The sequence below is a fragment of the Microtus oregoni genome, unplaced genomic scaffold (assembly GCF_018167655.1).
Source record: "Microtus oregoni isolate MIOR12 unplaced genomic scaffold, Mior012 000118F_ref0000498, whole genome shotgun sequence".
Classification (NCBI taxonomy): domain Eukaryota; kingdom Metazoa; phylum Chordata; class Mammalia; order Rodentia; family Cricetidae; genus Microtus; species Microtus oregoni.
Genome location: NW_024544747.1, coordinates 1,206,630 through 1,345,247, shown reverse-complemented (window position 1 = coordinate 1,345,247; position 138,618 = coordinate 1,206,630). Strand labels below are relative to the sequence as shown.

General features: G+C 50.0%; 7 protein-coding genes across 8 annotated transcripts; 4 read left to right on the top strand and 3 right to left on the bottom strand.

Annotated features, from left to right (window-relative positions):
- The first annotated feature begins 25,567 nt into the window (after window positions 1-25,567).
- Window positions 25,568-39,153, top strand: Krt7 (keratin 7). 2 transcript variants are annotated; one of them, XM_041645970.1, is made up of 9 exons: window positions 25,568-25,933; window positions 27,224-27,435; window positions 29,217-29,277; window positions 31,106-31,201; window positions 31,546-31,710; window positions 32,552-32,677; window positions 34,736-34,878; window positions 38,226-38,260; window positions 38,641-39,153. In XM_041645970.1, the coding sequence occupies exons 1-9, from the start codon at window positions 25,625-25,627 to the stop codon at window positions 38,796-38,798; spliced, it is 1,305 nt and encodes a 434-aa protein (XP_041501904.1). In that variant the 5' UTR covers window positions 25,568-25,624; the 3' UTR covers window positions 38,799-39,153. The 2 variants fall into 2 exon arrangements, with proteins under 2 accessions (XP_041501904.1, XP_041501903.1); XM_041645969.1 differs by having other exon boundaries at window positions 25,570-25,933; window positions 34,658-34,878.
- Window positions 39,154-40,934: 1,781 nt separating this feature from the next.
- Window positions 40,935-47,888, bottom strand: LOC121444234 (keratin, type II cuticular 87). Its single transcript, XM_041646026.1, has 9 exons — window positions 47,523-47,888; window positions 45,937-46,145; window positions 44,961-45,021; window positions 44,129-44,224; window positions 43,503-43,667; window positions 43,151-43,276; window positions 42,320-42,540; window positions 41,544-41,575; window positions 40,935-41,128 (listed from the first exon to the last, which is right to left on the bottom strand). Exons 1-9 carry the CDS (start codon window positions 47,886-47,888, stop codon window positions 40,935-40,937), a joined length of 1,470 nt encoding a protein of 489 aa, XP_041501960.1.
- Window positions 47,889-48,451: 563 nt separating this feature from the next.
- On the top strand, window positions 48,452-62,669 carry LOC121444190 (keratin, type II cuticular Hb1-like). Its single transcript, XM_041645987.1, has 7 exons — window positions 48,452-48,472; window positions 48,598-48,659; window positions 48,853-48,970; window positions 58,998-59,123; window positions 61,672-61,889; window positions 62,186-62,217; window positions 62,485-62,669. The coding sequence occupies exons 1-7, from the start codon at window positions 48,452-48,454 to the stop codon at window positions 62,667-62,669; spliced, it is 762 nt and encodes a 253-aa protein (XP_041501921.1).
- Window positions 62,670-63,784: 1,115 nt separating this feature from the next.
- LOC121444189 (keratin-associated protein 12-2-like) lies at window positions 63,785-64,321 on the top strand. Its single transcript, XM_041645986.1, has one exon. It carries the CDS (start codon window positions 63,785-63,787, stop codon window positions 64,319-64,321), a length of 537 nt encoding a protein of 178 aa, XP_041501920.1.
- A 5,839-nt stretch (window positions 64,322-70,160) lies between these two features.
- LOC121444227 (keratin, type II cuticular Hb1) lies at window positions 70,161-74,546 on the bottom strand. Its single transcript, XM_041646011.1, has 9 exons — window positions 74,178-74,546; window positions 73,345-73,553; window positions 72,768-72,828; window positions 72,038-72,133; window positions 71,708-71,872; window positions 71,350-71,475; window positions 70,864-71,084; window positions 70,614-70,645; window positions 70,161-70,327 (listed from the first exon to the last, which is right to left on the bottom strand). The coding sequence occupies exons 1-9, from the start codon at window positions 74,544-74,546 to the stop codon at window positions 70,161-70,163; spliced, it is 1,446 nt and encodes a 481-aa protein (XP_041501945.1).
- A 9,549-nt stretch (window positions 74,547-84,095) lies between these two features.
- On the top strand, window positions 84,096-90,009 carry LOC121444228 (keratin, type II cuticular Hb6). Its single transcript, XM_041646012.1, has 9 exons — window positions 84,096-84,464; window positions 85,089-85,297; window positions 85,939-85,999; window positions 86,781-86,876; window positions 87,042-87,206; window positions 87,439-87,564; window positions 87,830-88,050; window positions 89,671-89,702; window positions 89,828-90,009. Exons 1-9 carry the CDS (start codon window positions 84,096-84,098, stop codon window positions 90,007-90,009), a joined length of 1,461 nt encoding a protein of 486 aa, XP_041501946.1.
- A 13,939-nt stretch (window positions 90,010-103,948) lies between these two features.
- LOC121444229 (keratin, type II cuticular Hb1-like) lies at window positions 103,949-110,462 on the bottom strand. Its single transcript, XM_041646014.1, has 9 exons — window positions 110,100-110,462; window positions 108,454-108,662; window positions 107,462-107,522; window positions 107,241-107,336; window positions 106,568-106,732; window positions 106,209-106,334; window positions 105,708-105,928; window positions 104,579-104,610; window positions 103,949-104,124 (listed from the first exon to the last, which is right to left on the bottom strand). Exons 1-9 carry the CDS (start codon window positions 110,460-110,462, stop codon window positions 103,958-103,960), a joined length of 1,440 nt encoding a protein of 479 aa, XP_041501948.1. The 3' UTR covers window positions 103,949-103,957.
- Between the last annotated feature and the right edge of the window lie 28,156 nt (window positions 110,463-138,618).

Below are 138,618 nucleotides of genomic sequence, written 5' to 3'. Positions count from 1 at the left end.
TGGGTCTTCCTTGAGATCTGGCAGCTGCCACAAATCCTTTCCACAGCATCCCCTCAATGAGAGGTGAGTCAGTTATGGCTGGGTAACCAGAACACTCAGGTTCCCATTCTGGAAGCATGAGTCAGCCGAGTTTGGGGAGGAGGGAGGTCACGCTGGGGTCAGATGCTGGACCTAGGCAGGAACAGACACATGCCTGGCTGTCTTCTGATCATGATGTCCATTGCTAGTTCCTGGATCTCTGAGTACCGCATCAGTGTGGATTCAGGATGGACTGACACTGGCTCTGTGATGTGCATACGGTTTTCAGACAGAACTGCCGGGAAAAGGCCTTATAAGCCCAGATGAGCCGGGCGGTGGTGGCTCACACCTTTAAGCCCAGGATTTGGGAGGCAGAGGCAGGTGAATCCCAGTGAGTTCAAGGCCAGCCTGCTCTACAAGAGCTAGTTCCAGGCTAGCTAGGACTGTTACACAGGGAAACCCTGTCTTGAACCCCCCTCCCAAAAAATTAAATAAATAAAAATTAAAAAAAAACAAGCCCAGAGGAAGCCCCATGACCACTATCCTTCCATCCCTGTCTGGTCCATCCTGAAGACCCCCTCTCACATCATTGGAGCTCTAGGACTCTTCCTGGGGCGCCCTCGCCTCATTCCCCTAGTGCCCCATCCTTTTTCTAGGTCTAGTAAATCGCATCAGGACCCAGATGCACACCCCTGGGTTTGGTGAGCATGTGCAGGGAGGTAATTCTTGTAAACCATTTCTTTTAATCGCTTCCCTCTGACAGGGACCCATCCAGTAAACTGTGCGTGTTCAGTACAACAGAGTACTTGAAGGGGGCTGGTGGCCCAGCCTTTGTGCCAGGCGGTGTCCAACGTTTTAGTACGTGGCTTCTCATCCTAGGAGCCATGGTTTGTATGAGATCAAGAACACGCTAGCTCTTCCAGTGTTACCAATTGTGTCTTTTTGGACATCCACATAGTGAATGAGCCTACTTCGATCAAGTGCCTTGGAGAAATCGGTACAGGCTAAACAAGGCAGAATGAGGAATGGTGACAGGCCTCCCTTTGCCTTCCAGGCATGCAGACAAAGGCACTGTGCACACGCCTACACAGGAACATACATGCAGGGTGTGGTGGCTCACGCCTGTCAGCCTGTAATCTGGGACTCAGGGGCTAAGGCAGGAGGATTGTGAGCTCCAGGCCAGCTGGGGTTTTATAGTAAGACCCTGTCTCAAAAACAAAACAAAACAAACCAACAACAAAACAGAACAAAACAAAACAGAAGAGAATAGAACAAAACCATCAGAAAAATGAGATGGTAGGAGTGATTCCTTCCTGCAGTTATGCACTAGACAGGCCAAGGCAGGTGTTTATCTCACAGAGAAACATGGCTTCCTCTGGACACCCTCTATGGATGGGCCCTTGACAGGCACTGGGAGGCAGGGGACACGTGGGAAGCATGGTGTTGAAGCTGCACTGGTCTGTGGACAGCCACTCACAGACACATGAAGAAGAGACACATCAACAGGCATTTAGTTCTCTTCCATCCTTGTTTGTTTGTTTGAGGTGGGGGATGGGGAGTGGGGCTTACTATGTAGCCCAGGCTGGCCTTGAACTATTGATCTTTCTGTCTTAGCTTTCTGGGTGCTGAGATTGTGATCTATACCACCAGGCCAGGCCTTTTTTTTTTTCTCTCTCTTGACATTTTAAAACTATCCCAGAGAAAAGCCAAACTTGTTAATTTTTGCAAATTATGGACCAGCATCTTGGCTTCCTGGAGAGAGGGCTGCCCCACTTCACTAACGTGGTGTCCAGTAAACACTCATCCCAAAGGAGCATATTTGGTTTCACTGACGACAGCATTTGACCTCTGTCTGCTCTTGCCTGGGCAGCGACATAGGGACAAGGCAGAGAGGTCCAAGGACAATGAGGTTTGGAGACTTAAATAAACTCAATAAATATGTATTTATTGTTATTCTCAACATGATGTGACCACACCCGTGGGCAAAGGCTTTGCTTACTGTCTTCTTTCTCCAGCCTTCACCTTCTCTGAGCCACTGGGCCTGAGGGAAGGTCTTGGTCACTGTGGGGTGTGGGAAGAGCTGGGCTTGCTTCTCCTCTTCCGGGCTCCAGAGGCCATGGGCTTCTTGAGTACTTAATGTTGAAATTCTTCACTTAAGCCTTGAGTGTGGCCTTGGTCCAGCCCTCCCCAGCCGAACCTTGGGTCTGAAACTCTGGACAGAGAACTGTTTGCCCAGCCCATGCCTGGCACCCTGTCCCCGACAGTCAAGGTGAACAGGTTTGGCTGCCTGAGTTAGCTGTAACCTTTGCTTTTAGTGAGACAAATGAAGTCTGAGCTTTTGGTGACAACTGATGAAACTTCTTGTCTTTGGAGTTCTCTATAACCTGTGAAGTCAGAACATGGTGATCCTTACCCCCAAGCGCTACACATGTATCTCCTGTAAACAAAGACATTCTCTTAGTTACAATGTAGCCATCCAATCCGGGAATTTCATATTTATGTCACTGCCACCCAATTGTCAGACCTCATTCAAGTTTTACCAGTTGGCTCGATAATGCCCTGTATACAGCAAGAGGAGCTGGCGCACAGTCCTGTGTGGCTGCATTGGCTATCCGTCTCCTTCTACCTCCCCTCCCCTTCTCTCTCCTCCCCATCCCCTTACCTCTCCCCTGCTTCTCCTCCTCTTTCTGCTGGGGACCAAACCCAGGACCTTGTCTATATCCCTGTCAGTAAAATGACAGAGTATTTTCATATAAGCCCTTTCTTCTCCTTTCATCCCTTCCTCCTCCCCTTTCCTCTTCTGTCTGCCTCCCTTCCTTTCTATTTTGTGCTGGGAATTGAACCCAGGGCTTGTGCACACCAGGCAAGTGCTCTCTCTCCACTGAGACACACTTCTAGCTCTGTTACTGGGTCTTGTTAGAATTCTCTTAGCCTGGGAAAGTTTCTCCATTTTCTCCATCTTGATATCTATGACTTCGACACTTCAAGGATTATAGAGGGAAATGTGCTCAGTGTTGGTTTGTCTGATGGTTCCTCATGATTAGATTCTGGTAGAAAACACAACAGTCCAGAGCTGCGCTCTTCCTATGGTTGCCTGGCTGAGAACCTTTGTCCCTTGGCTAATATGGTGTTGTCAGGTGTCTCTGTGGCAAATCACTTTTTTCCTCTGTGTAATTAGAAAGCACTGTTGAGAGACTCTGTGTCCATGTAAACACCCTGATCCTCATCAAACTTCCTCTTGCTGGTTTCAGCATCGTTGATGTTTCTTGGCTTATGAATAATACTCTGACATTTGCCAAGTCCAGTATTACTGTGACGTTCACCTGTAGGCATCTTCTGTATGGGAAAAATTCTTTTTCTTGTCTGTGGTTATTCACTTACTCATATTAGTGTAGGCGAAGGATGCTTACTTCACGTATTGTTTATTTCACTTGTCATTTATTTTGATGTTCACATCCTCTCAGCATTGGACACGGGTGCCTTCCGACTGGCTTGCTGTGCTTTGATGCACCCTTTCCATCCTTTGAGGGTTTCCTGACTCTCTGGAACAAGATGTGTAACGGCGTAAATGAATGCAAACAGATTGTAAAATATATACACAGCTTTAATGGGGAAATTAGACTTACAGTACCATGGTTCCCGCGGAGAACAGGAAGCAGAAGGGGCGGCTGAGCGCACACACGCCCGGCAGATTTATAGGTAAACATTTGCCCGAGGCAGACATGCCCCCTAAGGCTGGGCTTAACCCTACATCTCCCCCTTTTGTCTAAATAAGACAGAACTAAACAAAATACAACTATACAATAATAACAAATCATAAATATAACAAGCAATATTAAGAACAAAAGTTTTGCTAGACATTCTATCTCAAGGAGTCTAAATGTAGACAGTAACTACAATTATATAATCTTCAACTCCGTCAAAGATCTGAGAAGGGAATAAATATTACTTAACAAATGAGAGATATCCAAAATGTGCAACAATTGACAGAGACAACTGACTACCTGGGCAATCACCCAAAGTCTCATTTGCAAGGTTGAGTCAACCAACTTTGGCTAAGGCCTAACATAACTGACATACCATTATTAAAGGCAAGGAAGTTTCTTAGAACTATCCTACCCTGTCTTGGAAGGATAAGACAATCCTGTTTCATCTACTTAGGGATATTCTGTATCTTTTTCAGAAGTTGAGGTATGGGCTTTTCTTAACCCAAAGGTCAGTTCTGCCAAGAAGACAAGCTCCCAGTGGAGTGTCTTTGGTGCTCAACGTTCTCTCGGGAGTAGAGTGGCGTTGCCAGGAGTAATTGTGTCTCGTTGGCACAGAATTCTAGGTTAGATTAATGGCCATTTTCTACAGCTCTTCGAAGAGGCTGAAGATTATACTATCTATACTAAATATAATCTCTATGTATCTAAAAGACCTGATTAACCCAAAAATAAATATGACAAACATATAATTCTCAATACCTGTGTAATTTGAAGACTAAAAGAATAAACAATTGTGCAATATATGAAGACAATGATCTTCAACTGTAAACAATGTCATTTCATATCAAATGTAAACAATGTTATTATATAAATAGTATCAGGGGTAGAAATGTACATTGTAATATGGTAGATGTATCAAGCATACTCTTTTGTACAAAAATAGAGGTAGGAACACTCACATTCAATATTCAATATATCAATATACAGGAAACAGTATCAATACAATTTTCTAAAAACAGTAATTCACTAATACCAATCATCCCATCAAACCAGTTAATCCCCCCTTTTTTTGAATATACCCCTAATTCCATAAAATATCTCCCCATCCCCTCAACCCTAAACCAACCACTAAAAGATGTCCCTAATCCTGAGGGCAAACTCTGTTGGGAGAGGGGACGTCGTCCTCTAAGATTGCTTCTAGCTGACATGGGGGCGACGTTCTCCTTAGGGGCTCTTGTGAAAGCAAACGATGATAAAATTCCCAAATTAACCTTTGACCTAAGAAAATTATAACTAGTCTCTGAGCGTTTTGAGAAGGTCCGGCCAGAGTGTTGTCAAAAATGTGCACCATTCGAAATTGTCTTGTGCAGTTGGTACCAAAAAACAGGTCTAATATTAGCGCTTAAAAAAATATTCATGACATCATAAAAACCAGATTGAGTTGACGTTGTGGGTCCCCATCTTCATCCTGGAAACTTCAAAGATTACTGTAGGAAAATTTGTTGCTTGTTATGGGAAGTTTAAACATTAACAACAAAGACATATACTGACATATAAAGAAAGACACAGATATGAGGAAAGGCAAAGAAAGTTTATCAAGTATATAATTATTTTTATTCTGTCCCATTTCATGGCTCCTGACCTGAGACAGAAACTCTGAAATACCTCTTATCAACAGGCTTGGGATTGAAGAGGGACTGAGCCATAGTCCAACTCCAAAACCAGCTCTACATATTTATAAAGAAATGTTTAATAAGACATATATATATATATATATATATATATATAAATTTGATACTTACAGAATATGTCCATCCATCAGTAATTAAATCTTCAGGGTCCCTTAAATTCTTTGAAGATGAGTATTTTCCTGTGGAGATAAGAAAAGAACCCTGCCCCCAACCTAACTGTATTTCTTACCATCAATATGTTCGCCATCCTTATGAATGAATTGTTATTTATCGTTTCCACGTGGCTTCTCTTCTTCAAACCGAACCTTTATTAATTTTGACGGTATCCACAATTTTTCCTCACCTGTGGAGACAAGAGCAAAACCCCTTCCCCAATGCAGCACATCTCCTGTCTTCCATTGTGAGGTCAGCTGTAGTAATAAGAGGCGGCGGGGCTGTATCCCCAGCACCCCAGCAGCCTGGCTAGCTTATGCTCCGAAATAACAACACACAAACTGTATTCATTTAAACACTGCTTGGCCCATTCTCTTCTAGGCTAATTCTCACATATTAAATTAGCCCATTTCTAATCATCTGTGTGTAGCACCCCAAGGTGCGCTTGGGAAGATTCTAGCCTAGTCCATCCTGGGTCGGAGCTTCATGGCGTGTGTCTGCCCGGGAGCAGGGCATGGCGTCTCTCTCAGGCGTCTGCTCCCTAGAGGAGAGCTGTCGAGTCTGACCTCACTTCCTCTTCCTCCCAGCGTTCTGTTCTGTTTTCTCCTCCCACCTATATTCTAACCAATAAAATGGGCCAAGGCAGTTCCTTTATTAGCCAATGACCTTCCTCCATCAGTCAGCACATCCTTGAAATAAACTGGTTGATTTAGTTCAGTAGACTTTTCCATTATCCAATGTCTTTCTGCAGCCGTTGTTCCCTTCTCATTAGCATTGAGGAAATTCAAAGTTAACAAAGCATTATGTAACCTATTTCTGGGGGTGTTTTCCACCCCTTTCTGTTTGTTCAACATATCCTTTATAGTTCGATTTGATCTTTCTATGACTGCTTGACCTGTAGGATTGTATGGTATACCTGTAACATGCTTGATATTGTAATAGTCAAAAAACCGTTTCATTTTTCTAGAGACATAAGCAGGACCATTATCTGTCTTTATTTGTTTAGGTATACCCATGGTAGCCATGACTTCTAATAAATGAGTGATTACTGAATCAGCTTTTTCTGAACTTAAAGCAGTTGCCCACTGAAAGCCTGAATAAGTGTCCCAACGTTGGACACCAAAATGTAATGGCGTAAATGAATGCAAACAGATTGTAAAATATATACACAGCTTTAATGGGGAAATTAGACTTACAGTACCACGGTTCCCGCGGAGAACAGGAAGCAGAAGGGGCGGTGCACACACCCGGCAGATTTATAGGTAAACATTCGCCCGAGGCGGACACGCCCCCTAAGGCTGGGCTTAACCCTACAAAGATGTTTCTGCCTTACCTTGTACCAGTCCTGGAAAGAGTCATTTCTCCATGGAGCAGAGAGTGGTTTTTAGATGCTGTCTTGATTTGCTTTTTGTTGCTGTGATAGACACCATGACCGAAAGCAACCTGGGGAAGAGAGGGTTTACTACGGCACAGAGTTGTGGTCCATCACGGAGGGGAGCCAGAGCAGGAACCTGGAGGCAGGAACTTAAACAGAGGCCGTGGAAGAACACTGCTCACTGGCTTGCTTTTCATTGCTGGCTCAGCCAGCTTTCTTATACAACCCAGGACCACTGGCCAAGAGGTAGCACTGATCACAGTGGGCTGGGACTTCTGATATTAATCACCAATCAATTGCCTACAGGCCAATCCAATGGGGGCATTTCCTCATTTGAGACCCCAGGCTTGCCTACAGGCCAATCCGATGGGGGCATTTTCTCTTTTGAGACCCCAGGCTTGCCTACAGGCCAATCTGATGGGGGCTTTTTCTCATTTGAGGTCCCCCCTTCCCAGATGAGCCCTGCTGTGTGAAGGTGAGGAAGAATGAAATAGCACAGGTGCCAAGATCCGGTCACTGGCTGTGCTCACAGCCTTCGAGATTTTGCGGATGGACCTTTGCTTGACTTGGGGGGGGGGGGAAGGATACTGCTTCAAACTTTACCATTTCAAAGAAGTGCTCCAAAACCTGTTGGGGTGGAAGATAGCGTGGCCATAGAGGGAACTGGTTCCGGAAGCCCCCACTCCCCAGACACCGCAATCCAGGGATGTTCTTCCTTTTCATAAAATTTTGAGCAATGGATTGTTATGTTCTTGATGCCTCAAACGTTTTGCACAGGGCAATGACTTCTAGTTGGCTGGGATTCAAGGACATGAGGTCCCGCAATGTTGTGGCAAAGCATCAGAGTTCTTGCCAGGGCTGTGATGGCGGGAAGGGAGGCGGGATGTACGCACACCCTGGGTGGACTCACTGAGGATGGTAAGCGGTGGCCATGCTTGCGCACCGTTGACACCCACAGGGAAACTGAAGCTAGCCACTCGAGTACAGCATGAAAACGGCTCCAGTGACTGGCATACCCAGAGCGCTGCTGGGCTGGTAGGCAGGAGGCCTCTTCCTCACAAGCTCTCTCTTACCATTCTGCAGGGACCTCAGTTACACGTTCCAGACGACCCTCACAGAGCCAGACATGATGCCTGTGGCTGTAACCCTAGCACCTTGGAGGTGGTAGCAGAGGATTGTTTTAGGCTAGCCTGGGCTATGTACTAAGACCCTGTCCAAAAAAAAAATAGGGTGCACACAGAGAAGCAACCCTACCAGTCAGCGATGGACTCTCCTTTTTGTTAAGTGAAGGAGACAGAGCCCAGAGGTAATCTAGGGGTAAGTGGTGGTTGCCAAGGGCCAGGAAAGGGAGCAAACATGGCATGGAGTTCTCATTTGCAGAGGAGAACCATTCTGAAAGTGGGTCATGTTGACGGTCACATAAAACGCAAGTGTATTTAATACCCACGAAGCAAACATTTAAGTACATTTTATGAGTATTTTATTACAAGATTTTTTTTTAAATCAAGAAAATGAGCCAGGTGAAGGCACTCATTCCTATTATCCTAGCATTCAGGAGGCTGATGGACCAGGATCATGGACCACCTGGGCTACATAAGACTTGTCACTAACAAACAACCTAAAAGTAAAAATAAGAGTTTTTTTTTTTTTCAAAATTTGTACTTAAAAATGATGAATCTTGGCCTGGAGAGATGGCTCAGTGTTTATGAGCACTGGCTGCTCTTCCAGACGACCTGAGTTCAGTTCTTAGCACCCACATGATAGCTCCCAACTGCCTACATGCAACTCCAGTTCTAGGGGATCAGATGTTCTGGCCTTTTCAGGCACCAGGCATATATGTGGTATGCAGACACGCATACAGACAAAACACCCCCACACATAAAACAAGTAAACAGGTAAGTTAAAACTAGCATATGCATTGACACTATTAAAATAGCTAACTCCATGATTAACATCTGTAAAGGAAGATTATTTATCCATAATGCTTTTGACATCAAACTTGTGGGCTTTTCTACACCAAGTAATTCTCCAGTTTTCTGGAGTTACCAACTGTTAGCTACAGCTTAATTCAACTCCAGGAACTCCCCGGCATTCCTGCAGACCCCACTCAGCTATACAGGCTGCCCCCCATCTCAGTCCCCCCGCCATTCCATCTGGCTGGGCCTCATACAGTTTCCTCTTCAGGGCTAGTCATTTGCTGGGATTTCACAGATCAGAGAGCCACTTTTCCTGTGTTTAGCCATTTATTAAAAAAAAGATTATAAAAGATAGTTTGGGGTGTGACTCAGAATTGGGTGTCTGTTTAACTTGTACAAGTCTCTGGATTCAATCTCACTGCCACATGCACACACACACACACACACACACACACACACACACACTCGGCGTGTGTCCGCCAAGGTCCTGAGTTTAGAAGCCTCTGTGTTTGAGAAGTTTTGGTGTTGGTAGGTGCAAAAGTAGGCAATCCTCTGGCATGTACATGTCTTCACCAACCTGGACATCCCCTGTCCCCTAACTCAGGGGCTTTAAGGGTAGTTTCATCTCCAGCCCCAGTTGTGTCTCTACAGCACACGTCAATGGGACCGAAAGCTTCAGGCTTCTAGCCGTTTGTGACCTTTCTTGTGACCGACACCCATACTGAAGCCATCCTGCCTCTCACAGGCAGGGTCTCCTTAGAGCAGCAGATGCTCCTGTCACTTGGGAAACTCCATGGGACTTACGAACGCTATCTGAAACTGGGATGAAGTCTAAGTGTCAGAAGAAAAGGTGCCTCTAGCCCTGCTCTGCTCCCTGAAACTGCAGAGACCAAACACGTGGTACACACTCTGTCACGATTACTCACGACAAAGCAGAGGAAACGTTGCCCACAGTCTCACCCGTGTAACGTGGTGGTTTAACACGCAGACATTTTCCATTCAGTGCCCCCAGTGAGTTTGTTCCTTAAGCACAATTATGCATGCCTTGTTGTGCCTCGTGGTGTGTGTTTGCTTAAGACAACAAAACATTCCCTGCTGATGAGATGCTATCCAGTTCCAGACCAACGCTTCTTTCTCGCTTAATCCTTGACATAATCTTGCAAAGTAGGCACTTCTTGATTGCAGATAAAGAGTCTGAGCCTCGCCGGGCGATGGTGGCGCACGCCTTTAATCCCAGCACTCGGGAGGCAGAGGCAGGCGGATCTCTGTGAGTTCGAGACCAGCCTGGTCTACAGAGCTAGTTCCAGGACAGGCTCCAAAGCCACAGAGAAACCCTGTCTCGAAAAACCAAAAAAAAAAAAAAAAAAGAGTCTGAGCCTCCCACTGAGTTTCTCAAGAGCAAGAAGCTGGGATCAGGACCTCCGTTTGATCCCGTGTTGTAGTGAGCCGGACAAGATCGCCATTACAAGATGGCGCCGACATCCTGTCTTGTTGGAAATAAACAACTCCATATTTGGCTATACCTTTGAGAGCTGCGCGTCCCCCGCTTCCCGCATGCGCAATGGATGAGGATCCTTGAGCCTATCCCGATGCGGTCTGGTGTCAGCTGTTGGTGGCAGCCAATCACAGGGCGACCCGTGTGCCATTTCCCTATTTAAGCAGCTGCCTAAGAGCCCTTCACCCCTTCGCTTCATGCTCTCCCTGCCCTTCCCTTTTTGCCCCTTGTTCTCCTGCCTCCCTCATTTCCTGCTCCCCATCAATCAAGGATACTCCAGTAAAGCGTGATTTGAGTGGAATCCTGGTGTGGTGTTCATTCTTCGTCGCCACACCATGTGTTCTCTGCCTCTCCGGAGTGGACATAGTTCCCATAGCATAGTGCTACTCCCAGAACACTGATTCTGAATGTAAACATGTTATAGTCAACAAGGAGCTCTCACATCTTACCAAATCACAGTCCTATTGTATATGTTCTCTCTACATTTATCTGTATCGTGAGTGTATATATTATAATGAAACTTCATGAAAGTTGCTGAATTGTTTTTCTAAACTGTTACTTTAATTTGACTGCCAGATTCAAAACACTGACTTATTACTGTCTTACAAAAATAGATGGTGCATTCTTTAACATAGAAGTCTTAGCGTGTATATGAATATATTTGATTTATTGAAGGATCACTGACAGGGCTTGTTGTTTGTGCCAGAGATGATGGCAGCAGTGGAAGGTGTTTTGTCGCGTGGAAACTTTAAGGGCCCAGGAGCTCAGCAGATAGCCAGAACCAGGACACCTCAGTTACATAAACCCACATTTCAGGGGCTGGGCAAAGCTGAGGGAGAGTTGGGGAACTGATGCTCAAACTAAGGGTTGGTTGGTCAGTCAGCTCAGGGAAATGGGACGTGAGGCTATGACGGTTCCTGAGTTCCTGTGTCCTGGCTCCAAATACACACTCACTTCTTAACAAAAGAAGGGTGCATTGAATTACAGTTTCTCTTTGACACAGGGTGGCATGGTTCTTTCAGTTCTCCTTCCTCAGGTTCGTGAGTGCAGGGTTACCTGGGTGAGCGACCAGCCCCTGTACGTTATATGCTGCAAGGTGCTGGGTCTGTTTTCTCGGGGGCTTCCATCGAGGCCGGCCCATAGGGTGCACCAGAGTAGGGTTGTCCAGGGCTTCCTGGCACGACTAGCTTGCTGGGTGCCCTGCCTGGTCTGACAGCCACTTGGCAGTTTTCCAGGACCCAAAGGGAATCAGCCTGAGAGTGTCCACTCACTCAGACACACCAGGGGTGCCAGGCTTCAGCTTCTACCACAGGTCTCAGTTTCAACAACCTCTAACCGCTTTGTTCCCTGAACCTAGAGTGGCGCCTTTGCCTGGTAATTCTGTCCTAGAGACTCCCTTTAACCTTTCATGCAGCAGTCAGCAGCTCTTTGCCTAGTTGACTCTTTACACTGACGTTCTAATAAGGGGAGCGGCCGCTGTCCCTCATTGGAGCCTGGTGAAAGGCCAGACTGGAGGCCCTGAGATGTTGAGTCCCGTGGGGACCACACGGTTCCTTTTTATTGACTGAGACATGATCTCACTGTATGGCTGGTCTGGAGGAGGTCTTGGTCCTCATCTTCCAGTCTCCAGAGTAATAGGATCACAGGCACCTGCCATTTTACCAGCGACATGCCAGTGGGTCCGTGCCAGTGGCCTTGGCTGTGGTCTGTTTCAGATCATTCTAGATTGTTCTAGTTAGGTTGTAAATAATATCCAGTTGCCCTAAGACATTCCAAGCAGGATGTTTTGGCAGCTACACATTCTCTAAAGTCAGGGGTATCTGCTAAAGAACAGAGTCAATTTCAAATAGTCTCTTTTGATAAATGCACACAAACATCAGTAGCGCAAATTCGAATTGATCTTTATAATAAAAACCCGGAGTCAGATATAGGGGCTAATGCTGAAAGATCAGATAAGCAGAGCAGCCAACCATTAGTTCTTAATTCTACTGAATCCTTAGAACCAAGGGAGGCAGGATCCTGTCCCCACAAATCCTCAGACTGAATGCCTTGAACTCCTGTCTCCTCCCACCTTATATTCCTCTCCCTGCTCAGCCACATCCCTTCCTGTCTCCCCACCTCCATAGTGCTGGGATTAAAGGTGTGTGACTCCCAAGTACTGGGATTAAAGGAGTGTGCCACCACCGCCTGGCCTCTATGGCTAACTAGTGTGGCTAACCACACTCTGATCTTCAGGCAAGCTTTATTTGTTATCGCACAAACAAAATATTACCACAAATACGTTGCTGATTCGATGCATTAAATAGGCATAGAACACCTGTCACTTCACCCCTGTTCATCAGCTGCTGGTGAGCATCTAGCAAGGGTCAGATGTGTGCTAGGCAGTGGGGAAGCTGGGGAGACCTGCTGCCTAACTGGGAAAGACATAAACAGCTTCCAGTTCAATATGACACCCTCCGTTCCCTTCTGAACTCTACTAACACAGCAGTGATGTTTATTTATCCACACACAAATTCACACCAATTGGTTATTTGAAAGTGGAGGCTGGATTTTTACAGTATGTGTTAGAAATATTTTCTAACACAAGCTCTCTTTCGACACAAAAATCTCAATCATATCGAATCAAAACTAGCCGAATTAAAGGATATCCATATTTAATAGGATTCCTGTGCTCTAGGGTGGCCTAGTGGAACTGGGAAGTCGCCAATGCGACCACCCGGGAGAGGGGTGAGGGAAGACCACGAGTTGACTTTCAGGGAAGCAGTTTAAATAGACTGGGGGAGTGGTCCTGATCTCCCCTGGGGAAGCGGGCTACCTTGACTATGCTTGCTACTAACCACTCGGAAATCAAACTGCAGCTGTCAGCAGCCGTGGGAGTGGGCACCATCAAGGTTGGTACCTGTGTTGAACAACTGAACTCCTCATATCATGCTGGGCGGAATGAAAAATGGTACAGCAGCTTTGCACCCAGGGCTGGCCTTGAACTTGCTGTGTAGATAGGCTGGCCTCCATTTTGGGCTTCTCCCATCTTGGGGTCCAAATGCTGAGATTACACCATGTTGCCAGTTTTTTTTTAAAAAGTTAAACTCTATAATCTAGAAATTGAGGGGCGGTGGTGGTGCCTTTAATCCCAGCACTTGGGAAGCAGAGGCAGGCAAATCTCTGAGTTTGAGGCCAGTCTGGTCTACTGAGTGAGTTCCAAGACAGCCAGGGCTACACAGAGAAACCCTATCTCAAACAAACCAAACCAAACCAAACAAAACAAAAAGAAATTCTGTCTTTAGGTACTTACCCAGGACAAATGAACATTGATACATAAAAAATTCATACAAATGTATCTATCAACTTTAATTATATGAGACAATGTCTGTTTGTAAACAAAGTGTACTGTATGTACAATGCTGTTCCGGTGAGTAGGAATGCTGTTCAGCAATAAAATAATAATAATTGATACAAGTAACAATATGGACAAGTCTTCAAAAACTTAATGTGAATAAAAAATCCAGACAGTAAATTTCAGTTATTGTGTATGTCTATTGATATAACATTCTAAACAAGACAAATTCATATATAAGAGTGGGTGAGGGTATGCTTAGGGCCTGGGGGTGGGGCCAACTGTAAAGAGGCACAAGAGAATCTTCTTGGGGGAATGGATATGCTGTTTATTTTGGTGATAGCAACACATTTATTAGTACTCATCCAACTGTGTACTTGAATTGTATGTAAGTTGTACCTCATTGGTTGATGCCTACAACCTGTTGGGATTGGTTAATGTCTGCTTAGACTTTAACCCTAAGCTGCTGGGCCTTGGGACCTCCTATCCCACTCAGAACAGCCAGGTTCTGTCCTTCCACAAATCAGCAGGTCTGTAAACATATTCTCTGGAAAGAGTTAACAGAATCTTTATTACAAGTGGCAGCAAATCCTGCTGCAGGCATTATGCCTGCTGAAAAGTCAGGGAGAAGGGAAAGCTGGTGGCTGAGGACAGAGTCCTCTAGTCTTCTTCCTTCCTTTGGCTTCCAGAACGCTGGAACCAGGCAGACAGCATCAGCAGCTTACCGTGGGTTGACATTCTGCCTCCATGTACTCGGTACACAGCAGCCTCTGATGACAGCCTCTGCAATATGAGGCAGTCGCTGGTCACCAGTCACCTGAGAAAGGCCACTCAGACCAAAACCAGAGCTTAAAGTACATTTAGAAAGATAAACAATACACCCCACAAAATCAAGCAAAATACAAAACCAACCAACCAAACAAACAAAATGAAACCCAAAACAAATTAGACTGGAAGGAAACAGCTAGATGGAAAGATGGAAATACTAGACAAATAGTCCCTCTCTGTCATTAATATTGTCAGAGATGCAGAGGTTTCTTCATCCAGGAAGCAGGAAGTAGAGGCATACACATATTATATAGACATAAGGATATGCATCATAGATGATAGAGCTAAAAGTCAAATGTGGTTGTTTTTAAGGAGTAGAAATTTTCAACAGATTTGTGCACAAGCACACATGCACGCGCGTTTTGAAATGGTCTCTCACTGGCCTGGGACTTGCCAAGTAGGTTAGGATGGCTGGGCACCGAGTCCAGGGACCTTTCTGTCTCTGTGTCCCCAGCCGTGGGAGTACGAGTGCACTACCATGCCTACCTGGATGTCTTTAAGTGGGCTAAGGGGATTGAACTCAGATCCCTGGGCTCACAAGACAGGTGCTCTACAGCTGCATTATAAACTTTACTGTTTGCCTCTAAATCATATTTAAGTTTTACTTTGACAAAAAATTATAGCTATATGTTATCCATCTATTTATATCTGGGAAATCGTAAATATGGTGGGTTTCTCCTTCACTGTCCTGCTGGGACGCTAAACTGATAGAAAGAGTGGGTGAGGAAGTCAGCTGCCTGTTGCAACCCAGAGCAGCTGCAGGAGAGGCATGGGATTCTTAGAATCCCAGGAGTGAGGCACGGAACCCCCTGAGTCACCTAGGTTGACAATTCTCTCCTTCAGGACCAGAAGAGGGCCCAGCCCCTGGCTCTCTGCAAAACCTCTTAAGGAAAGCATGGATCAGGCTGTCACTGGCTTCCTGGGAAGGGATTCACTCCGCTCCCCCTTTTTCTGTGACACCAGAGGCAGCATAGAAGCTGGAGCTGCCCCCACCCTTCGGAAAGAGGGTCCTGTTTACCTGCCTCTTGCTCCAGTCAGGAGGACCCCAGCTGGAATTATCAGAACAGATGCCATCAACAGAAGAAAATGTCTCGAGACTTAGAAAGGTAGAATTTTAAAAATATCTATGGCAACAGAAACACTTGTTAGGAGAGTTCAACAACAGTGATAAAGAATAATTTGGAAATAGGATTCATCTGGCAAATTACCGAAATCCCAAATTTAAAACCCAATTAAATAAGTGAAAAGTAGACACATTACCAAATGAGCAAACTCTCTTGCTACTTGAATAAAAGTATTAGGAAATGGAAACTTCAGCTGAAAAGATAAGAGCAGGGACTCTAAGCTAGGAAACTTTGTATCAGAGTATGGTTCACAAGGGAGATGGAGTACACCCGACAGAGAAAGAAACAATAGAAAAGGTTATAGTGACCCAAAAGAAACTTGAGGCCAGGCATAGTGACATATGCCAATGATTCCAGCACTTGAGAGGTGACAGGAGGAACAGAAGTTTGAGGCTAGCCTTAGCTACATAATGAATGAGTTTGAGGCCAACCTGGCCTATGTGACATCCTGTAATAAACAAGCAAGCAAGCAAACCTCTAAAAGAAAGACTTGACTACTAAGAGCTAAGCAAATAATAAAAATAAGACACACACGTACTCCTTTAGACTCTAGACATAGGAGCAACAGACTTCTCAAAGAGGCTGGGATGGGACCCTTTGCAGCTTAGAAACCGAGGCCTGTGCAAAAGCCTTACTGCTCCCGAGGAAGACTTAGCTCTGGGAATCTTGGCCAAAAATATTATTAACTGTGAGGATTCTAGAAGGGGAGACAGTTCCAGATACACAAAGGTATCTCAAAAATGATTTCTAAGCAAACTATTTCATAAAGTAGTCTAGGCAAATAAAGCTTAAATTTGGAAAATAAATACATCCCAAGCTCACAGTAACAGTGAGATAAACAGCGTGAGAAACAGGGGACCCTAACAAAGCTGGTGAACTTTATAGTAAATAACTGGGCGGTGATAAAGTGATTTCAAATGATCATAAATTGGAAAGGGAAATAAATGAAAACCAAGGAAAATCCTTGGTAATGGATTAGAACTAAAATGACAGGCCATTTCAACCAAGCCCAGGATTTGGAACAGGGAGTTTGTGGCTCTGGGAGAAGAGGTGGGAGGAGATGGGAAAGTAAAATCTGAAGTCATGTCTCCCTGAGCTGAGGGGTCATATTGCTGTATTTTTTTAAAGTGAATTCTGGGTCCAATACGACAAGAGAAAGTAAAGTAACTGTTAATAAAGCCAGATGGAAAAACTCCCAACACCAGCATGGGGATCATGACATGCTTCTGCAGGAGAGAAAGGGTGTGGCGTTGAGGGGGTAAAGGGAGGAATTAAGTCCTTTCCCCAATGCCTTTAATCTTTATTTTGACTTTCTCTTTATAGAAAGGGTCTCACAATGTAGCTCTGACTGGCCTGAACTCAGAAATCTGCCTGCCTCTACCTCCTGAGTGTTGAGTGTTCATCACCATGCCCCGCTCCTTTGATGTTTGATATCTATCTCTCTCTCTCTCCCAACAATAACAAATACTGTGGATCAAATGCTATTTTATAATGAAAAGTAAAGCTATAAGAGACTCTGGAAGGCCAGTGTGTTCCAAGACTCATTTGATGCTGAAGACTGGAGCGTGTCTGGAGACTGCTTCCCACCATAGCTTCTTTTTTTCCCAGCATGTTCCCCCCCCCCCCATTCTCTTTGGAAACAATGAGTAATACTTGTCACTAGGGAGTAGGGCTAGGGAATGATTTGTAGAAAACCCTGGGAGGCCCCAAAGTACAACCAAAGAACAAGTGACGAGTAAAGATGGCTATCTGTGCACTTGCAAGTTCTTAGCTGTTGACGAAGGGCGATGTTCCTACATGTTCTGTCGGGGATTTGTTGTTCTCGTCTTCTGGAAGAAACTGGACTCTGTGCTGGGGTTCAGAAGACGCCATGTCGGGAGCCACTGGAGCAGTGGTTCTCACCCTTCCTGATGTTGACCCTTTAATCCAGTTACTCATGTTGTGTGACCCCAACCATGAGATTATTTTTGTTGCTACTTGGTAACTGTAATTTTGCTACTGTTAGGAATTGTAATGTACATGTATGCTATGGGACCAGCGTGAAAAGGTTCAGCAACCTCCCAAAGGGTTGTGACCCACAGGTTGAGAACTGTACCACCTCAGGATAAGCGTTGGGAGAGACTCTTGATTCGGGAGTTGTAGTGGCTGAGGTCAGTGTTGGGCGTTTTCCTTGTCACTATCCACCTTATTTCTTTTTTAGTGTATTTCTTTTTTTTTATTGATTTTTATTGAGCTCTACATTTTTCTTTGCTCCCCTCCCTTTTTCTCCCCTCCCCCTCAACCCTCTCCTAAGGTCCCCAAGCTCCCGATTTACTCAGGAGATCTTGTTTTTTTCTATTACCCATGTAGATTAGATCTATGTAAGTCTCTCTTAGTGTCCTCATTGTTGTCTAGGTTCTCTGGGATTGTGATTTGTGGGCTGCTTTTCTTTGCTTTATGTTTAAAAACCACTTATGAGTGAGTACATGTGATAATTGTCTTTCTGTGTTTGGGTCACCTCACTCAAAATGATGTTTTCTAGCTCCATCCATTTTCCTGCAAAATTCAAGATGTCGTTATGTGCTCAACTATGTTTATAGCAGCTTTGTTTGTCATAGCCAGAACCTGGAAACAACCTAAATGCCCCTCAACCAAAGAATGGATAAGGAAAATGTGGTACATTTACACAATGGAGTACTACACAGCAGAAAAAAATAATGGCACCTTATTTTTTTTTAAAGATTTATTTATTTTAGGTATGAGTGCCCTATCAACTTATATGCCTTTATACCACAAGAAGACATCAGATCCCACTATAGATGGTTGTGAGCCATCAACGTGGTTGTTGGGAATTGAACTCAGGACCTCTGGAAGAGCAGTTGGGACTCTTAACCTCTGAGACATCTCTCCAGCCCCCTCCTTATGTTTTGAGACGGGAGCTCTCATTGAACCCAGAACTCACTAGCCAGCCAAACTCACCCTGTCTTTGCCTCCACAGCACTGAGGCTACAGGTGTCTGGGACCTCAAAGTAAGATCCTCAGGCTAATGTAAACAAACACTTTGGCAGCACAGTCACCTCCCAGCTCACAGCTCTGCCATTTGTGTGCTCCAGTTTGAGGCTAGAAGCGTCGGGTTCTAGCCTCAGAATTCTCCAAATGTCTGTCGACTAAACAGTGAATTAATAAATGGGGCTGCAGCTAAGGCTGCCCTCAGTGTGAACTGTGCCTTCCCTTGCAGCCGTCTTGAGCTGGCCCGGTGTTCTGTCCAGTTTCACACTCAGCACCCCCAAGAGTCTTCTCCTGGTGCTCCCCTGAGCACAGACAACTGCATCCACAGAGCCTCCGGCACCTAGTGACCGTTTCCCTGGCCATACCCGAGGGGATAGAGCTTGAAGTTGGCCCCGCTGCTGCAGCCACCCCCAGCAACATCGGCCTCCCCGCTGGGCCCGTGGACTCCTACGATTTCTGAAGAGCTCCCACCTCCCCCTTGCCATCTGTTCTTGTTATATCAAGTGGACCTCAACAAGAAGTAGGGAAACTGTGTTTTGTATGTTTAGTTCCAGAACATTGAGCAAGCACATGGGACATGCCAGGAGTCAGCTAACCAGAAAGATCACAGTCTTGGGAAATGAGGAACAAATTAAGGAAGGTGGTGTCCCAGATGCCAACTTTTGGGCCCTCATCAGAAGAGAGAGGCTGGGATGTCCACAGCATGACAGTTGTGTCATTGATCAGCTGACAAGATGGCGTCTCCTTATTGGGCCTCCATCAGAGAGCCCAGTACACTCAATGCCAACTTTTCCGTGTGTGTGTGCTTGCCGTTTCTTCATTACCTCAGTAACAAACCCAGTCACAGTAGAGTCTGGAGTCTGCTGGATGTGGCAATCAGGTATAGAGAACTCGGATACATTCACCAGAAGCAGACATAGGTAGCTGCTCCAGAGCCTGACTTGGCCTGGGCTGTGAGCCTCTGAATGTGTCCCTTCTGCCCTCAGCTCCTTTTCCTATCACAGGCGGGGACTTTTCCTTGTGTGCTCCTCCAGGTCTCTTAGGCGTGTCTCTCTGGATCCTGCTCCAGTGATCTGTGTAAGTCTCTCATGTTTAAGGTACCTCCCTAACATGTCTGTCTCCCATGTGCCTAGGTCTCTCCTGCTGTAAATATGCCTTCATTGAAGCTTACTTCCTGCTTCCATCAACTTCCATGTCTCCTTTCTTTCCTTCCAAGGGTCCCTCTGGAGCTGGTGATGGCTTGGTGGGTAAAGGTGCTTGATGCCAACCAAGCCCAGCTACCTGAGTTTCGTCCCTGGACTCCACATGGTGGAAGTTGAGGACTGACTCTCAGCTGCCCTGTGACCTCCACGCGCACACAATGGAAGAGGGAACCGGCTGAAGGGGGGGGGGGGGCTGAGAGGCTGAAAGCAGGGGAAAGGTTGAAGGCAGGTGGAGGGAACAGGCTGAAGGTGGGGGTGGGGGGGAAGAGGCTGAAGGCAGGGGGAAGGCTGAAGGCAGGGGTGAAGCACAATTAATAAAAACTCAGAGAGAGAAATTGGGGTTCAACCTGAAGATGTGAAAAGTAAAAGAGCCAGCTACTGACTCTTACTTTGACCACAGTTCGAAAATGGTGATCCTGCCTCCAGAAATCTCAGAATGAGACTGTGACTGAGAGCTGTCCCTCCCTTTTTATAATCCTCTCTAGTGCTGGGATTAAAGGCGTGCACTGCCTGGTTTCTATGGCAACTAGTGTGGCTACTGTTGTTCTTAATTCCTGCGGGTTAGACGAGGGTTACGCGAGGAAAAGACACAGACACGCGGCGGTTCCACGTGGTACACTTTAATGGGAGGGGGAAGGATAACAACAGGTAAGGGAAACCGTGCAGACACACTAGGGAAAGCGGGAGGAAGGGAAAAAAGGGGCGAACTCGTGACTTGTCCTTGCTTTTAACGGAGGATGCAAAGGCTTCTGGGAAATGTGTCCCCAGGGGAACGCTGGGAGTTGTAGTGTTGCAAGAGAACAACAGCTACTGGGATTAAAGGTGTGTGTCACCACTGCCTGGTCTATAAAACTGACTAATAGGGCTGCTTTACTCTCTGATCTTCAGGCAAGTTTTATTTATTAAAACACAAATCACTACACAGGAGTGACATGAGGGAGAGAAGTCAAAGAAGGGATGGAATAAGAACAAAGCAGCTGGGTGGCAGTGGCACACACTTAATCCCAGCACTCGGGACACAGAGGCAGGCAGGTTCTGTGAGTCTGAGACCGGCATGGTCTACAGAGCTATTTTCAGGACAGCTAGGGCTGTTACACAGAGACACCCGGTTTTGAAAAATGATGGTGACAATAATAATAATAATAATAATAATAATAATAATAATAATAAATGAAAAAGAGCAAAGTACAACACACGTGTGTGAAGAAATCCATTACTATGTAGGCAAAGCTAAAGGAGTCGTTAAAAATAAAGTAAAACCACACCAGTTTTGCAGTGGATATGTAAAGGCTAAAATCTCGGGGGGGGGGGGGAGCTGGAAAGATGGCTCAGCAGTTAAGGGCACTGGCTATTTTCCCAGAGGACCTGGGTTCGAGTCCCAGCACCCACTTGCCAGGTCACATCAGCTGTGACTGCAGTCTCGGAAGATTCGACATCCTCTTCTGGCCTCTGGGTGCTTCATGCACACGATGCATGCACACACATGCAGGAAGAACATGCAAATGAACTGATTAATTGGAGATTTGAAGACCGGGTCAACATCGAAAGGATGTATTCATTAAACAGCCATCCACTGAACGAAGCTGTGATGGTCTGAATGGGATGTCTCCTGTAAGTAAGGCTTATCCATTTGATAATAACAATTGATGACTGTTGGGGAGAAATAGGAGATGTGACCTTGCTGGAAGCCTTGTGTCACTGGGGACAGACTCAGGTTTCAAAAGGCCTTCTGCTTGCAATTCAGGATGTGAGATCTCAGCTGCTGGTCCCATCCCCTGATGCCTGCTACCTCTGCTCCACTACCACGGACGTGAACCCTTTGCAACCATAAGCTGCAGAGGAAACTTCTGCAAGTTGCCTTTTCTCACAGCGGTACAACTGTAACTAATACAGCAGCTAGCTCAGCTCGTTCTTTGGGTTACCTGTGCACAGGCACTTAGGTTTCCAGGTATTCTTGATTGCAAACAGTACAGAAGGGACCTTGTACGCGTGCATTATTGTGAATGCCAGGAAGGGAAGAACTCACGGCAGGATGATGGACTGACTCATCTGGTTTTATTCATACATGTCAAAGCTGATGACATGCTTTTCTGAAAAGTTTTATTTTTTATTTTATGTGTATCTGTGAGTGCTTGCATATATATGTCTATGCACCGAAATTGAAGTTGCAGATAGTTCTGAACCTCCTTGTGGATGTTAGGAACTGAACTCAGGTCCTCTGCAAGAGCATCCAGTGCTCTTAACCATTGAGCTGCTTCTCCAGTCCTTGCCAGTGTAATTCTGAGATCTTTTGTTAACTTTTCCTGCAAGAGGAAGTGACAATCAATAACCCCAGCAGCAAAGGACAAGATTTGCTGCTTCCTCCACAGCCACCCACATGGAATGCTGCTAACATCAATTTTAGTCTTTGATGACTTGACAGGCACAAAAGGATCTCATTTCTGTTTTGCCGCTCTCTACTGAGGTATATAGTCTTGTCATGCAGCTTGGGTTGGTCTTCAGCTCACCATCCCTCACTGTCAGTTTCCGCAGAGCTGGGGTTATGGGCGTGGTCACCACACCAGCCTGGTGTCCTGCTTCAATCTTTTTCCCACAACAGTTTGAGTGGTGCTGAGCACTCCTTCAGGTTTGCAGCTAGTATTCCTTCTTACAGTGATATTCACTTTATTTATTCACTTAGTGTGTGTGTGTGTGCAAGTGTGCACACATGTAATGCCTTCAGGTACTCACCGAAGCTGGAGGGATTGGATCCCCTGGAGCTAGAGTTACAGGTAGGTGTGAGTCCCCTGACATAGGTGCTGGGAAATTAAGTAGGTGCTCTTAACCACTGAATCATTTCTCCTATCTCTCTACTATCATCATTATTATTTTTTGCAAGTAATCCAGTTCCAATTACTGGGGTTCAAATGTTAGCTTTTCTACATACTAGCCATTGAAGCCTGGACAAATGATTTTAATTAATGTTTTCTCTTCATATGGGGACAGTAATTGCATTTGGTGACACATACCTGTAATTCTAGCACTTAGGATACTGGGACAGGTCCATGAGGCCAGTCTGGGCTATATGGTGAGAGCCTGTCACAGAAGGTGTCATAGGTTATATCCTGTGGACAAAATGGCTCATCATGTCTGTAGCAGGCGCATGTGCACTAGGTACTAAGTAACCAGCAGCCCACATTCTTCATATCTGCTACACTCTTCTGGATCGTGGTTTCCAGGCAGAGAAATAGCCTGCTGTCAGTCACATTCCTCTTAGCCTTTGTCACTTGCTTCCTTTGTAAGAGGCATGTGCAGATTTTTCTGTGGGTGACTACCAGAGATTGAGTGTAGTACCACACGCACGCCGGTCAAGCATTCTGCTACTGAGCCACCTCGCCCAGTGGTCCACACAGAACGGTAAGTGGCTCTTAGTGTGATTAGATGCATTCACATTCCAAGATAAGAAAAAGGGATTTTTTTTCCTTTAAGAATCAGAAGACATGGGGCTGGAGAGATGGCTCAGCAGTTAAGAGCACTGGCTTCTATTCCACAGGTCCTCAGTTAACTCCCAGCACCCTTGTGGTGGCTCACAATCATCTGTAATGAGATCTGATGCCCTCTTCTGGCCTGCAGGCATGCATGTAGATCACTCATACACAAAATATTTTTTAAAAATTAAAACAAAGAATCATAAAATGCGCCTTTACATTGCTGGGCTATGAATAATAGCCGTAAATGTTTTCGCTACTTTGTGGGAGGAGCCACTGTGCCATGGGCCAGGTATCCAGGTCAGGATTCATGAACAGTAGGGCTAAGAACCTGGGTCCCCTGCTGTTGGTGGCTAGGCTCCTACGGGTGCTTAGCACAGATGTCGGAGGACAGGTGAAGTTTACACTTGGCTTGGCTTAATGTGAATGAGTGTGTGTGCGTGTGTGTGTATGTGTGCGCACACTCATGCTCTCTGTGTGTATATATAGCAGAATGCTGTCACTGAGATGGGCAGAGGACAATGAAGGGAAGAGTTTGTGGGGCTAAGACAGGGTCTAGGAAGGTGGTCTCTGTGAGGGCCAGCAGGAGCATGTGGGGTGTGTGTGTGTGTGTGTGGGGGTGTGTGTGTGTGTGTGTGTGTGTGTGTGTGTGCTTTCAGATGAACCACTAGACTGACCTCCCTTGGGGCAAGAATTTGATGGGCGGCTTCCAGGGCTGTGAAACCTGAGAGCGAGGGGGAGGGATGAGAATGGTGAGAGTCCTGCCTTCACCTGGCACGGAGTGGCCTCTCAGTTTGGCCTGGGAATGTAGGGGCAGGAGGAATCTAGCCAGCGCTGGAGCCTTTGAGAGTGTTCCAGGGAGGGGCAAGAGGCCGAGGGAAGACACGGTGCAGGCTCTGGAATGAGGAAATGTCTCTCAAGTCTGTGCATGGTGGTTACTGGGGGCTGAGGCCTGGCCTGACTGCACCTTTCTTCTTTGCAGTGTACTTCCCAGCTTTCTTGAGGCATTCGACCTGAGGGGGTTGAGGTCTGAGGAGAGCAGTGACTGTGTAGGTCACTGCACTAGCGGTGCCCTGCTAGGATGGCACAGCCCAGCTAGAGAAAGGGGAACTCTTGGTGTGGGCAGGACACAACCTTCGAAATTGGGGATGTAGTAGGGAGGGATGGCAGAGGGGGTACAGGGAGCCGAAGAATTGAGGATGCATTCTGAGGCGTGGGGGTCTGCTTGTCCAGGTTAGGAGTTTCTAACTGAGATCGCAAAGCAGGAGGAGAGGTCCATTCCCACCCTCCTTCACCCAGGACTCCCTGAAGACTCAGCTCACTGGGCAGGGCTAGAGGTAGGCCAAAGGCTGACCAGGCGAGTCTGGGAAAATGGGAGTGGGGAACACTCAGGGGCGTGATAAGTGTACTGGCACTGGCTGCTACACAGCCGGGCCAGACCTGGACCGTTAATTCCCTTCTTGGGTACAACCTGGTGGGCCTTTAAATAGGAAAATGGGGCAGGATGAGGAGAGTGTTTGGATGTGACTGGGAGCCAGGACACACAGATGGACATACACATGTGTTCAGTTGTGTATCCAGACCAGCATGCACAGACTCCATTCCTGTATGCACATATGCGTGTGTCTAGGAGTGTGAACACACAGAAGTGTACATACGGGCATCCCAGAAACCCATAAAGTGGTTTGAGCCGGGGGGCGTCAGAACTTGGGTGGAGTGGGCAGGGTGTACTGCAGTTAGGAAAACAGCAAAGAGGCTCATCACCGGGTCAGGTTATGCAAACTGAGCGTCAGATCTCTCCAGGAGCAGCAGGGCTGGGAGGAAGTGTCCTATAATGCCTTGGGCTTCCCTAGCCAGTGGGTGAGGGGTTTCAACTTTCTCAGCTGGAGCTTAAGTTTGTCCTTCACTTCCTTTTGTAGAACTTAGCTTCCCTGCTGGCCTCAGGAATCTGGGTATTCCCATCCCAGGCCTGCTCCAGGAAGCCTCCTTCCTCTACCAACTGTAAGGTGGTCTCTTAGAGACCCAGAGATTTCTGGACTGCGGGTGTCTGAGGCATCTGACACATGGGTGTCCCAGGATGGCGTTTGGCATTCTGCATACATTTCTGGCGTGGACAGAGAGCCTGGGCGGCGGCTGGAGGCGGCGCGAGGGCAGAAGGCGGCCCCAGAGCCCCTGACGGCAGAGAAAGGTGGCCAGTGGCCAGCCCCGCCCTGTCCCCACCTGTGTGTGCTCAGGGCCGGAGGAATAAAAGGTCGCAGTCTGCCTGAGGTCAGCCAGTTCTCGCTGCTCCTCGCCCGCCCGGTCCAGCCAGCCACGTCCAGCCGCTATGTCCATCCACTTTAGCTCTCTCTCCACCGCCTTCCCCGGCCGAGGTGCCCAGATGCGCCTGAGCTCGGGCCGTGCCGGTGGCTTTGGTAGCAGCAGCCTTTATGGCTTGGGCACCTCTAGGCCGCGCATGGCCGTGCGCTCTGCTTATGGAAGCCCGGTGGGCTCTGGCATCAGAGAGATCACTATCAATCAGAACTTGCTGGCGCCGCTGAGGCTGGACATCGACCCCACAATCCAGCAGGTGCGCCAGGAGGAACGTGAACAGATCAAGACCCTCAACAACAAATTTGCCTCCTTCATTGACAAGGTGAGACCGATGTGACACACCTCAGTCAGGCCCTAGCGGTTCTTAATGGCCACGCCTGCATCAGTCCTGCCCAAGGAGGCCTACTCGGTTTCTTTCCTTCAGTGTCTTGGGTGGGATCTTTGTAGAACTCTCCTAACACCCTCCTTCAGTGTCCAAGCTCCTTCTCTCCTCCAGTAGCTGTCCTGTGTACTTCCCTTTCCTCAAGGATTCTAAGGTCTGTCTATCTTCCTTTGTTTTCTGGTCTGAGATCTCTGGGGCTTTGGAGCCAGTGTGGTGCAGGGGCGAGGCTGGGAGCTCTGGAGGCCAAGGCCAGCAGTTAGTTCTTTTCTGCCTGGGTCCCTTTCCATGAGAGGAGGTTGTGGGGAGTCAGGAATGAGGTGGACTGTCCTTTTCCAATGAGAGAAAGATGTATCTGAGAATAAATGCTGGGGAGAGGGAGGTTCCTGCCCCACCCACCTGCCTGTTCCTCTACCTTCCTTTGCTGTAGGAGGTGAGGTCACCTCTGCCTTTGGAGATGGCCCAGTGGGGGATAGGGACTGGGCTGAAGGACCGTCAGCAGGAATCATTTTGTAGACAATGCTCCCTGGCTGTCCATTCCTACCACCCATGGCCTTCTCGGGACAAGAGAGGCAACTTGGGTCTCAGAGAAGGGGCCCCAGGAGAACTGAGGCCTTCAGTCCTGCCTGGCCCTCTGGCTAGGGCCAACTCCCCTGCCTCAGTGTCTTCCTTCCAACACTCATGCCTGTACTATTTTGTCCTAGAAATCCTTAGAAGTCCCCTCTCCTTTGGCTGCCCTAGATCTGGGCTCCTGCCTTGATGCTGGGCCGGACTGTCCTAATCCAAGTCCTGATTTTCCAGGCTGCTAGTTTTGAGGCAGCTCCTGTTGCCTTCCTCCTGTCTTCAGGCTGAGGGTTCCTTTTGGTCCTGGGATGGGAGTCAATGCTTCTTTTCCTTGGTTTGATCCTAGCATGCTGGAAAGAGTAGTTCCAGCCTGAAAGGAGGGGCAGTCCAGTCAACTGCCTAATACGCTCACCTGTGGTTTCAGAGAAGAAAGAGGCTACTAAAGGAGAGAGAGAGAGAGAGAGAGAGAGAGAGAGAATACCATTGAAGCCAAATTGGCTAGAAATGCTTATACACCACCAAACCAAGCTCGCCTTCTCCACATCTCACACTGAAGTAGGGTTCTGGAGAGGAGAAGTGAGCACTGGGAACCAACTGTGGGTGTGTGGGCTTTGATGGGTGGCTGCAGTGTTCAGCCCCTCAGGCGCCACCTCTTCCACACCCCTCCAGGTGCGCTTCCTGGAACAGCAGAACAAGATGCTGGAGACCAAGTGGGCCTTGCTGCAGGAACAGAAGTCAGCCAAGGGCAGCCAGCTTCCCCGAATCTTTGAGGCCCAGATTGCAGGACTGCGGCAGCAGCTGGAGACTCTGCAGCTGGATGGAGGCCGCCTGGAGGCGGAACTGCGAAGCACGCAGGATGTGGTGGAAGATTTCAAGAATAAGTAATGTCCCTGGGCGCCACTCGGAGGACCCCAGGCCTGGAACAGTGTGCCTTCCACTCATAGGCACTCTGCAAGCATCCCTGGTTCAGGGGTCAGAGTTCATAGCTGCCCACCACCAGAACTGCCTGAGCGATGTCCCTGCCCCACCTCTTCCTTTGCCTCCCAGGGAATGTTGTTGGGGCATTCTGTTCATTGTTTCCCCTTGCTTAGTCGAGAGAAATAGCACAGTCTACCCTGACAGTCCTGGTTCCTTCTGGGTGCCTGACTAAGCCCCAAGGCCTCAGGTGCCATAGGCAGAAGGTATCCCATGACAGAGGGCTTCAGAACTTGAAACCTTCACAGATTATTCTAGAGTAGAACAGCGTGCTTGCTTATTTATTTATTAGCAAATGAAGAATTGGAACCAGACAGTCTAAGGGACTTAGTCAAGATTGCATAGCAGGTCACAGGAAACTTGGTCTTGAATTTGGGTCCCTAACTCCCAGATGTGAGAAGGAAAGAAACAGATGGGAATGATGCTTTTGATTGACAGGGCAGGGCTCAGGACAGAACCAGGGAAGAGGCTGCCAGAGATAGGAAGCCTGGAGTTTGTGGACAAGCCTTTGAATGCCCTTGCGGCTCAATTTTTCCTCCCTGATCAGAAAGCAAAGTCTAAGGCTTGAGCTGGGCCCCACCCTGCCCCCTGCCCCTGGGCACTGGGGGCAACCAATGTGCTCTGTGGTTGGGTGACTAAGTCAGGCATACCAGCTCTGACCGGAGGAGAACAAACAGGACCTCCGGGGAGTGTCTCCCACCAGCTGCTTCCCTTGGGCTTGTGTCAACAGACTAATCTCACCGTGGGTAGAACCAGACAGGTGCAGGGCAAAGGGGCTCTGAGTAGCCAGCCACCCCTGCTGCCTGGGATTCAGCCGCACTAGATCGCCTCAGAGCATCTGGCTTCTGTGGAGCAGGCTGAGCTCCAGGCAGAGGGTGAATGGGAAGCTGGCAGCAGGCACAGGGAAGGGCATGGTGCTCTGAGAGCATCAGCCAGTGCATTTGGTGGCAGCAGCCCAGCAGCCCAGCAGCCCAGCACCAAGGTGGGGCATCAGGGAGCCTTGCAGATCTGTAGCTTCTGTGGGACTGACTTGCCACTCTGGATGCACGAATGTCCTGAGTCTGGGCTCCTGCTGGCAGAGGTCCTCCCCGAAACAGGTGCCAGCTCCTTGAGAGGAAGAGGGATTTGGGGGAAGAGATGTGGGCTACCACCCAGCGTGGGCGCTTCATATGTACTCTGTCTGTTTTCCCCGTTTGAACTTCCTCCGCGCACTTCAGGGGTGGGCGTGGCTAGTGGTCAAGGCAGGTGCAGTGGAGTCAGCTGCCCGGGCTCAGGCCAGGGCTTTGTCCCTTTGCAGCGTGATGACCCGGCCAGGTGACCTGCCTCCGTGCTTTCAGCTCTGACAATTACAGTACTATAGTGTAGGGCTGTTGGGAGGGGGAGTGAGTTATCCCACAGGAAGTGCATGCCACTAAACATGCACTTTAGGCCCCATTAAACAGCCCCCAAGCCTGGCTCTGCTTGCTTTCCCCACCGGTAGATACAGTCTTTGGCTTCTAATTCCCATACATTTCCTGAGCCCCTTCCCTCCATGCTGAGATGCGAAGACTTGGGACTATCTGCATGGAAGTAAGAGAAATTAGGTTTTGTAACTGTGCTACCTGCTGTCTCAGGTGTGCCACTGAGTGTTGTGTGTGACTGGTCCGAGGCAAAGCTGGGCCGTCCCCATGCCCCTCTCTGGTTGCAGGTATGAAGAGGAAATCAACCGGCGCACAGCTGCTGAGAACGAGTTTGTGTTGCTGAAGAAGGTGAGGGGCAGAGGCGCTGGGGCTGTCTCATACCCAGGGTGGTACCAGGGCCCTTAGGGCCTTTATACCCAGGGCTAGGTCTGTGGTCAAGGCCTGCCTTTGACTAAACAGAAGGGAATGATGAGTTTGGGGAAGTCTCAGTCACATAGGGTAGGACAACCTGTGTCCACATGCCCTATGTTCATGTATGCTTGTATGTGCACTCCCCACCGTGTGTGTGCACATGTATGCATGCGTGCACCTGTGCACATGTACATCTCTAATGGGCAAATAGAGTTGTTTCCAGACCTTTAGGGTTAGAACTAAGACAAAAGATAGAAGTTTGAGAGGGAGGCCGTAGGATCATCTAAGGAAGTGTCTTTTGGGGGTCAGAACTTTTACCCCAGACCTCAGGGCTCCTGGGTGGTCTCAGATGTTTGCAGAATGAACAATGATCTGTCTTGAGTCAGGATGAGCTCCCTGTTCCTGAAGGTGTGTAGGTGGTCTTTGGTAAGCCTGGAAGTGTCTCAGAGGGTTTGTGCTAACTGCCTTTAGAATCCCCAAGTCCAAACCCTCTCACCAAGCAGCTCTGTATGCAGACCTTGCTGCAGGTGTACTGCCTGGCCACAGAGCGGGCCCTTGAAGACCCACGAGGTCAGCCCAGAGAGTGTAGGTGGAAGAGTGCGATGGCTTTCTCCACTGTCAGCTCGACTGGGCTTTGATCAGCTAGGAGTTGGATATGGCAGTACAGACCTTTAATTCTAGCTTGGCTGAGGTAGAGGATTGCAAGGCTGAGGCCAGTGTGGACTACATAGTGCATCCCAGGCTAGCCCGGGCCACATAGTAAGAATCTGATTTTTAATTATTATTACTGTTAATCACTTGCAACATTGGTGAGGTGCACTTCTGGGTGTATCTGAGAGGGTATCTCCAGAGAAGGGTAACTGAGGGAGGAAGCTAGGGCCCTGGGCAGAATAAAAGGGATGGACAGAGAGAGACATAGACAGGGAGGTATGTAGATGGATGAATGAATGGATGGATAGGTAGGTAGGTAGGTAGGTAGGTAGATCGATGATAGATAGACAGACAGACAGACAGAAAGAGTGAGCCAGAGCCAAAAGAGCATCAGAATTTCCTCCCTCTGCTTCTTTCTGGTCAGCTGTCAGTCATGATGTGAGCTGCCGTGTCTTCCAGGCTTTCTCTGCTCTGACAAACTGAGGCTTCTGAAACCCAGAGCCTAGACAAATCTTTCCTCCCTTACATTGTTTGGGCTGACATTTTGGTCACAGTGATGTAAAAGCACTGACAGAAGCTCGTCTCCCACCTGGGCTGTGACCTGCGCTCCCTGGCCTCGGAGTTGCCCAGTGTTTCCAGTGAAGGTGGCTGGCTGAAGTTGCTCATCATTAGGAGGGTGAAGGGATCTGAATGACTGACGCTCTGCTCTTACACGGATGGAGAAGAGGAGGTGTTCAGTGTGACTCTTCCCACAGCCAGGATGTCTGAGCCAGGGTTGTATCCATACCATGAAGCCTTTGGGACCTGGTCACATGTTTGGTGTGGGGCTCAGGGTGGGGAGGTAATGCTGGTTGTGGAGAGGCTGGAAATGTGACCGATCCAGCAACCTGCAGGGCCAGCGAGCAAGTTTCCGGGGAGGCAGCGGTATTGTCCTGAAATATCGGGCAGGATTGACAGACTTGGTCTCATCTCTCCTGGCTGTTGAGGACACGGTGTCACTATCCTGTCTTGAGGACGTGGTCTCTCTCTCTCTCTCTCTCTCTCTCTCTCTCTCTCTCTCTCTCCTGTCTTGAGGATGTGCTGTCACTCTCTCTATCCTGTCTGTCCACCCCAGGATGTGGATGCCGCCTACATGAACAAGGTGGAGTTGGAGGGCAAGGTGGATGGTCTGAATGATGAGATCAGCTTTCTCAAGACCCTTAATGAGATGGTGAGTTCCAGGGTGGGTGGCGTGCCATCGTCTAGCCTTAGAAAGGAGCCCCACTGACCATCATCTGGCAGGGGTTGGGCCAAGGCTAGTACCCTGACGGGACCTCACAGGAGGAGCTGCTGTGTGCACCGTATTTTCTCTTTCTCTCTTCTAATCCTACCAGATTCTGTGTTTGAGATGCCAGAAGCCAGGGTGGGCAGAACTAATCAGCCTGTTCTGGGGCCTCACTGGCTTCTCCCCACTCCAGCTTCTTTCTCTTTTCCTTGGGTGGGTTCCAGTGTGGTGTGCAATAGGGTGGGTCATGTCCCAGACATGCAGCCCAGTGTCCTCTCTGGTCCCTGCAGGAGTTAGAAGAGCTGCAGTCCCAGATCTCAGACACATCCGTGGTGCTGTCCATGGACAACAGCCGCTCCCTGGACTTGGATGGCATCATTGCCGATGTCAAGGCCCAATATGAGGCGATGGCCAAAAATAGCCGGGCTGAGGCTGAAGCCTGGTACCAGACCAAGGTGTGTGGCCCTTTGGGGACATCTTTCCTCCTCCTGCTAGACTCTGGGTGGCAGCCCCGTCTCTCCTCATCGTGTTTCCAGTCTTCGGGACCTGGCAGGCACCAGTGACTGAGAACATGGTGTGCTCGAGTTCAGGATAAGAAGGAGCCAAGGCTAGTTCCCTGCCTTAGGCCTGAACCCAGGCTGATGGGGCACAGGAAGAGCAATGAGACATACATTGAGAATGGCTCAGTGTCAGTGCTGATCAGGTGGGACACACGTGCACGGGGCTAGGCAGCGTCTTAGGTCTTCTGTCACCCCACGTGTCTAATCCACAGAACAGCCCTGTTTCTGGGCACTGCTGTGATTGCCATTCTAAACATGAGGCCCAGAGAGGTTAAGTCAGTTTTCCAGCTCACACAGCTGGTAGGAGAAGAGCGGGTACTAGCTCTTGAAGTGCAGTGTTCCAGGAACAGGAGGCTTAATTGTTACTATAGAGTCAAAACAGCTGAGGGCAATCTGCTAAAGACATGGGAGAGACATGGGCTAAACCAGTGTCACTGAAGGAAGTCAGAAGCCAGGTTTGAGGGGCGCAAAGGGTGTGGAGCCCAGCAGTGTGCATAGATAGAGAAGTATAGGCCTGGACTCCTGCTCTCAGATCCTGGTTAGGAGGGGACAGAGACTGCCCTGTAGTTTGACCTTTTGGGATTGTGAATGTGGGGGCCTGGGTGGTAGTGGTGGCTGAGGGGTGACCATCTTTCCTGGGAATGTAGCTGCGAGAGGCTGTCTGTGGGTGGAGAGAAGGCCCTGGTGGTTGGCAGTGATGGCCCACCCTGCCATCATTGTGTTCGCGACCTTTCAGTTTGAGACCCTCCAGGCACAGGCCGGGAGGCACGGAGATGACCTCCGCAACACCCGGAATGAGATTGCGGAGATGAACCGCACCATCCAGAGGCTGCAGACTGAGATTGACGCCGTGAAGAACCAGGTGGGGACCTGCCCTTCTGCTGCCTTATCCCTGCTTTTTGGGTGAGAGGCAGCTAGCCAGCTCAAGGTCAGGGTGAATCTGGGAGGCCTGGGCCCAGGTGGGTGTAGCTCACATCTCAGGCCTACCTGATGGAAAACTTTTGGCCAGGGCCTGGGCTGGGTTGACAGTAAGAGTCATGGCTGGGCATGGAGCCAGTGGAAGGAAGCTCAGGACACTGAGCACTCTGCTTGCCCCTAACTCTGGGCTCACAGTGCATCCGTCAGAAATCCTTACGTGTCCCACCCTGTCTTCAGTCTGGACCACACCCTTTTCTCCTTTTACTCAGGCCATGCTAGCCTGCTTCCTAAATCTTCCTTCACCTAGCATTCATGCTCCAAGGGTCTCAATCCTGTGATTCTCCCAGCTCTGTCCAGGGATTTGGCTTTATCGTTTCTGGGACTTAGGACCAGAGTCCCCTTGTGGGGACTGGCATCTTCAAACCCCCAGCCACCCACTAGCAGCCACCGGAAGGGCTTTGAAGCACCTTCTACTGTCTGCAGTGTTCGAGGTTATTAAATTATTGGCTGTCTTCACCCCACTGGAATTGCATATTCCTTGAGAGTGGAAGCCACTGGTCCTGTCTTCTGGAGCCTGTCATGCCATAGGGACAGAAGTCTCAAAGGAGAGTCTGAGAGCACATGTACTTTATTGGAAGCTGGAATGGGGGTGTCAATGAGGGAAGGGTCCCCTGAGGGACTGAGGTGCTAATGTGGTCATGACAGTGCAGCCTGAGCAGGCGTCCGCAGCGCGGGTGGGCAGAGGATGCATGCCGCGGTCTCAGCAAACGTTTCACTGAGCTGCGGTCGGAAGGTAGAGTGGTTTACCCAGGAAGAGCCTTCTCTGAGCCCTGTAGGTGGGTTATACACAGGGCAGCTGCTGCCTTCTGGCTTGGATGTAGAACTGTGAGTCACCCAGGGAAGCAGACCGACTTCTTGGTCAGAACAGGAGGCTCAAGATAATGAATGGTCTTTCCTCAGACCGTAGCCTTCACCACATCCACCAGCTTTCTCAGACGGCAATCACCACCGAGGGCTTCAAAGGACTGGGGTGGTCTCTAGAGACAGGGGCTGCCCTGCCTGTCTCAGGGGACATTAGTGTGAGAGGACTCCACTGACTGGTGTCCATGGAGGAGAGAAGTGGCGACTTCAGCTGAAGGAAGAAGCCCCTAGGATGGAGAGGGATCCTCGTAACAGGCAGAGACACCCTGGGCTGGAGTGTGGGGGATGGGAGAGGGAGGCAGCTTTTGTTAGTGGTTGTGTTAGCCAGCGATCTACCCTTTGTGTAAAACACTGCAGAGAGCCAATTTAGAGGAGAAAAGAGTTGCTTCGGCTCACGGTTTCAGTGCCTGGTTTAAGCGTCGTCACTTTGCGTAGATGGCTATGTGGATCATGGTGTGTGTGTGGGTGGATGGTTGTACAGAATTCCTCATCTTACCTCAGCCAGAGTGCAGGGTTCCTCACCCCTTCATGGACATGTCGCCAAGTGCCCTCAGTTCCTTCCACTAACCCCATCCCCTAATGGTTCTACCTCCTCCTGATAAACACCATCGGCTGGGGACCAAAGCTTCACACATGGGCCCTTGATGTCCATTCATGACCTAAACTGTGATAGTGGGGGAAGTGCCCAAAGGCGGGGAAGCCCTAACGCCCATAGTAAGTGGTAGCTGCCCTCAGCAGACACCAGCCTGTGGGAACTATGCCTCATCCCCCTTACCCTTACCGTATTCCGGTGGGATAGATACTGATACTGGCAGAGCCAGCATCAGATCCTAAACATTGGCTCCTCATATCCTTGGGTCTAACCTTCAGGATTCCCTGGCGTTTGGGGTAGCAGGCAGGGCCAGTGAAGCCATCTCAAGCAAGACGGACAGGAGCATCATGGTTTGGTAGGAAGGTAGTGGCCAGCTGTTCCCTCTGCTCATAGTCTCACTACCACCCACAGCGTGCCAAGCTGGAGGCCAGCATTGCTGAGGCTGAGGAGCGCGGGGAGCTAGCACTCAAAGATGCTCATGCCAAGCAGGAGGAACTGGAGGCTGCCCTGCAGCAGGCCAAGCAGGACATGGCGCGGCAGCTGCGGGAATACCAGGAGCTCATGAATGTCAAGCTGGCCCTGGACATCGAGATCGCCACCTACAGGAAGCTGCTGGAGGGCGAGGAGAGCCGGTGAGAGATGCAGGCTGAGCAGGAGGTCCTGGGGGATCAGTAAGGTCTGGCTTTGTTATTAATACACCCACAGGCATCTACTAGGTGCCCGCCCTCTGCAGGATATAGGGTGGGAGGGACAGGGTGCCCAAAGCCCCTGATTGCTGCTTAGCCCCGTAGAAAACTTTCTTCTGGATGGAAAAGCCATGTGGTAAGTCCCTTCTTAAGTAGGGCCATTAGCAGTGTTGGAATTTAAAAAGTGGCGGGTGAGAGAAAGATACCAAGCAACAGAGTTCATGTGGAGGGGTTTCTATAAAGGGAATGTAAAAAGAGGGAAGGGGAGGTGGGGACAGCCTCTAGGGACAGAAACAGCAGAAGAGAAGAGAGAAACAGAGAGTGGAAAGAGAGAGAGAGAGAGAGAGAGAGAGAGAGAGAGAGAGGAGGTGGACAGGGTTCTTTTAAAAGGGAGCATAGTGAATGGGCACAGGAGGGGTTCTAGTGACTGCAGCTGAGGACAAATCCTGTCTGAACTCCAAGGTCAGGCCAATACAGATGCCTTAATACTAACAAGCAGAGCTTTTAAAAAATGATTTATTTCTTGGTATGGTGCATGTGTCTGGTGTATAAGTACATGTGTGCGCAGGTTCCCACATCCAAGCTGATGCTTGGAGGTCAGAGGAGGATGCCAGTGTCCTGCTCCATGTTGCCTTGTTTTGAGACAGGGTCTTCTATGGAACCTAGAGCTAGGCTGGTGGCTAGATAGCTCGTGATCATCCTGTCTCCCACCTGCTCCCCCATAGCACTAGGGTCACAGGCACATGTGAGGCCACACCTGGCTTTTTATGTGGGTTTTGGGGATTCAAATGCAGGTCTCAGCAGCTCCTAGCAGGGCTCTCCTACTGATCCTCAGCAAATTTTCAGTGAGGCAGGTCTGGAGCGTTGCCTCCAGGGTCTGCAGAAGGACAAGCTGTGGTTCAGTCACCTGAGGGACAGAGCTGTGTGCAGCTGAGGGCTGCTGATTGCTGCCCATGAACATGCTAGGCAGCTTTTCATGGCTACCCGGGCTCACCATGTGGCACTCAGTGTGCTAGGAGCATTTTCTCTGTCCCCAGAGCTGTGTGCATAGTCACCTGCAGTGATGGGGAAGGCTGGCAGGGGCTGGGCTGACTTCCTGCAGGATAGAGCACCTCAGTCTGAAGTTGCTTTTGTTCTTAGAGGCTGCAGGGACTATTCCTTCCGGGGCCATAAAAAATTTTGTCCTGGAGAAGGTTAGGGTTTGGAGAGGTGAGAAGCAACCATGCTGGGAAAGCATGGGAGTAGCCTCGTTAGAATCCAGCATAGAGGCAGATAATATTTAAGCCATGTTTCTGCCCTCAGGGGGGAAGTGCTTTCACCGTGGAGATAAACACATGCAAAGGGAGAGATCAGAAACCAGGATCTTTAGCTTTATTTCTTTATTTGCTCATTTATTTATTTATTATATTTGCTTGCTTGCACTTATTAAAAAACAAACTAGTTTAGAAAAAAAATTTATATTGTGTGTGTATGTGTGTGTACACACATGCCACAGTGTGTATATGTGTGTACCCACATGCTACAGTGTGTGTGTGTGTGTGTGTGTGTGTGTGTGTGTGTGTGTGTGTGTGTAAACGCTACAGTGTGTGTGGAGGTCACAGTTTTGGTGAGTAGGTTCTCTCCACTGTGTGATGGGACACAGGTTGTCAGGCTTGGTGGAAAGCTCTCATACCTGTAGAGCTGTCATCCTGGTTCCAGGAACTTACAATATTTAAATGCTAAGTTCACTGGAGAACTTTTTCTCTTCTAAGCTGTGTGCGTAGGTAAGATGAATGGAGCAGACCAGAAGGTAGGGGTGTGTGGGGGCAGGGCAGGAGTGGGGGAATGTTGAGGCAGAAAGCCTGGGTGGTAGGAAGACGGGGGGGGGGGGGCATGGTTGAGAATGTAGGCCAGAGGTAAAAGAGGGTCTGTGCACCCTATTTAGTGTTCTTTATTACACTGTTTATACGAACATTTATTTAACCACCTGACTTCTTTGTGAGAAGAAGAACTGAACATCAGAGGCCTCTGGAAGACAGGCTGCCACACAGGATGTCACACAGACTGTCATACAGGCTGTCCCACAGGCTGTCCCACAGGATGTCACACAGGCTGTCACACAGGCTGTCCCAGGCTGTCACATGCTGTCCCAGGCTGTCCCAGGCTCTCCCACAGGCTGTCCCACAGGCAGCTGCATCTGAGAGGCCTCTCTGAACCTTCCTTTCTACACCGGGGCCCTGATTCTTCCTGTTTTAAATCCCTTAATCCCTTTAACTTTTCCTTGACATTTCAGGGACTGTGGCTCTGAAACTTTCATAATTGTTTTGAGTTTGTATTCTTTGAGATACAATGTTACAAATATAGTCACAAAGTCAATATATACTTGGAATGGAAGAGCAAATCAGTCACTGTAACTTGGACATCAGGCCTGTTCCCAGCGTGCCTTTTAGACAGTGCCCTGGAATTGCTGCTTGGTGGCACCCAGCCCTTGGCAGCTCCAACTTCTAGCAGTCTCCGCCATTGGTCTAGCATCCTGGAAGCATCCCGAAAACCTGACCCTTTCCCACCTTCACTGTGAGGCTGCTGAGGCCAGTGGATCCCCCTTCCCCTCCCCATCAAAGTAAGGTATCTGCCCCCCTGCCAAGCAACTGAACCCCAAGGCCAAGATCTTGGTGACAATGGGACTATGAGTCACCAAACAAACACACCCAGCTCTCTCAGATTTTGAATTTCCACTGCAAGACCTGTTTGAGGCCCACGGGGCGGCTGAAAGCCACCCCGCCTTCCCCTACCCTCTCGGTCCTGGCTGGAGCCAAAGTCAGTCAACAATTCATTAATTATTTCAGCATCTATTAAGTAATTGCTAGTTCTAGGCCTGCGCTATGGGCTGGACACAGGAGTCTGTAAGCAGCAGCCCATTTTGAGAACTTCTGGTGAGGAAGGGCAGGCCTGCTCACAACTAATGAGTGTGGTAATCGTTTCCCGAGCCCTGGGTGTTTGGAGCTCATAGGGACAGAGCATGCTGCAATATTCACAAACAAACCTGTCACCTTGGTTCTGGAGGTAGGCCCCGTCTAGAGGTGGGATACGAACACCCTGGAACTTTGATGCAGGCCGTGTAGTTGATTGGGAACGGGGACTAAGTGGGACTCTTCACTCCTACTCCTCAGTGATTGTGAAACAAGGCTAAAGATGAGCTGGGAACAAGAAGGGAGGGATGGAGATTCTGCTTGGCCTCTGGAGGCTGGTGCCTGGCAGTGCTAGCTCTGCCCTGAGGTGAGAGCCACCCTTACAGATATGTGCTCTTCTCACAGGTTGTCTGGAAGTGGAATCGGCCCTGTGAACATCTGTAAGTTCTTGGCTACTCCCCCACCCCCCGCAGTGCCAGCTGTGAAGACTTAGATTGGCTCAAGAGCCCCGACTTGTGGAGTTAGGAGCTTCCCCTTCCACACACAGTTCTGGCAGGTTCCATGGAACTCATATCCACCCAGCTCAGGGGCCCAAAGCAAGAATGCAAAGGGGAGAGTAGAGGGAAGCCGGGCGAGGAACGGCTTTGAGACCCTGGGGAGGGCCCCACCGCTGTAAGAAGTTTCTTTTAGGCTGTGGGGCCTTGTTAGAGAAGGGAGGCAGGGCAAGGAGGGGGGTGGCTGTGGCAGGAAGGTGGGCTGGGAGAAGGGTGGGCTCCCTGGGCAGGGGTGTGTGCACTAATCAGACCCTCTCCTCTTACAGCTGTAGTGAATTCCACTGGGGGCAGTGGCAGCAGGCTCGTCTTCGACGGAACCATGGGGAGCAATGCTCTGAGCTTCTCAAGCAGTGGAGGGCTTGGGGGCCTCAAGGCCCATTCCATCAGGACCACATCTACCTCACGCAGGAGTCCCCACAACTGAGTACATATAACCAAGCTTGTGGGCTTGGAGAGTCTCCACAGCCCTTTGCCCACTTACAGGACCCCTCCTGCTTCAAGTCCCTGTCCCACACACAGGACCCCTCCTGTTCCACGTCCCTGTCCCACACACAGGCCCGCTTCTGCTCCACGTCCCTGTCCCACACACAGGCCTGCTCCTGCTCCACGTCCCTGTCCCACACTCAGGACCCCTCCTGTTCCACGTCCCTGTCCCACACACAGGCCCGCTCCTGCTCCACGTCCCTGTCCCACACACAGGCCCGCTCCTGCTCCACGTCCCTGTCACAAGACAGAATACGGTCTGAAACTGCTGTTGGTTTTAGTAAAGTTCTCCTCTGAGCGACCTTCCCTTGCGGCCAGGACTGATGTGCACAGGGAGCAGAGGGTATGGCATGCTCAGGACTGGGGTTCAGACTGATAGGGGTGTGGCTCCAAGGTGCTTAACCCCTACCCAGGGTGCCACCTAGGCCCCTGTCCAGGCTGGCATTGGTTCCAGTGCCTCTCCCGAGGGCGTCCAAGGCCTCAGGGAACAGGTGGCAGCAGGTGGGTGTTGAGGAATGCCATCCTTGTCAATTCCTGGGGCCGAGGACTATGTTCTGATACTTTTGAGGGGTTCCTCTGCAACTGAGATTCCCCAGGGGTGACGCCTGGGGGTGACAGAGGAAGGTCTGGTACAGCAGGGGTCTCAGAGCCTAGGCTGTGGATAGAGAGCCTGAGCCTGGATCCCTGATGAAGGAATGGCTGTGTCTAGATACCTAGGGAGGGAGGAGGGGACCTCTGTCGGGGGCCTCCAAATGTCTGGGTCTCTGCTGTAGAACTTCAGGTGTTTCTGCATTGAGAGTTTTGGTCCCAGGCATGAGGGGGCACTGGGGCTGGTTTGAGGTCTCCAAGTGTGGGGTCCTCAGGGTAGGGTGGGAGCAGCATAAGGTGGTTGTAATAAAGCCTCAAAGGACAGCAGGGAGTGGGTGAGCACAGGGGACAGGATGGAGACCATCATCAAGGGTGTGTTGACTTCTGAGGAGTCTGTGATTTGGCCCCATGAGCATGGGGTTTTGAACTGGGGTATGGTATGAACAGGACATGGAGTGGGCCACTGGTGTCTTAGAGCTATGAGTGGTGCAGTCCTCATCCAGGGTAGAGTCTGTCTCTCAGTGCCTTGTGATTCCTTGTATATGGGTTTGGGGCCTACCAACTCATCCCCTGTGTCTTGAGCACCATGCTGTGCAGAGTGGGTAAGAATCCAGAGACAACCCTCCTCCCTGGCTTAGGACTGGTTGGTTGGTGCAGGCAAACCAGCAGGGAGTGGAGACACTGGCACAAAACACCACACACCCTTGCATCGCAGCAGCCTTTATTGAAACACAGATGGGGGCACTCCAGAAGGCAAGGCACCCACAGACAGAACCGGAAAGTGGAATCAGAGTCCCCATCCCATCAGCCCTCACGAGGGCAGTTCGCTTCTGCACAGGCAGGGGAGGCCTAGAGCAAATATGGAGTCTTTGAAATGTGTAAAGGCGTCAGGAACAGCAAGACCAAAGCTCCCTAGCCAGGAGCTGTAGGTAGCAGGAATCCCCAGAGAGCAGACTGTTTTCTGGGAGGCAACCCAAAGAATATGGATAGAGCATATTGCCCCAAGGAAGGCAGTCAGTCAGGGAGGTGACCAAACACAACCAATGATAGGCAGGTGCTTGCTGTGTCTGGGGCCACCTGGGGCCAGAAATGGGAGCTTCTTGGGCAGGGTTCCCTCTGGTGCTTTAGTTTTTGCAGGAAAGCCTGGGTGATTAGGACTGTGCCTTGACCCACGAAGGCCAAGCTTTATTGTTTAGCCACGCTGGGTGACAGGTAGTGTCCCAGAGGGCTTGGTGAATGATACAAATCAATTATAAGTGTTTGAAGACAGGTTGGAATTAGGCGGAGGGTTGGGAATATCTTCTAAAGTGAAGCCCAAGGAAAACCAAGAAACAGCTCCCTAAAAGGAGAAGGTGGAAGAGAGTGGCCCTGACTCTTTCCTCCCATAGGAACATCTAGATTATTCTGGAAGCAAGCACACTTTTTTTTTTTTTATACACACATCACTCCACTCTGGGGCAGACAGACATCCCATTTGCAGGTCCTGGCACTAAGCAAAGCGCACTGAGCGACTGCTTCCACAGCTGAAGCTGGAGGATCTTGGCTGGCAAGGAGTGCAGGAGTCAGGGGCCATCACTGAGATGCTGCCCCCAGTGGCAGAGGGGCCAGAGGCAATCTGGCGCCCTGGGGTTGTGCCATATGTGAGGCCCCCACTTGTGACTCCACCACGGGAGCTGCTGACACCTGTGGGAAGAGGAACAGGGAAGGATAAGGGGCTTGCTGGTGTCACCCACCCACCACAGGTGCCTGAGGGCTTCACATGCGGGGCTTGTATCCTCCTCAAGGGATCAGTGGCTAACATGACATGTCCTATTCTTTCAACCTCATGGCACATCTGGACCCATTTCCCTGGACTGCAGTGTCTAGTGGCCACCAGTTAATGGGTGCTCAACTGTTTTTGAAGCTAACCCTCCCTCCTTCCCTGGCCCTACAACCCTTTCTTCCCCACCTTCAACCCCCCTTCCTGACCAGTATTTGTTAGGGAGGAGCCTGGGGACTGAATGTTGGGAATGTTGGAGGTTTGGTGGGGTAGGCCCATGCTGCAGCTTTGCCCAACCCAGAGCCATTTTTCTAGGGGTCCTTTCCAGCAGATACTTACAGACATTCACGGAGCCCACACCCTCGCATAGCCTGAGGGGAAAGGAAAGCACCATGAGTTCTAAGCAGTGACCTGGGTCCTTGAGACAGTCGCTTGGGGACAAACAAGGCCAGCTTTTGTTCTAGGTTAGAGCTATCTCCTGAGAGGCAGGAAGGGCTCCCCAAATTTTCTTAGAATGTTCATTTTCTGTCTTTAAAGTGTCCGTATCCATGGAGACCAGCCCTCCCGGCTTAGAGCAGTAGTGAGTGGAACCGTGACCGCCACTCAACGCCTGCCATTGGTGCCTGAGCCTGTTGAATGCCAATAAGTGCTCACAGTAAGCATGAGGCAGAGCTATGGGTATACAGGGCACAGCATCCTTATTGTACATGAGCCCAACTCCAGGGAAACTCGGAATGGGCTTCAGAAGCCCAGGACCTAGTGTTGGGTCCCAGCTCTGCAGCTTAGTAACTTTGTGGCCATGGGAAAGGAGCTGAAGATTGAGCTATCCCTTCTTTGTTTTTGGATAGGAAAAATGGTACTTACCTGACAGGATGAAGATTATAAATGGGTGCTTGACATAGAGCATAGGATATGTGATAGCTAACCATTATTACTGAAGCCTGGCCTGGAGTCGTGTGGTCAGAGCTATATGTCACACTTGTGCCCAAGACCATTAGCCAGGAGGCCCAGGGTCTCTGCCCCTTCCATGCAAAGACTAACAGGCCCTAGCCAGCTTGTTTTTTCAGGACAGTTTTGTCCTCAGATGAACCCCCACATGGTTCTTCTCAGCTCACCTGTGCTCCTCGCCCTCCAGCAGGCGCCTGTAGGTGGCGATCTCGATGTCCAGGCCCAGCTTGGAGTTCATCACCTCCTGGTACTCCTTGAGCAGGCAGGCCATGTCCTGCTTGGCCTTCTGTAGGGCAGCCTCCAGCTCAGCCAGCTTGCAGCGGGCATCAGTGAGGGCGGCCTCTCCCTGCTGTTCAGACTGAGTCACTGCGGCCTCCAGCTTTGTGTTCTGAGATGCAGGGAGGGTTGTTAAAGTTCCTTGTTCTATGTTCAAGGGCCTAGTCCCAGTATTCACTGCTAAAAGTTCCTATTCTGAGTGCCATGTCTTCAATTCTGGACACCAGCCTACTGGTGCAGATTCTGGCTTCTTTTGAAAAAGTTAAGAGGCCTCACCATGCTTGCCCTGCACACCCTCATTAGCTGTTCCTATTGGGTCTGGTCAGTTCTGGTCTTTGTGTTTTTCAATTGGATACCTCTTGTGCCTGGGACTAGCCTGTTGCTCATCATCCCAGCCTCCGTTTGCCTGAGTGTGTGACTCCTGACCTAGAACGGTGGGCTGGATGTTAAATTGTTTACCCCAAATCTGTGACTTGTGGGTGCCAGGATTGGTTTCTGAATCCATTTCCCAGTACCTTACAAACCACTGGCATTCTCTCAGCCTCATTCTGGCCTGGGGACCAGGAAAGTCCCTGCATCTCCACATGGGGCATCGTCCCCATTCGATAGGAAACTGCTGACATCAGAGTGGCTTCTAAACCGACCCGTTGGGAAGCTGCCTCCTGCTAGCTGACTCCACTCTCTCGTCATGCTGGGCATGCGGTGGGGGTTGGGCTTTTTACCTGGCACTTGGCGTTCTCAATCTCGGCCGTCAGCCTCTGGATGATGCGGTTCAGCTCATTCATCTCCTCTCTGGTGCGGCGCAGGGTCTCACCATGACGGATCACTGTGGCCTTCATCTCTTCACACTGAGAAGAATTGGACATGTCATGAAGTTCAGGGTAGGATGTCCACCCACTGAGCATACTGCCAGTGAGGGTAAGGCTGTTGAGTGCTTAGCCCGTAGAGCCGGGCAGCAAGCCTCACCCTAGTATGGGCTCTTTTCTGTTTTTTAGGAGGCAGAATTCTTAGACAAAGGACATCTCATATCCTTTCTATCACCATGTCTAACGGACAAGTGTCCAGGTCACTCACCTTGGTGCGGTACCAGGACTCGGCCTCTGCTCGGCTGCGGGTGGCAATGTCATCATACTGAGCCTTGATCTCAGCCACGATGCAGTCCATGTTCAGGTCCCTGCTGTTGTCCATCTTGACGATGACAGAGGTGTCTGAGATGTGGGCGTGGAGGATTCGGATCTCCTGTGGGAGGAGGGGGAGGAAAGCTTTTTAGTTCACAGACCCCTACTCTTGGCTTCCTACCTTCTCCCAGTCTTTCTCCTCCCCTGTGTCTCCAGTAGTAGCAGTCTGGTGGCCACTGTCATGTCCCAGTGTCCCCCCGGGACCATCCCTCAGTGCTCTTCACATCATACCACAGTCCCAGGAGGAGGAGAGAGAGTTGATGTTTATAACCTAGGCTTGGTGCTGTTGCCCAAGCCCGTGGTTTACCAGCTGTGATTGCTGTGGTTACACTAATCAGGGAATCTAGCTTGCATGGGTGTGCAATGAGATGCAAGCTACAATTCTTCACGTTGAGATCTGTCTCAGATCTCAACAGTATTCTGTCCCCTGACTCCGCTGGGAGGCTTAGAGACCAAAGTGGTTGCAAGTCCATCCCACAGTGTTGCAGGCTCCTCCTGCCCGACTGCCCTGTGTCCCCTCACCTCCTCATACAGTCGCCGCAGGAAGTCGATCTCCTGTGTCAGAGCTTCTGCATTGGCCTCCAGGTCCGACTTACGGAGGTAGGCACAGTCCACATCCTAAAGGGAAGACGAAGCAGGAGTCCACGGGGAGCACACCAGAGTGCCTCTCTCCTCTCCAGTTATTAGACTGAGTGCTTCTTGGGAGGCCCTCCGCTGGTGGTCATCCCAGGGCGCGGTGCCATGGAGTGAGCAATACCTTTTATGTCATTGGTGAGGAGTGGGAAGGGAAGGGGACCCGAGGATCCCAGGCACAGCCTGCTTGTTGCCACTGGAATGGGTCCTCTATACCTACAGCTGGCTTTGCCACCAAAACCTGGGGTCTAGTGTGGAAGTGCGGAATGGGTCATTTCTGCAGCTATGTTCTGGATCTTAGAGAAGAACCAGGCCTAGGACAGAACTGAGGACCCTCTGCATCTGGGCCTTAGGTTCTCACAGAAGTCCCCTCATCCGGGTGGTTAGGAGGTGAGTCCACAAGGCAGAGTCACGTTTAGGAAGCAAGAAACACTAGGCATCTTCATCACCATGTGTTTCCCACTGTGGCTGTCCAAGGCACCCTGGCAACTGGGGCTCTCTCCTTCACCACAACATATCAAGTGCCCGCTCCATTGACAGCCCAGCCCCAAGGGACATTAGAAGCCTAGACTAATGAGCATGAGATAACAGTGCCCCGAGTGAGGCTGGCATGGGGCGCTGAGGTCCAGGGCCATGCAGGGGTTAGTCTTTGTGACTCTGGGAAGCACTGGCCTCCAGGGCCCAGCAAAGCTGCGGGCTGAAGGATGACTGAGTCACTCACCTTCTTCAGGGCCACAAATTCATTCTCAGCAGTGGCCCTGAGTGCCACTTCTTCTTCATACCTGGGGACAGAGGGCGTAAGGCACAGATTTGAGGAGGGGGAAAAAGAAAATAAAGGCCCAGAAAAACATACCCCAGGACCTCACACTTTGGAAAGGACCATGACAGTTCCCTGTGCTCCTACATCCTCCTGGCTGATGTGGGTCAAGAGGGGCCTTATGCCTCCTTTCTGTCTGGACTGCAGCTCTCTGAGAATAAGAAGCCTGCCTGGCTCTGGAGCCACCCTTTCTTTGCCTGGTCCCCATCCAGGGCCTGCTCCAGCACCACCTAGACACAGCGGGTGCTCAACAAGCCTTTGTGAATTAAGAAAAGAAATAAGCAAAAATGAGTATTTTAGAATCTACAATCTTCATTTAAAAAAGTTTTTTGAGATTTCGTTTATTTTTCTTCTACGTGTATGGATGTTTGCCTGCATGCGTGTCTGTGTGCTCATGTGCATAAAATGCCAGTGGAGGCCAGAAGAAGGTGCTGGCCTCTTGGGGTTAGAGTTACAGATGGTTGTGAGCTGCCATTTGAGTGCTAGGAGTTGAACCCTGATCCCCTGAAAGTGCTCTTTACTCCCGAGCTGTCTTAGTCCTAGCCCCCTTTGCCATCTCTAAGCTCCCAGGCTAAGAGAAAGTTTCTCGCTCTTTAGACCAGTGGTTCTCAGTCTGTGGGTCATGACTCCCTGAAGGTCGCATATCAGATGCTTTATATTATAATTCATAGCAGGTAGCAAAATTACAGTTATGAAGTAGCAATGAAAGTAACGTTATGGTTGGGGGTCAGAGCAGCCTGAGGGCCGCAGCCATAGAAAGGTGAGAGCCGCTGCTCTGGCAGTAGGAGCCTCCGTTGTCTTCTCTCTGGAGGGAGGATCCCTTTACAGTCCAATCTAAAGCCACTTTGTCTCTGTGCACCCCCATCCCCACTGCCCTCACCTCTTCTTGTAGCCCTCCATGGCCTCCTGGGCGTGGTTGAGCTCAGCAGCCAGTCTCCCGCTGTCAGCCTCCACACACTCAGCCTCCCTCCTCAGGGTCTCGATGTAGCCCTCAAACAGCGGCTCCACGTTGCTCTCACAGCACTTGCGGTTCTGGTAGAACTGCCACTTGGTCTCCAGCAGCTTGTTCTGCTGCTCCAGGAAGCGCACCTGCCATGGGAGAGGGAGAAAGTCTGTGGAAGGGAGCCAACCTGCCTTTGTCTCCTGATAAAACTCACTGAAGAGGTGTACAATGAATGGGCAAATGAATGTTTGCTCAGGTGGGCCCAGATGGGGAAACTGAGGCAGGGAGCTGTGCTGGGCAACTGAGAGACTGCAGGTAAGGCAGAGGCAATCAGGAAAGCTCCCTGGAGGAAAGAACACAGAACAGTGGAGGGGGAGGGAAGGGAGCCTTTCACTACGCTCTTCCTCAGGACGGGTTGTAGCTTAGGTGATGTTCTTGGTAACCAGGGAGCTTGGTGAACAACTGAGAATGGATGAGGTGGGTAGGGTGTCCTGAACACAGGGAGGGGGTGTCAGAGAGGCAGGGGTGAGTGTCCTGGGCACGGGGAGGGGGTATCAGAGAGGCAGGGGTGGGTGTCCTGGGCATGGGGAGGGGGTATCAGAGAGGCAGGGGTGAGTGTTCTGGGGCTCTTGTCACAGAAGAGGCCTGCAGTCCCAAGTGAACCTGAACTCACAGGTCTCTGGAGACCATGTGGATGATGCAGACCGGAAAAGATTTTAGAAAAAGATGTCACTGTTTACTGTCAATCATAAAGACAGAAGTGCCCATGTGGCCAAGACCCACTGTGCTGGCGGAGAAGAACGACAGCAAGCCAGGTTAGCCCTGGGCATCTAGGTTTCTAGACCTGAGCTGGAACGGAGTTGCCTGTTGGCTGCAGGACTGGTCCACCTCTTACGGCCAGGCCTGGCCCCTGTGCACCTTCTACCAAAGAGTACAGTTGAGGAGCCCTGGGATGGAGCTTCCAGAAACAGTGTCTAGGGTCCTCCATACTGTGTCTTAGCCGATAGGATCCTGTGACTGTCTTAGCTCTACTTTCCATTTCAAGGTCATGGCCAGCTCACACACTGCCCTGGTGGGGGCTCTGAGGTGGAGCAAGGAGGACATTGCTCCTTGTCATCCAGTGAGCCAGAGGAGGAAGTAGGTGTTGGGCAAAGGCCACGGATTCTTGGGCCCAGGATCCATACTGCTCGACTGTTACCACTTTTCCAGGGTGTAGCCTGACTGGACGGACCTGCGGCTGTGAGCCTTGGGCCCTCTAATTCAGGGGCCTGTGGAACAGGACAATGCAGTATTGGGTCTAATCTGACTCTCTGTGGTTGGACAATGTTGTCACTGCCGTTTTCTCTTCTGGGTATCAAGGCATCAGTCTTCAATTGCCCTCTGTTCTAAGGCTGGCTACAGCTTGAAGAGGCGTGATTTATCTCCTCAGCTAAAGTTAACTAAGAGCTACCATTCTGCCTGAGCGTCTAAAACCATTTAATTGGTCCTTAGGCTCCAGAAAGGGCCTGGCCCAGGACACCCACCTTGTCGATGAAGGCCGCGAACTTGCTGTTGAGGCACTTGATTTGTTCCTTCTCTTCATGCTTCACACACTGAGCATTGGGGTCGATCTCCAGGTTGAGGGGTGTGAGCAGGCTCTCATTGACAGAGACGCTGGTGATGCAGGGGGGTGTGGGCCCGCAGACGCCTCCAGAGCGGTATCCGAAGCTGCGTCCACAGGAGCCAGAGCGGAAGGTCCCGCAGACGCTGCGACTGCCAAAGCCCCCTGAGAGTCCACGGTAGCAGGAGATACCCCTGTAGGGAGCTGCGGAGATGCAGCAGCGGCCAGGCCTGGGGCCACAGGCCGAGGCGCAGCTGAAGGCTCCGAGGCGGGAGGAGAAGCAGGACATGATGTGCAGGTGATACAGGGCCAATCTGGACCCCAAGGCCGGTGCTGAGCCTTATATCGTGCAGAAGGCAGCGCACCCTCCGCCCCAGCGTTTACGAGCTTGCAGGTTGGAATCAAAGCAGCCGGAGCTACCTGGCCGCCCCCATAAAACAGCGTTCTTCTCCCGCCCGCCTGGGCTTTATGGTGCCACGAAGCGCCTGGTCAGCTCCAGGACCTGGCACTCTAGGCATCGGGCGGGACTCTCCTGCCCTGCTGCTGGGACTCAGTGTGTCACCTTGTCCATCCCAGGCTGGCTCACACCCCAATTGGTCTCACCATGAAGGCTAGGAAATCCGGGCTTTGGGTGTCTAGTGACCTTTGAGTTAAGTGTGTGTGTGTGTGTGGGGGGGTCATGTGCGCACGTGTGATGAGGGACAAGGCCTTTGAAGTTATGGGCAAGTTCATGTCACGACTTTGGGCAGGTGAATAATCTTCCTGAGCCTCAGATGTCCTGTGGGGAGTAGGGATAAAGGGATAATAATTATAATATCCACCTGAGTGCTGCTGGGAGGAACTAATGGGATAATGGACCCGAAAGCCTCCAGGGTGAGACTTGGCACTTACTAAGAGTTTCTGAGATGTTTGTTGTTTATCTATTTGTTCCACTATTATTAATTTGTTATTTCTCCTGTGTCCCCTTGGGTAGACACTTTCTCTTCTGCCTTTCACAGCTCAGCTCCTGCCTCCTCTTGCCCTTCATACCCTTCTCCGTGCAGCATGGAGAGCGAAGCCAGTAATACTGACGGGTTCGCCAACGACCCGCCTAGCTCACTGTAGAGGGGTTTTACTGACGGCTTTGCCAACGGCCTGCCTAGCTCACTGTAGAGGGGTTTTCATTGTTTTCGGAGACAGGGTTTCATGTAGTCCCGACTGGCCCCAAATCACTGTGTAGCCTTGAACTCTTAACTCTTCTCCCGCCTCCTCAGGCTTTCTTCAGAGATTGTGCCCGATCACCGGCTTGGGAAGATGAGCCCGCAGTGGTACGGGACTCATGGGGAAGGCTCCGAGGAGTGGCCTCGGAACCTGAGGGTCCAGGGCTGCTCGGTGCTGTCTCTATGGGGCATGTGCCTGTGTACCTGGAGCAGGAGTGAAGCTGAGTTCTTGGAGGCAGGATTCAGGCTGCGCTCCACTCCCCTCAGTTCACTGATGGTCAAGGACACTGACTCCAGGGGCCAGAGTCATGACAAAGGAGGTTAATTGTGTGTCTTATTATTAGCAGCGGAAACCGGAGTGTGTGCTCAGCAGCCGGCATTAAAGGGAAGCATGCGTGTCACCGCGCTTCCTTTGTTTTAAAGCTGTGCTATTATTGTGTATGCAGTAATTAAATCTGGGAACTCCAAGATCACCACGGGCAGCCCAGCCTCTCATTTCCAAGGAGTGTCCCATTGCCACTATTGCTGTCTCTTTTACATTCTCTCTTGGGTTGGGTTGTTTTGGTCCAGTATGGGATTATTTTATATTGGTTTAGCCCAACCATGGTTCTGTGCATGAGATGGTCCCCCAACTCTAGTGTCTTGGATGTAAGATTCTTTTTCTTTTTGACGAGGTTTTAGCTGTAGCTCAGGGTGGCGTTGAACACTCTATCCTTCTGAAGGTATGTGCTATCATATCTGATTCAAGATTGTATATTTTTATTCCTTTTTCTTTTTCAGATTGTTGGGGGATAAAAACTAGGACCTTGTGCATGCTGATAACTTGATCCTCCAGTGAGCCCACATTTCAATTTTCTTTTGGGAATGATAGTGTTGAGGAGTCCTTCCTGGGGGCCTTCCTCTGAAGTATGAGTATTTAAATCAGATGTGTGGTAGGCCTTCACAGTTCGGGCTTGGAGCCTTTCTGGGTTTTGAGTAGACCGTTGGTGCTAGAGCAGTCAGTCAGCACAAACTGGGAGAGCTGCGGCTGAGCTGAGACTGCCAAGTATGCAACCTGAAAGGGCTAGCTTGAAACATAGGCCCCATGATCCCCCCAAATGTTCATCCTAATTCTTACCCAGCCTTAGGAAAGCATGCTCCTAAGACCCCTATATTAGTCTTAGAACTTGGGAAGGAAGCAGGCTGAATCATGAGAATATCAGATGCAACCCAGGACGGGCATCTCTGCCAGAGGGTAAGTGGTGACTGATGCTGGGGAGGGGAAGGGCTTCCCCAGTCTCAACCCTGGAAACTGTGTTCTTGGCCTTTCAGCTGGCAATCGGGTGGAGTTGCTCTCTTGTCCTGGTCATCATGCCCACCAGGAGCCAGGCTCGGAGTGTGATGAGGAGGTTGCAGGGATGGGGTGGGCATACACAGGTTCTGAATAGGAAGTAGTAGGAATCTGACCTTGGAACCCCAAGTTCTATGAATTTTTCATTGGGTGAGCCTCCCACATTGGGGTTTGGAGCTAGGTCAGGGCAAGTTCTCGGAGGAGATGGCTCTTTGGTTGGAGCTAAAGAATATGAAGAGTTAGAAAGTACCAAGATTAAATAGCAGAGCAGAGAGAGCTCGTGTGTGTGTGTGTGTGTGTGTGTGTGTGTGTGTGGTGTGCCTGTGTGCCTGTGTGTGTGTGTGTGGTGTGTGCCTGTGTGTGTGTGTGGTGTGTGCCTGTGTGTGTGTGTGGTGTGTGCCGGTGTGTGTGTGTGGTGTGTGCCTGTGTGTGTGTGTGGTGTGTGCCTGTGTGTGTGTGTGGTGTGTGCCTGTGTGTGTGTGTGGTGTGTGCCTGTGTGTGTGTGTGGTGTGTGCCTGTGTGCCTGTGTGTGTGTGTGGTGTGTGCCTGTGTGTGTGTGTGGTGTGCCTGTGTGTGTGTGCCTGTGCGTGTGTGTGTGGTGTGTGCCTGTGTGTGTGATGTGTGCCTGTGTGTGTTTGTGTGTGTGTACGTGTACTACTTCTGATAATGTCATTTTGAAATATCTTGAACATTGTCTTAGTTGGGGTTTTATTGCCATGAAGAGACACCATGACCACAACAACTTTTATAAAGGAAAACATTTAATTGGGGCTGACTTACAGTTTCAAAGGTTTAGTCCACTATCACAGTGGCAGGAAACATGACGACATGCAGACAGACATGGTGCTGGAGATGTAGCTAAGAGTTCTACGTTTGGGTTTGCAGGCAGCAGGAAGTGACTGTAAGCCACAGGGCCTGGCTTGAACTTCTAATAAAAGACCTCAAAACCCATCCCAGTGACTCACTTCCTCCAACAAAGCCACATCTACTCCAGCAAGGCTACACCACCTAATAACACCACTCCCTATGGGTCTATGGAGGCCATTTTTCAAATCACCACAAATATCAATGCTCCTACCTCTTCTTTCTCCATGGCATAGCTGTGGAGTATGGAATCAAATCGAATGCACCTCAGCTTCACCACTTCCCACCTGAGATAAACTGTACATTTCATCTGAGACTCAGTTTCCTTTGTGCTGGCACTAATGTAATCAGACTTGTCCAGGACACCGTGAGGATTAAGTGAGGGGTGTCTCTACCAGGCTTGTTCTTTAGGGTTATCAGCTAGCTCCCCAGTCATGACTCAGACTTATTAGTTTTGAATTCTCGGCCTGGCTTAGGCTCATTTCTGGCTAGCTCTTTTCATTTAAATTAACCTGTTTCTCTTTATCTACCTTTTGCCTCAGGGCTTTTCACTTCCCTTCTGTATATCTTACTTTTATTGCTTCTTGTGTCTGACTACCTGGTTTCTTATCCACTTCTCTCTCATCTTTCTTCTCTCAAGCCTAGATTTCTCTGCCTATTTATTCTCTCTGTCTGCCAGCCCTGCCTATTTTTTCTCTGCCTAGCTATTGGCCATTCAGCTCTTTATTAAACCAATCAGCTGCCTTAGGCAGGCAAGGTGAAACAGATGCAACACATCTTTATATAATCAAGCACACATTCTTGCATCGTTACATAAATGTAGCATAAACAAAACTAACACATGTTTACACAGCTAAAATAATATTTCACAGTTTAAATAAATGTAACACCTCTTTGCTGGGTTAAAATAATATTCCACAACAGGTGTCCACGCAAGGTCAGCCTACAGCTGGTGGACAGCTGTGCTGTCAATACATTGTAGCTGCTCTTTCTCCTTCACCTGCTGGTCACTCTGGGTGCCTGCCCGCCCTGGTCATCAACAACAACCACCACCCCCATCAGCCTCACCTCTTCTTCCAGGTCTGGAGAGGCCTCAGTTTCCACTTTCAGTTCAGGATATGGTGGATGGACTCAGAGTTTGTGAGACAAGCCCTCTTGAAGGGAGCCAAAGGTAACAGAACTGATTGAGAGTAGTCGTGGACTTTTGTACACATTGAGGGAGAGGCATGTAGCGGGGTTAAGAAACCTTGACAGCACATAGGAAGGATGGAGGCAGGTGGGCTGGCTGTGTTCCTTAAAGACACAGGTATTTGGAACTCTCAAATCAGATGCTCATACAGGGTCACCAAGCCCATGGGACCTCAAGGAGAAAGAATAATTTTAGCTGCGTTTTGGACCTCCATGTTCTGGTAGAGATTGGCACATTCCCTCGGGCAATGCTGGGATCCAAGTGTCCAAGGTTACCTTGAGAACTTGACCCTTGGAGCTCTGCCTGGGGGGCTTCTGAGATGTGCTTTGTCGCAAAGCTTCCAAGGTACACAGAGTGAGGATGGCCTATCATTTATTCTTGGCCACAGCTCATCCTGTGGCCCAACTAAAAAGTCAAGGTTTTGGGTCTGGTTAATAATCCAGAGGAAGCAGCCCAATGTGGCATCCCCTGCCGCTGGATCACTTCACAGAGTGCGGCACACACAGGTCCTCAACCCAGGAAGAAGCCTGCTAAGATGTCAGAACTGCCAGAATGCAGGATAGCCAAAGCTACATCTCAATGGGGCAAACTCCAGGCAAAGAGGAAATGGTCGACATTCTCCAGGCCTGTAATTGACAAACTGATCACTGCACATAGGAAGGCAGAGGACCCTTGTATCTGGAGTTATGAACAGGCGGCAATGATCGCGTTCTTCCTCCTCTGACTCCACCCTTTCCGACCTAGAGCCACCACCACAGGTGGCTGGTTCAGAACTCCCACAGCGGCATCCGGGTATGTCTTCAGTTGCATTTCCTCTGCACCCCATCTCAGCATCTCTGGACACAGCTTTAGAGACTTTTACAGCTCTTCCTCACCATCATGTCTGCTGGCAGTCTTCATTAGCAAGGGTGTCCTGGAGCACTGTGGGTGGAGCTTCCAGGCTGACCTTTACTAGGCTCTGGGTTCAGTCTCCAGTAATGAGAAAATAAGGAACAGGGCTACTGTCTTGCCCTGTATCCTTTTCAAATCTTCATTCCATGGAGACTCCCAGACTGATGGAGGAGGTAGACAGACATCCAGGGGACAGAGAGGCGGGGTTAGAACAGGAGTTTTTAAGAATGTATGATTTTTGTTGCTGTTTCTTGAGACAGGGTCTCTTTATGTAGTTGTAGCTATGCTGGAACTGGATATGTAGACCAGGCTGGCTTTGAACTCAGAGTTCCAGCCTTCTGAGTGCTGGGATTGAGGTCGCGTGCCTCCACACTTAGGAGAGCAGTGACTTTTTTAGTGTACAATCTCCATAAAGGAGCAGAGAAAGAGCAAGTCAGGGAGTCTTTATTTTCTCTTTGCTCTTGACTGTGACCTTCCCAGAAATAACAGGTAAGATTTGATACCGCAGCCAAACAAACCATTCTCTCGCCACAGTTGCCTTTTGTCACAACAGCAGGGAGTCACAGAAATGAGCCAGGACGCCATCCGTCCTCTATCCGCCCACTCATGCATCCTGCATGCCTCTTCTGAGCACTAACTGAAGCCTGATTATGCTTAGTACCCGAGCACAGAGATGAAAGACCCCATTCCTGCTCCATGGCACGTGCTATACTCCTTTCCCTAGATCTAAGCTCAGGGAAGCTCCATTTTCACTGGTAGGGACTGAATTCAGGACTTTGAACATGCTAGGCTAGCATCCTACCGATGAGCTCTCTTAAGCCTAGGAAACTTACTTATGATGTTAAAACAAGACTGAAATCTTTTCAGGCTCTCTCCATGACACAGGACAACAACAGAATATCCGAGAGGAGTCCCATTGAGAACTCATTATCAGTGGCATAGCAAAAACCAGAGGCCTCAAGCCAGACCGATGACTCTAGGGTGAACTGTGGGATTCCGTGGGCCACACCACCGCTGAACTGTGATTCCATGGGCCACACCACAGCTTCCACAACTAAATTTTTCTTCTGTTTTTGTTTTGTTTTTTCTTTTAAATTTGTTTTTGATTTGGCAGTGCGGAGGGTGCAAGGGTAGAGGGCAGATCAAGGGGATGAGGACATAAGAGGGATCAGAGTGCGTGATATGAAATCCACAGAGAATTGATAAAAGTAAAAATATGAGTAATAGCTGGACATTAAAAGGCTGTTGGCACTGCATGATTTCCCTTGCTCACATCTCTCTCATTCTGCAGGGATGAAGTTGACATCTCCTTGGACCACGAGCGAGCCTAAGCTGATCATAATCAAGGTGAGTGGTTGGATCGGCAGGCCCCATCCATAAATGGACAATTTAACCCCATAGACCTACAGGGTAGGGGTTCTTTGGATCTTCCTTTACCGAGGCCCAGAGAGGTGGACCTCAGGATGCCAAGGTGATGAATTTAGCAGATGAAGACTTCAAGGAAACTGACGCAAAAATGTTCAAAGCACTTGTTTGATCTCATTGAGTACAAGAAATTAAAATAGGACAAAATAAAGTGTAAAATTTTAGAATTGGAAATATTGGAACTTAAATAAAAAGCTTTAAAAATCGTCCCAAACAGTAGACTGTATATGTCAAAGATGGGCACATTAGTAGCCCACGGGCTGGGGGAGATAGCTTAGCAGTTATCACTGCTCCCTGTTCTTTCAGAAACCAGCGCTCCATTTGCAGTCCCCACAGCACACAATGTCCCTTAACTGCAGCTCCGGGGAGTATGGCACACTCTTCTGGTCTCTGCAGACATCTTACACGGGTGGTACACTCAAGTTTGGACACACATACATGCACATACACACTAAAGTAAATCTTAAAAACCAAGTCCTAGAAAAACTGGGTTTCCAGTATCAGAACAAATAGCAATTCTTCCCTTGTGGAAAATGGAGGGAGCTGAGTGTGTCGCTTACAGGATGCTCCGATAACGGGCATAAGCTCTTGGCAATCTTTCCTGGCCTGTGTCCAGTTTGTGTGTGCCTCTACATTGCTCTGCCTATACATCTAACCCAGTGCCTGCCCTCCCTGTTTTTTTTGAAAATATTGGCTGGAGGCAACCTTTGGTTTTTCCAATGGAATATGCAAATTAAATGTACCACCCCAAAAGGGCACACCTATGAGCAGGAATGGCGCCATGGGGGTAGTCCCATTCTTGGGTCCTGTAAGGCAGTAAGGGTCAGGCATGTATGGGGGGTAGTGAAAGAGATAGGAGGCAGTTAGTATACATCGTGGAATAAGGAGTGTACAACATTTTATGGTCAAATGGCTTAAAGTAATGGGAGAAGTGGGGCATCCAGTGTTCCGGGAGGAAGATGTGCCTCAGTTCTTACCTCTCCAGAGGTCTGTACCACTGAGGTGTGGTGTTCTGTTTTTAATGTCCTGGGAGCTACCTTTGTCTGTGTTGTTCATATAATAGTAGAGGCAGTGATTTTGGAGTCAGATTGTAGAAATGCTCTAACCCAAAGAATAGAGAAAAAAATTACCGAAGGAAAAATAGCAGCACCTCAGGGGTCCGAAGGACAGTAAATAACTGACCATCCTTGCCATAGGCTGCCTGGAAGGAAAGGAAGGTGAGGCAGGAGAGAATATATAATGTCCAGTGTTTGAGAAAAACACCACTCTCAAGACCCTCAAGATCTCCAAACACAATACAAAGACCTAGAAAATGTTTCCTGCGTCATGGGAGTTACCAAGGGTCAGCTCCAATGAGCTGGCTTCAGACACTCATCTTCAATAAGCCCATTAAACAAGCAATGTGAAAGCAGGGAAGGGATTTGTTTGTTGTGATCATATTAGAAAGAGGGGCAACAAGGCACAGAAGATAATAAAAATATTAAATTAAATTTAAATACTTTTATTTGTCAAAATAAGCCATAGAGTGTTCCAGGATATTTAATCACACTGTGGATCCCAAGATTGCACTATTGACTACAAAAACTTGTTTCTAGTTGTGTGTGGCTCAGCCTTAGCACACACCTCTAATGTAAGAGCTTTCTGCATAAATATTGTAAACAGGATTAAATAAAACCAAACGTAGGTCAAGAGGCAGAGCAAGCAACCAGTTGACAGAAAAAAAAACATAGAGAGCAAGAGGGAGGCAGGAGGACAGATAGAGAGACACACAGGAAGTAGAAGGGAGGACCATTCAGTTTGAGGAGTTTTGAGTAGGAGAACGCTCTTTCTGGGACATTGGCGGAGGAGGAAGGTCAGTCGGCTGCTTTCTCTGCCTCCCTGAGCTAGCAGGTTTTCACCCCAGCATCTGGCTCCTGATTCTTTATTGGTAAAATGAAATAATTGAGATGTAGTTAAAGACAAGAGAGAGACAAAAAAGCTATAAACTTGAAGGTAGTATTTGTAGTACTTGTGAAAAGTGGCACTTCCCGGAACATAAAAACCACTCACAATCCCAGCAGAAAAAACAAACAGCCTAGAGGGGGAGCAAGCAGGAGACACAGCCTTAGCCAGAGCTTGAAGCGATATTAAACTTCAAAGTCAGACCCAAACCAGTATTCATTATTGTGACGGTTAATTTTTGTCATTAACTTGATGGGATTTAGAATAGGAAACAAACCTCTGGGCATATCTGGAAGGGAGCTTCTAGATTAGGTTGACTGAGTTGGGAGCACACACTCTAAATATGGGCAGCACCATTCTATGTGCTGAGGTTTCGGGTTGAACAGAAAGCAGAAAGTGAGCCTGGCATGGGTGTTTATGACTCTGCTTCCTGACTGCAGATCGGGGAGCCTCAGTTTCAGGCTCCTGCTGCTGTGCTTCCTGCCATGATGGACTGTACCACCAAACTGTGAGCCAGAATTAACCCTTCCTGTCCCAGGAATAAGTAAAGTAACCAATACAATTACTTTTTTTTTAACTGTTAAAAGTTAATACACAGGTGCTGGAGAAAAGGCTCAGCGGTTAAGAGCACTGACTGCTTATCCAGAGGACCTGGGTTCAATTCCCATCACCCATGTGGCAGCTCATAACTGTCTGTAACTGTTCCAGGGGACCTGACACCCCTGATAAAACATCAATGCCCATAAAATAAAATAAAAAAGTTAATACACATTGAAGAGGATATCTTATATACATTACCAATGAATGAATAATTCAAACAGATTTAGCAAATAATTTTCTATTCTCTTGCCGAGCTGTGTATCTGCCTAGCCTGCGACTCTGCTCCTGGCTGTGTGCACGTGCGCCAAGAAGCATGCACCATCTTAAATGATTTTTAGATTATTTGTGTGTGTGAGTGTTTTGCCTGCATGTATATCTGTGCATGTACCTGGTGCCCACAGTGGTGAGAAGAGGGTGTCAGATCCCCTGGAACTGGAGTACTACTGATGGTGGTGAGCCACAGTCTGGGTGCTGGGAACAGAATCTGGGCCTTCTGCAAGGGCAGCAAATCCCTTTAATCACCGAGTCATGTCTCCAGCCCCATGTACACACGGTCCTTATAAGAAGAAAACTAGAATTACGCTAAGTCACAGAGTGAACTTGATCCTACAGGAGGAAGCCTCCCCTCCAGCCTTCTCCTTCTACCCCCGCCTCTGAAAACTCTAAGCAGAACCTGGCGACTGTAACCTGGTGAGGTCACAGAACTCCCAGAGGGAGAGTCCTCAGAGATGAGGGTTTTGTGAGCTCTTCAGATTGGAGCTAGGCTTTGGTGCTCGAGAGGCGTGGAGGAGTCACAGCTCCTTGACCATGGTGAGGCTTGCCTATGGCTTGTTAGTCGTGTGGGTTGAGGGTCCTGGACTCCACTAGGAGTCTAAGGGCTGCCAGCCACAGTCATCACTGTAGCCCACTTACCTTGGGCACATGCAACAGGAAAGGGGTCAATGGGCACAAGAGACATTTGTGGACATGATGTTTTACCACCAGGCTCTGTCTGTTCCCATGTTCTGCCTGTGAAATTTGTACTGTGCTCGTGTGAGCAGTTTCTTGTCAGGGTGGAGGCTTGGGTCATCCCTCCTTCAGAGATCAAGCAAAGGGCTTGACCTAAAATGTAGTCTGAGCAGCTGGGGAGGTATCTCTGTCCATGAAGGCTGTGCCTGTTGTACAAGTATGAGGACCCAAATTTGATCCCTAGAACCCAAGTCTTATTCTGGGTTTGATGGTATGTTCTTGTAATCCTAAAGCTGGGAAGGCAGATGTGGGAGGATCCCTGGGGCTCTCTGACCAGCCAGCCTCGCCTAATTGACTGCTGTCCTACAAAATCTGATCCCTGGCCTCTATACACGCTTTTACACACATGTACACACACATACACACACACATGAACACCTCACAAATACATTTAAAAATTTAAAGTGTTTTTTGACATTAAGAATTACCTGGCTGGAGAGATGGCTCAGCGGTTAAGAGCATTGCCTGCTCTTCCAAAGGTCCTGAGTTCAATTCCCGGCAACCACATGGTGGCTCACAACCATCTGTAATGAGGTCTGGTGCCCTCTTCTGGCCTGCAGGCATACAGGCAGACAGAACACTGTATACATAATGAGTAAATAAATAAGTATTTTTTAAAAAAGAATTACCTGGGTTTTCCTAAATGATGGTCATATGTGATAAGTTTCAGTTCTTGATTCCACAGAGCTTAACTTGCCCTGTTCTTGGAATGAACCCCGAGTTGCCCAGCCCCTGAAGCCCCTTGACAGATCCCTAGAATCTGCACCAGGCTCTCTCTTCTGCCTCCCAGTCTGGCCCAAGGAACTCACTGAATTATCCCAGTAACATGGATGGAGAACTGGGTGCTCAGAGAAGAGTCTGGTGGGGACAACAGATGTCTGGTGGGCACTGGGGTTCCTTTCTCCTTGTCTTCGCCTCTCCCCTGACTTCTGCTCTGCTGCTCCATCCCAGTGTGAGGAGATGAAAACCACTAGGCAAAACTGTGTGCAGGGCCCTCAGCACAGCAAGGAGGCCCTGAACAGACTTAACCAAGCCATCCAGCAGTTGAAGAAGGAAGTGGAGAATGCTCAGAGCCAGGTGAGTGAGAGCGGGAGGGAGCCATTGCCATGACACTTCCTCTAGGTCCCATTATCCTTTGGAAGAGGTGAGTTTTTGTATGTGTGTGTGAGAGTGTATGTGTGTATGCTGTGTGTGAGTGTGTGTGAGAATTATGTGTGTGTTAGTGTGTGTGAGTGTGTGTGAGTGTATGTGTGTGAGTGTGTGATGTGTTTGAGAATGTATGTGTGTGTGAGTGGATGGGAGAGTGTATGTGTACTTGTGTTAGTGTGTGATGTGTGTGTGGAAGTGTATGTGTGTGTGAGTGTGTGGGAGAGTGTGTGTGTGTGTGATGTGTGTGAGAATGTATGTGTGTGTGAGTGTGTGGTATGTGAGAGTGCATGTGGGAGAGTGTATGTGTGTACATGTTTGAGTGTGTGTGTGCATGTGTGATGTGTGCGTGTGTGATGTGTGTGTGTGATGTGTGTGTGTGTGTGATGTGTGTGTGTGATGTGTGTGTGTGTGTGTGTGTGTGTGTGTGTGTCTGACTGCATTTACCACTCATGCTTCCCTTTGCCTGGGGTGTTTTATATAGAAAGGCAATTAACCAAGAAATTATATATCAACGCATATTGCTTGGCCTTCCCTTGTTTGATTTTTGTTTTGCCTTGTAATAATTCTGTGCTATGTTTAGAAATGACAAGATTCACCAGAAACTCAGTTTTCCAGTTTATTCAAAACATGTGACAATCGAGGTGGGTGTTGTAGCACACGTTTGTAACTCCTGCGCTTGGAAGATCTCAGGTTCCAGGCCTCCTAGTGCCGTAGGGTGAGTTCAAGAGCATCTGGGCTACAAGGCTTATTAGCTTGGGTTCTGGCTCATCAGCAGAATGTTTGCCTAGCCTGCCAAAGGCCCTGGTTCTCAAGTCCCTCGCTGAAAAACTAAACATAAAATAGAGCCCTAATCCTTGTGCTTGGGAGGCTGAAACAGAAGAATTTCCAGATGAGGGCAGTCTGGGCTGCACAGTGGGGTCCAGGCAAGTCTAGACTAAACAGAGTGAGACACTGCCCCAAGACAAACAAGCAAACCCACAAAAACAACACAACACAGAGAAACAAAAGCCCCCATCCCTGTCCAAAACCAAAGGAAACGTGCAGAACTGGCAGCAGCAACCTGGTGGGAAGTTGTGGCTCCTCACAGGGCCCAGCAGCTTCCTGTGGGCCGCCTCCAGCTCTGCCACTCCTGACTGGGGCACCGTGCCTGTCCTGCACACGAGGAAGGGAAGGAGTGTGTCCCTGGAGAAAAGGACTGGATGCATGTAGAAGTCCTGCCTTAGCAGGAGCAGAAGAGACCAAGTCTCTCAGAGACCAGGATTCTGTGTGCTGGCCTTCATCTTCATCAGGGAGGCCCTGACGGTGTTTGAGGCCCCGGTGTGCAGGGAGAGGATGCTCACGGATACCTTTCTTCTCCCAGCCTCCTCTTTCTACCCATGAAGTTCCCTCAGTTGATCTACCTGGCTCATCCCGTATCCCTGTCCAGGGCTTTCTGTTCAGGGTCTGGTTTTACTTTTTGCAGATCCAAGTGTCTTAGGCTTGAGGTGTATTCTTGTTGTAGGGTTCCTTGTTCAGAAACTGGTGGCTTTGAGGCAAATGACCTGGTTGTGGTTCTGGTGGTGACAGAAGGGTGGGAAGGCCCACAGTGGTTGAGTCTCCCAGTAGCCAAGCTGCCCTGATTGCCCAGGCAGCAGCACCCTCACCAGGCATATGCTATAAGTACTGTTTCTAGAGATGTATACTCTGGCTCCTACGGGAAAGGAGACCTTCTATTCTGATTTGGGTGGTATTGGGGGCAGAGCCCAGAGTTATTCCCATAGTGGTGAGCACTTTGCTACTGAGCTGCTCCCAGATGTCTATCCTTTTTCAGTGTGAAGTCTCCCTGAGTTTCCCGAGCTGGCCTTGCACTCTCTGGATTCTAGGAAGGCCTTGAACTTTTGATCCTCCTGCCTCAGCCTCTTGAATAGCTGAGACTACAAAGCCTTCAGATTCTGCTCATTCCTTATGAAACACTAAACCAGTTTATCTATTTATTTATTTTGGTTTTTTTGAGACAGGGTTTCTATGTGTAGCTTTAGTGCCCGTCCTAGAACTCGCTCTGTAGACCAGGCTGGCCTTGAGTTCACAGAGATCTGCCTGCCTCTGCTATCTGAGTGCTGGGATTAAAGGCGTGTGCCACCACCACCTGGCTCAGTTTCTTTGATAAAGAATATTTGGCTCTTCTTTAATCTTAACTCTCATGAGGAGTGCCATCATTGAGACAGAGAATTCTTAGCAGTTCCAGTTGGTGGCCTCCAGTGTCGTCTTGAGTGCAGGGAGTGGGCAGGTTTTTTTCCTTTTCTTTCTTTCTTTCTTTTTTTTTTTTTAAATCTTGTGGTTTAGACATACTGAGAAAAACGCGAATTCCAGAGCAAGCCTTCACTTCTTCCCAACCACAGATCATACCCTCATTTACCCCAGGGCTTTGAGGAACCGCAGGACTTCTGAGGCTGAGGAAATGAGGCTTTTTCTTTCTCTGCTCTTTGCTCCATCCCAGCACTGTGAACTAGAGAAAGCCAAAGATGTGGAGGCCGGGCCGCATGTGGCCTCAAGCAGTGTTAAGGGCAAACTGGCCTGGCTGGAGGCCGCCCTGCAGCGGGCCAAGCAGGACATGGCACGGCAGCTCCGTGAGTACCAGGAGCTCATGATCGTCAAGCTGGGCCTGGACTTTGAGATCGCCATCTACCGCAGGCTTCTGGAGGGCCAGCAGCAGAGGTGAGGAGCCAGGAGGTGAGGGAACGGGTGTCGGTCTTCCCACACCTTAATAGCGCCTTGAATGAAAAGGCCCTAGCACTGGTGCAGGCGGAGTCAGTGTCAGACAGGAGACAGTGTAGGTAGGTGCCAAGGCCAGACTCAAGGAGCTTGCAGGGTAAAGGCTTATCTGGTCTGGGGATGTGGGAGTCAGAGGTGTCTGTCTTGGGGAATCTGGTAGGAACTGGTAGGAAACTCGGGAAACTGAGTTAGCTGTGGCTTCTTTTATCCCCCCCCCCCCCCCCCCCCCCCCTGCACAGGCTTGGTCTGGGACTTGGGGCAGGGAGCTCAGGTAAGGGACTTGGGTAAGACATAAGCTCTTCTGGCCATCCCCCCCCCCCCCCCCCGCCCGCCTCAATTCCCTCGGTCCCCTGAGAAGGCAGCAGGCAGGGGTTTATCTGTCTTTCTGTGCAGATTGCAGTTGTGGTGGGGGCTGTTTCTTCTCAGGGGGGTGATTCCCTGTGTGTTTGGGAGAGGACTTAGAAGTCCCTGGCAGGGGTTGGGCAGGAAGGCTTTCCTGAGTCCTTTGGTCTCACCTCTCACGTGACTCTCTATGAAGCTCCAGGCACCGATGTCAGCCTAGGTCCGGGCCTGACCTCAGTCTCTGTACCACCTCGGGCACCCGGAGTCTGTTCCCGTGGCCTGGATGTGAGCGCCCCCAGCGGTGTTTGCACTCTCTGCAGCTCCGCGGACTGTGCTGGAGGCTTTGGCTGCCGTGGCTCCTGTGGCTCCCATGAGTGTTGAACACTTCCCTCTCCACTTCCCTCCGGAGAAGACTTGGAACTCGTGCTTCTGCATGAAGACTTGTCCCTCTGGTCTCAGATTCCCCTCCCACAAAGCGGGCCCTCACATCAATGTCTCTTTTGTGCCTCACCTGGAACTAGACGGGATGCTGGTGTCATCCTGTACCAACGTCTGTGTCTTACCTGAACCTTGGACCCTGCCCCTCTTACTTGCCCTATCCCTTTTCTTCTAGGCTTCCCCTTTAATAAAACTTTCTGCGGTGGCTAAGCAGCCAGCCTGTCTGAACCTGACTTTCTGGCTACCTCACAGCTGAGTTCTATCTCGGCACCAACCAATACTGTAAAAGGATATGACTTGTTCAGGAGGCAGAGGCAGGTGGATCTCTGTGAGTTCGAGGCCAGCCTGGTCTACAAGAGCTAGTTCCAGGACAGGCTCCAAAGCTACAGAGAAACCCTGTCTCGGGGGAAAATGATACGCCGCTGTGTGGGTGCAAAGTGACTTACATTTTGGGTGACTTTACTGTACGACTTTAGACTTTATGATGGGACAGGTGAAATGAGGCAGGGCACATCCTGCTGGGGTCCACAGTCAACTGTCCCAGCACAGGACTCTGTCCCCTCACTCACTCCTCCACTCTGCCAGTCTTGTGTTGGAGCTGAGAGTGTTAACGCCAGACTTGTACATGCTATGCGTGTGCTTCCCTGCGGTGTACATGCTGGGTGTGTGCTCCCCTGCGGTGTACATGCTGGGCGTGTGCTCCCCTGCTGTGTGCATGCTGGGCGTGTGCTCCCCTGCTGTGTGCATGCTGGGTGTGTGCTCCCCTGCGGTGTACATGCTGGGCGTGTGCTCCCCTGCTGTGTACATGCTGGGCGTGTGCTCCCCTGCTGTGTACATGCTGGGCGTGTGCTCCCCTGCGGTGTACATGCTGGGCGTGTGCTCCCCTGCGGTGTGCATGCTGGGCGTGTGCTCCCCTGCTGTGTGCATGCTGGGCGTGTGCTCCCCTGCTGTGTGCATGCTGGGCGTGTGCTCCCCTGCTGTGTGCATGTTGGGCGTGTGCTCCCCTGCTGTGCGCATATGCTGTGTGCATGCTGGGCGTGTGCTCCCCTGCTGTGTACATGTTGGGCGTGTGCTCCCCTGCTGTGTGCATGCTGGGTGTGTGCTCCCCTGCTGTGTGCATGCTGGGCGTGTGCTCCCCTGCTGTGTGCATGCTGGGCGTGTGCTCCCCTGCGGTGTACACGCTGGGCGTGTGCTCCCCTGCGGTGTACACGCTGGGCGTGTGCTCCCCTGCTGTGTACACGCTGGCTGTGTGCTCCCCTGCTGTGTACATGCTGGGCGTGTGCTCCCCTGCTGTGTGCATGCTGGGCGTGTGCTCCCCTGCTGTGTGCATGCTGGGCGTGTGCTCCCCTGCTGTGTGCATGCTGGGCGTGTGCTCCCCTGCTGTGTGCATGCTGGGCGTGTGCTCCCCTGTTGTGTGCATGTTGGGCGTGTGCTCCCCTGCTGTGTACATGCTGGGCGTGTGCTCCCCTGTTGTGTACATGCTGGGCGTGTGCTCCCCTGCGGTGCTACATTTCAGCACCCCTTCCCCCTTTTTGGAGACAGGGTCTCCCTATGTAACCCAGACAGGCATGGAACTTCCTGTGGCCCAGGACTGAACTCAAAATTCTCCTGCCTCAGCATCCCAAGTATGCACCACAATACCCAGCTCCCCCTGGAATGGCGGAATAAGGTCCATACGGTGAGTAAGACATTCTTACCTTGCTCTCTGGATGAAGGACACAGAAATACGCAGGAATAAAGAAGGATGACACGGGGAAGAAAGACCACCTCTGCTGCCCCGAAACACACTAAGGGCCAGGCTCAGGTTGAGGCTGGGCAAAGATAGTCAAAACTGGGTGGGCCAGACCTGGGTTCTAATGTAGGAAGTGATGGTAGTGGGCCCGGAGCACACTGAGGCGCGGGGAAGCATCCTCACCTCTACTTCCAGACCTGAGGGATACGCTGGTCTGAGTTTTCACGGGGGGGGGGGGGGGGGGGGGGGGGCAGAAGATAGGACAAGTCTCTGAAGGCGACGTGCTGGAGCAAGGCTGGCTTTACAGGCCTGGAGAGCAGAGCGTGCTCAGAGCGTTCACATTCTTTCCCCTTGTGAAAAGGATTACATCATCAGTGCGCCTTGGGAACAACAGTTGCTGCTCTCCGTCTCTGGGTGGGGCGCAGGCGCGTCATTAGCCAGAGGCCCAGCATCGCCTTTTAAGGCTCAGAAGTGCCGGACTGTCTGCTGCTTCCCTGCTTGAGCACCTGGGGAGCAGGTATCCAGAAGGCTCCTTTCCTGGGTAAACACAACAGTCTCATGGATGGAATGGATGGAAACTTGCTTGCTGGTGACCACGCATATCCTCACCAGCCCCACGGGTCATCTCTGGCCCTCTCTAATCAGACTCTCCCAAAGCAAGGAACCCTGGGGTGCAGCCCCCTCTGTGAGCATCCAGAGTCCAGCGTCTTGTCCCTTGTATTTTGCTGGGAGGTAATGAGTTTGATTTTCAAAGGCAGGTTTTTGTTTTGTTTTTGTATTTTTTCTGTTCCAGTTTGAGTGTATGCGTTAATGAGGGGGCTTTGAGGGAAGTGCTGACAGAATATCTCAGGGACCTGCAGGCAGGACTTTGGCTCCCCAGAGACTGGATGCCCACCTTTTTCCTTTCCAACCCCTAAGTTTTGACTTCCTGGACATTTGTCCAGAGATCCCAAGGGCCTGAGGTCCAGTCTAGGCTGGGGCCAGGGCTAGGGCCACTTGAATCACCAGACTATCTGTGGTTTGGGAGCTGTTCTCTGAGAGGTTCCCCAAGCCCGAACCACATTCCAGAGAGGGATGGAGGAGAGCCATCTGGTAGCTTTATGAGGAGTCATTTGTTCTCAGGTGACTTCTGAAGGGAGCAGGGCTGTCCCCTGTTCAGTCATTCCTTCTCCTTACAAACATGAGGCAGGAGAGGAGGACAATTAAAGGTCATATGAAGAGGGAAAGCCCCTTACCTAGGATTCCGTGTGTATGTTTAACTGGCTGGATAAATTTAACACACTGCCTGAATCAGGGAAGAGGGCCTAAAGAGAAAAGAACCCTTTCTCTGAGTGGCAATCTGAGCCGAGCGTCAGAGCAGTGAATGGGTCGTGTCTGTTAAAGACTGAGTGTTCAGCTTCGAGTCTAATTTATGGGCATTCATCTCTTATTCTACACCTGAACAATGCATCTCACAAGCCTCCTACATTTTTTTAAGATTTATTTTTTAGTTTTTTTTAAATTTATTTATTTATTAAAGATTTCTGTCTCTTCCCCGCCACCGCCTCCCATTTCTCTCCCCCTCCCCCAATCAAGTCCCCCTCCCTCCTCAGCCCGAAGAGCAATCAGGGTTCCCTGCCCTGTGGAAAGTCCAAGGAACCCCCACCTCCATCCAGTTCTAGTAAGATGAGCATCCAAACTGCCTAGGCTCCTACAAAGCCAGTACGTGCAGTAGGATCAGAAACCCATTGCCATTGTTCTTGAGTTCTCAGTAGTCCTCATTGTCTGCTATGTGTACGTGTGTATGCCTGTGTAAATGTTTGCAGCATGCATGCAGTTCCTGAAGAGGTCAGAAGAGGGCACTAGATCCCCTAGAACTGGAGTTGCAGGCTGCTGTGAGCCCCTGACATGAGTGCTGTGAGTTGAACTCAGGTCCTGTGGAAGAACAAAAGGTTCTTAATTGCTGGGCCATCTCTCCAGCTCCCACAAGAGGGAATTCTTTAAGATAAGAGAAGTAAAACAGCGTATATATTTTTCCTTTTACATTCTTTCTGAGTGTTGGGATTAAAGGTGTGCACCATCAAGCACTTAAGCTTTACTTATTTTACACTTTAATTTTTGAACCTGGTTGTAAATTGCATCCTTTGAATAATAAGTTTAAAAGCCACAAAATACACACAGACAGACAGACAGACAGACACACACACACACACACACACACGCACAGTGTGTCTCTCCCTCTTTTCTCCTCCTCAATAAACTATACTCAGCTCATACTGACTTGTTGGGATTTCAAGCCCCTAAGCGAAAGACACCTTGGGACCCCCCCCCCCCCAGAGGTCATTCATAAAGAGGACCTTCTGTTGGCTCTGTGCCCCCACTGCTTCTCTGCCCCACACTTCACAGCTCTCAGATGTGCCAGAAGCTGACCTGGGTTCATTTTTCTATTTGAACCTTCTGAGGACAGTGATGGCCTCATTCACTTGTCTTTAGGGCTCAGCCATATAAGTAGCTGTGGACAGATGGAGGCTTTCTGGTCTAAATTGATCTGTCCAGGAATATTTTGTATTTTCAGCACCTATCCCATCTTACACAATTCCTTGAAGTCATTTAAAAATATTTCCCATGGGGCTGGAGATGGGACCCAGGGCCTTGTATGTGCCAAGTGTGCACTCTGCTCCAATCTGCATGCCTAGTCCCTCATGGGCATTTAGATCACACCTAACATTCAGGTGCAAAGTCTCAGTCTGCTGACTTTGCTCGGCTACAGCTAGATCAACAGCAGGCAGGAACAGGCAGCTTAGCCTAGTGGTCAGAACATGGAAGACCGTGTTTCCAGAGGAACACTTCCCAGATTGCTGCCCAGTGGCATGAGGCCATCACCTCTTCTATGTGACTCCCAGTGTCCTCCTGGGACATCTGCCTAGCCAGCACACATGGTGTGGTAATCAGGGTTCTCTAGAGGACTGGAACCCAGAGAATGCATACATATTACATAGGGGATGATCAGCTTAAACAATATGGCTGGCTGTACACTAGAGAGGCTGAGGACCACGTCGCTGCTGAATCCATGAGGGTGCACGTCTCTCAGCTGGCCCAGTCTGGCACCAAAGTCTCAGAATCGTTGGTCTTGGCCCAAAGTGCAAGTCTGAAGAAATGAAGGATGCCTGCACTCACAGACTAGATGCACTCACCAACAAAAATCAAAACCAGGCAGGTAAAATCAGCATTACCTTTTTTTCAGACCTCTTTATAGCTGGGCCATAAAGTGCTGCCCACTTTGGGGGAGGGGTTCCCCCTCAGTTAATTTTTCTCGGAACCATCCTCACAGATCTGCTCAGGAACAGGTTTCTTAGTTGATCCCAGAACAGTTTGGATTAACCACCACATGTAGGGTCTGTCCACATCCCTGTACTGCACTCCCGTGTGCTCACGGATCCCTGAAGCTTGGAGAGTGTGAAAGTTGTGTAGCTGGAACGGGAAGGAGGGAAGATGAAGGAGTAACAGAGGAGAAACCCAGTCATGGCCCAGCTTGGCTGGCGAGAGCAGCAAAGTTGACAGGGAGGGGCAGAGAAGTGGCTCATCAAGACTGCAGCTTGATACGAGCTTCTGCGTGGAACAGTCCTAGAGGGCTGGGGCTGGGACAGCGGCAGGACCAGGGGCTGGAGTAGGGGCTGGAGTAGGGGCTGGAATAGGGGCTGGAGTAGGGGCTGGTGTAGGGGCTGGAGTAGGGGCTGGAGTAGGGGCTGGAGTAGGGGCTGGTGTAGGGGCTGGAGTAGGGGCTGGTGTAGGGGCTGGAATAGGGGCTGGTGTAGGGGCTGGAGTAGGGGCTGGTGTAGGGGCTGGAGTAGGGGCTGGAGTAGGGGCTGGTGTAGGGGCTGGAATAGGGGCTGGTGTAGGGGCTGGAGTAGGGGCTGGAGTAGGGGCTGGAATAGGGGCTGGTGTAGGGGCTGGAGTAGGGGCTGAAGTAGGGGCTGGAGTAGGGGCTGGTAGGGGCAGGGGCTGGAGCAGGGGCTGTGGCAGGGGCTGGGGCTGGGGTAGGGGCTGGGACTGGAGTAGAGGCTGGGGCTGAAGCAAGGTCTGGGATACAGGCTGGAGTAGGAGCAGGGGTGGGACAGGGGCTGAGGTAGGGGCAGGGGCTGGAGCTGGGGCTGGGTTGGGTCTGGGCTGGGGCTTCAGGACTGGGATCTGTAAATAATAAGCTCTGCTTCTTAGCTGTGTAATATCCTGGGGAGAGGGCTGTCAAGAAGACTCACACTCTGGACTCTCTGGGGACTCTGTCTATCAGAGGTGGTGGGCATTGGCTTAATCCTAACTCTGACAAAGCCTTTGTTCAGGCTGTCTCCTGCTCTCTCAATAGTCTTCAATGTGAGGGCTTCCATTTCTGCATTGTCTTATGAGCCTGGGAGTGGAAGTTTAGCAGTGCATTCTGCTCTCAAGATGTATTTCAGATACAAGACTTAAGGCCACAAGACAGCCCCTAGTTGCAGGATATGGGCATTCCTCAATGCTTCTGACTTCTGTTCATGAATATGCATGTAATAAGAGACTGGTGGTGGCCCAGCTCCCTGGAGAAATTTTACTTTATATTCTACAAAAGAGCAATAAATAATAAATGCAGATGGTGGTTGCTATCTGCTGGCTATTAAACATCTCTGAAACTGCTTTCCTCTCCCATGGACGCTGAGCTGGGGGCCCCCTCTTGTCACCCCTGTCATAGAGTCATGCACAGAGAGAGCAAGCATGAAGCCTACATCTACCCAGCCGGGAAAAGACAGAGCAGCCTGGACTGTTGTGTGCTGTTTGCTGTGCTCGAGGCAGGCGGCAGCTCTGGCAGGGCTCCAAGCCCCAACGGGACTCCATTAAGAAAAGGCAGCCAAATCAAAGGGTTTTTTTTTTCCCAAGTTTTACATCACATTTGTGTGTTCATGCCTTTAGGATTCCAGTAAATTCCTCAGGTCTGAGTCTTCCCCACATGACAGCGAGCGATGTTTCCTCAAGCTTCAAGCACTGGGGAGGATGCTGCTTCTTGTCTGTGGTTTACAAAAGTGTTCTGTTTGGAGGGAGGCAGCGGCAGTGACAGAATAAACACAAGCCACAAACACAGGACTCTGCAGCTGGACCCCTCAACTAAGAAACAGTCCCTGGTCCAGCTGTTGCTCATCTCTGACGACTGTTTTCCTCTGTCCTGGGAGATGTACCTTTAAGGTGGTGTGGGGATAACTACACCATGCATGGGCCTAGCATGGGCTTCTGTCAGGTCTAAAACTGGCGGGAGCCTAGGGACGAAGACTTTCCTGGAAGCCCTGCTTTCAGTGATGTTGGAGACTTGAACCTTGATCCTTGGAAGGCTAACAGAGACAGACAACGCGCAGAGTTGGCTACATTAATTTATTGGAAACAGATCAAGACAGATTAGAGAAGAAGGGGCGGAGCTATGGATGTAGCAAGTGGCTCCCAGGTCAAGCAGGGGAGGTGCTGTCCTAGCCCCCCCACCCTCCAGAACTTCACTCTGTGGCTCCAAAGACACTTCTAGAAGCCCATTCCAGTGTTCATTTCTGAGAGCAGGGGTTCTTCTAGGGAGACCAGAGGGGCTGAGAGTGAGAGGGTCGCTTCAGTGTGAGCAAGTCGCTGAGTGCCTTGTGCCAGGTCCCAATGTTGGGCAGCCAGAGATAGCTCAGCAGGAGAAAAGCCTTGCCCTGAGCCAGGGGGGAACGAAGCTCCTAACATTTACGGCCACAGGACACTGCAGAGCCACAGGGTGCACACAGGCCTGTGCTCACTGCCAAGTTCCCGCTGCAGGGGGCGCTGCAGACGCTGCCGGTCACTGGTCGCGAACCTGACACGCAGAGGTCCCCACTCACGACCCCTCCGCGGGAGCTGCTGACACCTGCAAATCCGGAAGAAAGGGTCTGAGTGAGGATTGGGGGAAGGCATGGAGGGTGTGGGGCGGTAGCCCGGAAAGCGTCCTAATTTCCTAAGGACCCCGTTCCCTGGCCCTGACAGACTCATTTCCGTGAAGAACTCTGGTTCCATCTAGACCCAAAGACATGGTGGTTTTGTATGAGCCCAAATCCCTCCCGCTGCTGTGAATTTAACTCTCACCTAAACCCCTCCTGTCACACTTCTCCCGTCACAGGGAGTGAATCTGTCCACACCAATCCCCCAGTACTTACAGACATTGACAGCTCCTACACCTTCACACAGTCTGAGGGAAGAAGAGAAAAAACTTATGAAGCTCAACATAGTAGCAAACACAGCCACCCAAAATCGCGCACCACAGGTCAGAATCTCCCCGCAAAAGTCAATCAAAACATGGCCCACTATGAACACCTCAAAGGGACCAATGAAGGATTTCATGCCCAGAGTTCGGCTATGGGTCAGCCAAGGGCAAGACCGAGTTCGGTTCCTTTGGAAGGGACTCACCTCTGCTCCTCGCCCTCCAGCAGGCGTCTGTAGGTGGCGATCTCGATGTCCAGGCCCAGCTTGGAGTTCATCACCTCCTGGTACTCCTTGAGCAGGCAGGCCATGTCCTGCTTGGCCTTCTGTAGGGCAGCCTCCAGCTCAGCCAGCTTGCAGCGGGCATCAGTGAGGGCGGCCTCTCCCTGCTGCTCAGACTGGGTCACTGCAGCCTCCAGCTTGGTGTTCTGGGGACACAGAAGAGAATGGGATGGCCTATGGTCCCTGGGTCTCTTTCAGTTATCAACATGTTATCCAGTATTTCCCACCAGTTGGGGACATTCTAACAACAAGGCCTTTTGCCTTGTTCACATGGGTCAAACTGAGTGACCATGGGCACACATAAATAGAAGGTGCACTAAATGCTAAGATCCAGGCCAGGCACATGCTGGCACTAGGGCACTGAGTAGGGGCCCAGCCTCCCTGGTCTCAGAACAGCTGACTCCCACATACCTGGCACTTGGCGTTCTCAATCTCAGCCGTCAGCCTCTGGATGATGCGGTTCAGCTCGTTGATCTCCTCTCTGGTGCGGCGCAGGGTCTCCCCGTGCCGGATCACTGTGGCCTTCATCTCCTCACACTGGGGATGGAGGAAGCAGAGATAGATGCCATGGGACACAGGATCCAGTGAGCACAGCCACTGAGTGCACAAGACACACAGCAGCACGGTGCTCAGCCAGGGCTGCCCCTCCCCCCCACCTGAGCGCTGTCTGCAATCTTCTTGTGATTCTTGGGGTACAAGAAGTCTTTTCTGATAGAGCCCGGAGTCCTTCCCACTGTCGCATCTAAGGACAGGTGTTGTGACCACTCACCTTGGTGCGGTACCAGGACTCGGCCTCTGCCCGGCTGCGGGTGGCAATGTCATCATACTGAGCCTTGATCTCAGCCACGATGCAGTCCATGTTCAGGTCCCTGCTGTTGTCCATCTTGACGATGACAGAGGTGTCTGAGATGTGGGCGTGGAGGATTCTGATCTCCTGTGGGAAGAGGGAACAGCAGTCAAAAGCTTGTTGAAAATTCAGTCCAGCCCCACATTCCTGTGCCAGTCTCTCAGCCCTCCCCTGGTTCACACAGGGCTTCGCAGCCATGGAATGACTCTCTTCTGCCTACTTGCTGGGTTTCCACCTGGCTGATGCCCTCACCTCCTCGTACAGCCTCCTCAGGAAGTCGATCTCCTGGGTCAATGCCTCCGCGTTGGCCTCCAGGTCTGATTTGCGCAGGTAGGCACAGTCCACGTCCTGGAAATCATGGATGTGTGAGCCTTTTCCTCATCCATTCCATGCAGCACAGGGGAGAACGGTCCTTACAGGGCTTCTATGTGCAAACCCTCTATGCTGCCCTCCCAGCACTTGGCAGCTCCTCTCTGCGGAGATCCTCCTGCCTCTTTGCCCTTTCTCCAAGTGATTCTGTACTGCTCCAGCAAGCCCCCCAGATGGGTTCCAGCTGTGCCCCTGGAGCCTCTCCTGCCCCCGACAATGATCTGTTTGTTCCATCATTCCTTATATACTCTGTTGAGTCTCACATTGTGCTCTGACACACATCTGTGTGTGTGTGTGGAATGGGAAGTGGACCACACAATTGCTCGGTGGGCAGAAGGAAGTCCAGGATTCCCTCAGATGCCAGGCACAAGCTACAGCCTCGACGGCAGGATAAGGCAGCAGAGGTCTGTGTCAGGTGACTCTCTGCATCAGGGCCACTAGACATTCCAGGTAATTTGCCCTTTGTCAAAGGCCTGACATGACACTGAGTTGTTTCTCAGGACATTTCCCATCCTACATGGAAAGGTTCACGCCCCTGCTCCCTGATGTTAGCACCAGTTCCCCTTCAAGCTCAGTGCCACGTTGCTCTGCCTCCCACAACCTTGCTACTTGCCTTCTTCAGAGCCACAAACTCATTCTCGGCTGTGGCTCTCAGAGAAACTTCCTCCTTGTACCTGACATAAAGAGAGGAGAGATCAGGAAGGGAAGGGGGTCTCTGAACCCCACAGCACCAATCCTGCTCTAAGGTCCCCTTAGGAGGACATCCCGCATCCTTGGGCATGTAGTCCCAGCCTTCTCTCTCACACACACAAGTTTTACCTTAGCTGCGGAAAGATCTGGAGACCCAGGACTGAGAACCTAGGACTGTGAGACATTCTGGGCCTGGGTCCTGGTCCTCCTAATGCCTTAGGCTGCACCTACTTGGCTGCCACAGTGCAGAAGACAAAAGTCAGGTAAAGCGGGTAGAGTGCCTCAGAGTGTCCTCCCCCAGAGGGGCGTGGCAGAGTGCTAGAAGCTTCCAGGTGAGCTAGAGAGAGCTGATCAATGACACCAGCTCCCCTACAGGTGACTGGCAGGATCTGGCAATGCCTTAGCTGGGGACCACACACTTTCCTGAAACACGCTTACTTCCTGTGGCCTGGGGTTCCATTTAAGTGGAATCCCGTGCCAGCTCCCCACCATGCCCTCACCGCTTCTTGTAGCCCTCCATGGCCTCCTGGGCGTGGTTGAGCTCAGCAGCCAGTCTCCCGCTGTCAGCCTCCACACACTCAGCCTCCCTCCTCAGGGTCTCGATGTAGCCCTCAAACAGCGGCTCCACGTTGCTCTCACAGCACTTGCGGTTCTGGTAGAACTGCCACTTGGTCTCCAGCAGCTTGTTCTGCTGCTCCAGGAAGCGCACCTGCCATGGGAGTGAGAAGGGGTTCAGGGTCAGATCTGGGGTGATGGTGGAGATGAGGTGGAGGGGCCCTGGGAGGGAGTCCAACTCTCCATTCCCTTATCTTGCCCTGCCTCAGCTTCCCCACTTGGGGAGAGTTCAAGGGACAGGGTCAGTGCCCACACTCACAGATCCAGGTGACCACTTCAGTGTCCTATGCTGGGTTTGGGGATATCCTCAGGCAGAAACCCCCACAAGCGAGCACCCACATTCCCATCCCAGGATGAGGGACTGACAAGGAGCCAGGGAGACAGGGTCACAGGCCACTTGGAGGACCTCGCTAGGCTGGCTCTGTCCTCCCTCAGCAGCCTGCTCCCTTCCTGTCAGCTGAAGTGCATCCTTCCTCCCTGGCTGCCCATAGCTCCATGCTGCAGTCAGCCTGTGCCCAGGGCAGCCTGGCCATAGCCCTACTTCTCAGGACTGACAGATGAGCCTTGTGGGTCCTTAGTGTGCCCATCTGGACACACCTCTCCCTTGAGACTAGGGGCTCAATGTGAGAGGCCTTTCTTCCTTCTGTCCCTGTCAGTGCTCTCAGCCTCGGCCATGCATATGGTGGGCCCCAGGAAGGGGCTGGTCCAAGACACCCACCTTGTCAATGAAGGCCGCGAACTTGCTGTTGAGGCACTTGATCTGTTCCTTCTCCTCATGCTTCACACACTGAGCATTGGGGTCGATCTCCAGGTTGAGGGGAGTGAGCAGGCTCTCATTGACAGAGACGCTGGTGATGCAGGGGGGTGTGGGCCCGCAGACGCCTCCAGAGCGGTATCCGAAGCTGCGTCCACAGGAGCCAGAGCGGAAGCCTCCACAGACGCTGTGGCTGCCAAAGCCCCCTGAGAGTCCACGGTAGCAGGAGATACCCCTGTAGGGAGCTGCGGAGATGCAGCAGCGGCCAGGCCTGGGGCCACAGGCTGAGGCGCAGCTGAAGGCGCGGCCACAGAATCCTGATCCACAGGTCATTGTGTTTTTGAATACGGACTGCTTTTGAATATGGAGTTCTGGATGGGAGCTCTGGAGTCCTGGTGGAAACTCCGATGTGCTCGTCCTGGTGCCTGGGTTCTATTTATGGCAAACTCTTGGGGGCTTGGCTAAGAAGGTGGTTGAGGCAATTGCACTTTATGGGCTTGGGCAGTTAGCCCTGTCCAAGCCTCTCTAGAGTGCGCTTTAATGGAGGAGTGGCCCGCACCCTCACTCCCCTTTGTAAGGCATGCCAGCCTGTGCCTGGGGCACTCAGCTGCTTGCACCTTCAAAGTGCCAGAGGTGGGGCATGCGCTCTGTGACATCGGGGAGGGCAGGAAAGATCCATGTATAGAGGAGAGCCAGGAATGGGGTGCAGATGGACTTGTGTCTTTAGTGTGTGGAGAGGAGGGCACCCAGGCAAGGCTGGGAAATCAACCCCTAACCCCCACAGACTTTGGTCCAGGACTTTTGCTGCTCCAAAGCACAGTGGGATGCCTTCCTCACTGTCCTGTGAGAATTGCTCCTCCTGAAGGGGTAGCACCCACCCCTTTGTGTCTGTTTAGTTCTTTAGAACTTGCCAGGAGTTCCAGAAAGTGTGAATACAGTCCTCAGGTACTTCAGCATCCCCATCCCCAGGGTCTTGAGTGTTCTAGCAAGTGCTCCACCCCTGAGCGGCACCCCGCCCTCTTCAATGTACATTTCATTAAAACACAGGCAGTACCCTTTCATATGCAAGAAAATCAACAACAAATACGGAAAAGCACTACGACCTACTCCATATTCAACTTCCCCAGTTTTCCTGGGATTATTTTTTTAAAGGAGATTTTAACAATTTAACTTCTCACTCTGGCCCACGTGCCCTCTGTGGAGTAGGGGGATCAGAACTTGAGATTAATGGCTTCATATGGGACATCATATTTATGGTGGAAACTGTTCTGTGTGGACATTCAGGCCCTCACTATCTACTTGTAAGTGAGGCCCAACACAGAGGAGAAACATCCACCATTTGTCGAAATTCTTTGAGACAGTGCTGCACTAGAGGCTTGGCTCATTTCCAAGTCAACACTGGTGGCAGAATGCTTCATGATGAATTCTGGGTTCTTCTTACTGCCTCTGATCAGGAGGCACATGTCAGACTGTGAATTTGAATTTGGAATATTTGAGAATATTTCCCCTTATCCAGAGCAAGGACTCTGTAGGGAGTACATCTCTTACTTTGGTAAGTGGGCATCCCTGTGAACAGGTCACTTACTATGTGCTCATCTGTATCAACAAGAAACAACCTTCAGTTCTTACATCAGCCATCTGAGGGAAATGGAGGCTCAGAGAGGTTGAGCAATTTACCCAAAGTCCCCCAGCTGTCAAGCGATGAATTTGGGAGATGCTGAGCCTTTGAGAGAACAACCTTCTGGTTTACTAGTCTCTAAGAAAGCTCCAGAGGGTAGAGAATGCTGGCTGGGGTAGATATCTGTGACTTAGACAGTGCAGGGGAGATGGCAGAGTCAGTGTCTGGGACAGGTTGACTGGGAGGGACCAGTGTGTGTCCTCCCAGGTCAGTCTGGCTGGCATGTGGCTGAGAGGTAGTTTCATGGATGTGGGCAGTAGTGAGGCCATGGGAAGCAACAGTTCTAGCTATTTGCATCCTCTGGGTAAATTGCATTTATCTTTGCTTCATTACTGTGTCCTGTGTATCCACCAGCCATTTCTACTCCAATAATACCCTAGCAAAACCATGTGGGAAGGTACCGAGGACAGACAGCACAGGGTGTAATGGAGTCCCTGTGAGCCCAAGCAAGTAGAAAGATCTTAAGGAGGAGCAAGGGGTGGGCTCGGTGAAAGGGTCGGAAGGAGAAACCTCAGGGCAGGCTGCAGCATCTGCACAAAGCGTTCAGAGATGGACAGATGTGGGAGTCACAGGCTGTGTCAGGGATCTGGTCCTGCAGATGGGTGTGGCACCTGAGGCCACTTCATGTCTTCAGAGAGCTAGGCTATGCAACCATTCTGGGCACTGCCCACAACAGTGTCCCCAGCCAACCAGCTGGCCAGGTGTCCCTGGAGAGTGCTGAGTCAAGCAGCACCGTCCAGAAGGCCAGGGAAACTCCCCATCAAAAAGCCGTGCAGAAGCATGGGCCATTACTAATGCCTCGCTCTTGCTAAGCAATTTTCACGTTCCAAGAAGCAATTGGAACAAGATACAAAGAAGCTCAGCTATGACAGCACTTCATTGGACTTCAGAGGCTACTAATTGTTGCTGATTTTTGAACACTTAATAGGACATTTAGCCTGTTTTCTTCCGGTGAAAAGCTGAAAAACTAAAAGGGGGTGATGAGAAAGGGGTAGGAGAGAGGGAGTTGGAAGGACAAGTGGTTGACGGACCCATGCTGTTCTAACATCTCAGCTCTGACAGCATAAAGTCAGAACGTAGCAACTATGGAAGTTAAAAACGTTTTAATTGCGAACTGTACCAACAGATGGGGAGAATCTATCACTGATCTGCTCTAAGACTAGAGTAAGAATTAAAATGTGGTTGGGTGGTGGTAGTGCACACCTTTAATCCCGGAACTCGGGAGGCAGAGGCAGGCGGATCTCTGTGAGTATGAGGCCAGCCTGGTCTACAGAGCTAGTTCTAGGACAGCTAGAGAAACCCAACAAAAAACAAGTCTCAAAAAAACAAAACAAAACAAAAAAAAACCAAAAAAACAAACCAAATTATAAAAAAAAAGAAAAAAGAAAAGAAATAGAACATGAACAGTTCTTAAGAGCTCCTACAGACCATGACTCCTTTGGAAATTATACCTTCTGCCCCCTGGCCTAGGCGATCCATTACTTGGGTCTTATAATTATTTATTCCTTGTTTCTCTTTATGGGTTTAGAACCACTGGCTCTAGAACCCACAGTGGCACATTTGTCCATTTTCCAGGCTTTAAATTTTACATAGATTCACATTGTATGTCTTCTTTCATGTCTGGCTTCTCTTCTGTGTTGTCTTCTGTAGCTGTCCTGTGCTGTGTCCGCTTGGTATGTGCTCATTGTATGAGAAGAGACTGCATCCAGTCACTTCTCTGCCCAGGTAGGCTCATGGTCTAGTGTCCATACAACAAAGACAGACCTTGGGAACATCCCTTCCCATCTTCTGATGCAGCTATAGCTGCACACCAGCCTCATAGGGTGTGTTTTCTAAATACTTCCAACTTCCACAAGAATCTCTCCTGATGCCAACTTCGTTTTATGTAAGGTACTATTCCAACAGATCAATACATATGAACTTGTGTAATTAAAAATATTTATTTTGTTTATTTATGTGTGTGAGTGTTTTACCTGCTTATATGTCTGTGCTCCATGTTCATGTCTGGTGTCTATGGAGGTCAGAAGAGGGTAGGAGATTCCTTGGAAACTGAGTGGATGAAGCTGTGGATGGAGCCGTGGATAGATCTGGGGATGGAGTTGGGGATGGAGGTGTGGATGGATCTGTGGATGGATCTCTTGATGGAGCTGGGGATGAAGTTGGGAATGGAGCTGTAGATTAAGTTGGGGATGAAGTTGGGGGTGAAGTTGGGGATGGAGCTGTAGATGAAGTTGGGATGAAGCCTGGGATGGAGCTGTGGATGGAGTTGGGGATAGAGCTAGGAATGAAGCTGTGGATGGAGCTGTGGATGGAGCTGGGGATGAAGCTGGGGATGGAGCTGTAGATGAAGTTGGGATGGAGCCTGGGATGGAGCTGTGGATGGAGCTGGGATGGAATTGGAGATGGAGTTATGGGTGGTTGTGGTGCTGACTCCTCTGCAAGAGCAACAAGTGCTGTACCAGTGGCCCCCTCACTCTGTGTAATAGGGTCTCCTCTGAGGCTAGTGTTCTGAAATACTGAGACCAGGGAAATTGAAGATAATTTCTCAGAGTGGGAGTCGGACATCACTGACCCCAGAGTGGACGTGCCAGATGTTGTTGGGAGGAATGAGTTTGGCTCTGGGCACTCCCATCTGCCCACCATCATCAAGACACCGTAGACATATTTGCATGGAGCACACACGCATGAGCCTCCTCAACATCCTCTTCAAGGCTTTCTTTGCACATTGTTCTCAGTGTTCTGGGCTGGAGGATGGAAGGGAGCTCATTTTTGCCCTTGGTGAGTCTCTAGCTTTAAGAGCAAAGCCGGACGCACGCACAGATCATGGATAGTGAGGCACATCCTGAAACACATTACTATTTGACAAAAATGTTGTTTGTGGATGCATTTCAAGGGCTTGTCACATAGTAGGTGCTCAATAAATGTCTACTGAATGAATACAATGAGTACCAGCTACACATTAAGTACTGAGTAATGGGGTCATTGAAGCTTGGCAGCCTGCTGTACAAAGCTTTGTGGTCAAATGGGGGTGGGGTCACACGAAACAGACCAGGAAGTGGCCATTCCTGGGGGTGGAGTGGGAAGGGAAAGGCTCCTTGCTGAGGTCTGAAGGAGTGACGTAAGAGAAATGTGTTATTGGCCAAAGAGAGCCAGCCAGTGAAGGCAAGGATCCAGAAAGCCTGGGGCAAGGCAGATGTGGTGTGTGCCAGGTTGAGGGTGGAAGGAGAGATAGGAATGGGAGGGGATTTTTTTTTTTTGGGAGGAAGAGCTGTGTGATCTTAAATGTGTTACTCTCTAGAGCCGCTGGCAGGAAGGGAAGGAAGTGGTGGGATGCTGTTGGGAATAATGTGAGGACAGACAGATAGTAGGAGGTGGAGGGGGTGGTGGACAAGTGTGTGAAGATCCAGAGGAGAATTGGGTGGTGGCAACACTTCAGCAGAAACGGATGAGGGGAGAATGAAGAGGAGGAGAGGAAGGGGGAGGAAGAAGGAGGATGATGAGCAGGAGGAGGAGGAGAATGTGTAGGAGAAAGAAGAAGAGAGGCAGCTGCTGTGCTGGAGAGGTGCAGTGTGAGGTCAGGTTCTGGACCAGTCTGCAGAGGGCACCTTCAGCCCACATTCCTGGTGATGAGGTCTCACAGGCAGGCACAGGGGTTGGGGCTTGAGGTTCAGCAGGTTGAGCTCCAGGGGTTGGGTATCTCACATCTGAACCCTGCTTCTCATCTCCGTTGTTGCATCCTGGTGAATGCTTAGCCAGTGTCCTGGGCAAGGGAAAGATGAGATGCAGGGTTCAGATGTGGAATGTCCCCCAACTTGCCTCACAGATGTAGAGGCTAGACATGAGTTCAGTTCTCTTGCTCCAGAGTCCTGATAATGTAGAAACATCTTTCTTCCCTTAACTTGGAAGTTTCGCTGGCCTCAGCTTCTCTTTCTGCTCACAGTTGAGAAGGGCACACACAGCAGGTGATGCTTAGGTGTCTTCCAACTGTAGAGCCCATGGGCTACTTCAGTCTAAATTCCCACTGGTCTCAAGGATGCACGGGCCTGCTTCCTGAGCCTTGGCTTTGCTGGATGGGGTTCTTTCTCTCATTCTGTCTCTGTTGTCTCTCCATCTCTCTCTGACTTTGTCTCTCTCTTACCAACCACTGAATTTCATGATCCTTCTTTCAGGGACTGCCACCCTTTCTAAACTCCTATCCTTGACTCTGTCTCCCTGCTACCTCCTCTCTGAGTCACCCCCAGGGTACTGCCTTTCTTGCCCCCCCCCCCCCCACAGAGCCTCCCTTTTTCTTCCCGGAAGGACACCACAGTCAGGCATTTCCTCACCATGGGAGCTGTTTTCCCTGACATGCAGGAACTCCAGAGTCCGTGTTTCTCTCCAGTCAGTACATGTTCAGGATTCACCTGATAGGACACATCACCCCAGAGTCCCCAGATGCTCCATCAGCGAGGTACATCGAGTCTTCTCTACCATCCCTCTTGAGTATCTGTCTTACACCCAGGAGTTTCCCCAGAAGCAGATCAGAATGAAATGAGCTCTGAATGAGGACTTTATAAGATAAAAATGTCTGAGGTGCTGTCACCACAAGGCCCACTTGCCCACAAGGGCTGGAAGAAGAGACCATGCCGTTAATGTCCGTTCAGCAGAATGGCTGCTGTCGTTTCCCAGGGAGTTCTTCCTCAGCCTCAGCTTCCAGCCATCCAGGGCTTGCCCGCTCTTGCTCCTTTTGCAGTTCTATTGTGTTAGGGTAGATCTCCCTCAACAGCCCCACGGGATTTCTGCAGTTCTATTGTGTTAGGGTAGATCTCCCTCAACAGCCCCACGGGATTTCTGCAGTTCTATTGTGTTAGGGTAGATCTCTCTCAACAGCCCCACGGGATTTCTGCAGTTCTATTGTGTTAGGGTAGATCTCTCTCAACAGCCCCATGGGATTTCTGCAGTTCTATTGTGTTAGGGTAGATCTCCCTCAACAGCCCCACGGGATTTCTGGCTACCACCCAATCAGGAGCTTTGGGGATTAGACAAAAAACAAGATATACAAGCTAGATATTATTTATGACCAAGGATTTCTTTTTTCAAAATAGTATTTTATTTTTTTTTTGAGGGGATGCAGTTACATCATCCCTCCCTTTCTTACCTCCAATCCCCAAGGACCCCCTTGACCTCTTTCAAATTCATGTTTTTTTTTATTTAATGGTTGTTACACATATATGTGTATATATTCATATAAACATTCCTAAATGCATAAAGAAAACCTGCTCAGTCTGTATAATGTTACTTGTGTATGTGTTTCGGGGATGCTTATTTGGTAATCAATGTGTGGTCCTTCCCCGGAGAAGATTCTGTATTCCCCATCTCAACTTCCCTAGGTTGCCTGCAATTCTAAGGCCTTGTGAGACTCCCTCTGTCTACATTAACATGTCTATGGGTGCCCTTCTTCAACTCCTTTATAGTGAGACTTTATGTGGCTTCTGATATTTATAGGAGACACAGTCTCCCAGCAAACTTCCTATTCCTTTGGATCTTCCAATCTTTCTGCCCCCTTCACCATGATCCCTTACTGGGCAGATGTTGTTGTAGGTGTATCAGTTGGGACACGGATTCACAACTCTGCCTTTTTGGTTGGTTGTGTGGTCAGCAATCTCTGATGTTCTTCTACAACCAAATGAAAAATACAAATTTTTGAACTATTTTTCATTTTAGGTCATCTGAGCTTTATTTCCTCTTAGAGCTGCTGCCCAAGTATTGGCCAACATGAGGGTTCCTGAACAGGCCTTTCCTGCAGCAACTGGGCTGGAATGGAGGGGAGGACACAGGCTCTTTCCCAGGGTAAAGTCCATAGTCCTTTCTTTTACTGGGACAGGCTCATATGGTAGGACAACAGTGCACACAGTAATAATTGAGCACTTTCTGTGGGCGCCGCGATGTTGAGTGTTAAGCACTTTCTGTGTGCACTGCTAAGTTGTGTGTTAGGTGCTTTCTGTGGACGCTGCTAGGATTAGTGTTAAGCACTGCTATGTTGAGTGTTAACCCCTTTCTTTGGGCATTGTTATGTTGAGTGTTGCTGGGCGCTGCTGTGCTGAGTGTTAAGGGCTTTTTGTGGGTTCTGCTATGTTGAGTGTTAACCCATTTCTTTGGGCATTGCTATGTTGAGTGTTAAGTGCTGCTGGGCTGAGTGCTGGGGACTGCTGTGCTGAGTGTTAGGCGCAGCTATGGTGAGTGCTATCGTGTTATTCAGTTCCCCCACCACTCTTCCATGCTGGGCCACTTTACTGGTAATTGAGCATAAGTGGTTTGGGAATGTGAGTGAGTACAGCTCATCAAAGCTGTCGCTACATTCACAACATCAACAGCACAGCAACAACAATTCACATCTATTTGTGTCCTCAGAATGTATCAGGCTCTGACCTAAGTGCTTAGCATAGATTAATTCCTTGATTCTTGCAACAACTTTACGAGGTGGGTGCTAGAATTAGCTCATTTTACAAATCATAATGGTATCTCAGAGACGCTAAGGAGCTGCCCAGGGTTTCCCAGGAGCGTGGTGGAGCTGGGTTTGAAAATAGGCACTTTGGAATTCGGATCTGTGTCCTCAACTGGTATAACATGTATTTCCACTTTTTAAGAACTGCAGCTGCAGGAGGAATAATTTTATGCAATGACAGAATAAACGTAAACCACATATGGCCGAACCAGAAGGTCAGGATACAGCAGTGACACAAGGCAAACAATCATGTCCTCTGTTCTACCCTGGACGGTATTCTTCCCATCTGTTCTGTGACTGAAAAATGATGGGTATTCCCATTAGTGGGGTGCAGTGTGCACTCTGGAAAAGCACTGCCCAGAGCAACTGGGAAAGGGTGGGATGCAGCCTAACCGCATTGCGCTCTGGAGGCTACTGAGCCTGCACACATCTCTGCACACCTCCAGGACTGCCAGGGGAGCAAAGCCTCAGCCTGCTTCCTAACAGAGTGAAGCCTCTGATTCCAGAACATGCAGACTAGTCAGGGCAGTGCCCTGGTCCTGAGTTCAAGGCTTATACTGGACAAGCAGTACCAGATGGTACTGGCAAGCTCCACGGGGGGCACCATAGTGTGGAACACAGCAAGGACTCAAGTGACAGTTGAAGGTTGCATGTTCTCTTCATGTCACCTTACTGGATTTAATATTCTGAGCCAAACACTATGTAGACACATAACAGTGAGGTCACACACTGGCTTGGATGGCATAGGCTCCTGAGGTGAAATGAAGACATTTCAATTCTTGTTGTCAGACTTTCTGCAAAACGTTAGGCTTTCCTGGGGCCAGAGAGTCAGTGTGTACTCCTAGGCCTTGGGGAAGATTGACGGAAGACACTCTCTCAGTTCAGGCCAGCCAGGGTGAGCTAGGAATAGTCTGTGTTTATAAATGTGTGTGTGTGTGTGTGTGTGTGTGCAAACATAGACATGAAGTCTGTGTGTGTGTGCAAACATAGACATGAAGTCTGTGTGTGTATGTGTGTGTGTGTCTGTGCAGGCAAACATAGACATGAAGTCTCTGTGTGTGTGTGTGTGTGTGCGTGTGTGTGTGCGTGCGTGTGTGTTTGTGTGTATGGAGGGCAACATGATGAGGGAAGGGAGAAAGAATCAGTGGGGCCAGGTGATGGAGGCTGGAGAAGATGACAGCTTAGAGGTTATGCCGACAAGGTGCCTTAGAGGAAACAGAGAAGAACCACCCAGCTGAGGGATCCCACTTAGAACCCCAATTCCTCTGTCCACTTCCCGGTCCTGCTTGGGTCAGGACCACGGACAGCGGGGTCGACACTTCTTTTCAGCATTGGCTCAGTCCTTCTTCCATTTTCCCTGCAACCTGAATCACCACCCCTGTCTCTCCACCTCTGTTTCTGAGTATGGGCGCATGAGCAGAGGATGGAGGAGATGAGCTGGCCCTTTGAAGAAGAAAATTGTACAGTTTAGGAAAAAGGACCATAAACATTTGGCTGCAACTGAGCACCAATTAAGCACATGTAAGGAGGAGCCACAGCAGCTAAACAAGCCAAGCTCATAAAAGGCATCTAATTGCTTCAGACCACGTGGCCACAGTCAGGGTCCCCACATATATAAAAGGCTGACAAGATCTAAAGAGGTAAGCACCCGAATCCACGTCCACTGAACCCTCCACTTGGACGTCTCCAGTCTCACAGTCTCCCATCTCCCCAAACAACAATGACCTGTGGTTCCTACTGTGGTGGCCATGCCTTCAGCTGCGCCTCAGCCTGTGGCCCCAGGCCTGGCCGCTGCTGCATCTCCGCAGCTCCCTACAGGGGTATCTCCTGCTACCGTGGACTCTCAGGGGGCTTTGGCAGCCACAGCGTCTGTGGAGGCTTCCGCTCTGGCTCCTGTGGACGCAGCTTCGGATACCGCTCTGGAGGCGTCTGCGGGCCCACACCCCCCTGCATCACCAGCGTCTCTGTCAATGAGAGCCTGCTCACTCCCCTCAACCTGGAGATCGACCCCAATGCTCAGTGCGTGAAGCATGAGGAGAAGGAACAGATCAAGTGCCTCAACAGCAGGTTCGCGGCCTTCATTGACAAGGTGGGTGTCTTGGACCAGCCCCTTCCTGGGGCCCACCATATGCATGGCCGAGGCTGAGAGCACTGACAGGGACAGAAGGAAGAAAGGCCTCTCACATTGAGCCCCTAGTCTCAAGGGAGAGGTGTGTCCAGATGGGCACACTAAGGACCCACAAGGCTCATCTGTCAGTCCTGAGAAGTAGGGCTATGGCCAGGCTGCCCTGGGCACAGGCTGACTGCAGCATGGAGCTGTGGGCAGCCAGGGAGGAAGGATGCACTTCAGCTGACAGGAAGGGAGCAGGCTGCTGAGGGAGGACAGAGCCAGCCTAGCGAGGTCCTCCAAGTGGCCTGTGACCCTGTCTCCCTGGCTCCTTGTCAGTCCCTCATCCTGGGATGGGAATGTGGGTGCTCGCTTGTGGGGGTTTCTGCCTGAGGATATCCCCAAACCCAGCATAGGACACTGAAGTGGTCACCTGGATCTGTGAGTGTGGGCACTGACCCTGTCCCTTGAACTCTCCCCAAGTGGGGAAGCTGAGGCAGGGCAAGATAAGGGAATGGAGAGTTGGACTCCCTCCCAGGGCCCCTCCACCTCATCTCCACCATCACCCCAGATCTGACCCTGAACCCCTTCTCACTCCCATGGCAGGTGCGCTTCCTGGAGCAGCAGAACAAGCTGCTGGAGACCAAGTGGCAGTTCTACCAGAACCGCAAGTGCTGTGAGAGCAACGTGGAGCCGCTGTTTGAGGGCTACATCGAGACCCTGAGGAGGGAGGCTGAGTGTGTGGAGGCTGACAGCGGGAGACTGGCTGCTGAGCTCAACCATGCCCAGGAGGCCATGGAGGGCTACAAGAAGAGGTGAAAAGAGCCTGGCATGGCCCTGGCATTAGATAATGCCTTATATAAAAAGCCAGGACACAGACCGTCTGGGCCGGCTGAGGACATTGTGGGATCCTGCTGTTTATGAAATATTTGCTTAAATTCTCCCTGGAAAAAACCAGGGTGTCTCAGAGTGAACTATTCTTCCTCAACCCTCCCTCTAGAGACTGAGACCAACAGCTCTACCTTCTATAGGAAGGGAAAGCCCCAGGAACCCCATTCATTCTTTCTGACTTTGATCCCCTGCACAGAATCAGTCAGGGATTAGGAGGGTGATGGTCCACGCTCATCTGTCTTCCCGGCTTGGGTTCTCAGTCTTTGGGCTGTGGGCCTACTTAACAGCTGGAATGGGACTGACTTGCAAGTGAGGGGAGGTTGGAGCTTGTGTACCCAAGATCCTGCCCACTCCCAGATGAAGATGAGGTTGAAGCCTCATTTCCTTCTTGCAGTGACTTCAGAACACTGGGAGGTTCACTTACATCTAGATTCTTCTCCCAGGTAGCCCAGCACCCCCCAGAAAGCCCTAGCAGGGCCAAGAGCTGTGAGGGCTCCTCTCCTGCACTCCCTGGCAAGGAGTGTAGGGTTTCCTCACACTGTCTCATTTCCCTTTCCTGTCCTAGGTACGAGGAGGAAGTTTCTCTGAGAGCCACAGCCGAGAATGAGTTTGTGGCTCTGAAGAAGGCAAGTAGCAAGGTTGTGGGAGGCAGGGCAACGTGGCTACCTGAGGGACACACGGTGCTTGTGGTGACCCCCAAGGCTTACCTCTACAGAGTTGGGATCTTTCTACATCAAGATAGGAAAATTCCTACAGAACTGTCCCCATGAATGTCATATCCCGGGCTGTGACAAAAGGCTGCCGTCCAGGCAATGGTCAGCTGAAAGGTTGGCACTTAGTGGAGAGTCAGCCGTTCCCCTGCCACGGAGCCACCTATCAGATTGGAATGTCTATTGGTTTGTGGCCTGTTGCAGGGTGGTGTCTAGATTGACCTTACTGTGCCTTTCCCTATTTCTGAATATGCGGTTGGGGTGCCAACAGACACAGCCTTTCTTTCTGTCAATGGAAAAACGGTGTGGTCTACATCTCATTCAACAGTCTGCTCAGAATGTTAGGACCAAAGCCAGTGCATACAGAATGATAGCATTACTAGAAGTGGCCAGGTGGCCTCTGGAACCCTTGCTGGTTCAAGTCAAGGTCAATTGGCTGATCTGGGCATCACTGGGAAGCTTTGGAGAGTAGAATGGGATCAAAGAGCAAATGAGGGAAGCTGTTTTGTGGGCTGAGAGACAACGAGTCTCCAGTCCTGAGGAGCTGCCAGGTGCATGCTGGGAAGAGCGGCAGGGATAGCTTGCATACAGGGATCTTCTTCCCTGTGCTGCATGGGATGAATGAAGAAAGAAAGGAGGTGGGGGGGGGGGGAACGATCAGCTTAGTGATTCAGGCTCACACATCCCTGATTTCCAGGACGTGGACTGTGCCTACCTGCGCAAATCAGACCTGGAGGCCAACGTGGAGGCACTGACCCAGGAGATCGACTTCCTGAGGAGGCTGTACGAGGAGGTGAGGGCATCAGCCAGGTGGAAACCCAGCAAGTAGGCAGAAGAGAGTCATTCCATGGCTGCGAAGCCCTGTGTGAACCAGGGGAGGGCTGAGAGACTGGCACAGGAATGTGGGGCTGGACTGAATTTTCAACAAGCTTTTGACTGCTGTTCCCTCTTCCCACAGGAGATCAGAATCCTCCACGCCCACATCTCAGACACCTCTGTCATCGTCAAGATGGACAACAGCAGGGACCTGAACATGGACTGCATCGTGGCTGAGATCAAGGCTCAGTATGATGACATTGCCACCCGCAGCCGGGCAGAGGCCGAGTCCTGGTACCGCACCAAGGTGAGTGGTCACAACACCTGTCCTTAGATGCGACAGTGGGAAGGACTCCGGGCTCTATCAGAAAAGACTTCTTGTACCCCAAGAATCACAAGAAGATTGCAGACAGCGCTCAGGTGGGGGGGAGGGGCAGCCCTGGCTGAGCACCGTGCTGCTGTGTGTCTTGTGCACTCAGTGACTGTGCTCACTGGGTCCTGTGTCCCATGGCATCTATCTCTGCTTCCCCCATCCCCAGTGTGAGGAGATGAAGGCCACAGTGATCCGGCACGGGGAGACCCTGCGCCGCACCAGAGAGGAGATCAACGAGCTGAACCGCATCATCCAGAGACTGACGGCAGAGATTGAGAACGCCAAGTGCCAGGTATGTAGGGGTCAGCTGTTCTGAGACCAGGGAGGCTGGGCCCCTACTCAGTGCCCTAGTGCCAGCATGTGCCTGGCCTGGATCTTAGCATTTAGTGCACCTTTTATTTATGTGTGCCCATGGTCACTCAGTTTGACCCATGTGAACAAGGCAAAAGGCCTTGTTGTTAGAATGTCCCCAACTGGTGGGAAATACTGGATAACATGTTGATAATTGAAAGAGACCCAGGGACCATAGGCCATCCTATTCTCTTCTGTGTCCCCAGAACACCAAGCTGGAGGCTGCAGTGACCCAGTCTGAACAGCAGGGAGAGGCCGCCCTCACTGATGCCCGCTGCAAGCTGGCTGAGCTGGAGGCTGCCCTACAGAAGGCCAAGCAGGACATGGCCTGCCTGCTCAAGGAGTATCAGGAGGTGATGAACTCCAAGCTGGGCCTGGACATCGAGATCGCCACCTACAGGCGCCTGCTGGAGGGCGAGGAGCAGAGGTGGGTCCTGTAGCTTTGCATTCTTCCAACCCTTCTTGGGTCCTCAGCTTTAAGCCCTACAGCTTGGGTACCTGTCAATCTTCACTTCCTCAGTCGCCACCCTGCACGTGCATAGGAGATCCGTGTAAGTCCTTTAACCTTGGTCGTGCTCTACCACATGTCTTCAGGCTGACTGTCTCTGAGACTCCCTATAGGGAAGCACTGGCTTTGCTCCCTTGAGGCCTAGCTTGAGATCATTTCTAGGGTTGTTTCCCCTTTCCCTATTATGGTCTGCACGTATCCTCAGGAATCCATCTTCTTTCCTAACCTGGCCCTGGCTAGCTCCACTCCAACCTTGGAAATTCAGACTTATCTCATTTTAGCAGCTTGTGGTAGCAGATTCCACCAACTCCTGCTTAGTTAACTGATACAAAGTGCCCTAAAGTGCTCTCCCATTGCAGTTCAGATAGCAGTAGAGGACGCAGAAGAATTTAGTTAATTTTTGTGCTTTGGAGTCGGCTATTGGTGGAGGAACCCCTGGCCATTCTGCCTCAGTGATGTGGAGGGGTTCTTACAACCCAACCCCTTAAGGACCCCAATCTAAACCAAGATCTCATTTTGTACCTTTGCTTTCTTTTTTCCGGTCAGCCATTTCGTTGTGCCTGGAGCTGCTTTTTGTGTATAGCCAGCCTCCAGGGTGGCACGTAGATTGAAACTCGTGTGTACTGGGGACATGGGGGACACAGACTTGATACCTGGAAGTCTGTGTGATCACATAGAGAGACCCCCCCCCCCCAACACAGTGAAGTAGCTTGGGAAACCCAAACGCACAGGGTGATGGTACTCAGGGGTCTGGAAGTTGGAGAGAGAGATGGACATAGAATTGGGAACGGAACCACAGCTTTTCCACCACACTGAGTGGGTGGCGGGGGAAGTGGTTACGTAAGAGACCAGAGAGGAATGGTCGCTGGGATCTGAGGTTGAGTTTACCAGTCCTTGGCCATTGTGTGTTCTGGGCAACTCCAACTCTGCTTAGCTCCCTTCTGGGAGATGATGTCAAGTGGAAGAGACACAGGCTGGGTGCAGCTGAGTTTTAGCCCTTCTCCATCGTTGGCCATTTCCTCTGTGGGTGCCCAGTGACATTACTGCTGTTGGTGGTTCTAATCTGGTTCTAGGATTCTAATGTCTCATCTCCTCACCAGGGAGTCATTTGTGATGACCGGCATTGTCTTCAGACACTGGGGCAAAATGTTCTGATTTCCTTTAGGTTCATATTTTCATGATGACAATTAGATAAGATTTAGAAGGTCACATCTGGTCCCCTGGAATGTACTCACAACTCAGAATCAACAGGGCAACACAGCCAGTGTCTTGGCATGTGTGTCTAGGTCTCTCTGTTGCCACAAGGACAATTGGATTATTCTGGCAGGTTACCTAGACCCCACTGGGGAGGCTAAAATTCAGGCTGCACAGAGAATAAACATGGGGAGATGGAGGATGATATACCTTGACTTCTGACCTCACATAGTGCCCCCAGGTCTACCCCCAGCTCCTGGTTTCCCAGTCTTTCCCTAGGAGGGCCCACGATGGCACTTGCTCCATACTTCCGGCATACTAATGTCTCCCTTTCCGCTTTCACAGGTTGTGTGAGGGCGTTGGCTCCGTGAATGTGTGTAAGTAATTCCAGCCTTCCCCTTTCCTGCCGGGTGATGCGAGCCTTTGGGGGCGGGGACACCTGAGCTTGCTGCCCAGTGGGCTGTGGCAGTGCCTGACGCCTCCCCCTTCTCCCTGCTTTCAGGCGTGAGCAGCTCCCGCGGTGGCGTCGTCTCTGGCGATCTCTGCGTCTCTGGTACTGCCCCTGCTGTCAACACAAGAGTGTGCAGCGCCCCCTGCAGCGGCAACGTGGTGGTGGGCACCCCTAATGCCTGCGCCCCCTGTGCCGGGGTAGGCTCCTGCAGTGGAGGCTGTAAGAAGTGCTAGGAAGCCGCAATCCTGCCACCACCCTCACCTTCCCAAAGTGACTGCACAGCAGGACAGTGGCCTCGACGCCACCATCTCATTCTCTAGCCTTCCCGAGCTACTTATTCCGACGATTCTTGCTTTCATTTCCCCTTCTGTTGTTTTTACTGGATTCATTGGTCTCAAGGTCTTGGAGGACCCACTGCCCTGGAATCCTCTTTGACAGCCAGGTCCTTAGCATGCTTTTGCCTGGACATGCAGATCAACATGGTTGCTGGTTTTCCTGCCACTCAGCGAGAGACCACGTGACCCAGAGTATCTCTTTCAGGGTCTCCCTGCAGCAGCTCCCCCCAAACCAGAGACTCAACTGCCTGCACTTTTGCCTTTGTCTCCCTCTGCGTTCCTAATAAACTAATTGCAGCCAATCAAACCTGCGCCTCAGACTCTCCAAAATGCTGCCTATGACAGGTGCCTCGGCCAGAGGTCTCAGGACCCCACCTGGGTGTTCAGTAGGCCAAGGCCGCAGTAGGCACCTTTTCTCTGACCTGGAGACAACAGGCCTTGAGGACAACAAAGGTAGATTCCAGAGAGTCTTGTGGGGTAGTCAGGATTCTAACTGAGGCCTCAGTATTGTGCATTAGTGGCTGGGCGACTGTCCCTGAGCTCCCCTGGGACATTTTATTTTGTAGCATCCTTGGCCCTGTCACTAGATGCAGGCAGTATTTCTCTTCCCCTTACTGCGATAAACAAAGCTATTTCTAGACAAGGTGAAATGTCACTTAGGACTTCTCAGCCACAGTCATTTTGCTGCCCTTTCTTGAAAGGCACTTCTGGGGTGCAGTGCTAGAGGAAGGGACTGGGAGAATGGAAGGAATGTAGTGAGCGGAAGAGGAGATGAGGAGAGGAGGAGATGAGGAGAGGAGGGGAGGAGCCCCTGGCAGGCCAGGGTCTGAAAAGCTGGTATTCAGAGCCCTGTCACCTGCTGTGGGCGAATGAGCGAGTTACTGCCACCCCGAATGTTCAGTTTCTCTGCTGGAGCGTGAGGAAGCTCCCAGATCTCTGAGGCAAGGGAAGGGCCTTGCTCTTAGGGTCAGCTCTGGTTCGGCTATTTCCAGTTCCTGCACACCAGGCGGGTCTCATCCTCACCAGACTTAAGCTCTTCATTTGCAAAATGGGGCAAAAACAGGGCAATGGTGGCTTCGTTGTGTGGGTGAGAATGCTGGGCAAGGATGGCACACAGCAAATCTCTCCAGAGCTGTGTCCTTTCTAAAATTTAAAATAAATATTTTTTTGACCAGTGCTGAGAACCAAATCCATGACTTTACACCCTAGACAAGAGCCCCCCCCCCCCCCCCACTGAGTTCTAATTCCAGCCAGGCGAGGCTTCAAACACAGCTTCCTCCCTCCACCTGCTTTCTCTTGACTGTGGTTTGCAGGGAAGCTCTTCCTCTTTACCTGGCATCTTTCTGGGTACTGTGATGACTGAGAGATTCTCAGGGCCTCTCTGGCAAGGCTGGTCCTGGTGCTGGCTGCCAGTTTGGAGCTTGGGTAAGGGCTGTCAGCAAGACTTTATCATCTAGGTTTGAATGGGAGGGGAATAATTGAGCAGAGGAAATGATCACAAATAATTGTTAACTATAGTGGAGCACTAGGGGAACGAGGGGTGGGCTAGCAAACAGGAAAACAGCAAACCGCAGGATTGTGGGGATGGACATGGCTGGGGCCTGCCTGGTGCTGTATTAACCTTCATTTTTAGTTCATTGGTTGGAGAATGACCATCCAATGCAAAGTGCACCTCTGGTTGTGTCTGTGAAGGGGTTAAAAAAAACTGATTGAAGGGAAGCCGACCCACTCTGAACATGAGGGGAATGCCCCGCAATCTAGGGGACTGGATATGACAGAGGAGAAAAGGAGGAAGCAGTTGAGCAGCTCTCTCCTGTTTGCTGGCTGCAGTAAGGGTGTGGCTCTGCTCCCCCAACATGCTCTCCATGAGAGATGGAGACGTCCACAACATCCAGCCAAAGTAACTCTTTCCTGTCTCACATAGTTTCTCAGAGACGTTGATGCCATGGTGTAGGGGCATTTCATTTGTATTTTAATAAATGATGACTGCCTGAAGATCAGAGAGTAAAACAGCCCCAATGATCAGTCTTAAGTCCAGGCAGTGGTGACACATACCTTTAATTCCAGTAGCTACACTAGTTGCCATAGAAACTGGGTGGTGCATCCCTTTAATCCCAGCACTAGAGAGGATTATAAAATGGGAGGAAACAGCTCTCAAATACAGTCTCATTCTGAGATTCCTGGAGGCAGAATTGCCATTTCAGACTGAGGTCAAGGAAAGAGCCAGTGGCTGGCTGTTTTACTTTTTGGATCTTCAGGTTGAACCCCAATTTCTCTCTCTCTGAGTTTTTATTAATTGTGCTTCACCATGGTGTCAAAAATCCAATACACTTTGCATGTGTGAGGCCCCTGTTTTCAGAGAGAGAGAGAGAGAGAGAGAGAGAGAGAGAGAGAGAGAGAGAGAACACAAACATACACACACAGAGACATGAGGAGCATCGACTCTGCTCCCCAGTATTCATGTTCACCCCCTGACTCTAATCAGCTCTTCCCCAGATATCTTCTTGAGGACATTTAAGCACAGCCTGAGTCCCAAAGTCAATACTACAGCTTCTAGATTTTGTTACAACAGCACCTCAATACCATGTACTAACTGTAGCATGATCCACAAAGGTATGTATAATTATACATATCAATTTATTAAGGGGTTTGGGAAAGAACAGATTCACAGAGCTGGGAATCGAGGGAGCTGAGAACCGACCACACACCACTTTATACTGCCTGACTCGGTCTTCACAACCCAAGAGAATGTGTGTGACTTCTCTTTCTCCTTTTAAAAGATCATGTCTGCCATGCCTTAGGGCCAGTACCTCCAAAGCTATTGGCAGAATGAATTCCCACAACACTTCTCATTTTTGTCTAAATAAGAAGGATCTAATCTTAACATAAAACTATTTACAATAATTATCTTAACAACATAAACAAAATGAAACTACAACTGACAGGAACAATATCAAGCAAGAAGCACATTCTAGTTGTCCAGACTATAGGTAATTGGCAAATAACAGAGATTATTCTGATATCTGTCCTATCCTGAAGAGTCTAAGTCTTGTACCTAATATGCCTTAGCTAAGAGAATATAGTAATGGTGACCATCTAGTCTTCAATCCCATCAAAGACCTGAGATGGAAAATAATATTTCCTGGGTAATCTTGAAGTGCAAGCAAGCAACTTCCAAGAGAAAAGACAGAAATAACTGGCTACCTGGATAGTCACCCAAAGTCTCTCTGTAACATTAGGCAACCAATTTGGCTATAGGCCTAGAATATCTGACAGACCATTTTTAGAAGCAGAAAAATTTGAAAGACTGTTCTACCCTGTCTTGGCAAGGTTCAGCAGTCACGTTTCCTTGTATCCTGCTTGTCTGGGTTGGACAACATACTTACTGTCAGAAGTCAAGTAAGGGCACTTCTTTGCCCAATAGGCCAGTTTTGCCAAGAAAAAAAAAAGCAAGCTCCATATGGAGCATTTTGTAATAGCTTTGGGGCACTGGTCTTAAGGTGTGGCTCCTTGTCTGCAGATGTGATCTCTTAAAAGAAGGGATAGAAGACATGACTTAAGGCCAGTACCCCAAAGCTAGTGGCAGAATGGATTCCTATAACCACCAACCTCTCTGTGCTTAGCTCTTATAGCATAACCAAACTTCCCAAAGGCAGTTGTTTAAAATACTATTTTTCATGGGGTAGCAGGTAACTGTTTTTCTTTATGACATTGGCATGGGCTTCAAGTGACTGGACAGTCCTAAATGCCTTCACTGAAATGGTTGGGATTTTGGAAAGCTCAGCTGGGGTGATGATCAGGGGCCTTTCTTCTCCTTCATGGCTTCAAGTTCTCACAATGCCAGAGCGCAGAAGCCTGGAGGGGCCCTCACAGGCAAAGAGAGTGTAGGGACCAGCCCCAAGTCAAGAGATTGAGTCTTAAACCCTTTGTGTGCTCAGAGAAGGGCAGAATTGTTGGGGACCATATTTGAAGACAGTTTCCTCAGGAGGATGAACTTGGAAAAGACATAAATTGTTGGACACTGTGTAGCATTAAATGATATTGGGGATGAGGTCTTCATTCTTTTTGTTACTGTTGCTATAAATGGCACTGGAAGCATCCCAGCTGTCATGAGAATGTTCTACAGAGACTTGTGGCCCTCCTTTCATTGTCAGGCTATCGAAACAATGTTTCCGTGGGAATAGGAATGCCCCAGGAATATCATGTGTGGAGAATTAAAAGACTAAAGCTTGGCACCAAACCTGAGGAATTCTGACAACTGGTCAGATCACCTGGCTTGGAGACTGCAGCAGAGACAGATGGTTAAATGGGATGGCACCTTGATTAGAACTGCCTAGTTATGCATGCTTCTTGCAGTCAGTTTAAACTTAAAACTCATGCCAGCATCCCAAAAGTAGACTGGGGGCAGTCACTAGATTTTTTACTCCTCTTCCCAATGTGGCCTCCTTGGGTAAATCTTTTTCCTCTGTTGTCCACTATACTTGTCTTTAACTGGCCTACTGAGGATGGGTGGCTAAGCTTGGCATACCAGAGCTTCCAGGGCCCTACTAACAGCATTTGGTACAGCATTTCTTGTCATCCGATAGAGAAGGTGGAGTGGGGTGGTAGAAAAAGGACAGGTTGTTTAGGTTTTTGTTATGGGTTGTCAACCAGTACATGTAGTTGAGGGCCCTCACTTCCAGACTCCAGGTAGTTTACCTATGCCAATGCTGTGACCCTTTAATACAGTTCCTCATGGACTCCAACCATAAAATTATTTTCATTGTTATTTCATAGTTGTAATTTTGTTACTATTATGAATCATAATGTAAATATTTATGTTTTCCAATGGTCTTGGGCAACTCCTGGGAAAGGGTCAATCATCCTGCAAAGGGGGTCATGATCCACAGGTTGAGAAACACTGACCTGTGTGATTAAGGGGTGATGTTGCCAGCCCATGGATGCTCAAGAGCTCTGGCTGATGCACAGAGCAGAGCAGGAGCCAAGGGACAGTTGTTTTGACACCATCACAATGTGAACCACCTCATCTCAGGCTTGTCAGCACAGAGGGCCTGATTGCCAGAGCAGCTCCATTCCTCGTCAGAGCTGCTGCAAAGCCTGGTTGCCCTTGATCCAGCGAGGTGATGGGCAAAGATGACAAGAATGAAAAATTCCTCAGCATGAGGAAGCTTTAGGGGGTAGAGGCTGGGTGGGGTTGGGGACAGGGAGCAGAGTGGAAAGCAGGATGGTTCACTTCAAGCTTCCGGACATCCCCAGCCTCCCTGAGCCCATGGATTGCCTGGTTCCTTTTCAGTTGCTACTACAAGCCTGAAACATTCGTGTCTGCCTGGGTAACTCCTCACAGTCAATAACCCTCTCCTTTAAAACAAGCTTCAGGGACAAGCCTCTCTCTCTAGTCTTTCCTCCCCCCTCTTGATTTCTTTCTTTCTTGACAGAGTCTCTCACACTGTGGCTTAGGTTAGTCTCAGATTCATGATAATCCTCCTGCCTCAGCTTCCTGAGTTCTGGAATTGCAAGCATGTGCTACTGTTATTATTCATAAACATATTGTGGTAGACTGGTCTCATGAAAGCACTGGTCCCACAAGAGGCAGCAGTTAGTCACCTGAGGCCTTGGAGGGTCCCAGAGCCCTCAAAGAGTCCCCTTGGTGGGTGGGAGACCATAGGTGAGAAGCAGACAGATAGGCCATGCAGAGAAAGAGAGAGAGAGAGAGAGAGAGAGAGAGAGAGAGAGAGAGAGAGAGAGATTAATTGGGTATAGAGTTTATTTAGTGGGTTATGGAGGGGAAAAGGAAGGGAGAAGGGGTGAAAGGGGAGAAGTGGGGGGGGAGAAGGGAGAGGGGCAGTAGATACCTCATCAGAAGAGGGACTGGAAGAGAAAGAGCAGGATGGAGAGGAGGCAGGGGATCTGCTTGCCTCCATGGAAGGGGGGAAGGTTGGAAGTGGGCAGAGCTTGTCTCTTAATGGGACAGGGTACCCAGGTGAGAGGGAAGGTCAGCAAAATGACAACATTTCCATCTTTCTCTTATAATAAAAAGACAGGGGGTTAGGCATGGCAGGTTGAAGGAATTGGGGTGGTGGATTCTCAAGACTGCTTCCTGCTTATTTGTGGGCATCATCTGGAGGGGGGGGCTGAGAAAGCTGGGTGCTGGTCACATCCTGGGGTAGCTGGTTGCTTTACTCCTGTCCAGGGCTTGTGGTATGGAACTGTCCGGTGTTTCTTGGCAAAGTGTTGGCAGAAAAGAGGACAAAGTTAAGTTTAGGAAGAAAAAAATTTCAGGACCAGGGAATTGACAGGTGTAAACCTAACCTGTTTAAGGTGGATCCTTCAATTTGGCTCTCTAGAACTAACAATAATTCTTTGAGTTTGTAAAAACATACGTTTTAGAGATGGAGGAGGGTCATCTGTCTATGTGTTACTTTCATTGGTTAATAAAGAAACTGCCTTGACCCTTTGATAGGACAGAAAATTAGGTAGGCAGAGCAAACAGAATAGAATGCTGGGAAGAAGGGAAGTTAGGCAGTTGCCATGCCTTTCCTCTCTGAGACAGACGCCATGGAGCCAGCTGCCATGTCAGACATGCTGAATCTTTCCCGGTAAGCCACCACCTCGTGGTGCTACACAGATTACTAAATATGGGTTAAAGCAAGATGTGAGAGTTAGCCCGTAAGAGGCTGAAACTAATGGACCAAGCAGTGTTTAAAAGAATACAGTTTCCATGTAATTATTTCCGGTAAAGCCATGCAGGAGCTGGGTGGGAATGCAGCCCACCGCTCCCACTACTACAGCAGCATATTTATACCAGAATGACTGTGGCAGATGTTTTTGCACAGTGAAAAGTCTTTTTAAGACTATCAAGGCAGCGTGAGAGAGAGATTTGGTAGTGTGTACTTGTCTTCACACCTTTATAACTTGCATTTATATATCTTAAAACACCCTTTATTTAGAACATGTTAAGAAATTATACTGAAATTTGTTTGGTGAGTTTGTCCTTTTAAAGTTATTAAACCACTCAGCTGTCAAACTGCATCAGAGATCTTTGAGAAAGATAAAATTTTGCTTGAGTTTTTGATTAAAAATGTCAGAACTTACTCGGTTGTCCACCTAGAGCCTCTCCTCAGGGTCCTCCATGGTCACTGAGGGTCAGATTTGCCTTTTGTTGTTAGAAGCAGGGCCTCTCAGACTCCAGAAGATCCTGTGTGTGAGAAAATCTGTAGGAAGACAAGCCTACCTTGAGCTGAGCAGCTAGGCTGTCGATTCTGGTGATTCTGTCCATATCTGGAGATCTTCAGTTTAGATGAAAAGCAGTTTTTCCAGTGCTGAGCACTTTCAGTTGTTGAAGTGAATTGCAGATGGACATTGTTCTGTGCCCATTTGTCTTCTGTCTTCTTTGGAGGAAATAGAGTGCTGCTGGTAGGAGCCAACCTGCCTCTCTGTTATGAAAAGTCTTTTAATAATTAAACATTCAAATGCCACATTCACCAGATCTCTGAGCACTTGAGGGCTGTTTATTGGGTATAGATGAGTTATAACTACAGCATAGGATCTGCCTGGAGAGCTGGGTCCAAGCTTGACTGTACTGGTTTTTAACAGGTGAGATTTATACTTGTGAAAGATAAAGGAGAAAAACTGTTTGCAATAGAAGCATAATAGTGGAACTGACAATAGTGGAGAACAGCTTAATATATTTTAAAGCAGGGTTGGATCACATGTACAGTATTCCTGTAAGAGACTCAAAAGCACATACCAAACCAAAACATGAGACCCTGAGCTCTCCCAGTCTGGAATGAGAAACAATGAACAGACAATTATAATATTTAACAGTAAATATATGTACATGAATACCCAGTTGAACCCAAGTTTTATACAGATATACACGCAGAGTTAAAGCTAACTTATATTTATACAAAGTTAACTCAAGTCACATGTATGCACACACACAAGTTAAATGGGAGTTGAGAGAAGTGGGTGCTTTCAGTGGGCCCTACCAAAATCAGGCCACAATGCAAAAAACATACATATAACAGAGTCAGTAGGAGGAATTTAGAGAAAAAAAAACATAAGTAAACTGCAAGACTAGGCAAAGAATACCTCAGTAAAGATGGTGGGGCTTGGCTACCTGACCTGCCCCTAGTCAAGATGGTGGTGAGGTCACCTGACCTGCTCTTAGTCAAAATGATGGTGAGGTCACCTGACCTTAGTCAAAATGATGGCAGTCACCTGCTGTATGAAGAATCCACGTTTTTAGGGAATTTTAAACAGATAAAAAGAACAAGAGTGGCTGTGTAAAAGATACATTTCAAACAGAATTACATCCGTATGACCACATCATTCACACATACTTTTCCATACATGAAGTAGAGAGGCAAATTGCTCAACACCATGGGCCACCATGTTGCCGTGCAGGGGAGCAAGGGCTGGAACTGGAAACAGCTGCCTCATGGATCTGACTAATCTTGCTGATGTCTGTGGGACCAGCGGTAGCGGTGGCAGGGATAGAAGGGAAGGAATAAGAGAAAAGAGTGTTTACAGGTGGGCGGGGGTGGGGCTGCTCAGCGAAAAGAAAAACGGATGGGATGGGCGTGAGATGCCAGCAGCGGGGCAGCGGCATTCCTGTTTGCTGGTAGAAATTAGAAAGCTCCCAGGCCAGGCTGTTATCTAAGGGGTACTTGGGCCATTTGTTACTGCAGAGGCAGGTAAGGTTAGGAATCTGTAGGTAAGGCAGAGGGGTTAGGCTGTGTAAAAGACATAGCGGGGGAGGTTGGAGGGATAGTTTTTGAGGGTTTGTTTCTCATGGTTAAAAAATGTGAGAACTACGAAAACCCAAGGGCAACTAACTGGACGTTTCCGGAATAGTGCGTGGGTTGGGAACTAGGCCAAGCCGATTTCAAGACCCATCAGCACAGGAATCGGGGACCAGATAGGACTGCTCCAAGTAGTACGAACAGCAGCGGCAATAGGACCACTTAAGTGGTCTGAGAAAAGAAACAAAACAAAACAAAAAGTTCAAACAGCAGTGACAGGACCATTTCTGAGTGGCCCGAACAGCGGCAGCACCAAATCTCAGTTTTTAGCCTGGGGGAGCAGCCGGAGGTGAATGTGAGCAAAAGCTGACTTAGAGAAGAGGATCTTACTATTTGCAGTGATAGAGCAGGCAGGATGTTGGAAGGTGGGCCGAGTCCAGGGTCCCCACATGTCCTCAGTTGGTCTGCCTGCAGGTGGGAGGGAGCGTGGAGAGAGCCTGACTGAGTCAAGCACCAATGTTATTATTTATAAACATATTGTGGGGACAACAAGGGGCAGAAGTCCCACGAGGGGCAGTGGTGGGTCACTCGAGGCCTTGGTGGCCCTTGGCAGGTGGAAGACTGCAGGGGGTGAGAGATAGATACATCATGCAGAGAAAGAGAGTTTGGGTCTAGAGTTTATTCAGTGGGTTATGGAGGGGAAAGGGAAGGGGGAAGGGGAGAAGCGGGGAGAAGAGAGAGGCAGAGAGAGGGGGAAGAGAGGCAGTAATTACCTCTTCAGAAGAGGGACAGGAACAGAGAGCAGGCTGGAAAGTGGAGGGAAGGATCCACTTGCCTAGGCTGAAAGGTGTGTGTGTGGGGGCGGGGGAGGTTGGGAGTGGGTGGAGCTTGTCTCTTAAAGGGATAGGGTACACAGGTGACAGGAAGGTCAGCAAAATAATAACAGCTGGCACGAGGCAATCATCTTTAACTCTTCTTACCTGAGTGAACGTGGAGCCTTTGGTGACGCTGACGGAGACCCTGCCTCTCCTTGAGGTCTCAGTTTGAGTGTTGCTTCTGCCCAGTCCCCTTTCCTCCCAGCCCTAAGGCCCAGGGCTCTGTAAAGCCCTTTGGCTGTTTCCTCCAAATAGCCAAAACTCAAAAGCTCCTCCAGGAAGGAGGAGGGAGGCTCACAAGACCCAGGAAGACAGTGAAGACCCGGGATCAGGAGGCTCCTCAGTTTTCAGGCCCAGCCAAGGTTGTAAAGGTGGCACAAACAGGAAGTGTGCCTGGAGCTCCAGGTGCTGCCCTGTGTGTGAGTCACGGTCCTCACTCTGTTCACATCTCACAGCAGGTGACTATGGCTGCAGCAGGCAGGCCTAGAGACTTGTCACTGGAGTCTAATGACTGAGGCTCCAGCGTCGCTCCTGGATGGGGTGGGAAGAAGGCACCCTCTGGGTTCCCCTGTATGGCACTGTATTGTCTATCCTGAGGCTGCCTGTTGTCAAGCTCTCCTCCCCTGGAGTCCTTGGGAAGAGGGATCAGTGGCCCAGAGCAGCTTCCACAGGGGTGGAGTGGGGGCGAACTGCAGGGCCCACAGAGCTTCTGTCCTGTATTCCAGGTGTTGAGGACATCCGAGGCCCCCATAGGGGACCAAGTGAAGGGGGCCTAGGAGACCTGAAAGGCACTGTGTGGTGGGTCAGAGCCAGTGTGTGTGTGTGTGGGGGGGGGGGGGGGCTGGTACTCCTCTAGATAGCTGAGGTCACTTGGAGGGCAGAGGTAGCCATGGAAGGTGGGGCTCCTATTCTGTGGAGGTCCCCATGTGTGCTATGAGCAAGCTTCCCCCTCTCTGAATTGTTTAAACAGTGGCTTTCGAATTGAGCCTTGTACAAGGTGATTCCATTTTACAAAACAGAAGTTGGCTACATTTGAGTACAAATGACAAGGCAGGTTCATTAACACTCTGCATCTCGTGTGTGTGTGTGTGTGTGTGTGTGTGTGTGCCTGTGTGTGTGTGAAGATACCTTCAACTGTCTCTGTATCTTGTGTGTGTGTGTGCGTGTTTATGAAGATACCTTTAACTGTCTCTGCATCTTGTGTGTGCATGTGCGTGTGTGTGTATATGAAGATACCTTTAACTGTCTCTGCATCTTGTGTGTGTGTGTGTGCGTGTGTGTGTGTGTAAAGATACCTTCAACTGTCTCTGCATCTTGTGTATGTGTGTGCGTATGTGTGTATGATGATACCTTTAAATGTGTCTGCATCTTGTGTGTGTGTGTGTGTGCATGTGTGTGTATGAAGATACCGTTAACTGTCTCTGCATCTTGTATGTGTGTGTTGTGTGAAGATACTATCAACTGTTGCATATCTATCACAAGATATACACTGATAAATAGCTCATTCATATAAGCTAGAAAGTGTCACCCACGAGCTTATCAGAGTAGATGGAAACACATGGACACATGAGTGGATTAAACTATATCAGAAAAACCAGGCCTGGGAACTTGTGCAACACACCAAGAACAGTGAAGTCCAGTCTGTCCGTTTGGATCCGGCCTTGGAGCTCAACTGACTGGCCCACTGGTGGGTATGCCTGGCTACATAGTGAGTTGCAGACCCATCTGGATGACATGAGAACCTGTCTCAAAAAACAAACAAGAAAACCCAGCCAACTAACCAACCATTTGTGACTGCCAGTGGCCACACTATATAGGGAGATCAGAATTACTAAATAAATTGCAGTCAAGGGTACTGATATAGCTAATTAATTTATTGTCATTCAATAATTCTAAGCTTGTTGAAAGACTCAGACATTTGCTACACGGTTTTGTGGCAGTAGGGAGAGAGGAAAGTATGCTAGCAAGTGTTTGGAGGACGAGGAGGACAGTCCTGGTGGCTGAATCCAGGGGCGGCCTGGCCATGAGGGATGCTTGCTTCAGTTCTGGACAGGACGGTGGCCTCAAAGACTGCTGTTGTAGAATAGTAATTAAAGATGGGTTATATTTGTTTATGCCGTGGAACTTTTGCTTAACGATGCAATGATGTGTTACATTCTTTTATGTTGCTTTTGTCTGCCTAAAACACGTGATTGGTCTAATGAAGAGTTGAACGGCTGGTAGCTAGGCAGGAGAAAGGATAGGCAGGGCTTCCAAGCAGAGAGAATAAATAGAGAGAGGAGAGAGAAGAGGAGGAGCAAGAAGAGGAGAAAAGGAGGACAGGAGAATACCAGGGGCCAGTCACCCAGCCACACAGCCAGACATGGAATAAGAAGGAAAGAAAGAAAATACAGAAATAGAAAAAGCTAAAAGCCTAGAGGCAAAAGGTAGATAGGCTAATTTAAGAAAAGCTGACTGGAAACAAGCTAAGCTAAAAGGCTGGGCATTTATAAGTAATAAATCTCCATGTGATTATTTGGGAGCTGGGTGGTGGGCCCCCAAAGAGCAAAGAGGAAAAAAAAAACAAGTCTCTTGGCAAAGTAGGCAGGGGAAAGATGCAGGGAGGATCAGGAAGAAGTCAGGAGAGGCAGAATTCGGGGCCAGGGCTGTGGTAGAGAGATCATGTGGAGTGGCGGCATGGGGGCTGCTGAGCCATGAGGCTAGTGAAGGCATCTGAGCCTGGTCTTGGGCTTAAGCAAGCAGGACCTTGAGCATAGTGGGAGCTAAGGTGGTGGCTGGTGCAGTGGTCCAGGGTCAGGGCACAAAGGTAGAGGGGCCCCGAGTGCTCAAAGCGAGGCTGCAGGGTGAGGGGTGTGAACCAGTGAGTGATACCCATGGGAGGGTTGAGAGCCTATGAAGTAGGAGGGAAAGGCTGGAGACTTAGGAGCCACGGATGGAGGAGAGACCGAGACAGGGAGCTTGGTGTAGATCAAGAGGGCCTAAGACATAAAGAGTGAGGGAGGAGGATGCTTTCAAGTGGGTATGGGTAGGTGGGGAGGCGGTCATGGGCTTCAGCAGTGCTGAGGAAGAAGGGGTGTGAGGGGGGAAACAGTGATGGATGTATGGGTTGGAGAGCATGGGAGATCTGGTTCTCCAGCTTGGGCTCAGAGCCTTTCCGGGTCTTCTCTTCTGGACCATCCCCAGGACCAGTGATGTCAGGCCAGGAAGAACAGAGTGACCATCCTAGTGTTGGGGATGAGATGCTCGGGTGCTGAGAACAAAGCAGCGAAGTGGCCATGGCAACAAGGTGTGGGGACCAGAGCAACACAACTCCTGATAGTTGCTGCTATGACGTGAGTGTGGTGTTGGGGTGCAGGGAATAATATATGTGGGAGAAGACAGTGGGGTATGGGTGGAGCCACAGTGACAAACATACAAAAAGACAGCAGACAGATATACATACTCCCTCACAGTTTGATGGACCAACAGACAAACAGACACCTATCTCCAACTCCCCCCCCCCAAACAGATGGATGGCAAGACAGACAGATGTCCCCCAGCACCTCCCAAACCCACACACAGATGGATGGTCAGACAGGCAGACAGGCAGGCAGGCAGGCAGGCAGACAGACATGCAACCCTGTCTTTCAGCAGAGCCTGTGGCCTCTGTTTCCTTCAGGATGGAAGCGGGAAGCCCATTGTCTCGCTGTCCCAACCTCAGGATGATTGAGAAGGCTGCTGGGAATGAAGAAAGGATGTGCATCTGGGAGAAACAGGTATTAGGCGTCACATCTCTCTTTGGCGGGCAACACTGGGAGTGTACCCCCAAAGACACAGGGCCTCGTAGGTGTGGTATAGGCAGCCTGTGCTTTGAGCTCTGCCTGGTGGGGATGTTTGAGATCGGGCCCTGTAGATGTCTATCACAAGGACAGGCCAGTGCTCCCTAGGTGACAGCATGAGCTCACCCTCAGAAAGCATGACATCACACACAGCTCTGGGAGTAGTCACAGTTTATTACACAACAGGGCCTAGAGGCTGAGGTCTCAGGAAGCAGCACTGGGTACCTCCAGGGTTGTAACTGAGGCAGGAGGCTGATCTCTTAGCAGCAGGCTCCTTGCTGGCAGGTAGCTGGACAGAGGGCAGCTGCTGGGAATGGGGACTGTATTCTCAGAACACAAGGGCAGCAGAGCTTGAGGCCACTGTGGTCAGTCTTGTGGGGCAGGCCACTTCCTGGCTCCCTCTGGACCTCTAACACCTCCCCTGGTAGCAGGAGCCACTCCCACAGGGCGCACACAGGCCAGTGCTCACTGCCACATTCCCGCTGCAGGGGGCACTGCAGACACTGCCTGTCACTGGCCTGGAACCAGACACACACAGATCCCCGCACACTACTCCACCACGAGAGCTGCTGACACCTGTAAGAACAAGGGAAGAGTCTCAAAGCCTGGCTGGTGGCCTCCCAGTCAATCACCTTCCCTTGGTCAGTTTGGTTGCTCCAGCCTTTGGGGAAGGTCACAAAGAACCCTCAGTCTAGTTTGTAAACTGTGCAGGGAAGCCTCCTCTTAGGAGCCAGGAGGCCTGAGTTATGGGCCAGCTTCTGCTATATGATTCCTTTTGTGGACACGGCTCCCCCACTTCTACAAGGCAGACATTATACTAAGTGACTTCTGAAGTCCCTTGGAGTGGTATCCTTCCCCTTTCCCACTGCAGCCACTCTGGGATCTGACCTCAGTGTCTTTTTCTGCATGAACAACCTCGTACCCATGATTGGAGCTATTAGTGATGTTTGCCCAGTGTCTGTATAGCACACCAGGAAATCTTTGCTGATGCCCGAGGCTACAGCTTCCTTTCAGGGTTCATTATACTTACAGACATTCACGGCTCCAACACCTTCGCACAGCCTGAGCAGAGGAAAGGAAAGGGAAGGAGAGAGAGTAGTCAGAACGAGGTATCACCAGGGCTTCCTCAGATGCCACATTATCGCTCATCCTTATCTTTGTCACTTAGACAAAGGCGTCTTTGTGGTGGTTGTGGCCGTGCAGGGCGCGCTATACTAAACAGACTTCAGACTGACTTCAAGTCTCGCTTGCCTTCATTCACCTGATTCTGCAATGTGTAGCCCAAACAGGTCTCTGACAGACTTGGCTAGGCCCAGCTTTAGGAAGAAATGGTCCCCCACAGGCTCACACTTTGAAGGGCTGGTCTCTAATGCTGTTTTGGGAAGCTGTGGAGTTTTAAGAGGTGGGGCTGAGCCAGGGATAGTAGGTCACCAGAAGAGAGACTTCAAAGGTTACACTCAAGTCTCTGGCTCTTGATCCTGTCTAGTCTGCTGCCATGGGAACAACCTCACCACATTCTGTAGGACAATTAATAAAAACCCAGAGACAGATATTGGGCTTCAATATGAAGATCAGAGAAGCAAAGCAGCCAACCACTAGAGAGCCCTTTGAAATCTTCAGACTGAAAGAGAGCAAGTTCCTGCCTCATGCCACCTTAACATCCTTCCACTGCTGTGGGCGGAGCTGCCTTACCACTCTCCTCGCTACAGTGGACCCAGCTCCCCTGAAACTATGAGTCAAGGGAAGCCCCCACCACTTGTGCTGTTCTGTCCAGCACTGTGGTCAAAGGTGCCCTCCTGAGCACACAGGCCAGGGGCAGAAGTTGGCCAACTGCTCGAACCCAGAGCAAGACCCCATGGACCTATAGGCAAGGTACCCATCTTGGAAAAGCCAAGAGTAAGGACCCAAGAGAGTTCTGACCCAGAGGTAGGGCACTTTGGTTCTTAGTCCTAGCAGGCGCCTATGCTGGCTGGAGTTCTGGCTCTGTGGGGCCAGGGGCTTGTGTAATGAAGCCACGCAAGGCCAGTTCAAGAGCACTGGGCTCCAGGCAGAAATGGCTCTAGCTTCTGCTGGTTCTTGGGTTGGAAACTGAGATGTGCAGTGGGAGGCAGTCTAAGCAGGGAAAGTTCCTAAGGCAGTGGAGTGGGCCAGGGACTCACCTCTGCTCCTCGCCCTCCAGCAGGCGCCTGTAGGTGGCGATCTCGATGTCCAGGCCCAGCTTGGAGTTCATCACCTCCTGGTACTCCTTGAGCAGGCAGGCCATGTCCTGCTTGGCCTTCTGTAGGGCAGCCTCCAGCTCAGCCAGCTTGCAGCGGGCATCAGTGAGGGCAGCCTCTCCCTGCTGCTCAGACTGGGTCACTGCGGCCTCCAGCTTGGTGTTCTGACAACATAGAAGAGAATGGGATGGCCTATGGTCTCTGGGTGGCACTATGTGTTACCTGGATGTATCTAGTCTGCTACCATCTGGAAAACATCCCTCACTTTAAAAAATAAAAAAAAAACCCTTTTTCTTTATAGACCGGGTTCAATCAGAGTGACCAAGGGCATACATAAATAGGAGGTGCACTAAATGCTAAGATCCAGGCCGGGCACATGCTGGCACTAGGGCACTGAGTAGGGGCCCAGCCTCCCTGGTCTCAGCACAGCTGACTCCCACATACCTGGCACTTGGCGTTCTCAATCTCAGCCGTCAGCCTCTGGATGATGCGGTTCAGCTCGTTGATCTCCTCTCTGGTGCGGCGCAGGGTCTCCCCGTGCCGGATCACTGTGGCCTTCATCTCCTCACACTGGGAATGGAGGAAGCAGAGATAGATGCCATGGGACACAGGATCCAGTGAGCACAGCCACTGAGTGCACAAGACACACAGCAGCACGGTGCTCAGCCAGGGCTGCCCCTCCCCCCCACCTGAGCGCTGTCTGCAATCTTCTTGTGATTCTCTGGGGTGCAAGAAGCCTTTTCTGATAGAGCCCGGAGTCCTTCCCACTGTCGCATCTAAGGACAGGTGTTGTGACCCCTCACCTTGGTGCGGTACCAGGACTCGGCCTCTGCCCGGCTGCGGGTGGCAATGTCATCATACTGAGCCTTGATCTCAGCCACGATGCAGTCCATGTTCAGGTCCCTGCTGTTGTCCATCTTGACGATGACAGAGGTGTCTGAGATGTGGGCGTGGAGGATTCGGATCTCCTGTGGGAGGAGAGGGAGGAAGATAGTCAGGTTGTCTGGGCTTTTCTTCACCCGCCATTCCCCCAACCCCCACGACTCTCTTGGAGCCTGTCAGTCATATTTGTAGCAGAACTACTCCCTAGAGAGAGACTGCTTTCTGTTTCTAACTTTCCCTCAGAGGCAGCCACGAGCATTTCCCAAATTCTCACTTGTGGAGTTGCTTAGGCCTAGCGAATCCAGGCTGTCTCTGGATAGTTCCTTAGGGACAGACTGTGCCCTGGGGTCTGATGTTCTCTTAGACTGGCCTTAGGGCCAGCAGGGCTGGGCTGTACCTGTTGGTTCAGGAAGGACTAGGTGGTCTCTGAGTGAACAGTTCATCTGGTCTGCTTGGCTTTTCAGTCCCTTGCCCAAGCTCTCCAGTCTCTAACCTGGCCTCATGTGTCAGATTAAGTTCCTTATGGGGGGAGCTTGGTGGGTTTGGGGATTCCTTCTGAGTCTCATGCGTGCTTGCCAAGGCTATTGCCCTTACCTCTTCATACAGTCGCCGCAGGAAGTCGATCTCCTGGGTCAGTGCCTCTGCATTGGCTTCCAAGTCTGACTTGCGCAGGTAGGCACAGTCCACATCCTGTGGGATTTGCAGAGAGCCAGAATTCTAATTCCTCCTCGGGTTTGGGGCATCTGGCTGATGAGTGGCAGACCAGAGGGGACAGGGTGGGCGGAACTGGGTAGGGACTAGCTTCAATCACTCACCTTCTTCAGAGCCACAAATTCATTCTCTGCTGTGGCCCGGAGTGCAACTTCCTCTTCGTACCTGAGGCAGGGGGGAAAGGAGGCCTTGTTCAGGTGGGGGTGGTCATGAAGCTGTCTCAGAAAGCAGCCTGAACTCCAGGCCTCCTAAGAGGACCTGGGAGAGGCCGGGCTCTAGGCACAGGCCCATAGGAACATTGGATCTTTGCAGTAGAGACAGGATCGTGGTATTTGGAAGCTGTGCATTGTGTGTGTGTGTGTGTGTGTGTGTGTGCGCGCGCGCGCGCGCGTGCATGCATGCATATGTGAGATTGTGCAGAGGGAGATGACATTTTTCCTTATCCTTTGCTCTAAGCCTTTGATTGACGCCCTGTCTATTATCTTCCTGGAATGAGCCCAGGGACCACTCTGTGGGAAAGCCTGCTCAGAGTCAAGGGTAGAGGCCGGAGGCCATAGCAAAGCATGACACCGAAGAAGGCTGGTCCCTTTGAGAAACAGAAGCTTTCTACGACTCAGCGCCCATCCTTCATGGCTGTGTCACATGTAACTGAAAGTCTCCATATGTGACCATGCCATGCCTACATCCCAGCAGACGGTAACCCCCCACAGGCAGAGACCATGCACACTGCTGGCTGGATTAGTAGCATCCTGTTGGGTCTACCTGGGTGCGGAAGGTTTTGGAGAAGAGAGTGGGTGAGGAAACCCCAAAAGCAGCATACAGAGGCTTAAGGGCTAGTTCTGTAGACCAGGAGATGGAGGTCTCCCCAGAGAGTTTGTTGGGTGGAGAAGGCAGCCTTGTACCCCTTCGGGGAGGCTGATGACAATCTATCTTGCAAAGGAGAGGGGCTCTGCCTGGAGGAAAGCAGGGAAAGAAGCTCCTTAATGGACAAGGTGGAGGCGGGCTGCCTGACCTAGGCAGGCAAAGAAGTCAGCCACAGGCTAAATGTTCCTATGTACACAGGGACCTCCTGCCAAGACTGCCCAGCGACTCTCACCTCTTCTTGTAGCCCTCCATGGCCTCCTGGGCATGGTTGAGCTCAGCAGCCAGTCTCCCGCTGTCAGCCTCCACACACTCAGCCTCCCTCCTCAGGGTCTCGATGTAGCCCTCAAACAGCGGCTCCACGTTGCTCTCACAGCACTTGCGGTTCTGGTAGAACTGCCACTTGGTCTCCAGCAGCTTGTTCTGCTGCTCCAGGAAGCGCACCTGCCATTCAGAATTAAAGTCTGAGAATGGACCCTTGCAGGAGCAGAAGGTAAGGGTGCTCGTGCATGTACACACATGTGTGCGTATGTTTGTGTGCATCCATGTGTGCATGTGTGTGTGTGCATGTGTGCATGCATGTATGCGTGTGTGTTTGTGTGAATGCAGCAACAACACGTGGAAGCCCATGTCCTCCTTTGTTGGCGTGTCATCTTTGCATAACCACACTGGGGCTGAGTCAGTTTACCACCTGGGGCTCCTTCTTGAGCACTAACTTGAGGCAGTTCACCTGGGGTCATGAAATGTGCTTAAACCATACCCCCAGTCTCAGCTGCCTCTTCTTAGTATGTGACCTTGGATAAGGCACTTAACCTTCTGCAGAGGGGGTGGTTATAGTTCCTGTCTCAAAGCGCAGAGAGGTATGCTACCCTGAGAAGGCAACACAGCAAGGCAGCTATGACAGCCAACTTGCAAATGTACGGTAGGCCTGTTTAGATAGTAAACTCTGGAAAGCGAAGTGTGTGGCAGTTATGGAACCCTGCAGCAACAACACAATTAGAATAATAGGCATGTGGGGTGCGAGTGCAGAAATGCCCGTGTTGCTCTCTCACCCTCAAGAGTGGGGTTGAAGGCCAGGGAACATGCTGGCTGTAGGAGCAGAGCCCACCTGATAATAACAGATTATTGGGTCTCATGCTGCATGTTACCTGTGTCTCCCCACCCCAGCTTGGTCCACTCTCGGATGTAGACAACTTCGTCTGATAACCTTGCTGTATCCCTGGCGAGTTCTTTCCTGTGCTGGTTTTAGTGTCTCGTGTGTGCCAGTTCTGGACAGCTCTCCCCATCCCAGAGCTGCTCTCTCCTGGAGCCCAAACCTTCCTCCCTGTGCTTAAACCTCAGCTGCATGTGGCTGCCTGGATTCTGTGCAGAAGGCTGCAGGCTCGAGTTTGCTCTGGCTCTGCAGTGGATGTCTGTGAAGCCCAGACCATACAGAGACTGCCTTCCTCTATGGCCCCGAGAATGGGGGCTGGGACCGCAGCTCAGGTCGCATGCTGGGCTCTAGTGCAGTAGCTTGCACAAGGTACACTGGCTCAGCTGCTACATGGGATTAAAGCAGCCCCATGAGATGAGCTTTCAGTCTCCACAGTTACTCTCTCTGCCCTTGATCGGGGACGACATCACCTTCCTGCATGAGCACGACTGGAAAGTCCCAGAGGGCAGCTCTGGGCAAGGTTGTGCCTGGGCTCTATAGGCCCCAGTTCTGTTTTCAGCTTGTTTCCTCATGTCAGACTGGAAGGTACTGTTTCCAGTCTCTGTCTGTCTGTGTCCCTTTGGCCTTGGGGTTCAATGGGTTTGTATTCACTCTGACTCCCATTCAGCCCCCAGCCTTGGCTGTGCGTATGGTGGGCCCCAGGAAGGGGGCTGGTCCAGGACACCCACCTTGTCGATGAAGGCCGCGAACCTGCTGTTGAGGCACTTGATCTGTTCCTTCTCCTCATGCTTCACGCACTGAGCATTGGGGTCGATCTCCAGGTTGAGGGGAGTGAGCAGGCTCTCATTGACAGAGACGCTGGTGATGCAGGGGGGTGTGGGCCCGCAGACGCCTCCAGAGCGGTATCCGAAGCTGCGTCCACAGGAGCCAGAGCGGAAGCCTCCACAGACGCTGTGGCTGCCAAAGCCCCCTGAGAGTCCACGGTAGCAGGAGATACCCCTGTAGGGAGCTGCGGAGATGCAGCAGCGGCCAGGCCTGGGGCCACAGGCTGAGGCGCAGCTGAAGTTTCCAGTTCGAAAGCCACAGGTCATGGTGGAGGAGGAACACGTGTGAAGAAGGGAGAAGTTGACAGTGAATGGAGCTGAGGCCGTGTGTTCCCTGGGTCGCTGATGGCCCTTTTATATGCCCACAGTAGCTGGCATTAAACGAGGCAAAGAAGAGACAATAGCTATGTTTTATTGGCTTGGCAGCGCCCGGCCTCTTAAGCTCCAACTCGCTTGCCTCCTAGTGTGGCTGTGTCAACAACCCTTGGCCACAGGCCTGTTTCATCTTCAAAGCCATTTACAAGCTTCCACTGGGCCTCTGCCCCTCCTGTGGTCTCTGGGAGAGAAGGCAAGGGGATCCCTCGGAGCATGCTCTCTGAATCCTTTTCCAGAAGGGATCTACCCGGGCTATGGATCCTGGATAGCTGACTGACTTTGGGCAGAGCGGCTGGTCTGTTTTTCCCTATGAGTGACTGTGTCCCTAACATTTCCTCCTCATCTGTCCCCATCCAAAGGGCAGGTAGATAAGGTTCTGTCTTCTCTGTTATGGTCAACCACTTCCAGTCGTTTCTTTCCCGGAGCCTGGCCAGGGTGGGGTGGGGGTGGGGACTCAGGAGACTGGAGTGAGAACCGAGCTTGTCTTCTGCACTTTGGGTATTCCCAGCGCAGGGAGAACAGCTGGCATGTGGGACGAGGCAAGGCGGAATGCTCCGTGTAGACGTGAGAGCAGTGCTTCTCAACCTTCCCAACACTGTGAACCTTTAACACAGTTCCTCACTTTGTGCTGACCCCAATCATACTGCTATTTTGTTGCTGCTTCAGAACTGTGATTTTGCTACTGTTATGGATTGTAATGTAAATACCTGATGTGCAGGATGTTTGTTATGCAACCCAGGGGTCACATGTCACAGATTGAGAACTGTGGCTCGAATTCCGGATGGCATTGCAGGTCAGATCTGGAGCAAGGTTTGAGAACAGGCTCCCCAGAGTTCCAGGTGTCTTGGTAGGGAGTTGAAGGTGGGTTTGAGAAGAACCGGGAGGGGGATGAATTGAGAGGACCCCAGACACTATAGTTTAGCTCTGGTCTGGAGACTTCTCATTCCTCTATTCTCCAGGAAATGACAACTCGGTCACTTTGGCTATAGCCACAGTGCTGCTCTCTGGGGATTCAGCTTTGGAGGTGGGTAGCGTGGAAAGAGTTTGGGGAAACCAGCTTTTGGCCAATGGGTAATGGAGAGGCTACAACTGGGAAGAATGATCTTCAGTGTCCGGACTCAGGAACTTGGGTCTGACAAAGAACAAGCAGCAAGCTCAGTGACAGTCTTGGTGTCCCTGCATCCACTGGGAAACAGGAAAAGTACTGTGTGGGGTCTATGGGGTCTGAAATGGGGTCTATTCCTCCCCTACGGAGGACTCACTGAGTGGCCTAAGGCTGAGACTCGGGGACTGTCCTGAAAGCCATTTGTCCTTATCTTTAAGTTTAGGTCACGTGATGGCTGATCTAGGAGAGTTCCCTAACCTGGTGTCTAAGCTCATACATCCTCCTAGGCACACGTCTCTTGATGGCCTTTGAGAATGATTCCTTTGATGGGACCATTTGTGAGTAAGCTACAGGCTGAGCTAAAAATAACCTTCCACGCATCCCACCAGCACCTCACCTTTTGCCCTTCCCTCCTTCTTGGGGTGTGGGAGTGTGGACCAAGCACATTCTGCAGTGAGCTTTTGGAATGAAGAGGAACCTGTCTGTTATGGGGAACTTGTCAGGAAGCTGGGCCACACTTGCCAGGGGTGTGGAGGAGAGGGCTCTTTTGGACCCTATACTCAGGCCTCCACACATTCAGGCCAATGTGTGGGGGGTGTTGGAAAAGGGCATCTGGTCTGAGAGACCACCATAGTGTTGGCCTTGAGGCTCAGGCCTAGTGGGATCTTTGCAGCTGCTGGATGGAGGGCGGGGCTGACTCCTGTCATGCTAAGCCTTAGCAGGTTTACAACTGCCAGACACCCAAGAAAACCCAGCTCCTTTCTCCCCTGTGCAGAGGGAAGCATCAGGAATGTCTTGCTTCAGCGGTCAAGTGGGACCAGGTCCTTGAAGTGCTGAGGGGTGGTGAGTCTTTCTGGAAGCCCATCTTCCTCGTTGCCCCATTGTTGTCTGGCTAGCTCATCTGTCACAGCCCTGGAGCTGGAATCAATCGGGTCCTTTCTCTGAGGGACTTTGTATAGACAAGCACACCTCCTCAGTTCAAGGAGCCATGATGATGTTCACTCCTGTCCGGCTCTTGTTGCACAGACTCCCAACATTCAAGGCTTCCTTGGCAACCGGGGTCTCCTACTTGTGCTGCGTGAGGCCCAGGCTGCTCTGGCTGCCCTTGTGTGTAAAATTAAAATGGCAGTGGCATAGCACATGCTTTGCTGGTGTAGGATTAAATGGTACCAGCTCAAGCCATGGGAAGGGTCACCCCACCCCAAGTTCATGCTTACAGGGTGACTGGGCAACCAGCAAGACCTTGCAAAGGGACAGTATCATGGCTGGTGAGATGCCAAGTGCCACACCCTGGTCAGCAGAAAATAGCCACGGATTTATGAGGCGACCATTGCCACCTCAAAAAGCCTAAATTAGAGTTCACACGTATACGTGCCAAAGAACAAAGACACGGGGACCTGGGAGCCCCCGCATATAGACACAGACAGGGAAATAGGCAAAGGGCCCTAGGCAGCTCTCCCCGACCAAGACTGACTCTGCCTATCTGGGATCCAGCTATGACTGGTTCTGGCTTTGACCAAGGCCTTATAAAGGCTCTGGCTGAGACTACAGTTCAGTCATAAGGTCTATGTTCTGTGCCCACTCTGGGCTGCTCCTTGATGCCTCAGCTGCCTGAGGACTGGCCTGTCTCAGCTGCCTGGGTCACCTGCAGGCCCTGCTCAGCCAACCTGCTGAGTCCTGTCTGTTGTTCTGGGCTATTGCTCCCACCTGGCTGTCCTCCTAACTGTGTTTTTCGGGTTGTACTCATCTGAATGCCTGGCTTCTTATTCACTCTCCCTCGCTTGACTACTTCTTATCTTCGTGTCTTAGTAGCCATGGGACTTTGCTTTTGTTTCTGTCCTCTCTTAATTGAATTTTAAGGAACACCCCTGTGTTCCAAATGATCTCCAAATGCATGCAAATGTTAGTAGGTAGGTATATCTCCACGTGTGTCCTTCAGTTTTCTTAACACAAATCATTCATTGTGAACCTGTGGGACCAAGGGACTTGCCTGGGCTGGGGCCTACCCGCCTGGTGCCCGGCTGCTTGTAGAAGTGATATTTATTTGGGGGAAGCTGTTGCTGGCCAGCCAGAGGGACTGGGAGTCAGGACATGTAGGTACGAGTTCTGAATTGGATTGAATTGGTGTGAAAGGGTAGTTAATCTCTGCAAGGTTTCTTTCTTCAGCTGTAGAATGGTGCCGTGGCTGCCTGGGCTCTGTGATGAGCTAGCCTGGGCTCTATGATGAGCTAGCCAGCTGGTATATGTGAAATGCATCAACTCACCCTATCTAGGGCTCTGTTCCAGGCCTTTATGGCCTCTCTTCTTTCAACCTTGGCGTTTCTACCTGTGAAGCCACCATGCACAATGGCCAGCGGTCCCTGCCACATGCTTGACAGCTGCATGTTGCAGGAGCATCATGCTCCTCACAGGACAAAGGAGAATTTACTACACGCCATGTGTCCTCCAGGGCCCAGGTGGTTAGCTGGGTCAATTTGCAGTTATGCCTCAGTTAAATGGCGACTGACAAGCAGGTGGTCGAGACTGGTGTGATGGGTGCACCTGTGGGTCTCAGCAGCAGCTGGAGGCTGGGAAGGATGGAAGAAGAGCATCTCAGAAAAGCATGAAGCGTGGCAGATGAGTAGCTATGTGCATGGAGCGCAGAGGATGTCACATCTGAAGGATGAACCTGGGGTCCGTGCCGACAAGGGATGCTCATTATATTACTTACATTTTATTTTATGTATAACAGAATACCTCATAGAAACAGCCCAAGGGAGGAAGCTATGTTCTGGTCACTGTTCAGGGGACACAGTCCACCATCGGGGAAAGATGTGGTACTAGAACCACTCATATCCATGGCAATGGGACCTTGGGGGCTCTGTTTGCTCATTATCTCAGCAGACCATGGAGCACAGAAATCAAGTTATGCCCATAAGCTATGCCCCGAGAGTTCTACACTGGCCAACTCGATTCCGTGTCCACAATGATGTTACCAGATGGGACAGAACATTCTAAGCAGCAGCTTGTGGGGGCCATGCCACACTCAAGCCATAACACCCATTTTCAAGGTTGTGCTGGAACATACTGGAATTACTAGCCCTCCCCCCCCCCCCAAATGAAGGAAAGAAAGAAAGAGAGAGAGAGAGAGAGAGAGAGAGAAAGAAAGAAAGAAAGAAAAGAAGGGAGCAGAGGTGGGGTTGGGTGGAGTGGGATGGAGGAGATAGCTCAGTGTGTTAAGAAGGGAGCAGAGGGGGTGGGGTGGAGGAGATAGCTCAGTGGGTTAAGAAGGGGGCAGAGGCAGGCAGATCTCTGTGAGTTCGAGGCCAGCCTGGTCTACAAGAGCTAGTTCCAGGACAGGAACCAAAAGCTACGGAGAAACCTTGTCTCGGGGAAGAAGAAGGAAGCAGAGGTGAGGTGGGGTGGGGTGGGGTGGGGTGGGTGGGGAGATAGCTCAGTGGGTTAAGAAGGGAGCAGAGGTGGGTGGGGTGGAGGAGATAGCTCAATGGGTTAAGAGTCTTTTCCATGCAAGCATGGTGACCTGAGTTTGGAGTTCCCAGTGTCTGTGTAAAAAGCTGAGTGTAGCTGTGCCTCCTGTCACCCCAGCGCTGGCAGGTGATGGCCATTTTGGGAGCTCTCTGGCCAGCCAGCCTAGGTGAGCCAGCAATCTTCGTTGCATGCTCCTCCCATGGTGCCAAATCCCTATGCTGAGGCAGCATTAAAGCCCAGCAGTTAACTATGCTGCAAGACGCTTCTTCCTCCAAAATAATGAGCTGAAAGTCTTGTTTTCCTTCCTAGCTTCAGATATTTTGTTGTAGTAACAGTAGTAATGTAGTGTGAATGGATACCCAGCAAACAGCAATTCCACTCTTGAGAGGACCTCAACCTCAAATCTGAGAGCAGTTACTTCTCTTACGAGGACAAGGTCATTCGCTGTGGCATTATTTCTACAGAAGCAAGCTAGAGGCAACCTCAGCTACCACAGATTGGCTAGAGATAAGTACATGCTAACAAACCATGACATGTCAGAAGGTATGAATGTCGAAGGTGACCTGAAGGAAATGTGACAAAGTTGATGTATTTACAAGCCGTGTGGTGCTGAGGCATGAAAGTCAGAGCAGAACCTGAGGACCAAGGCAGGAGCTGGGGACCAGGGCAGGATGCATGCATGAGTGCTGTACACACTGCAGCACCATTGCCGCTTAGTTCGTAGTGATGAATGCATGCCACCTGTTGCAGAGGAATCCTTTGGGGCTGAGAAGAGAGAGGGGGGAAGGAAGAAAGAAGGCAAAATTGATAGCTCTAGGTGGAGGATGAGCAGAAAGGCCCACTTGGCTCTCTGCCATGTACAAAGGAAACTGGGGGCCAGCTGGGGCCCGAACCTTCAAGTGTATCTTCAAGTGTCTCTGGTGAAGGACAGCTTGGAAGGAGACTTTGTGGCAGCTCAGACTGCAGGAGCTGGAGGTGGGAAGCCCGAGCTCTGTGTTGGGCCTGGGTGGTGGCTTCTTGCGGTCCAGACTGGTTCCCTTGAGCTGAGCACATCCAGGGAAGCCTCTGCAGGAGAGAAATCGCACAGGAAAGAGCTGAGAGAAGCCACTTCCCATGGTCCTGGACTTGGGAGTGTTTCTTGTCCAGAAAGGGCTTTCCCTGATGGTGACCTAGGAAACTGGCTCCGGGTGAGGGAGCCCTCTAGTGGAAACATGGAAGTAGTCCGACTGCACCTTTTTTAAGCTTCCCAGCCCACATAGCTTCCCAGCCCTCCCCAAGGATGCAAGGAGTGTGGTGGGTATGAGCATGTGGGAGTGCGGGGGTGGTGGTGGGGTGGTGGTGGGTGGTGGTGTTGGTGAGGGTTGTGGTGGTGGGGGGTGGTGGTGGTGGTGAAGGAAGGGGTTTCAGTGTGGCTCCTGGCCGGAGGCAGGGAAAGGACCATGGAAAGTGATATTGTCACCTGAAGACTCTGTCCTGTCCTTGATCCCACTCTGTTCCTGCAGGATCTAAGACAAGAGAGTTCTGGTGAGGAGTCCTGGAAGCAGGCCTCGGGTGGAGTCCAACCCAGTCCCTGTCGTTTTAGTCCATTGCTTGTTCTCCATGTCTTTGGGGACACACTCGGGCCTGTCCCTGTCCCTTAAGGGCCCATTACCCTGCACCTCCAATCACCCCCTAACCTGCTTTCCTTAGAGCCCCTCAGAGTGACTCTCAGGGCCTTGGGTGAACCTGAAATCCCTACTGGCTTATGTTTTTGAACACTTGGTCAGAAGCTAGTGGCACTGGGACCTTTGGGAGGTGGGGCTAGCCATGGAAACAGAGGGCAGGCCTTGATGGTCCAAGTCGCATTCTCCTTACTGTCTATAGCCCATGACATCCTGCTGCAGCAGCCGTAGGGCCGGCCACTCAGCCCCCAGACCTTTCCACCATGATGCACTATATCCCTGGAACCTCCAGTGCAAACAAACCTCTTCCCTTGATTGTGTCAGGTGTTCTGTTCCAGCGACCAGAAGAATGGGTAACACAGAGTTCTGACATCAAGTGTGCTGACTGAGGCTTGGTGGAGCCCGTGTGCTGCAGCCACTCTTACTTAGCAGCATAACCTTCTCCTGAAGTCAGAGGCGAGTTTCAGCATGAAGTGCCACACACACCCTTTCCTTCTCCCCACATTGGCCACTCTGTGCTGCCCCACTCCTGCTCAGAACCCCCAGGACTTGTTGGGGTGACTTCTTTCACTCCTCCCAGCCTCCGCCGCAGGACTTTCAGCCTGCATTGAATCTGAGGTGACAGGGTGGAGCAGGACTCTGCTGTGGAGGAGGTAGCGGTGGGGGCAGCAGCTTCAGTGGCTGCTTCTGAACTTGATAATGACCCCATCGCTACTACCATTCTGGAGCTCATTCTCATTGGCGCCGCCCTCAGTGTTTGACCACGTGCCAGTGTCCATACTGGTGAGTGCCGGCAAGACCAACGGTCAGTCTCAGTCGTCTGAGGTCACCTGGCCTGGAGGGTATGGTGGTGGCCAGACGCACGGCGCTTAAAGTGCCCTGTGCTCTGTGTTGGATGCAAACCCAGGGTCACATGAAGTAGCCACTCCCTCTCTCAGCCTCAGCCAGTCCCACAGTCAAGATTCTGCTTTCTTGGCAGATGGCCCAGCATCTTGATAAGGTTACCTCAATGTAGAAATCGCAAGTCTGTGCCCCAGGCCCATTAGATGCAGAGACTTTTAGGGGTCCCCTAGTTCCCTTCTTCAGTTCAGAGGTGGGTGCCCTTTTCTGATAACCCCAACTCCAGAGATTAGCTGATTGGGAGATGCTCAGAGAGCTGGCTTACCTCAGTCAGCACCTGCTGAGATGGAGCCAGGTCCTTTCTCAGGATCTCACATAAGCAGGTCCTTTGGCCCCAAGTGCATAGCCCCCCCTCCCTGTTGTCTAGGCCCTGAGGCAGCAACCCTGTTGCATCCTCTCAGAGGTTAGGACATTTTGCCTTTGGGCTGCCCAAGGAGCCCATGTGTGTACCATCCCATAGAGATAGCAAGGCAGATGGAATCATTTGTACCCCTCTAGAAGACTTTGTAGTCAGGGTACTTACTGTCTTGGTGACGGTTCTATTGCTGTGCTGGAACACCACCATAGCCAAGACACCTTGTAAGAGAAAGCACTTACCCAGGGACTCAGAGGTTGAGTTCTTGACCGTCACAGTGGGGAGCACGGCTGAGACAGGCAGGCCTGGTGCTGAAGCAGTCCCTGGAAGCTTACAAACTGACCCGGTAGTCAGGACACAGAGAGAACTGGACTGGACTGGCATGGTCCTCTGAAGTCTCAAAGCCCAACACCAATGACACAGCTCTTCCAACAAGGCCGCACCTACTAATCCTTCCCAAACACTCCCAGCAGCTGTGGCCAAGCAGTCACATATGTGAGCCTGTGGGACCGTTCTCTTTCAGCCCACCAAACTTTGTAAAGGAGGGTTCACACATCCTTTTCTGGCTCTTTGGCTGCCTCACCATCTTGGTTTTCCAAGGCTTTCTGTTGATGAGGGTATGCAGTAGACTCCAGTGTTGTCTCTGGATTCCTGAGTTTCGTTTCTGTGTTTTACTTTGGAATGTGTATGTCCTTCCTGGTTCGTAGCTTATCCCTTCCCCCACTTCATATGAATTCCTGGAGAGAAACTGTCTGCATGGGCTGGTAGACTGATAAAAACTTCAGTGACTATTTGGGTGTTTGAAATTTTGCTTATCTGATAGCCTAATTATATATAAATTCATTTTAGCCTCTAATGATCCATTCCTTGCCCACTTCTGTATCAAACCTAACATCTTGATAAACAGGATGTGGATGTGGATGTATTAACAAATTCTATTCTCCACCAATGGGAAGGCTAAGAATGCTACCAGACAGCATCTGAGGTCTATAGTTGAGATTCCTCTGCTTGCTATAGATGTCCAATTCATGTTCCCACCAATGTATTTTTAAAATGCCTTGATTTATAACTTTCTTTGGTTTTTTACTATAAAAACTTCATAAAACTGCTTCCACATTGGAACATGGAAGTCAGACTCTAGAAGCTTCACCAGGCTTTTGTTTCTTTACAGGTTTTTCTGAAACAACTTACTTTTTCCTCTCTAACAATTTTTCCATTTCGTAGTTAGAATCATTGCCCGAATAGCTCAGTCCCTTTGACTTAGGCGTCCATGGGCCCCTGCTGCCCAACAGCGTCCTGTTGACTTGCTCCAGACTCTGTGAACTTATGATGAAACATCCACCTTGTTAAATATGTAGAGTTTTGTGTCAACAACACTCTAAGAAAATGCTTTCAATGTATAAAAGCACTCAATAAGCAGGGAGCAATGGCATGATGTAATCTTAACACTCAGGATCTGGAGGTAGGAGGACCAGGATTTCAAGATTAGACTCCAGGGATAGTGAGTTCAAAGCCAGCCTGAGCTACATTAGAACCTGTCTCAAAAAAGCACAGCAAAGCACACACAAATAGACTAAGCAAGGAGTCCTTGGCTTCTGGAGGATAAGAGGGGACTCTGATCTCCAAACCTGAGAAGTGGGTAGCGTAGGGAGTCACCAGACAGCCTGTTTGTCTCAGTCTACACAGTAAAAAGACAGAAGAAAAAGAACCGTTTTGCTTTGCTCCTTCAACCTCAGCTCTCAATAGTGTGCAGAAAAGATGGTTGGTGCTGGCAGGATGAGGCAGGAAGATCACTGTCAGGAATATTCCTAAAAACGAGCCTCTCCGCTGACACAATTCCAATTAGACCATATCAAACTAAATTAGAAGATATCCAGGTTTAATTGGATGTCTGTGCTCTCAGGTGGCCCTAGTGGGGGGAGAGGGTACAGAAAGCCAACATGACCACCAAAGAGGAAATATCACGTGTTTATTTTCTGAGGAGCAGTTTAAATAACCTGTAGGAGTGGTCTTGACCTTTCCTGGGGAGGGGCCAACATTTGACAGGCTCAAGGGAGGGGGCTTACAAAGATGGAGGCCAGGGGCTGGGATTACATTCCAGACTGTTTGTATAAGGGGTACAGGAAGCTGAAGTGATACTTATGGACCAACATTTTAGGCTCTCTTTGGATAAAGGGGCATCGACTCAAGTGTGGCTACTTCCTGCGGGCATGGGGAGACGGGGGAGGCGAGAGCTGGGTGTTGGTGGGTTTACTCTCAGTCAGAGGTGTGGCTGGAGAGGCATCCTGTTTACTGTCATCCTGAAGACCACAGGCACCTGTTTCTTGCAGGAGAAGAGAAGGCAGGTGACTAGGAGAAAAAAATATTGTTATTACCTGTCTTGTTTGTATCACCAAAGATGAGTATGCCAGGATGAGGAACAGGTAGGCCCTTCATTGTGGCATCTTGGAAAACCAAAGGGTGGAAGGTCCTAACTGCTGGACAGACCAAGTGTCCTGAGTAGGTGCCCACTTGAGCCTGGAGAGATGGTACCAGCATGGGTGTCCCAGGAGCTTGGCAGCCAAGGGGGTGGTGAGGATTACCATGTGAGGTCCTGTCCATCCAGGTTCAAGAAACCTAGGATGTAGTAATATGGGCGGCGGGGCTGCGTCCCCAGCACCCCGGCTGCCTGGCTAGCTTATGCCTGAAATAACAACACACAAACTGTATTCATTTAATCACTGCTTGGCCCATTTCTATCTAGCCTCTTCTAGGCTAATTCTCACATATTAATTTAGCCATTTCTAATCATCTGTGTTGCGCCCCTAGGTGCGCTTACTGGGAAGATTCTAGCCTATGTCCATCCAGGGTCGGAGCTTCATCGCGTGCGTCTGCCTGGGAGCTGGGAGCATGGCATCTCTCTGAGGCGTCTGCTCCCGAGAGGAGAGCTGTCGAGTCTGAGCTCACTTCCTCTTCCTCCCAGCATTCTGTTCTGTTTACTCCTCCCACCTATCTTCTAACCAATGAGGGCCAAGCAGTTTCTTTTTATTTAACCAATGACCTTCCTCCATCATTTCCCCTTTTTCGGTTTAAACAAACAAACAAACAAACAAAAAACAACAACAAAAAAAGGCTTTAACTTTAGATAGAAATGGGCCAAGCAGTTTCTTTTTATTTAACCAATGACCTTCCTCCATCACTAGGAGCTAGCTGTTTAAGGAATACTCTGTCCCCTGGGGAGAGTGGAGCAGATTTAAGGGCATTAGGGTCCACTGGTGTGGGGGCAGGGAGACAACTGTCAGCATGTGAACGGAGAAGGGATCTCAGAAGGGAGAGGTAGGGTAGATACCCCCTCAGTGGAGGAATTTGGGTTGGGAGGTGATGGTTGAGGAGAAAGGGCCTGCCATAAAGGAGCTCGAAAGGGCTCAGACCTGTAGGAGAACATGAGGTGGCCCTGAGGTGAGTAAGGGCAATGGGGAGAAGGGAGGGCCAAGATAACCTGAGTTCAATGGAGAGCTTGACTAGCTGTTGTTTGATGAGTCCATTGGCCCTCTCCTTCTTTCCCAAGGATTGTAGATGGTAGGGGATGTGGAATTTCCAGAAGATGTTGAGAGCCTCTGACACGAGCTCCATGACCCTGGAAGTGAAAGCTGGTCCATTGTCCATCTGGATGGTTCGTGGGATGCCAAACCAAGGAATAATTTGGTCCAGGAGTACCTGAGCCACCACATCTGCCGTTTCCCTGGAGGCTGGAAAGGCTTCTATCCATCCTGTAAAAGTGTCCACAAGTGTTAAGAGATAACAGAGTTTTTTTTTTTTTGTATGAGTAGGCATATGGATGAAATCAACTTGCCAATCTTCGCCCGGTTGGTGTCCACAAAGCTGGTGTAGAGACTGATGTATGTGAAGAGCCCCCTATGGGTTGGCTTAGGCAGGAGGAGTGAACCTGTGAATACGAACTCGGAGATGTGTGGGGTCAAAGAGGGGTTCCAAGAAGTGGAACAAAGCTTCGGGGCCTATGTGTAAGGTCTGGTGGATGTCTGAAATAATTGACAATGCCTGGTCTTGAGGAAGGATGGGATGGTTATTTAAGTAGAACCATTCATCATTTGTTTTTGTTGTCCCCTCTTTTATAAGCTCGTCCCTCTCTTTAGGTTGGTAACAGAGCTGATAGGATGGAGTTAAGAACAAAATGTGTTCTGTGTTATCAGAGGAGCTGGAGGCCAGCCCTGGGGCCACTGAGTCAGCCTTGGCATTGCCTAAGGCCACTGGGTCCTTGGAAGACTGGTGTCCCCGACAGTGAATAATGTCTGCTTCTGCAGGGAGCTGGAGGGCCTCCAAGAGGTTGGCTATAAGAAGTCCACTAACTATGGGAGTGCCCTTGGTAGTAAGGAAGCCCCTTTCCTTCCAGAGTGCAGAATGAGTGTGGACTATTAAGAAGGCATATTTAGAGTCAGTATAGATATTAGCATGTTGGCCCTTGGCTATTTGGAGCCCCCTTTTGTGAGGAGGTTCCCATTGGCAGGCAGGTGGCTTCAACTGTGTTAGTGGAAGTGACCACTGCATATGTTGCCTGTCGGTTTCCTGATTTGTCTAAAAGGGAACTTTCCAAAATCAACAAACAGGGTGAGTTGGGGATCTATAAGTGACTGGTTTAGAAGACCAGTGGTTGGTCTAGAAGACTGGGCCAAGATGAGGTTAAAGCTTCTACAGTCTCTGGGCAAGAGTGAGAGGAGGTACCAGAGCGGGAGGGAACAGGGAGGAGAGTTGCAGGGTTTAGGGCAGGACTGGAAGCCAAAGTAATGTGGGGGGTTTCTAGAAACAGTAAGTGAAAAGTCTGGACTCATGAAGGCCTGAGGAGGGAGAGAGAGGAGTGTCTCAGAAGGTCTGAGAGGCCATGGGTGGAATATACCATGATTGGCCTGGACAAGGTGATCTTGAGAGCCTCCCAAGTGAGTTCAGCTGCTGCCGCCAGGGCTCTCAGACATGGTTGTCATCCACAGAGGGTTGACAACTCCACGATTCAAAGGCCCAGCTTGTTGGGTTAGAACTCCTGTGGCCACTCTAGACCGCTCATCTGTATAGAGATGGTAAGGTTTTGTTTACTCTGGAAGAACAAGAGCAGGAGCTGTCAGAAGGGCATCTCACAGTAGAGAGAAGTGGCAGAGGACAATGGCTGGGTGGGTGAGAGTCCCCATGGGGGTGGGGAGTCTCTTTGGCTGCCTGATACAGAGGCTTGGCTGTAATGGCAAAGCTAGGGATCCAATGGCAGAACCCAAGCAGGCCCCAAAATGAGAGGATTTGAGCCCTGTGATTGGGAGCTTTAAATTTCACAGGGCCTGGACCCTGTCATAGGTGAGGGTCTTAGACCCGGGGCTAAATTGAACACCCAAATATACCACTGTAGGTCACACTTAGTTGGTCAGACTCAATATCCCAGGGATCCAAGAAGTTCAGGAGCACAGAGGTGGCCTGTTGGGACAGAGGCAATATAGAACTGCAGAGAAGGAGATCATCAACCTACTAGTGCTAGGACCAGGGTTAAAGTTTGAGAGATTTCGAGCCAGAGCTTGACCAAAGAAGTGCGGGCTGTCCTGAAAACCCTGAGGGAGAACAGTCCATGTAAGCTGTCTGGAGGACCAGGAGTCAGGGTCCTCCCACGTGAAGGCAAAGAGGAAGTATGAGTCAGGGTGTAAAGGGACAGTAAAGAAGGCATATTTTAGGTCCAGGACAGTAAAGTAGGAGGTGGTAGGAGGGACGTTAGACAGGAGATTGTAAGGGTTGTTAACCAGAGGATGAACTGGAATGACTGCCTCATTTATAAGATGGAGGTCTTGAACCAAGCCGTAAGCACCAGAGGGCTTACACACTGGAAGGATTGGAGAGTTGCAGGGTGAGTCAATAGGAATCAAAAGTCCTTGAGATAGGAGACAGTGACGATAGGCTTAAGGCCTCAGCAGTGGGTTTCAGGAATGGGAATCTGGGGTCTGGAAGGGAAGGGCGAAGGGTCTTTAAGGCAAACTAGCACTGGCTAGTGGTGAGTAGCAATCACAGGAGTAGAAGTGTTCCATACTTGGGGATCTACTGGGTAAGGGAGGGTAGGGACAGGACAGTCTGGGGTAGGAACCTGTGAGGCTGTTAAAGTGAGAAGGGTGACTCAGGAGAGTGTGTGGGGGCCAAAGTGAGTGTGGCCCCGAAGCGGCTGAGAATATCTCCACCCAGTAGAGGTGCAGGGCAAGCAGGTATCACTAGGAAGGAATGAGAGAAGAATCGCCTGCAAGAATGCAGGGCAGTGACAAAGTTTTAAGTGGGGAGGAACGGGTCCCATCTACTCCCGTGACTGAAATTGGTGAGGGGAATGTAAGGCCCTAGTGAGATGTTAGAACAGAGAAGGTAGCTCCCATGTCCAAAAGAAAAGCAATGGACTTACCTGCTACCTGTAGCATTACCCTAGGCTCACAGAGGTTCACAGGGTTTACAGAGGCCAGTCCATTCATGGTCCATGCTCAGTGCCTCTATGTCTCTAAGGACATGCTCTGAAATCTCTGTCACTCTGTAGAGGGTATATATGTTGTGTGTGTGAGAGAGAGGGGGAGAGAACATGAATAAGAGAGAGACAGACAGAGGCAGAGATAGATACACACAGAGAGACACAGAAATGCAGGCAGGCAGAGAGAGACAGAGATGTAAAGACAGGCAGCAGAAAGTCTCCTGCCACCTCCTGCTGTGTCCAGATTTTTTTTGTTGGGCTGCTAGGCCTGTTTCCTGACAGGGCCTTTCAGAAGATTCTCTTACATATTTTGTGGTACTGGGGAAGGAACCTAAAGTTTCATGCCCAGTGCCAGGTAAGCGCTCTATCACCCAACTTGTTCTCAGCTCTTTATTTATTGCAAAAGGTTCTTACTATACAGATCAGGCTGGCCTTGAACTCAAATGTCCATCTGTTTCTGCCTTCCCAGTGCTGAGGTTAAAGGCATGCGCCACAATTGCCCAGGCTGGCCTCTCACTCTGTAGCCCAGGTAGGCCTTGAACTTGTGACCTTCCTGTCACAGCTTCCTGTGTAGATGGGTTCACAGGCTGCTTTCTAATGGGAGATTCTTTCCATTCCTGTATCATCAGAGCTCTTCACCCAGAATCTGGGCCTGCTCCAGCTGGCCTGCACTGACACTCTGGCAAAAGGAGGGGCTTTCCTCCACCCCCTCCATCTCTATCCACACTCACACAGAGGGTGCCCGATAAGATTGGATAAAATGTGGGAGGTGGCTCAGCGGTTAAGAGCACTGCCTTCTCTTCCAGAGGTCCTGATTTCAATGCCCAATAACCGTGTGGTGGCTCACAACCATCTGTAATGAGGTCTGGTGCCCTCTTGAGGAAGAAACCTGATTAGTCATCCTCAACAACTTAGACAATGAAAGCCAATAAGGACAAGTTCAACAGAAAAAACAAAGCAAAAATCAAACAAACAAAAATGTGGAGTCCTCGTCCTTCTGATGCATTCCATACTCTGGAATGCTTTTTCCAGGAATCTCCACCAGGTGCTTTGGAATCCATGTCTCTATTCCCCTGCCAAAGTTGACCACACGAGGCCTTGCCTCCCCCATGAGCGACAGCTATGAGGGACCTTCTGTAGTGTGCCAGGCTGCAGCTTTGTGTCCTTCCTGGGTGTACCATCCTTCATCTGGATGGCGTTCCCACTGGGTCTGGGTTTCTCAGAGCGGTGTGTCTATCGCGTTAAACTGCGAGGCTACAATTGCTGCTCTTGAGGCTGCGGCTTTGGCATGTGGCGAGTTCAGTCGATTCAGTCACTCAAACCAGCAGGCTTTCCTGAGGATGTGGTTCTGCTGTGGCCAAGGAACATGAAGGCAGATAGATATGCTTCCTGCCTTCGAGAACAACCCACATTGCAGTGGTCACACTCCAGGACTGACTGGGTGTGAGGTATTGTGGTCCTAGGGAAAGATCCAAAGTTCTTCCTCATATGCTTGCTGAGAAGGGTGGCGGCATGGAGCCCTAGGAGAACACAGAACACTTTAGTCCCGGGAATATTGTGGCCAAGCCTGGGCCTACCCAGCAGGTGTTAAGGATCCCCTGATGGGAGGGAAACTGGAGCCTTGGTAGGCAGTCCCAGTCCCAGAGGTGGAAATGTCACAGCAGGTTTCATCTGCCGCAGAGTCTCTGCCTCTCTGTAGGCCTGCTAGCTAGCTGCAGCCTTCCCTTCGGGCTGCCTAGCAGCTTTCTCGCACCTGGAAATGCCACTAACACTATTCTTCTGCCCTTTATATGGTCAGGAGGCCCCTCCTCAGCCTGAGAAAAGTCAGGGCACTACCAGGTCTCAACGTGAGACCTTGTCCTCCAATCCTTCATCCCTGGGGTAGTTCCACACAGCAGAGGCATGGCAGTCCGTTCTTACCTCCTTACTTCTGGCTGTGGGGCCAGGAATGTCAGCTCCTCTTCTGTTGCGGTGGCCTACCATGGACCATGTGCTGGGGTGGGAGCAGGCTTCAGCAGCAGGAGCCTGTGTACTGTAGTGTACCCCTGGATTGCAGGACGTTACAGATGGTCTCTGCACAGTGGAAGCAGATTTGTTTACCAAGTGGGGAGCCTTTGTGAGCTCACACGCCCTGTGTCACCATTGTCAGTGAGAGCCTGCTCACGCCCCTCAACCTGGAGCAACCCCATTGCTCAGTGCATGAAGAATGAGGAGAAGGAACAGATCAAATGCCTCAACAGCAAGTTCGCAGCCTTCATCGACAAGGTGGGTGTCCTGTCCTGGAGCACTCCGTGCCTGATCAGGGCGGGCTTGTGGGATCCTCCCTAGGGTTGCAGCTTAAGAACGGGCAAGAAGCTGGGCAGTGGTGGCGCATGACTTTAATCCCAGCACTCAGGAGGCAGAGGCAGGCAGATCTCCATGAGTTCGAGGCCAGCATGGTCTACAGAGTGAGTTCTAGGAAGGCTCCAAAGCTACAGAGAAATTCTGTCTTGAAAAAAACAAAACAAAACAAAACAAAATAACAACAACAAAACCCAAAAACCAACCAAACCAAACAAGCCAAAAAAGAGATTTGGAACCCCATGATGGCTGCAGTTCTGGTTCTCTTGCTGCTAACTACCCTGTAGCTGGCAGAACATGGCTGAACTCCAGTCTTGACTTTCAGGTGTTGCAATGGGACTCAAGTATAACAATGGATGTGAAGATACCACATGGAACGGAAGGGCCTTTTGCTGCTCCTTACCCACACAGTGAGTTGCATGCACGACACCAACTTTCAGATATCAGCTGCTACACCCAAGAAGGTCTAAGAGCTGCACAGCTGTCACAAAGACAATGCTGTCACCTGACATGCAGCATGGAGCCAGGACCAAGGGGCTAGGATCCTTCTCTCCTACTGGAGGGTACAAGAAGAAGAATAGAGAAATGTAGGCTCCAGAAATAGGAATGTGGGAATATAGGAATATAAAGTTGTAAGCCTAGCAGCTTTCTCAGCAGCTTAAGAATTACCTCTTAGCAGGGGGTTCCTTTGCTTTATGACTGAAGGCCCTCTGCAAACGGAGGGTCAGCTTTTATCACTCTTGACCAGCACCTGACATGAGCTGAGTTAACTTTTAAAAGACAGGATGTATGTGACTTCTTGGTGGTGATTGTCTCATATCCTTCCCTGCTATACAAATCTGGCAGTATCAGGGGAGTGCAGAGCTTCAGTGAACACCGTCAGAAAGGACCAGAGAGAAACAATGACCAAATATAAACACCAGTTTAGCAGAAAAAAAACCCTGTTAATGGAAACAGTAAAAAAGCAATTTGTATATGAGTTTTACCTTGAGATTGTAAAAATTCTCTTGTTCATGCCAAGTGCTTGCTATAAAAAGAGGAGTTCGGGAACACCCAATTCCTGAACTGGCTGTGGTCATGGCTATAGCTGATATGGTTTTGTGCTCTGCAGAGATTTTTTTCTTTTCCTGGAATAAAGTTTGCTTCTGGTTTAATAGACTTTGGTGGTCTGTCCCACCAACATTGTACAACCCCTGGAGCCAACACTAACCATTTCTGGGGACGTCCTAAGAGAGTCAGTGAATCTTTGGGGCTTCTTCCCAAGGCCTCCTCTGCCCCTGCTTACTCAGGGTCTGAGAGACACAGAGTCCCTTGGCATCCTTTTTTGCCTGTAGGCTTAATTATCTTTCTTTTTCTCCCTCCACCCTTCCTTCCTTTTAAAAGACAGGGCTTTGTTATGTACCCCAGGTTGGCTTAGGGCTCACTCTGGCTATGGAGCCCAGCTGGCTTCTCAAGTGCTAGGAGCATAGGCAAGCATCACCACACCTGGCTGCATGCCTATCCTGGCCATGACTGTGGGCAAGCATCACAGCTGGCTGCATGCCTGTTCTGGCCGTGACTGTGGAACTCTGCAGGCATCCATTGCATGGCACATGGAGCAGAGTGAAGGAGCCAGAGTCCAGCCTGCAGTCTGAGTGCTGACTATGAGCCCGGGTGGGAGGCTTCACCGACCTAGAGCTTGCATCTTTGTCTAATTGTTTCCTCAGGGATGCAAGGAGCACATGGCCTTTTGAGTATCATCTATGGATGCTGCTCTTGGTGTTGAGAAGTTTCAACTCTTACTCTGAGGCTGGCTGACAGCCACTCATATCCCTCCAGTATCCCTCAGGCTCCAGACAGCACCCAGCTGTAGGCTGCCAAGTGCATTGGTGGCGGGTTTCATCCCGTACAGCAACGGGCCAGAGGGCAGCCTACTACCTGGGGCCCGTGGGCTACAGACCAAGGTTCTAGACCTGGATAATCAAGGCTTTGATTACTTCCCCATCTACACAGACAATTGTGAGTTCATCATACCTGGACAATGTGCTCCTAGGTGTCAGGTTTAAGCAGAAATCACCTGGTTTAGAGCTAATGGGAACAAACTTAAGTGTGTGGAGGGCATGGCAGGTCACATGAATAGCCAAACTAAGAGGCATGCCTGTGTATGTGTACAATGACAGGCTTGGCATTTTAGAGCTCTGGTTGCAGAGTCCTTGGTCCTTGCTGACTGGATTCCAAGGTTGATTCTAGGGGCTGTCTGCAGCTCCTGACTAGTGCGGTATCTGCATAATTTATCTGACATGTTCTTACCTCTGCATCTGCCAACTGACACCTGTGCTGCTGGTCATGAGAAGGGTGGTCACTGCACCCGCCAACAGACACCTGCACTGCTGGTTGTGAGCAGGGTGGTCACTGCAGCTGCCAACAGACACCTGCACTGCTGGTCATTGTGAACAGTGTGGTCACTGCACCCGCCAACAGACACCTGTGCTGCTGCCGTCGTGAGCACTGTGGTCCCAAGTGCGAGAGGGCGGTTATCTCTGCAGAGCATTTATGGAATGGCTCAACTGTGTCATATCATTGGTCTAGTTTTACTTTTCTGAGGACCCCACACTGACATCCACAGTAGATAGAGGGCCTGATTTTGCAAACTCCATTTAAAAAGGGGGCTTCCTTCACCTTAAGTCATATAAAGAGCAGGGGGATGATCTCAGCTCCAGTTATGTGCTGCAATAGCAGAATTTGAACAGATACCCTAAAAATAGCCCATTAAGGAGCTAGGGAGCAGGGCCATAAAATTTAACGAGGTCCAGATGCGCCTAGGAGGCATCCTGCCCTTGAAGACGCCTTGTCAGTTATTAATGCTCTTTGTTAGGCTTTCACACACAGAAACTGACCAATGATTTCAGAAACTACCTTACCCTATGCCCTCCTTATCCAACCCCAAGATGACAGGACTTGAACTCCTCTGATTACGGTGTTTCCCCTTTAAAAGTTCTATCTCCCAGGGCTCTCTGCCACACTTTCTGCACCCACCATGCTGGGGTGCTGGAAAGGTATTGATACGAACTGAGTTTGAATATTAAAAACCATGTAATTTGCATAGGAAATCCAGCTCCATGAATTCATTTGGGGACCAGAAAATTGGACATAGCAATAGACTCCTTCAAATTTCCAACAGACATAAGGCGTCCTTTTCCTACTATGTTTTTGTTGTTTGTTTTCTTGATGATAGTTTTTTTGTTGTTGTTGTTTCTGGTTTATTGAGACAGGGTTTCTTTGTATAGTCTTGACTGTCCTGGAGCTCATTCCCTTGATCAGGCTGGCCTCAAACTCAGAGATCCGCCTGCCTCTGCCTCCAGAGTGCTGGAATTAAAGGTGTGCGCTACCACCTGGAGATGACAGCTATTCTTACACCCTGTGACTGCATTTTGCCCACCTGGGTCATCCACGAGCCCCAGTCTTCAGCTCCATGACCGTGATTCTAAGAGAAAGACCCTTCACTAGGTTCACGATGCACTTAGGTCCCAGGGATTAGAGAGTGGACCACATTTGAGGAGTCATTGCTTGGCTTGCAGCACAAAGCTTATTCTGTAAAATGACTACAAGGGTGTAAATTGTGAGCTTTTTCTGGGAGGGGTAATGGGTGCGAGGGAAATCACTTCAAGCATGACTATGACCTTTGAAAAGTTACTGATGGTTTCAGGGGGGCCAGGACCAAGGCAGAGAGCTGCAGGTAGGGGCGATAGTCACCAGTGGGAGTGGGGAGGGAAAGGCCCTGGGGGCTGCATCTTAAAACACCCTGAGGCCCCTCAAAGCATCAGAGGAATGTGGCTTATTGTAGTAGTCATTCTGCAATTTACCACCAAGCTCTGTTTTTTCGAGCCTCTGCAGCTCAATGTCAATATAAATCCTTTGCTTTGGCTTTACCAGTCAAGCTCGCTGGATCATTGTGAATTTGCCCCTCTTTCTCTCGAAGATATGGACAGTGTGAAAGATGATTTTGCTACTCCTGTGATGTGGTTCTAGGCTGAAACACAAACCTCCTGCATGGGTAGCAAATGCTGTACCAATGAATAGCATTAACCTTATGAAAAAAGATTTGACATCAGCTTGTCCTGGTTAGTCTAACCTTGACTCTCCTGGACTCAGATGTTGAAAGACCAGCTTTGAAAACTTCAAGAGATACAGCGGGCGTGGGGGGGGGGGTGTTCTTCTGTTGGAGTGGAGCAGACACTCACACACTTTCAATGGGCAGCTGTCCAGGTCTAGCTCCCAGCCGGGCATGCAAGGGCTGGTGATTAAAGAGCTGGGAGTTAACTGCAGCCCAGGATTAGGAAATAATGGGAACTATACTCTGGGGGCTGAGCTCTCCCATGTCAGCTGGGGCCATGCTGGTCCAGAAAGGTGGTATCACGGGTGGGGCAAGGAGCAGACTGGTGGAGAGGGTTGAGGGAATGTTCTGGACTGGGCCTACTTTTAGAAATTCAAGACCTAGGGTATTGGGTGGGTGAGGAAGGCTGTGGGTGATCCATCTTAATACCTTGGAGAGTGTCATTGCTTTATAATGCTAGAGGTGAAGGGCGCTGGGGGAAACCACCTCTGGTTCACTCATGCTGGCTCTGGCTTTGCTTACTGCAAGGCACATAGAGAGTAAATGACTTGCCTCAGATGTTGCTGAGATTTCAGTTCAAGCTGGAACCAGAGTCCAGGATCCTTTTCATAGGCACCCACGACTAGAAAATGAAAATCCCAAGAGACAAGCCTCTATCTTCCTCCCTCCTCTTCTTTTCCTATCCCCTTTTCTTTCCCCAAACCAAGCCACACTCAGATACATTTATTACAACCTCATGGACACGGTCAGACAGTTATTACTAGTACTCAAGAACTTGCAACGTCTGCTCTTGTATGCTTTATCAAGATCAGTAGCCACTGTAGAAGCTGATGAAGTTATTCTTGGAGGCTGAGCGCAGGCGACACTTCTCATTCAGTGACTTCACATTTAGTTAACTGATCCTGATCGGTTGGAAGGTCCACAACCTTTCAACTGTCCCCAAGCCCACCGTGACCTCCAGGGAGTGAAATGAACATGGCGGAATGATGGGTCACAAGGTCCACAGCCTTTCAACTGTCCCCAAGCCCACAGTGACATCCAGGGATAAAATGAACATGGCAGAATGATCCATCAGAAGGTCCACAGCCTTTCAACTGTCCCCAAGCCCACCGTGTCCTTCAGGGAGTGAAATGACCATGGCAGAATGATCGGTCGGAAGGTCCACAGCCTTTCAACTGTCTCCAAGCCCACTGTGACCTCCAGCGATAAAATAAACATGGCAGAATGACCCATCAAAAGGTCCACAGCCTTTCAGAAAAGGAAGAGCTGCTTTTCTGATGAACCCTAACATACAAACAGAACCAATCCTAGAGGCTCAGGTCTCAACATGTCTGGATTTAAAGGAGTTAAGCCTATGTTGATGGTAGAAGGAGGAGGATGTAAACATGAAATTAGAATTTTCTCACCACACAAGATACTTTGTGTCAAGGTGGCCATATGTGTCAATCTTCAGAATACCTCATGAAAGCCATGAGGAGTTATATTAATTATGTTTTCATTTATGTGATAAAACATCTTGCCCCAAAATGACTCATGGAGGAGAGAATTTATTTGGCTATGGCTCCAGAGTGTAAGAGTCCATCCGTGTAAACTGAAGACTGCTTTTTGGTTTCCCGGCCACCCAGACCCGAATAATCACACAAAACTGTATTAATTACAACACTGTTCGGCCAATGGCTCAGGCATATTACTAGCTCTTAGATCTTGAATCAACCCATTTCTATTAATGTGTGTATCACCATGAGGCTGTGGCCTACTGGTGAGGTTCTGGTGTCTTTCTCCTTTGGCAGTTACATGGCATCTCTCAGATGCTGCCTTCTTCCCTCTATCTCTGCTTGGATTTCTCCCTGAATTTAGTTTAGTTTTCCTATCTACCTATATTCTGCCCTGACATAGGCCAAAGCAGCTTCTTTATTAACCAATGATTAATAAATAAATAATAAATAAAACATATTCACAACATACAGAAAGGAATAACACATCACTCTTGGCAGGGAAGCGTGGCAGCAAGTGTAGGCATGTTGACCAGAGCAGGAAGTGGACACCTCATGTCCTCAACTGCAAGTGTGAAGGGGAGAGAAGGGACTGCAAGTAGGGTAAGACCATCTGACCTCAAAATCCACCCACGTGACTCCCTTCCTTCAGCAAGCTTGTACCCCACCTGAACTGGAACCAAGTGTTCCAATACTGGAGCCTGTGAGGGGCATTTCTCATTCCACCTACCGCAGGAGAATTTCAGTACTGTCAGGGAAAGGCATTTTCCTCAGACCAATCCAACTTGAGAGACATTTTGTTAGTGACACATGTTCCTTCCTCCTACAAGCGTGACACATTCTGTGTGCTAGCCACATATTTTAAAGCACACAAGTTCTGCATCTTATAAAATTCTATAGAAATAGTATTCCAAATGTACACTCATCAGAAGCACAGCATTATAGCACACACACACACACACACACACACACACACACAAAACTTCTCTTGGTGTCTCCAGCTCCTTCAGATGCCTATACCTGGTCTGTCTTGGCATCCCTGTTTCTGCAGGGTTATTCCCACCTTCGCCAGAATCAGCTTCCCCCTTCTTGTCTTTGGGAACCTTCTCTTCCATCTTTTCTGGGCCTTTTAGGCTTTGGAGGAGCAGGTTTAGCGGAGAGTCTCGCAGGGCTCTCTGCTTCACCTTGGTTTTATCTCCATTAGCACCCTCAGCCTTTCTTTTGGGCATGACCGGAATGTATGGTGGAATGTGTAGCTCTGTGTAGCTCTGGCCAGTCTGGGGCTACTGATGTTTTTTCTTCACCCTTTCCTCAAGCCTTTTTTCTTTCTGTTGCTGTGATAAACTGTATGATCAAAAGCAAGGGGTCGGGACAGAGGGTTTATTTTATCTTATAGGTTACAGTCCGTCATCAAGAGAAGACAAGGAGGGAGCGTGAAGCAGAAACCATGGAGAAAAGTTCTTTATTTGCTTGTTTCCAGGATACCTTGGACTCATGACCAAGCACTCCGGGGTAACACTGCCCGGAGTGGGCTCCCCCATCAATTAATAATCAAGGAAACGCCCCCACAGACATGTCCACAGGACAGTCTGATGGAGACAGTGCCTCAGCTGGGATTCTTCCTTTCTGGTGTCTCCCTTTAGGTCCAGATGTCAAACACTGGCACAGGCACACAGGGAGAGTTAGAAAGACCAAGAAAGTTTATGGCTCAGGCTGTAGTGGGCCAAGTGTGCTCTCTCCCAAGTATGAAGAAGAGCTGATGAGTTTGTGCTGAAGACGGTGGCGTGAGAATGAAGTCACAGGCACTGGGGATGGAGTCAGTGTTGGCCGTGTTCCTGAGAGTCCAGTGTGTAGCTGCATGAACCATTTTGCTCCCCATGCCGTAATTGAGATGGCGCCAACTTGGAAGGCTTGAGGTCTCAGGTGGCCTCTGGGCTTTCTGTCAGTAGTTACAGTTCACGTTGTCTTTCTTGTGGGCATGGCTCCTCCCATCTTCCCACACAGGAATTGTTTGAATCTTAGCTTGTTAGAGATTTTCTAAGTGTGCTGTCAGTCAATACTATAAAAGAGGGTGGGGTAAAGAAAGCCGGGAAAAACTGCTCGTGATCTCTCTTTTGTTTCTACCAGGTGAGAGAAAGCGAGAGCCCGCGCTCTTAGATGCTGACTGGCCCGCCCCTCTATCTATAATCATAGAGTGGAGCTGTAGAATTTGGCCTCAGGCAGGAGAGGCATCTGTTTGGGTTCCGCTGCCTCAGACATTTGTGCTCTCTGGGGTGCTTGGCTGAGAAGTGGCTGCTGACATTCGGGCTCTTCTTTTGGTGTACTGACTCTGTTGGTCACAGTTGACATCCACCCTGCACAGCAGCTCCTGTAGTCTGTGCCTGGTCCTTCTCCGGGGGAAACCTAGACAGGCCATGGCCTCTCTGAGCCTCAGTTTCTTCACATGCACAGTGGAGACAGCAGTGCTTGTTCTGACAAGCCCGTTGAGTCAGACTGAAGGTAAATAACACAGCGTCTGTGAAAGTGCCTTGTAAATCATTGGCATACAGGCTACGGTATTGAGCATTGGCATACAGGCTACGGTATTGAGCATTGGCACACAGACTACGGTAATGTCACTAATTATTATCAGGGCTATGCCAGTGTGACCTTCTTTCCCTCTTCGGGTTCACATGTGAAATCAAATGAATTTTATAATAAAGTGGTACAAATATGTAGGGAAAAAGTCTAGACATGGTGACACTCACCTGTAACCCCAGCACGCTACCTCCCGAGTAGTGGGATTAAAGCTGTGCACCACCACACTGCTAAGAGTGACCATTTTAAAAGGCAGGGAGTAGTGTGACCAAGGTCTTTGACAACCTACCAAAAATCCCCATTGGCTGTACCTTTTCAAATTCTTCCCCCCTCTGTCCACAGCACCACAAGCTGCAGAAGGCCAAGCAGGACATAGCCTGCTTGCTCAAGGACTACCAGGAAATCAAGAACTCCAAAATGGGCTGGATGTGGAGATTACCACTTACTGGAAACTGTTGGAGGGCGAGGAAAACCAGTGAGGACAGGGGCTCTAGGTGTGAGTAGGGGTATCCTTTTAGGTGCTTATTCAGAGACAAAATAGTGTCTGGGTGGACAGAATAGTGTCTCTATGTGTAGAATAGTGTCTGGATGTGTAGAATAGTGTCTGAGTGTGTAAAATAGTGTCTGGGTGTGTAGAATAGTGTCTGGATTGATAGAATAGTGTCTTGGTGGACTGAATAGTGTCTGGGTGGATACAACAGTGTCTGTGTGTGTAGAATAGTGTCTGTGTGTGTAGAATAGTGTCTGTGTGTGTAGAATAGTGTCTGTGTGTGTAAAATAGTGTCTTGGTGGACAGAATAGTGTCAGGTGTGTAGAATAGTGTCTGGGAGGATAGAATAGTGTCTGGGTGTGTAAAATAGTGTCTGGATTGATAGAATAGTGTCTGGGTGGATAGAATAGTGTCAGGTGTGTAGAATAGTGTCTGGGTGGATAGAATAGTGTCTGGGTGTGTAAAATAGTGTCTGGATTGATAGAATAGTGTCTGGGTGGATAGAATAGTGTCAGATGTGTAGAATAGTGTCTGGGTGGACAGAATAGTGTCAGGTGTGTAGAATAGTGTCAGGTGTGTAGAATAGTGTCAGGTGTGTAGAATAGTGTCTGGGTGGACAGAATAGTGTCTGGTGTGTAGAATAGTGTCAGGTGTGTAGAATAGTGTCAGGTGTGTAGAATAGTGTCTGGTGTGTAGAATAGTGTCTGGGTGGACAGAATAGTGTCAGGTGTGTAGAATAGTGTCTGGGTGGATAGAATAGTGTCAGGTGTGTAGAATAGTGTCTGGGTGGACAGAATAGTGTCAGGTGTGTAGAATAGTGTCTGGGTGGACAGAATAGTGTCAGGTGTGTAGAATAGTGTCTGGGTGGATAGAATAGTGTCAGGTGTGTAGAATAGTGTCAGGTGTGTAGAATAGTGTCAGGTGTGTAGAATAGTGTCAGGTGTGTAGAATAGTGTCTGGGTGGTCAGAATAGTGTCAGGTGTGTAGAATAGTGTCTTGGTGGATAGAATAGTGTCAGGTGTGTAGAATAGTGTCAGGTGTGTAGAATAGTGTCAGGTGTGTAGAATAGTGTCAGGTGTGTAGAATAGTGTCTGGGTGGACAGAATAGTGTCAGGTGTGTAGAATAGTGTCTGGGTGGACAGAATAGTGTCAGGTGTGTAGAATAGTGTCTGGGTGGACAGAATAGTGTCAGGTGTGTAGAATAGTGTCTGGGTGGACAGAATAGTGTCAGGTGTGTAGAATAGTGTCTGGGTGGACAGAATAGTGTCAGGTGTGTAGAATAGTGTCTGGGTGGACAGAATAGTGTCAGGTGTGTAGAATAGTGTCTGGGTGGACAGAATAGTGTCAGGTGTGTAGAATAGTGTCTGGGTGGCTGGAACACTAGGTAGAGGACATTCAAAGTGGGATGATGTCACTGTTTACTCATTTTACAGAGAGGGAAGCTGAGGTCCTGAGAGGGTGGGAGGCTATGCTAAATGACATGAACAGCTTGCAAAACCAGAGGGTGTGAGCTCTGACTGTTATGTTTCCTCTCCCCTTAGGTTGTGTAAAGGCATGGGCTCTGTCAACATCTGTAAGTTGGATGTGTGGGCATGTGGCTCCCATGGGTGTCCATAGTCTATTAGGTCGCATCTAACTGGGAACTGAGCCTCCTTCAATGGAGTACTGGGTGAGGGAGAACAGACATGAAGTCTGAGAAATGATAGACAATGGTCCCAAATATTTGCCATGTATACAGATCCATCTAAACTATCTATGAAATTTAAGTTAATAAATGTTTCAAGATCTGAGTGCCTCCCCACACAATTCTGCAAAATAGCTTGAGTTTTCCATTCCTCACGGAATGTTCCGTGTGTGGATCATATGGAGAAATGATACACTTAGGTATGTCAGGGTCTGCAGGTGGCTGGGGACTCCTGGACTTCAGGATGAAGCCCCTACGAGGTTTCCTCTGACCCAGCTTCCCCCTCAGCTACATTTCTAGATGATTCCTGCAGCACTTCCCCACAGCTTTTGCTAATCCTTTGCATGAACACCTCTCAGCGTTGGTTCAAGCAGAATGAAATGTCCAAATTGCTGTGTATGCTTCCCTAATGGGGGAGCAGCCGCAGGCTGCAGTCTGCTGAGATTTTAAAGGACCATGCTCCAGGCCCTCAGAGTAGCAATAGAGTTCACGATCCTGGGTTACATGACTTCTGATCTCGTGTCTCTCTCCAAGGGCAGTGGCATGGTCTGTGGGGACCTGGCTTCCCCATCTCTTGTGACCCAGAGGACATGGTCATGAGCAGTGGTGCCCAGTGCTCCTCCTCTGCAGTGGAGGCTTGCTCTGGGATGAGACCGGTGTGATTTACATAGACAGGCCTGGGGTTCTGGACTTTTGTGTTTGAGAAGAGGCTGGGAGTGTGCAGGAAGGATCATGGTTTCTCTCAGAGCCCAAATGGCACTTTAGTAATTTCCCTTTCAGGGGACCCAGAAGTAGCTCTCTAGTTTGCTTTTTTTATTGACGATATTATCCACTGTTTGCAACTGAGCCCTGGGTTGGGTGGGAGCTATGTAGAGGGGCCTACAGCATTGTGGGAGTATCTTTGAGCTTTTCCCTTTGACAAGAGGGGCCATAGATGTTGCTCTGAGGAGGGAGAGAGGCAGTGGAGCTGAAGGGAAACCATTTGCTTTACCTGAGACAGGACTCCACGCCTGAAGACCCAGTATCCAGACTGGAAACCCCAGTTACCCAGACACCAGGATGCAAAGTCTGGCTGCGGAGAACCAGCAAGACTGATGTGTGGTTGGGGTGGGGCTGCATTTGTGATGCCCATGTGACTCCTTTCCTTCTTCACACTGCGTTAAGTCAGTGGTAAGAGGCTTTCCCCTGGTAACCCAAGGCTCAGCTTGCCTCATTCACTGCTTTCCTCTCCAGCCAGAGCTCTGTTTGCTTTTGTTCCTCCTGTGTGGTCCCTGTAGGGCATTTATCTCACATTCAGATCACTGGGTCCATGGGGGTGAATCTGTAGTTCAAGGAGCCATTTCAGGAACCTGCTTTTAAACAAGATCCTGGGAGACACCTCTGCAGCAGTGGTCGGGCTGCTGCTTGGTGCAG

What these genes read in the sequence shown, in the direction of transcription:
- LOC121444227 (XM_041646011.1), bottom strand. Translation starts at nt 74,546, where the DNA reads ATGACCTGTGGATCAGGATTCTGTGGCCGCGCCTTCAGCTGCGCCTCA. An exon ending in TGAGGAGGCTGTACGAGGAG is followed by an intron (nt 71,873 to 72,037) that starts GTGAGGGCATCA and finishes CTCTTCCCACAG; the next exon opens with GAGATCAGAATCCTCCACGC. An exon ending in TGTAGGAGCTGTCAATGTCT is followed by an intron (nt 70,328 to 70,613) that starts GTAAGTACTGGG and finishes CCGGATTTGCAG; the next exon opens with GTGTCAGCAGCTCCCGCGGA.
- LOC121444234 (XM_041646026.1), bottom strand. Translation starts at nt 47,888, where the DNA reads ATGTCCTGCTTCTCCTCCCGCCTCGGAGCCTTCAGCTGCGCCTCGGCC. An exon ending in TGCGGCGACTGTATGAGGAG is followed by an intron (nt 43,668 to 44,128) that starts GTGAGGGGACAC and finishes CTCCTCCCACAG; the next exon opens with GAGATCCGAATCCTCCACGC. An exon ending in CTGGAGGGCGAGGAGCACAG is followed by an intron (nt 41,576 to 42,319) that starts GTGAGCTGAGAA and finishes CTTTCCCCTCAG; the next exon opens with GCTATGCGAGGGTGTGGGCT.
- Krt7 (XM_041645969.1), top strand. Translation starts at nt 25,625, where the DNA reads ATGTCCATCCACTTTAGCTCTCTCTCCACCGCCTTCCCCGGCCGAGGT. An exon ending in AAGCCTGGTACCAGACCAAG is followed by an intron (nt 31,711 to 32,551) that starts GTGTGTGGCCCT and finishes GCGACCTTTCAG; the next exon opens with TTTGAGACCCTCCAGGCACA. An exon ending in CTGGAGGGCGAGGAGAGCCG is followed by an intron (nt 34,879 to 38,225) that starts GTGAGAGATGCA and finishes CTCTTCTCACAG; the next exon opens with GTTGTCTGGAAGTGGAATCG.
- LOC121444229 (XM_041646014.1), bottom strand. Translation starts at nt 110,462, where the DNA reads ATGACCTGTGGCTTTCGAACTGGAAACTTCAGCTGCGCCTCAGCCTGT. An exon ending in AATTTGTGGCTCTGAAGAAG is followed by an intron (nt 107,337 to 107,461) that starts GTGAGTGATTGA and finishes CAAATCCCACAG; the next exon opens with GATGTGGACTGTGCCTACCT. An exon ending in TGTTGGAGCCGTGAATGTCT is followed by an intron (nt 104,125 to 104,578) that starts GTAAGTATAATG and finishes TTGTTCTTACAG; the next exon opens with GTGTCAGCAGCTCTCGTGGT.
- LOC121444190 (XM_041645987.1), top strand. Translation starts at nt 48,452, where the DNA reads ATGGACCCGAAAGCCTCCAGG. An exon ending in TGGACCCGAAAGCCTCCAGG is followed by an intron (nt 48,473 to 48,597) that starts GTGAGACTTGGC and finishes TGCCTTTCACAG; the next exon opens with CTCAGCTCCTGCCTCCTCTT. An exon ending in ACTTGGGGCAGGGAGCTCAG is followed by an intron (nt 62,218 to 62,484) that starts GTAAGGGACTTG and finishes CTCTCTATGAAG; the next exon opens with CTCCAGGCACCGATGTCAGC.
- LOC121444228 (XM_041646012.1), top strand. Translation starts at nt 84,096, where the DNA reads ATGACCTGTGGTTCCTACTGTGGTGGCCATGCCTTCAGCTGCGCCTCA. An exon ending in AGTCCTGGTACCGCACCAAG is followed by an intron (nt 87,207 to 87,438) that starts GTGAGTGGTCAC and finishes CCCCATCCCCAG; the next exon opens with TGTGAGGAGATGAAGGCCAC. An exon ending in CGTTGGCTCCGTGAATGTGT is followed by an intron (nt 89,703 to 89,827) that starts GTAAGTAATTCC and finishes CCCTGCTTTCAG; the next exon opens with GCGTGAGCAGCTCCCGCGGT.
- LOC121444189 (XM_041645986.1), top strand. Translation starts at nt 63,785, where the DNA reads ATGTTGGGCGTGTGCTCCCCTGCTGTGTGCATGCTGGGTGTGTGCTCC.